Source organism: Haematobia irritans, chromosome 1, assembly GCF_050003625.1.
Source record: "Haematobia irritans isolate KBUSLIRL chromosome 1, ASM5000362v1, whole genome shotgun sequence".
In the NCBI taxonomy this organism is placed as follows: domain Eukaryota; kingdom Metazoa; phylum Arthropoda; class Insecta; order Diptera; family Muscidae; genus Haematobia; species Haematobia irritans.
The window spans coordinates 274,511,196-274,655,374 of record NC_134397.1 but is presented as its reverse complement, the minus strand read 5'-3'; the positions used below and the strand labels follow the sequence as shown (position 1 = coordinate 274,655,374).

At 31.5% G+C, this 144,179-nt stretch overlaps 4 protein-coding genes and 2 long non-coding RNA genes across 7 annotated transcripts; 3 read left to right on the top strand and 3 right to left on the bottom strand.

The window, feature by feature from the left end:
- Positions 1 to 6,949: 6,949 nt before the first annotated feature.
- On the bottom strand, positions 6,950 to 23,369 carry sit (ELOVL fatty acid elongase stuck in traffic). Of its 2 annotated transcripts, none has more exons than XM_075288603.1 (6): positions 23,141 to 23,369; positions 8,570 to 8,707; positions 8,304 to 8,494; positions 8,160 to 8,234; positions 7,795 to 8,094; positions 6,950 to 7,737 (listed from the first exon to the last, which is right to left on the bottom strand). In XM_075288603.1, exons 2-6 carry the CDS (start codon positions 8,628 to 8,630, stop codon positions 7,459 to 7,461), a joined length of 906 nt encoding a protein of 301 aa, XP_075144718.1. In that variant the 5' UTR covers positions 8,631 to 8,707; positions 23,141 to 23,369; the 3' UTR covers positions 6,950 to 7,458. The 2 variants fall into 2 exon arrangements, with proteins under 2 accessions (XP_075144718.1, XP_075144719.1); XM_075288604.1 differs by lacking the exon at positions 23,141 to 23,369 and adding an exon at positions 17,938 to 18,150.
- A 60,134-nt stretch (positions 23,370 to 83,503) lies between these two features.
- On the top strand, positions 83,504 to 117,537 carry LOC142225065 (very long chain fatty acid elongase 7). Its single transcript, XM_075294842.1, has 6 exons — positions 83,504 to 84,100; positions 93,563 to 93,753; positions 93,875 to 93,952; positions 102,591 to 102,753; positions 103,841 to 103,977; positions 116,528 to 117,537. The coding sequence occupies exons 1-6, from the start codon at positions 83,956 to 83,958 to the stop codon at positions 116,813 to 116,815; spliced, it is 1,002 nt and encodes a 333-aa protein (XP_075150957.1). The 5' UTR covers positions 83,504 to 83,955; the 3' UTR covers positions 116,816 to 117,537.
- A 9,170-nt stretch (positions 117,538 to 126,707) lies between these two features.
- On the bottom strand, positions 126,708 to 127,069 carry LOC142219774 (uncharacterized). Its single transcript, XR_012717761.1, has 2 exons — positions 126,979 to 127,069; positions 126,708 to 126,921 (listed from the first exon to the last, which is right to left on the bottom strand). It is a non-coding gene; the product is annotated as an uncharacterized LOC142219774 (long non-coding RNA).
- A 1,359-nt stretch (positions 127,070 to 128,428) lies between these two features.
- Positions 128,429 to 128,866, top strand: LOC142219772 (uncharacterized). The gene is made up of 2 exons (XR_012717760.1): positions 128,429 to 128,569; positions 128,627 to 128,866. It is a non-coding gene; the product is annotated as an uncharacterized LOC142219772 (long non-coding RNA).
- A 661-nt stretch (positions 128,867 to 129,527) lies between these two features.
- Positions 129,528 to 132,728, top strand: Lkb1 (Lkb1/serine/threonine kinase 11). Its single transcript, XM_075294823.1, has 6 exons — positions 129,528 to 129,906; positions 129,980 to 130,403; positions 130,462 to 130,784; positions 130,844 to 131,038; positions 131,825 to 131,988; positions 132,046 to 132,728. Exons 1-6 carry the CDS (start codon positions 129,662 to 129,664, stop codon positions 132,276 to 132,278), a joined length of 1,584 nt encoding a protein of 527 aa, XP_075150938.1. The 5' UTR covers positions 129,528 to 129,661; the 3' UTR covers positions 132,279 to 132,728.
- A 1,012-nt stretch (positions 132,729 to 133,740) lies between these two features.
- omd (integrator complex subunit 5 omd) lies at positions 133,741 to 138,631 on the bottom strand. Its single transcript, XM_075294819.1, has 9 exons — positions 137,644 to 138,631; positions 137,240 to 137,584; positions 136,441 to 136,705; positions 136,007 to 136,376; positions 135,518 to 135,575; positions 135,085 to 135,449; positions 134,745 to 135,024; positions 134,198 to 134,340; positions 133,741 to 134,131 (listed from the first exon to the last, which is right to left on the bottom strand). The coding sequence occupies exons 1-9, from the start codon at positions 138,530 to 138,532 to the stop codon at positions 133,808 to 133,810; spliced, it is 3,039 nt and encodes a 1,012-aa protein (XP_075150934.1). The 5' UTR covers positions 138,533 to 138,631; the 3' UTR covers positions 133,741 to 133,807.
- Between the last annotated feature and the right edge of the window lie 5,548 nt (positions 138,632 to 144,179).

The window sequence follows — 144,179 nt, the reverse complement described above, 5'->3', positions numbered from 1 at the left end:
AACTACTTCCCCATCATCTTTGGTGATGAGATTATGATTGTTGCTGTTTTCATTGTAGAAAACGACCAAACCGTTGTTTTGTTTTTTTTGCCGTTTGTTGTGGTGGTCAAGATCATGGCTAAACGTTTGAAAGAGAAACCCGTTTTGAATTGTAATGCCAGCCGATTGATGACTGAGGGCATCTTTTTTGGTATTTCTATTAATGTTCATTAATCGCCTGCTATACATCGATGCAGCGGTTTAGTTGTACACAGTATTACTTCCGGAAGCAAGATATGTTAAACCCCAAAAAGAAGTTGAAGATGCTACAAGCTATTGTAGTCTGCATAGGTTTTCTGAATTTTGTTTTAAATACATAGTCAATTAAAATATCAAATATTCTTGACATAACATGTCCACACGTACATTTCTAGATGTATGTTTAAGAAGTTTTAATAGAGACTATAGTTTTTAAACCAAGAAGTCTTGATTTGTTGTAATTTATTTTTTCAAGGCTGATATTGGTAAATTTTAACGATTAGTTTTGTTTCTATTGGTTTCCTCTTAGTATTAACGTACAATTGGATGGATTGACAAAAAGACATACATATATGACAGGTTATGACAGCTTGAAACTTAAAACCGTAATAATGTGTATTAATTTTCAATAAGGTTTATTTTATTATCAGAGAATATTTCAAAACTATAAAATTTTAAAAGTCATTAATTTGTTTCAAAGTTTTTACCATCTTTTTAGAATTTTAAGATTATGTTTTATTTATTTACAACAATTTCTTTCCAATAAAGCAACTAGAATCGAAGGTCACCAGCCCCAATTGTGTCGAATTATTGTACACATGTTCCACATGTGTGATGTTCCTCAGGGCTCTGTACATCGGCCGCTTTTGTTCATTAATGATCTCTTTTATGCAGTGACTAGTCCTGTATATCATCAGCTATTGTTTAAATGTAAATCCAATTTCTCTTATATTTTGAAGTGTTATTGACAATCAAGAATTCCACTTACAGTCACAGTGTTCTTTCTGTCAATGCCGACAAAACAAAGGCGATTAGATTTGCTAACAATGGTTTTAATGGGGATATCCCTTTCCGACCTATAACCGATCCACGTGATAGATTTTCCTAAATTTTTGAATTCTGTTATTTATGTGTACATCGAACATTTTAAATTATTAAGTTTGTTCAGTTTGATCCTGTATCCTGTTTTTTCAGGATACGCACAATTGTTGCAGTCCGGTAAATTCCGGTAAAAGTCCGGACGTAAAAATATCAAAAAACACAAAATAATCACGAAGTTACTGTTTGCATACAATATTTAATATGTTTTCTTATTGAAAACACTTGTTTGATGAAATATTCCACAATTTAAATAATTTTAATTTATTTGCAAACTTACCTCTTCCACTCATTTTTACAAATGCGCAAAGTACACTGCTGAAACTACAAAATTAATATGAAAAACAAATATTTATAACGGTTCTTCACATTCTTAGACAAAGAGAGAGCATACACAAGTATTCTTTTGCCGCTCTTATCGCAGTACGAGCGGCATATATTAAAGAAATTAAAGCAACTAGAATCGAAGGTCACCAGCCCCAATTGTGTCGAATTATTGTACACATGTTCCACATGTGTGATGTTCCTCAGGGCTCTGTACATCGGCCGCTTTTGTTCATTAATGATCTCTTTTATGCAGTGACTAGTCCTGTATATCATCAGCTATTGTTTAAATGTAAATCCAATTTCTCTTATATTTTGAAAAGTGTTATTGACAATCAAGAATTCCACTTCCAGTCACAGTGTTCTTTCTGTCAATGCCGACAAAACAAAGGCGATTAGATTTGCTAACAATGGTTTTAATGGGGATATACACGCAAAAAAATAATTCTTTCCTCCCAAACGAAATTTTAGACAAACAAAGTTCGTTTCTTATTTGCTTTTCGCTGTAAGGAAGTGTATTTGGAAGAAAAGTATATACTTTTTGTGATAAACATTTATTCTTTTCAAGGATGTAACAACAATTTCATAAAGACTAACTAAAAAAAAAATTTCTTGCTAATTGCATTTTCCCTCACATCTTTCTCACATCCACGAGTTTTTTTGTTCTTAACACCTTTTCCTGTAATACCAACAATGTAGAAGAAATTATACGAATTTATAAATTTTTAAAATTTTTTTACTTTTCGCCTGGACGGAGAATCGAACCGCGGACCATGCACTTTGTAAGCCAACACACTAACCACTGAGCTATGTACCTGTTATGGTCATCAATAGATAATTATCCATATAAGTTATATTTATATAGCATAGCTTGCGGCGCCCACGAACCGAATAAACAAAGTTTATTTAACAGAAACAAACATTTAGTTTGGCACCGTGGAGCAGTGGTTGCTACGTCTGACTCTCATGCCAAGGGTCGTGGGTTCGATCCCTGCTTCGACCAATGTTTTTTTTTGTTTTGTTTTTTTTTTACATACATTCTACATATGTTCGGAAGATTTCGAAAAAAAGTTCAACATTACATTGTACTATATTAAATTTTGATCTGTAAAATGTGTTTTATTAAAGACCAAAAGTCAGAAAAGAACAGTGTTTGATATAAACGAAATGGACTCTGTTGTTGTTTCAAAAATAACTTTTTTTATTGAAAAAATAAAAACTTTGTAACAAACGAATTTTTTTGGTGATAAAAGTTTAAAATTTTCGAAGCAATTCAAAAAACTCTAAAAAAGAAAAACGTTTTCGGTACACGTTTTCCAAACGTTTTTTTTCTTTGCGTGTATATGTTAAATTTGGGGATGTACTAAGGTACTTAAGACGATCAGCAAGTCTTGATGGATTCTAATTTGTCATTTCCAGATATGGTATATCGTAAACTGTAAAGTATGTGACCTACATTTACGATGTATTTCATCATACGTCAAAAACATCGTAACCGTTCGTAAAAAACTTAGTTTTTAACAATATAGGAATTTATTTATTATAACTATATTTTCACACAAGACAACTATTTGACAGAAATGGATAAAGAATTCACCGCTACAGAGATACCAACAAACATTTTTTGGCTCATATTGGACATAACCATCACGTTAGGAATAGTTTATAGATATGTTGGTCAAAAGTTTTTTAAAATCCTTTATTTCATTTATATTATATAATTTTTATATTTACGAATAGAATAGAAAATAAGATCTAAACTGCTAATATCGGCCAGAGTCCAGTATAATGAAATATACAAAGGCAACTTTTTGCCTAATTTTATAGGCGTTCTATGGATAGTTTGATTTCACATAACCACATGAAATTCGGGGTTATATCTAAATCTAAATCGACGTGGTCTGCATTTTGTTTGCCCATCCGCAACACAAGTTTCAACAAATTGAAAACGTGTTGCATTCAGACGTTTTTCACACGCCTGTTTCTCCGGGAAAATTTGTAAATTACTTTTGAGAAACAATTTCAAAATATAATGTTTAAAAAAACAAAATCAGTTAATTTTAACGGTTATTATATTTGTTTGTTGTTTTGATTTCGGCTTAAAACCACGCGTTGACTAACCTACAAGAGGAACTTAACAAACAGAGGAAAAGTATGCTTGTCACACTGATTTGGGCTGCAAGATGGTTAGATGGGCGATAGTTTCAGAACAACCACATTCCTCATCAGCATCCTTTACTTCCCAGCAGAAAAAGCATCACCAAAAAAGTAGTAAATTTGTTCTTCTTGGATGCGGAAGTGGTGCAAAATTGGCGCAGAAGCGATGAATTTATCATGGCCTTGCCATAGGACGGATGTCCACCATTTCAACAGCCGGTGTGATCCGAATTCAGTGTTTTGGATGTGAATTAAAAAATTGTGATTTAAAAAAAAAATCGTCGTTTTTACTAGAATGGATTTAGCATTCTTTTGACAAAATTTAAATAAATAAGAATAAATATATTTATTCTTACTCTGTTTTTAAGCTATTTGAAATAAAAAAGGTTACAATTACTCATTACCGCCATTTTTCATTAAGCTCCGTTAGTGCTACTTAAGCTAACGAACTTTTGAAAGGTACTATGGACATATATGTCATCTTGCTTATGTTTTCCATATGCCAGTTAGAGGCTTAACTTAAACATTTTTAGTTATAGTTAACCTGAGTGAAGATACACTGAAAAAAATATTGTCGTGAGGTCAAAGATTTCATGTCTTTAAAATACGAATACAAATTTTGCTTAGCATAGAAGACGCATTTCTCTAAAATAAAGTTATTTTCCTTGTCCAAAAGTCGATAAACTTTTCAATGAAGTCGTATTGTCCTTATAATTAAGTGATTTGACTTAAAAATGGGTATCTTAACATGAAAGAAAAAATTTATAGGCTAAGGTCAACTTGACTTTAATAATTCAGAAAAATTATTTAATTTTAATGAAATTGTCTTTAAATTTGTTGTCTTTTTGCATCTTGACTACAAAGCAAAAAATCGTTCAAATATAGGACATGTTTTTCAAGACTTTATTTTAAAGAAGTTTTTTACTTCAAACATAGCATAATTTCTACTGGAAGTCGAGTCCTAATTTGGAAAATAAAGTTGCCGTTAACTCGTTTTTAAAGGACTTTGATAGCATATGAAGAAAACAAGCTGAGAAAGCGAAAAATTAAAATTTGCTTCCTAGAAGCAAGTACACATAACCTAAATTTAAAAGAGAATTGTGTCTTAAAAGTATCCTTACTTGTATTCTCCGCTTCTTTGGCTCGGAATCAATACCAAATTTTTTAAAGTAAAGACAAAATCTTTGGAACCGAGTATGCTTTTTTTCAGTGTATTTGCAATTTACTTTCTATTAACTGACAGTAAAGCCTAACGGGGCTACATGAAAATGGCCGTTAGTAAGTATAAAAAAGCGAGCTATAAAAATTTGAATTAAAAGAACTTTCTTTGTAGATTAAATAAAGAACATCTTTGGGAGGACATTTTTCTAAGTGCTTTTGAAGTTGTGCCTTTAGAACAACTTTCTATTTTTGTTTGCAGGGTTGCAGCGAAGCTATCAAGCAATTATCAGAATAAATTCGGAAAATTCACTAAACCTAATGTGAATTATAGTCGAACCTCCCAAAAAATGTTTTTTTATTTTATAATTAAAGGTTGAAGTGGCAGCCCTATATATTGTTAGGCTCACTTAGACTTTTTAGTCCATTTTTATAGTAGACTTTACCTTCATAAATTAACACAAACAGGATTCGTTTATTTCCAAATGTTATTTATGTTATTTTATGCTGATGTATTGTCTCATCCATTTGTTTTCTTTTATATTATTTTGTTTATCTTTTTCTCACCCATAGAGTAGATGTTGAATCTTTTGTTTTTTATTTTCAAATTTTTGTAAGCATAATTTCCTTTGTTACTACCAAGAATCCTCTAATCAACATTTCAAAATGACAACAACTTAATTGTGAAACTCGTCCTATCGAATTAATTTCAATGTGTAAAGGCTGTAGCATTGACAGCAGCCAGTACTCGTATATAGAGTATCATTCTTAATAAACATAATTAATATAGGAGTATTAATAACAAATTTCTTTTATTGAAGAAAAAGTGGTAATATAACCAAATTAATTTAAATTTTTATATTTTTTGTTTTGTTATGCTTGTTTTCGATTCAGCTTAGAACCATACATTAATTAAAATACACACGCAAAGAAAAAAAAACGTTTGGAAAACGTGTACCTAAAACGTTTTTCTTTTGTTAGAGTTTTTTGAATCTCTTCGAAAATTTTAAACTTTTATTACCAAAAAAAAATTGTTTGTTACAAAATTTTTATTTTTTCAATAAAAAAAATATTTTTGAACCAACAACACAGTCCATTTCGTTTATATCAAGCACTGTTCTTTTCTGACTTTAAGTCTTTAATAAGACACATTTTACAGTTCATAGTAAACATTTAATATAGTAGTATGTAATGTTGAACATCTTTGGGAATCTTTCGAACATATCTGGAAATATACGTATGTAAAAAAACAAAAAAAAACTTTTTGGAGTTCGGTCGAAGCAGGGGTCGAACTCACGACCCTTGGCATGCAAGGCGGACGTAGCAACCACTGCTCCACGGTGCCCAACTAAATGTTTGTTTCTGTTAAATAAAGTTTGTTTAATCGGTTCGTGGGCGCCGCAAGCTATGCTATATTAATATAACTTATATGGATAATTAGCTATTGATGACAATAACAGCTACGTAGCTCAGAGCATAGTGTGCTGGCTTATAAATTGCATGGTCCGCGGTTCGATTCTCCGTCCAGGCGAAAGGTAAAATTTTAAAAATTTATAAAATCGTATAATTTCTTCTACATTCTTTGTATTACAGAAAAAGGTGCTAAGAACTAAAAAACCTCGTGGAAGTGAGAAAGATTTGAGGGAAAATGCAGTTAGCAAGAAAATATTGTTTTTTTGAGTTAGTCTTTATGACATTGTTTTTACATCCTGGAAAAGAATAAACGTTTATCACAAACAGTATATACTTTTCTTCCAAGTAAACTTCCTTACAGCGAAAAGCAAATTAGAAACTTTGTTTGTCTAAAATTTCGTTTGGGAGGAAAGAATTATTTTTTTTTTGCGTGCAGGTGGTTATACAAATAGCGCAACTCTGACTCATTGATAGGAGACAAGTTCACCCCATGTAGTCACCACCATTCTCCCCTGGCTCAGTCATTGTGATGTTTGCCTCACACACGACTGTTTACTCTGCGGTGCTCGGCATAGGGGTTCGATATTGTAATAGAACATTGCTGCCACGTGATTTTTGAAGCTTTCGTCTTTTGAATTTCAATAGGAGACATTTCTTTAACAAAATGAGGTTATTCAAAGAACGTTATTCTTCATGGTTTCAGTTAAGACATATATAATGATTTATACATATTGCTACAAATTTGCAACCTAAACCAATAATTAAGAAAACATATTCACAATTTCAATGTTTATATAAAAAATATTTTGCATCTTTATTTTCGAAAACAAAGTAAAAATACTTTGACTTAAAAGCTAAATACCGGTACTTGGATCTTAAAACTACAAAGTACGATTACAACTTATACGAAACGCTACAGACTATTTACATTTGCAATGACTTAAGACTACAATAACAAACACTGTCTTGTAATCCTCTCGGCACAAAAAAGGGTGACTTACAACTAAGAGGTTCGGAAAAATGTAAAATGGATATCCTTTGCTTTTCTGTTTTTTCATTTTAGTTCATTTTTTGGAAATATTTAACACAGCTACAAGAAAGTGATGACTACCGTTGGCTAAACGATAGCCAGGATAGAAACGATGGCGAGTTGAGAGAGTCGGCGATAGAGTAGAGAGTTAGAGTAATGTCTAAGTCGACATTACTCCGAGGTACATACAGTTCTTTGCTCTCGAAATGAATGAATGCTGCTCTTGCAACGAGTAGGATACGAATAAGTGGCAAAACATCTTATAGGGCCTTTTTCGATTCAGTTTGCATGACGTTGTTATTGTTGGAAGCATCCATAGCGGCTTGTTGTTGGCAGGTGAGAGCAGCAGCGTTTTCCTTGGCCAAAGCGGCAGCAGCTGCAGCATTTTTCTTATTTTGGTAGGACTTTTGATAGAAATCTTTGAAGAGGAAGAAGAAGAAGACAGCATTGGGTAATGTGAAGCACACAGACCAGCGGGGATAATTGCATTCAGTGTACAGCAATTGGGTTTGATGGATGAAGATCAAGCAGAATTGAATCTACAAAGAAGAAAAAGTTAATTTAAAAGCCATACTTGATTTTTAATCCAATTTTACCATTTGCAAGTTGGTGATGTGTTTCTTCCACCACAAGTATTTTTGCATATGGGGACCGAAGGCCGACAAGAAGTAGTAGGTGTACATGACAATATGTACAAAGGAGTTGATGCATCCTACGAATGTACCATGACCGCCTGGGAAGTATTTGGTAGCAGCCCAAGAAATCATGGGCATCACAGAGTGGTGATATACATGCAAGAAGGTAACCTGACGTTCGTTTTTGCGCAACACAAAGAATACGGTGTCCAACAATTCACTGATTTTGGCCAAGAAATACATGTACACTCCACGGGCTTCCTGAAAGCGAGAACAGTCATATAGCGATAAGAGGGCGAATCTTATAAAGGAATATCAATGCATACTCTGTAAGCCATTGGAGTTCTGGAACGATTGACAGGTTGACATCTCCAGTTGTAGGTACTCCACACAATAATACCCTGTAAGCAATTCAAAAAATCTTAGTATGTTCTTCTCTGGATCTTTAAAAAAGATACAATGATATTTACATCATAGACCATCCAACAACTTAGCACAACTTGTATAAAGTTGTAAACTATCATTGTTCTTTCCAGTTTGAATGGTTTGCGATCCTTCATGAATTTTGGTCCCCATGATAGAACAAAATACAAGTATACTCCAATCAAACCAGCAAGAGGCACCGGTGATTTGACCAAAAACCAGTCATTGGTACGTTCATCTAATCGATAGAGAATACGATAAATTTAGATAATACAGTTTATAACAAAGTTGTGTTCTCGAGACTACTGCTCACCTGCTAATTCGGTGAATAGGAAATTCCAGTAATCGGTAGAGGTAGCATTCATCGACTCCATTATTCTGGTCGAACTTGTAGTCGTCGGTTTCTGTGTCTAAACAATTATAGTGAATTCCAATCCAAATAAGAGATAAACTGTAATAAAGAGAATAAGGATGAAGTTATACTCAGTTCTTTACTTTAAAGATTTAAAAACTTAAATTAAGTATTGAATTTTCAATAAAAAAAATTGAAATGTTTGATATACAAACTGATAATCAATTTTAACTTTGCTTTAACATATGTTTTGTATCGTTCGTTCATATCTCAGACTTATATTCCCTTTATCTAATTCAAATAACACTTAGAAATAATTGAGGCTGTGCAGTTGGAAGAAAAAATGGACTCCAACCAATAGTTCTACTGATGATACTGGAGTTGGATGAGCGTAGATTTGAAGTGGCAATTTTGAAAGTGTATATTTTAATAGCTAGATTTCCAATAACTTCAGGATAAAATGAATCAATTCTAGTCTAACCTACTAGTATACATAAAACTATATTCCATCAATGGAAGTTACAGGGCGATTACAGTGAACCGACCATATAAATACACTTTGTATAGTCTGAAACCTATTTCCGATATGGGGATTGGCAAATACAATATTCAACTATTACGTTTTCGATGTTCGATTGAATACCTTAATCGAGTCTAATTTGTGAAAATAGTGATATTGAACTGTTTTTCAAATTTTGGCTTCACCGTAGCCGGAGTCGAACAAAACTCCAGCAAAATCTTCAGACTCCGCCTCCTCCCCCCGACTCCACAGCCCTTGGTAATACCCACTTTCAATTAACCAGGTTTGTTGTGGGAAAACATGGTATTGATAGATTTCACTCAAAAAAGTAACAAATGTAACAATATTGGGCTTACGCGCTTGCTACTATGCATTTTGAATTTGGAAGTATTGACATGTAAATTATATTTTATCTTTATGAATACTACGACAGATAATAGAGCATCATAAATAACACACAAAAATTTACATATTGATATGAACAACAGAAAACTGTTAACAGTCTTCATTTGAGATAGGCCATTGACCTAAGTTGGTTGTATAGTATTTGATGGTATTTAGTTAAAACATCAAGGTCTTGTGGTAATCACTTTCTTGGTATGTAATGACATAGTTCCCTACTGATGCTGCCAACTTAGTATTACATCAATGCCTTTGGATGCTGCGAATGACTTTAGCGTTTTGGTGACCGGCTAAGTCATGGAATAAAATGTGTCTTGACAAATGTCATGTAATCCCAATTTATGATCATTAACTGTTATTAAAATGTATGAAAGATAACTATAGCCTCCATGTATAAATATGACATGGTCCCTAGAGAAAAACACATTTGTATTTATATATTTCTCAATTTTTTAGTTTCTTGCCAGACGCACCCGCAGGTTCCTCAACAATAAGTATCAAGTGAAGTAATGGCGAAATATGACGTATATTGGCCAAAACGAAACAATAATATTTCAAGTAAAATAATAAGGGAAAATTGGGTCTAGGTGCTACTTAATATGATAGCAATGTGGTCACAACGAATAAAACGAGATTTACTCATACAAGAGTACAGCATGGTAAAGTGAAATCTTGGCTAGATGCATGAAATGGTTGACTGCATAACATGTCACTTCCGACAGTTACGAGTAATTTGGCCCATTAAATAAAAAAATAAAACAACATATGTATATATATGAGTTCATCAAACAACATCAATGACTAATTTGAAAAAGAATTTTGTTTTGCAATTAATAACACATTTCATGGTTTTTCGTATACGAATTTGTATTCATTGAAAGTAGTTCTAAACACATGAACTATGCGTGAGACTTTGCTTGCTATGTTTTTGATATGGGGTTTATTCAAATAGGTGCTTCAAACAATTTAGTAGTTGTAGTAGTATCATCATAGACATTTGTAATTGATTAGGAAATTTCTGAAGAGCCATTATACCTAATTGTTAGCTATTTACTGGAAATTAAATTCCAATTAATTGTATTTTTCAGAAAAGCCATAACTAAAAAATGTGTCAAGGTTTCCAAAATTTTGAATAAAATTAAAATCTACCTTTCATATTTTTTTAAATAAAAACATTTTTATTGAAGCACCTTCCTATTGCATATATCTACCTTTTTGTGGATAATTATTGCAAAGTGGAGAACACAACCAAAGTTAGCTCATACCTAATCAAGAAAGTGCTAATAAGAAAACGTCACCGCCTTTTGTAGTAAACGAACCTTGAATATGTTCTCAAGAAGACTTCATCTTCGACAAACAGAATTCCAAAACATGTAAATTAAATATTTGTTTCAATTCCTCTCAATCATTTGGATGTTCTTGCATATGTATATATGTTTAAATAAAAATTGGTTCTGGTTTGCTTTGTTCTTTTGCTTGACCACTTCTAGCCTCCAATGAGAATTAGTTCATAACTTGTCTAACTGATTAGGTGACCTTGTCATCACCATCATCAATGTGTTGTACAATGAATTGACAAATATTTGTTGTCTCACACGGATTTAAATGCTTATGGAGGGGACTGACTGACTTATTTTGTTTATTTTAGTGCTGGCTTTTTTAGTTTCATGCAAACATTCGTAAAATCGTTATCACCCATGTGAACTGTGTGCAAGCTTAAGCACATGAACCCAAAGTACCAAACACCTAGAGACAATGAATCTGCGGCTATGGCCGGATGACCAAAATCTACACAGAATTGCTTGGTTGGTTTTCTTTATGGTTTGCCGAACATACATCGCCAAAGGGAAACACACATTCTGTGTCTATTTGTATGTTAATTAATATGTTTACTAATTATTAATTACAAATTAATCTCACTAAATTATATTTATACTTTAAAACCATAACAAAAATAAATATGGAAAAACTAACTGCGATCTGGTCTAACAACGAGTGTTAGATTCTACATTGTATTTGCCACTTTACATTAAAAAAATATCTATTTTACTTTTAAAATACTTAATATAACAGAAAATCAAACAGTCTGTGCATATTGACACATGGATTAATCATTTTGAATATTAATATCTCATATGAGATAAAACTCTTGCTTTATATTTTTACAAATTGTAATCTACAAATTCTCACTTCACAACAAAAGACTTGACACAAAAACTTGAAGATTTTACTACCATCTCGCAGGCTAAAACAAAAGACTTAAGACGCATACTTCTAAAAATGCCAGACTTACTAAAAAATATGATGCCTACTTTTCGGGGCACATAGGTTTGAATAGAATTTTGAATTTAAATAACAATGAAAGTATCTGCAATTTAAATATTTATATTTTCTAATTCTTTTGAGTGGAATGACTCACTTAAACTCAATAAAATAATTTATTCATACATATTCAATGAACTAGATATAAACCATCAAATATTAAATGAAATACTCTTTATAAATATGTAAATATTTATTTATTTATTTTTTTTTTTTTTGTTTCAAAATCTTATTTATTGTATACTCTTTATATAAAAGAGGAACTATAGTTTCATTTCGAGGAAATTGTGTCTACTTTCATAGATAAAAGGGCAAATGACTGATTTGTTTTTGTAAGTAAGAGTAAAAGAAATCCGCATTTCTAGATTGTTTGTCGTTGACCACTTTTCGTTTGTGCGAAAACATGGATGGCCATAATACTTTCTAATTTTAGATTTATGCAAAGTCATTTTTTAATTTTCTTCAACTTACAATTATAGTGAAGTGATTTTAATGTGAAGTTATAAAGAACTATTTGAAATTCATGGTCTTAACGAGTAATTTAAAACTAAGCACAACTAACAAAGATATGCAGGATCATGCAAAAAATATACAGATAAAAAGGTAAATTTGTAATGAATGTATCATATTTTATAAAATTAACATTGTGGTCCTACTCTAAATGTGAATTCTACCTCATATATTATTTAGATGAATATTTAACTAAGCCCTTTTGAGAAAATTCTTCTAGAAAAGTCCACGGTGTAAAATATGCAAATTTAGTAAAAGTTTATTGTATATAAAAGATGACACGTGCTTAGGTAAATAAATTCAAGGTATAATTACACTATACTACAAAATTAAAAAAAGACAATAGTTTAGCTTCTAAGAACTTTTTAAGTTACAGCTGTTGTGATAATGGCTGGCGACAAATCAACTATTAAAGTTGCAATCTAATTTCATAAGCTTAACAATTAAATTGAGTTATAGAGGTGCATAGTTGCAAATTGCATGCGACTAATTCTATTCTGACCATATTCATATAAATTGATGTTTTGAAATTATTACCCTTCTAAAATTGAATATAATATGTTGGGTAATTGCAGCAAATGTGGTATACCCATTTGTTTTTCGAAAACCAAATTTTTTGTTTTTCTTCGACGAGGCTAAGATTTTACCACATTCATTTTACTAGTGTTAGCCATCCACGCAACTATGAGCGAAAAATTAGAAACCCATAATTTCGCATATATATTTGCGAATTTATTAAAAAACACATTAAGCGCGGATTCACAAAATGTGCAGGTAATGTGGTACACCATAATGTAGATTTTTTTTGTAAAAAAAATAAATGCTATATGTGTATCGCAATTGCATACATTTTTTGCTTATTTAGTACTCGTCAATTATTTACATCCGAAAATTAATAAATTTAAAATATATCTTCACACAAAACGAAATGATTAAGAACGACCAAACAAAAACCTTCGAGCACGGGTAAATGTGAATTCTTTCAACTGGCACAAAGAAAGAGTTGCAAAAATCAAATTGATCTTTGATAGCTTCATTTTCTGACAGCCACAATCTATTCAGCTTGGTTTAGTTCTTCGTATGTTGTTAGATAGAGAAAAAAGCTACTATACCACATTACCAGCACTTACCCTACTCTGATACACACTTTAATTAAAAAAAAAACAGTTTTTTGTTTTATTGAACTTAGACACTTGCTTTGAAATTTATCTGAGAAGAAATGTCATTTTTTCTTTTAAGTTTCGGTCTTTTAGAGTAAAGAAAAAATCTTATATAGGTTATGATTTATTTAGGATGTGGCATCCTTAAAATTATGTTCATTATATATGTTTTAAGGAAACCGATTCTTTTTGTCTTTTCCAATTTCAGATTTCAAAACGTAGAAAGTCAATGTTTTACAAAAATGGTGTTAAATATATGGCCTAAAATTGTTTACCAATTTATATTGAAAGCAACTAATTTCCATAGGTAGTCATTGAAAAGGGCCTTCTATAATACTAATACTTTCGCATTTGTCATTAATAATTCATTAGACTTCATAATAAAACGATTTCACATCTATGTATTACAAGGTTTTAGCCATAGAAACGGCATATAATGTAAAAAATTGTGTAAATTAAGTAAGATCTGAATTGTTATATATATCGTAAAAAAGAATTTTAGAGATCACATAAAAATTGGTGAATATTTTATAGTTCTAATTTGTAGTTTGGGATTCAGGAGGCATTATTTATTTATCTTATGGGATTGCCATAAAATTGAATATTGATTAAAACAGGTTCAGTAAATCTGATGCCATTTATTAATCATTGTGAAGAAGAAGACACAACTTTGTTTTATGGATGATTGGCAAGGTAATGGATTTCTTTTCCAACTAAAACTGTATTGTGTTACATTGCTTTAGGAGCATGCTCAGTTTTATTATTATTTTACTTAGAAGAATACCAACTTAGAACGAATATAGTGTGAGTTGAGGGTTGGACTATAAACAATCAATTAACAAATTTAAATATATAATAGCTGTAATTTCAGGAATGTTTTACTAAATTTGTATAAACACAGAGGGCAGTGACTTTAGGTTTTATGACCACAGAAGGGTCATACTGGTAAACGCTATCAACATAACTCTATTACATATAGTGTTGAGAATTGATAGATTAAAATTTAATATACAAACTAGTCCAGTAAATAAATTGGAATTTCTTCCCAAGTCATTACATTTAATGTACATTCAAAAATGGCCTATAGGCTTTTTCTTGCGGGTTAAAATATACCAATCATTTGATTTTCGTTGGTTCGCAACAAGTTAAGATTTTTACCGGGCATAAAACACAGTAAGAACATAAAAAATACTTGAAATTCCGAAAAATAATTGAAAATAGTATTGAAGTGGAATTTTCAATAAAGTATGTTATTGTATTATTCAATACATAGACATTAAAAATTTAAGAAAATGTTTAAAGTTTTCTCAAATGAAGTCCAAAATACTGAAAAAGCATGATATCTGAAAAACTAATTAAAAAGTCAATTCAACAGATGCTTAAAAATATGACTTCCATTCTATGACATGCCCATGTAAAATTCATTGCTTCTGATTTGATTTTGCACTACTTCCGGGTCCAAAAATATTTTTAATTGTTTTTTTTTGCTGAAATTAGATATATTCTTTAATAATACATATATTAAAGAATATATGTAATATATCTATATTCTTTATATTCATATATATATATATATATATATATATATATATATATATATATATATATATATATATATATATATATATATATATATATATATATATATATATATATATATATATATATATATATATATATATATATATATATATATATATATATATATATATATATATATATATATATATATATATATATATATATATATATTCAAAAAGTTTCCATTCCACTTTCTAAGAATGTTAATATTAAATCAAGTCGTATTTCATGTGAGTTATGAATATTGAAAGAGCCAGATTTTGTTTGAGTGCAACTTTAAAGATTTGAAATCCCCTATATATGATAGTTTTTTGTAACGCATTTTTTTAAAATTCTCTTCTGTAAGACACTATTCAATACGCATTTGACTTATAGGGGCTTACAACATTGTTTCCCTTATATGTAATATTACAGGGGGAATTATTGGATACCAGTAATGATGGGAAATAATAATTACAATTGGTATTCAATATTGGTTACCATTAACCATGTTCGAAGATAGATATCTTCGAAATCATAATTTGTGAGTTTTAATGTTTTTTATTTGTAGGGATTTTAGGGTGGAACAAAGATTTTCCAACATAAGAAAGTTGGGCTATCTTCTCCAAACTATAATATGGAAGCAGATTAAATTAATCAGTATATAAAATATATGTCGTAAAAAATGGTTTGTGAGTAAGTGTATGAAATTGTTTTAGAAAGTATCAACATTTTAATTGGAGAATATTATCATTTCTATCTAATTATATAATACACTTCTAAAATCCACCTCAACTCACTTTTTGTGGATTTCGAGATTAATGTGAATGGGCTATAACTAAATTTAAATAATTTGCAATTTCTTTCAAAAAATTACTTTAAGGACAAGATTGGAGACAATCGTGATTACACGCAAAGAAAAAAAAACGTTTGGAAACGTGTACCGAAAACGTTTTTCTTTGGTTAAAGTTTTTTTAATTTCTTCGAAAATTTTAAACTTTTATCACCAAAAAAATTCGTTTGTTACAAAATTTTTATTTTTCAATAAAAAATATTTTTGAACCAACAACACAGTCCATTTCGTTTATATCAAGCACTGTTCTTTTCTGACTTTAAGTCTTTAATAAGACACATTTTACAGTTCATACTAAAAATTTTATATAGTAGTATGTAATGTTGAACATCTTTTCGGAATCTTTCGAACATATCTGGAATATATGTAAAAAAAAACAAAAAAAAACTTTTTGGAGTTCGGTCGAAGCAGGGCTCGAACCCACGACCCTTGGCATGCAAGTCGGACGTAGCAACCACTGCTCCACGGTGCCCAACTAAATGTTTGTTTCTGTTAAATAAAGTTTGTTTAATCAGCTCGTGGGCGCCGCAAGCTATGCTATATTAATATAACTTATATGGATAGTTAGCTATTGATGCCAATAACAGCTACGTAGATCAGTGGATAGTGTGCTTACTTACAAATTGCATGATCCGCGGTTCGATTCCCCGTCCAGGCGAAAGGTAAGATTTTAAAAATTTATAAAATTGTATAATTTCTTCTACATTGTTTGTATTACATAAAAAGGAGCTAAAAACTAAAAAAACCTCGTGGAACTGAGAAAGAATTGAGGGAAAATGCAATTAGCCAGAAAAGATTGTTTTTTGAGTTAGTCTTTATAAAATTGTTTTTACATCCTGGAAAAGAGTAAACGTTTATCACAAACAGTATATACTTTTCTTCCAAATAAACTGCCTTACAGCGAAAAGCAAATTAGAAACGAACTTTGTTTGTCTAAAATTTCGTTTGGGAGGAAAGAATTATTTTTTGCGTGTAGATACCGGTTCATTCACGCCCTAGACTACAAGGAATTTAGTTTGTTTAAAAGTCTATTTCGGAGAAAATCATTGTATGTTTGTAAAAGTCTAATATACAAATAGTTTAAGTTAAGTAAGAAATTAACCATTGCTCAACAGGTGTTCACATATGAATAATTCTAATACCTTATTTTTTACTACAATTTAATACTTTCCAGAAATCTAACTCCGAAAGTATATATATTATAAATACATTAGGACAACTAATTTATGTAACATTAAAGACAAATGCCTCTAATATAAATATATATCTGAATTAATATATCTTTATATTAAAGGTGCTCAATATGATTTTAAATAAAATTCTTTGGAAAATTTGGTTCAGTATACTAATTTATAATTGTAACACTCATTGATAAGAGATAAGTTAACCACTTGCCATACCACAATGGACTGGATAGTGCCAGCAAACCTAATCTATTAATTTTATGCATGTAAACTTTTAATTGAGGCAGATTGCTTTCCTAATGTATCTTTTTGGAAGGAAATCCTGTCTTGGGCTTAGAATCAATACCAACTTCCCTTATTGATCCCTGTGTCCAAAATAGAAAATAATATTATCTCAGATTTCTTTATATATCGAATAAATTTTTCATCATAAAACCATATTTATCATTTATCATAAAACCATAGTAATAACCTTCATTACTTGTAAATCGTTAACACGTGGATATTACAATTAAATGGCAAATCTTTTTGACACTTTCCTCACACTACCACAATTTTCATGTCAAAAGACTGCAAATGAAATGATTTTTCAAAAGAAAACGAGACATAACATTTTTAAGTCATTCTAAGCATTTTTTAGATTTTTGTTTTTAGTATTACAACGAAATGATGTTCAATTTTTTTTCTTGTCAAAACGTAATTACTTAAATTATAAGACAATGATAATTCAAACGCCCAGATTTGCAATAAGTTAAGACACATTAGCAACACTTATTTTTTATAAGAAGTTTTTCTCCTTCTCAGCAGGAACTGCTCACCTCTTATCTGTTAGTCGTAGAACAAATCTCAAATTTCTGAAATATATCCGTTTAGTTTTTATAGTCTTTTTCGCTATGCGTGAATTATTTTGTGTTCCTTTTTGTCACATATGCAATACAGCTTTTTTCGTTTTCTCGTTCGTATTAATTTCTATTTTAGATCTTTATTAGGAGAACTGAATACGCTCTACTATTTTGTTCACTACACTCGAAACCTTTGACATCCGCTTCCCACGAATCCCATTCACAAACTGATCGGTTGGATGAATGTGTACGGCACTAAGTATACAATCTCTGAAGAGTTAGCGGTACCTTAACACTTTGGCAAAAAGACTTGCCTTGCTACACAACATAAGATCTTGTGAGCAAAGAAGCCTGCATGTGATGGCAATGTATGTATGTGCTTGGCAAAACCTTACAAGATACCACACACACACATACACTATTCTAGCACTCCGGTTCATACATACACTCGCACACAACCTGCTATAGGGTAAGGGTATTCGTAGCATTCACAATGCTAAGGTTCTTTAACAAAAGTTTTTGTACTTGACTGTGTAGTGTAGCCTGTTAGACCTCTATGCCTGTTAATCGTATGGTGGGGTCCATTTGCATATATATATATATATATATATATGTGTGTATGGTTTTCTATGAAGATATAGGCTGAATACTGACCATACGTTTACAGACCTTCTTTAATTAATGCATGTGAATAAGCTTAGTTGGTTCACAGAGAATCGAACCACCAATACTAATAACCAATAGAAGAAAATAAAAAATACATAAAAAGCAGATGATTTTAAGCAGACTAGAAATCGCCAACTGTGAAATAAAAGAAAAAGTTCTTCGTGTCAACTTGAAATAGCATCTGCCGGTTCTTGCTTGTCTGTTGTTACTCTATTCATATATATATTTTCGATATTCATCATTTTATCCATATTTTGTATTATCTTTTGTTATCACCATCTTTATCATGATTGCGCCGTGTTTTCATTTTCTTCTGAATTGTATTTTTTTATTATTTTTCTTTTATTAAAAACAAAACTTGAACCACAACACTATCCACTTTTGATTTTCATATTATTTTTTATCCATTTGAATTTATTTGTTTGTGTTTACAATTTTAAGTTTATTTCCTGTTACGACAAGTTTGAGATGATAATTTTTACTGTTAGATATAACTGTTCAATTATTATTATTCGGTGGGGATGCGTTATGATTTTGCTACGTTATGTGGGATTTTTGATAGTGATGATGCCGCAAAGCATAATCTTGGCATTGAACTTGATATTCTCACAGATTTCGTAGACACATAAATGCTTATATTAATATGTCAAAAGGTTTAGACTTAAGTGAAATCAAGAAATATGATTGTAGTTACCAAGCAGTAGGTTTTATTTTCCATTTCAATCATAACTAACATACCTTGCATGTTTGATTCATGTCAAAACCTTTGAGAACAGCTGCTACTTTAGCTCAGGATAACATTCACATACACGAAGGATTTTATTTCGAGAGAGATTCAGTGAAAATAGTAAGGGGAATATTCAGTGGAATTACATAATTTCGAAAATATTAAAAATCGAAAAAAAATCGAAAATGAAGTTTAAGCTAGGTGCACTCAGAAAAAGTGAAACCTATATATCATACGTTTGAAGAAAGTTTCCATGACTTTAGTAATTTTTTGCGTACGTTAGTTAAATGAAATAAAAAAGTTGACAAATTATACACAAATGAAGAATAAAGTTTTATGAAGCACAAAATAGTTCAGAATTTCTTAAAATTTGTAGATTTTACCAATAACCATCTTGAACTTCGTATGGCAATTTTTGCAATTTTGAACTTCAATTTTTTCCTTCAAAATAAAAAAAAATAATTTAGTCGAATAAATTCTACTGAATTTGTCGAAAATTATTTACTTATTTATGTGAAATCGGCGTTGCATATGCGTTTCTAATACAGTTTAGTTAAAATTTTCTAAAATTAAGTTACATTTTCCTTCTTTGTGGGTTCAATTGAGCCGAGTGGCAAAGTAAATGCAAATATTAACTCAATATGAAAGATTATGCAACCTAAATTTTAGTTTATGCAATTACAAAATACGAGTATTAAGGATAAGTTTCATTTAAATAAAGAAGTTTTAAATAAAATTTTTAACCTTAGCATTAAAAATGATTTTCGTTAAATTCAGAATACAAATCTTTGAAATTTGCGTCCCACCGTTAAAGTATGTCTTCCAATAAAGGCTAATTTTCCTTAAAACAACTTTTGTTTTAAAGTTTTATTAAGGCTAATTTTCCTTAAAATAAAGAAAATAACTTTTGTTTTAAATGTTAATAATGTTTAAATTAATTGGGATATTGAATCTTTGGATTAAAGATAAGAAAACTTCTAATATAGGCTTTGCATCATTGCTTTAATTTTTGTTTGCAATTAAGAAAACATTGTGGATATTCAAGCATCAGTAATAATTTGTATTTTTAAACTTGAATTTTTTGTACATGAACAGCTATTCTATTCTAGATAAATGAGATCTGTATCCTAATTTTAAATTTATAGAGTTTAGATTTAAAGATAGATTGTTTCCTAAAAATGTCTTTATTATAAAGAAGCAGCATCTTTGGCTCGGAACCAATATCAACATACTTAAGGAAAGGTCAAAATCTTTGGATCCAAGCAAACTGTTCTTGAATGTACGTCTCTGAAATAAAGCAATTTTTAATTTAAAGAAATCATCATGCCAACCCGATAGACTTTTACAATTACAATTAAATCCCTAACATCGATTACTTTCACACTTCTTACATCACTTGGTATTAAATTTATGTTCATACAAAAAATATGAATCTTTTGAATGAAATTTTAATAGACACTACACTGAAAAAAAAGCATACCCGGTTCCAAAGATTTTGTCTTTACTTTAAAAAATTTGGTATTGATTCCGAGCCAAAGAAGCGGAGAATACAAGTAAGGATACTTTTAAGACACAATTCTCTTTTAAAATCCGGTTTTGTGTACTTTTAATTTTTCGCTTTTTCAGCTTTTTTTCTTCATATGCTATCAAAGTCCTTTAAAAACAAGTTAACGACGACTTTATTTTCCAAATTAAGACTCCACTTCTAGTAGAAATTATGCTGTGTTTCAAGTAAAAAACATCTTTAAAATAAAGTGTTGAAAAACATGTCCTATATTTAAACGATTTTTTGCTTTGTAGTCAAGATGCAAAAAGACAACAAATTTAAAGACAATTACATTAAATTTAAAGATTTTTTCTAAATTATTAAAGTCAAGTTGACCTTAGCCCAAACATTTTTTCTTTCATGTTATGATATCCATTTTTAAATCAAATCACTTAATTATAAGGACAATACGACTTCATTGAAAAGTTTGTCGACCTTTGGTCAAGGAAAGAAACTTTATACTAGAGAAATGCGACTTCTATGCTAAGCAAAATTTGCATACGTATTTTAAAGACATGAAATCTTTGACCTCACGACAATATTTTGTTCAGTATAGGTAACATATAACCTATTCTGTTGCCCATATGAAAAAATTTATTGACAGTTTATAGAAGGAATTTCTATGGTAGGAAGCACATATATTATTGGATACTGCCGAAACATTAATATGTTTGTTTTATGTGAACATATTATATGTTTGGAAGCATTTTTAGCCAAAAAATATTATATGCTTGGAAGAATTTTTCCCAAAGACGAAATATTTTAGTTCTTGGCACCTTTTTCTGTAATACAAATAATGTTGAAGAAATTATTCACTTTTATATTTTTTTTTAAATTTTACCTTTCGCCTGCACGGAGAATCGAACCGAGGACCATACTGTTTGTAAGCCAACACACTATCCACTGGACTACGTAGCTGTTATAGTCACCAGTAGATAATTATCGTTATAAGTTACCTTTATATAGCATAGTTTGCAGCGCCCACGAGCCCATGCAAACATAACATTATTTAACAAAAACATACATTTGTTTGCCACGTGGAGGAGTGGTTAGCATGCCTGCCTTGCATGCAAAGGGTCGTGGGTTCAATCCCTGCTCCGACCGAATACTTTTTTTTTAATTTACACATTTATATTTATACTATATTAAATTTTTATAATGAAACTTCTCAACTCCTCGTGGACTACTTATTAATAAAGAGGAACTAAACTTTTTTTTATACATTTTACTGTGTAATTTTTCACTATTTCCTCCTTATTTCATTTTACCGTCCCAACTCTAAAAAGAGTATAGTGCCCTTTCGTTATTTTTATGAAGACCCCTGATTTCTTTTAACGAACCAAGAAAAAAATTGTGCCCATAATGCCAAAATGATAAACAAAACACATGTCCACACATACATAAAATGTTGCTCTCAAGGCGAAAACATATGCTGTTTGTTTTTCAAATGTCTATTCTCTTGGTTCCGAATGTCTATTCTCTTTATTCAAATTAAATAATATTTAGACTTAAGCATATCAAATTTTTGGCCTTATCATAAAACAGTTTTCCGAAACAACATACAAGCGGTTTCACAGAAATTGTTCTCTTTTGATTCTTTCGCTGTGTTATGTTGATATCTTTCGTCAACTCTCCCGGTTTCCATCTCTATTTCTTTCTCTATACTCTCTCTGTCGCTTTGAATAAAATATCACAACATATGTATGTTTAGTCGAAATTTGTAAATTTATATATGTTTGCATTCACACATAAGATTTTTATGAAACAATCATGTCCATAATATATTCTAACATATTAACATAGATGTCCCAAACATTTAGTGTTAGTTTAGGAACATTACATGTTTGCACTTAAATATATTGTGTTTTAAAATTGTGCCCGAAACACATTTTGTTTATATCGGAACATATGAAAACATATTTTTCTAACAGTGTGGGAGTATAGAAATAGGCTCGTCTTATTTATTCTTTTAGGCCATTTTCAAATTAAACCTAATTTAGCTAGTTTATAAAATATGTTTTATAATCACCAGTACAATAAAATTTTAAAGTAAGGACATCGCCAATATAAATAAACTTTGTTAGCCAAAATTTTCCTTTCGGAGTTTAGTATCAAAATAAACTTAATAAAATGTTTTCTGTTTATTCCGATTTCTATTTTGTCGTTGTCCAAAACGTTTCATTTCATTATATTTATTTTATATAAAAAGTAGAGAATGAAATTAATTTATTCGTACTTACTGTTGTCCCAAGAACATCCCGCAGGTGACAAGGGAGAACTTCTCATATCTATGAGAGATAATTTGTTTTAAGCTTTTTTATTTAGGTTTTTCGTTTAAAAACATTATCGTGCATATTTTCAGGAACCGAAAGAAAAGGCTCAGAATTTTTTACATTTTACATTATATTGCTTCACGTTTATTACAATAAATATAAAATAATATACACTAGTAATAAGTATAGACCCAATGGCGTTAATGTCTGCCGTCAAACTAATATTGATAGACTTATTGTATATTTTTTGCTTGTGAGGTTTCTGTATCATTTCATAAAAGTTGCCACTTTTTCAAAATGCTGGCACAATAAATTTCTCTTTGATACAATTTGCACCAAATCCTAGCAAAAAATTTGCAAGTTTTTCTAAAGGCACAACTTTAAAAGCTCTTTCAAAAATGACCTCCCAAAGATGTTCTTTATTTTAACTACACAGGAAGTTCTTTTAATTAAATTTTTTTATAACTCGCTTTTTAGGTTAAAAACAGAGTAAGAATTAATAAAATTGGTGGCAATTATTTAAATTTTGTCTAAAAATGTTCTAAATTCATTCTAGAAAAATTGCGAATTTTGCAAATATTTGGGGTCAAATGTTTCAGACGAATTTATTAAAAATTATAAAAAATTATAAAAATTGTTTATTTGGAAAAATAACACAAAATTTTTCAATTCACATCCAAAACAGTGAATTCGGATCAAACCTTAAGAAGTGATGCAAATTCAGTGCAACGGCTGTTGGAATGGTGAACATCCAATGACAAGCCAATGTTAAATTCATAGTTTTGTAGTCAAGATACTAAAAGTCAAAAAAATTAAGACTATTTCATTAATTTTGAAAAATATTTCAAAATATTAAAAATATCCATTTTTAAGTCGAATCACTTAACTATAAAGAACAAATGGTTTCATTTAAAGTTATAAAACTTTGTTTATGATTTTGACATTAACATGTCCATAACTATTGCCATAATATATAAATAATATGTCAGGTTGATAGAAGGCCATATTATGAAATAAAAACTGTATGTATGTACAAAGCATATGGAGAAATCAGATTTCTCCCCTGAAACAACAGCTAAAAAGGCGATATGGCAACATTGTGCTAAATGTATCAAGAAATCAATGAATAAATAACAAGTCTAACATCGCCCATTTGGCACAGAAGAGGTAAAGAAGAAAGCTCATTAGCCACATAAAATTACGATAGCAGAAGCAACTACGCTTGGTTTTATGTTTTTCTTTCGATACAATGGCAGCTAAATACTGACAAATGTTTAATGTAGTCCATATTTGCATTAATACCGTTCCGCAAGATTCTGAGCGAATTTACATTTATTTCATAAATGCAAATTTACATATATCAAAATAGTTAACTCTACCCAATTTTATTTTTAAATACAAATATAACAAAATGGTTGAAAAGGATTTCACTGGAATATTCGTTAGAGATTAGGTTATGTATAGTTCCAACCCGTCAATTTAGGCTCACATATATTATTCAGTGGCATTGTGATACCTGCGAAATGCCAAGCTTGGCTAATGACAAGGGACCTCATTTTTACAGCCAAGTCCGAACAACATTTCTCATTACGGTGCAACCACGGCTAATTTCGCTAATGTTATATACACAGAAAAAAAAAGTGTCTTGTAAATGTAAGGACCATTTTAACTTTCACATAGTTCAACAAATTTACTGTAATATAGTTCATTTTTCGTAACCACAACGAAAATTAACTTAGCTAAAGGAAAACTTATAAAAATTCAGTAAATGTTTTTTAGTTCACTAACTACGAAATGGGAAGGATTTTTCCTTAAATAAATTTCCAACACAGTAGTTAATGCATCGTTGATTCTATTATAAAAATGCATGGGCAATATAAAAATCTTACTACGAAATGTGGACAATTTACTAAGAAAAAATTTTGTATGGAAAAAAATTTTTGTAGTAAAAATTAACTGAACGACATTACCGATTCGTTTGATGGCTACCTACAGATTATTTCCCTTTTTATTATAAGTTGGAGTGTTTTTCCTTACATTGCAAATTTTAGATAAAGTAGAATAAAAAGTAGTTAATATAATCCTTGACGGGTGTATATAATTTTTTATAGATTCCTCATAGATTTGGTATATATCAGTTATGTTGATGCATTTATGAAGTGCACACGTGGATTTAATTTTGCAAAATTGTACGTGCGGTATTGGTGTTTATTAATGAAAATACATTTATTCGAAACATTTTAGAAACTGAGAAGTTAATGATGTGATGTTAGAGTAATCAAAAACGCTTTTTATTGATAAGAAATTAAGGAACTGTATATTTCTGTTAATAGTTTAAAATTAGTGCGAATTTTTAATTGATTTACATAAAAAATATACAACATGAGTGGTAATAGGACGATCTATATTTATTCTACATCTGGATCACAGGTTGGAGATGCAACCATTTTTTTGAATCTATATATTTTATGTTACAGCAATTCCTACAGGTGAGTACTAAGTTCGAGTTTAGCCGCTAAAATTAAAAATAAATCACTAAGAAAAGTATAAAATTATACGTCTTCGATACATATTTAAATATAACTTGATGGAGAATAGCCCAAACCAAGTTTTTTATAAAGATTATTTTTTTATAATGGATTATTAAAGAAAACTTATCATGAAAATTGCGATTTTAGCCTCTAAACTCGAACGTAATATACATCTTTAATACTAAATGCTATACTGACAAGTGGAAATTATGTCTAATTTTATAATATTTTTTATTTCAAATATATTATGAGAATAATTTCAAAAACGTCCCATTAGTCCATGGATATGATTCCAATACCTACTGGATGGATTTTTCAATGTGGTAAGTTTTTCTATAAACGGTATTTTGTCCGCTTTTAATAAAACCAAAATTTTAATTTATTGATTTAATTTATTTATCTTGTAATGGTAATTTTTTGAATATTCTTACTGGTTAATGCTAATTAAGCTGATATCCTTATTGGCTCTAGGAAATACTCTTGAAAACCGTAAGTTAGAAATCAATATGAACGATAGAATTTGATAATATTTTTCTTATATTTTCTATAACTTTGCAATATCAGATGCTTATAAGACAAAGCCGCCCAACAAAAGTTAGCCAAAATCGATGAAATTGGACAATTCAATTGAATATAGCAACTTATGCCACATATATCTTTCATATGGATAGAAAACATGGAAATTTAAATTAATTAGTTTAGTCCTAATAACATGGAATATTACTCTTTTGAAGAAGCAATTACTAACTACCGACAAGTAACTGCATCCAACGTACTAATAAAAATATTTCCTTTATTGTATATCATAACCTATAGTTTTGTGTAATATAATAATAATTTTTTGGAATAAAATACTGGTGGTTATAGAAAATTGACTTGTTTTGTACCAAAAATTTCTTATTTCTTGTATACAGGCTTGATGTACCTTTGATTCCTCAATTTCTCTACTTTTTTTGAAAATTATACCGACAAACAGTTTATTTCAAACCAATTTCTTAATACAGGTTTCCCAAAAAATCGTTAATTTTTCCGGATAGCAGGAATATTTTGAATGAGTTTAACTATATTCTTCCCACAGCATAGTAATAATGAACTAAAATACGACGCAATACATGAACTAATTTATAAGAAAATGATGAACTTATCTAGATGAAAAAAATCTTTGGCGCCAAATCATGGTCATTCTTACTATGGGTTAGTTCATTTTTCATAAAAAATAGTAAACTTTTTTTTCGGTGTAGAATTACAAACATATTTTTTTGCTCTAATCATGAAGTTAATTTATTATTTTTTTAATTAAAATTGCATTAATCAGGGAATTCATAATATCAATCATCGACGCCAATTAAAAATTAATTGAATGAAATGATTTTTCCCGATTTAATCGTAAAGCTGAAAATTGTTCAAAATCGACAAGTTTTTTAGTAGGAGACAATGTAGGGTAAGTGCAGCAAATGTGGTATAGGCTGGTAATGTGGTATATTAGCTTTTTTCTCTATCTAACAACATACGAATAACCAAACCAAGCTGAATATATTGTGGCTGTCAGAAAATGAAGCAATCAAAGATCAATTTGATTTTTGCAACTCTTTCTTTGTGCCAGTTGAAAGAATTCACATTTACCTGTGCTCGAAGATTTTTTTTTGTGGTTCTTAATCATTTCGTTTTGTGTGAAGATATATTTTAAATTTATTAATTTTCGGATGTAAATAACTGACGAGAACTAAATAAACATAAAATGTTTGCAATTGCGATACACATATTGCATTTATTTAAAAAAAAATCTACATTATGGTGTACCACATTACCTGCACATTTTATGAATTCGTGCGTAATGAGTTTTTTAATAAATTTGCAAATATATCCGAAATTATGGTTTTCTTATTTTTCGTTCATACACTCTTAGAAAAATATGTTTTTCATATGTTCCGATATAAACAAAATGTGTTTCGGGCCCAATTTTAAAACTATTTAACTATTTATTTAAGTGCAAACATGTAATGTTCCTAAACTAACACTAAATGTTTGGGACATCTATGTTAATATGTTAGAATATATTATGTTTGGGGCATGAATGTTTCATAAAAATCATACGTGTGAATGCAAACATATATAAATTTACAAATTTCGACTAAACATACATATGTTGTGATATTTTATTCAAAGCGACAGAGAGAGTATAGAGAAAGAAATAAAGATGGAAACCGGGAGAGTTAACGAAAGATATCAACATTGCACAGCGAAAGAATCAAAAGAGAACAATTTCTGTGAAACCGCTTTTGTTTCGGAAAACTGATTTATGATAAGGCCAAAAATTTGATATGCTTAAGTCTAAATATTATTTAATTTGAATAAAGAGAATAGACATTCGGAACCAAGAGAATAGACATTTGAAAAACAAACAGCATATGTTTTCGCCTTGAGAGCAGCATTTTAGTGTGGACATGAGTTTCGTTTATTATTTTGGCATTATGGGCACAATTTTTTTCTTGGTTCGTTAAAAGAAATCAGGGGTCTTCATAAAAATAACGAAAGGGCACTATACTCTTTTTAGAGTTGGGACAGTAAAATGAAATAAGGAGGAAATAGTGAAAAATTACACAGTAAAATGTATAAAAACAAGTCCACGAGGAGTTGACGGACACCTTCAAATATAAAAGCGGGCATTAAGTTCGAGTTTTGCAACTAAAACAATTCAAAAATTTATTTTCTTTAAAATGAATTATTAAAGAAAAATAAAAGACATTTTAGAGCGATGGTGTTAAACTGTTCACGCCTAAATAAATTTATGTTTATATTATAAAATTATTTATGTGTGTTTCTACTCGACTCCACGTTCTTCTTTTGTTAGAGTTTTTAAATTCTATCCAAATTTTAAAGTCAAAAACAGTTTTTTGTTACAAAATTGTTATTTTTGCAATAAAAAAATAATATTTTATCAAAAAATCAGTCAATTTCGTTTATATCAAACACTGCTACTGACTATAAATCTTTAATAACCCACATTTCGAAGTTTCATTATAAAAATTTAATATAGTATAAATATAAATGTGTAAATTAAAAAAAAAAGTGTTCGGTCAGAGCAGGGATTGAACCCACGACCCTTTGCATGCAAGACAGACATGCTAACCACTGCTCCACGTGGCAAACAAATGTATGTTTCTGTTAAATAATGTTATGTTTGCATGGGCTCGTGGGCGCTGTAAACTATGCTATATAAATGTAACTTATAACGATAATTATCTACTGGTGACTATAACAGCTACGTAGCCCAGTGGTAGTGTGTTGGCTTACAAACTGTATGGTCCTCGGTTCGATTCTCCGTGCAGGCGAAAGGTAAAATTTAAAAAATTTATAAAAGTGAATAATTTCTTCAACATTATTTGTATTACAGAAAAAGGTGCCAAGAACTAAAATATTTCGTGGAAGTCAAATTACGAGTATGTTAGGCAATGAGCACAATCGTCTTTGGGAAAAATTCTTCCAAGCATATATTTTTTGGGCTCAAAATGCTTCCAAACATATAATATGTTGACATAAAACAAACATATTAATGTTTCGGTAGTATCCAATAATATATGTGCTTCCTGCAAAATATGTTTGGAACATATGTTAAAGAAGCGATTTTTTTTGAGGGTGTAGTTGCGTGGATGACTAGATGACACTAGTAAAATGAATGTGGTAAAATCTTAGCCTCGACGAAGAAAAGCAAAAAATTTGGCTTTCGAAAAACAAATGGGTATACCACATTTGCTGCACTTACCCTAATAATAAGACAATAAAAATGGTCTGAGCTTCCAGGAAATGTAAGAACTGTAAACAGGGTTAAATAGGTTTCGTTGAACATGTTTTTATAAATTGCTTACACATTATAGACTAAATTTCTTAACACATCGTTTTTAAGCACAAGCATACAACGATAAACTAAAACGTTTGTGACATATATAAATATGATAGAATATATTATGTTTGGAACAACAAAGTATATGTATACACGCAAAGAAAAAAAACGTTTGGAAAACGTGTACGAAAACGTTTTTCTTTTGTTAGAGTTTTTTGAATTGCTTCGAAATTTTTCGAAAAAATTTCGATAAAAATTCGTTTGTTACAAAATTTTTATTGTTTCAATAAAAAAAGTTATTTTTGAAATAACAACACAGTCCATTTCGTTTATTTTAGGTCTTTAATATTTAGGTCGTTTACTTTAGGTCTTTAATAAGACACATTTTATAGTTCAAAATTTAATATAGTACAATGTAATAATGAACATTTTTTCGGAATCTTGCGAACATATCTGGAATACATGTAAAAAAAAAACAAAAAAAACTTTGGTCGAAGCAGGGATCGAACCCATGACCCTTGGCATGCAAGTCGGACGTAGCAACCACTGATCCACGGTGCCAAATTAAATGTTTGTTTCTGTTAAATAAACTTTGTTTATTCGGTTCGTGGGCGCCGCAAGCTATGCTATATAAATATAACTTATATGGATAATTGATGGCCAACAGGTACATAGCTCAGTGATTAGTGTGTTGGCTTACAAAGTGCATGGTCCGCGGTTCGATTCTCCGCCCAGGCGAAAGGTAAACAAATTTTAAAAATTTATAAAATCGTATAATTTCTTCTACATTGTTGGTATTACAAGAAAAGGTGTTAAGAACCAAAAAAATCTCGTGGATGTGAGAAAGATGTGAGGGAAAATCAATTAGCAAGAAAACAATGTTTTTTTTAGTTTGTCTTTACATCCTGGACAATGTTTTTTTTTTAGTTTGTCTTTACATCCTGCAAAAGAATAAACGTTTATCACAAAAAGTATATACTTTTCTTCCAAATACACTTCCTAACAGCGAAAAGCAAATGAGAAACAAACTTTGTTTGTCTAAAATTTCGTTTGGGAGAAAAGAATTATTTTTTGGGTGTAGAGATATGGATAGCGAGAGAGCATAGAGAAAGAAATAAACAAGGCAACAGAGAGAGAGATATAAGGAAAGACATCAACACATGATTGACAATGTTGACATTTTTGTACTTTTTGGTACATTTTGAGTAAATGTGGGTATTAAGTTCGAGTTTGGCCACTAAAATCAACGTTTTTTCACGATCACTTTTTTAATAATCCATTTTAAAGAATATAAACATAAAAGCCGTAATTCGTGCGTTAAATTTATGTCGAACATAAGGGCCTTTTTTATACCGAAGGCCGAAACCAAAGTGTCCATCGTTAGTATGATCTGCTCCATGTTGGAGACTGCCCCCAACAAAACTATGGATTCACCGAAAATAGTCTACAGCATCTGGAACAAAAGCTACCTGTAATTGGCAAGACTTTTGTAAAAACATATAAGGCGATGAAAAAATTGGATGACATCATTCCTTCAAAGTTCATGGCATTACAGGAATTAACTTGTCCTGCTATATTCGGTCCAAAAGTTATGGTTAAAATTGTACGTAGCCTGTGACTAAAGTTTTAAAAATTTCCAATCAAAAAGGGGAAAAAGCTTTGTTCGGTCTAAAATGGTCTAAGTCAATTTTAGCCATGTTCTATTATCACTATTTTGAATTCGTACATACTAAAACAAATCTACAATAAACATGATTTTAAGACGGTAAAAAGTGAATTTATATCTTATACGGTTTTTGAGAGGTTCCAAAAAAAACTTTGAACTTGTTTCTTGTAAAATTCACTTTTTTTAACTTTGGAATGGAGACATCGATATAATACGGTACGTTTTCGTATAAATAAAAATATTATGAATTGTAAATTCGTTATATTTCAAATACCACAAAGTTTGCATATTTCAAATTCAATGAGGTGCATTTAATTTAATTAATTCTTCATTTTATTTATGACTCTTTAGAACTTATGTTTTATGCTTCTGATTCTGTCGCCACGGAAATTTTCAAATATGGCAATATGGAGCGCAGATGCCTAAACATTTCATATACTCAGCAATCATGTTTAATACTCCTAATCGCCAACTGCACGTGAGTGAAGAGCAGTTCATGAGTCGCGTGCGGATCATTAATTCTGTGCATAATACGCTCAGAAGCGAATCGTCAATAGTTTAATCGATTAAAAAAAATTAACAAATGCATTTTCCTTGGAATTCCAAAAGAATTGCATTCTTATCAATTAGATATTAAGACTAGAATAAATGTGAAAACCTCCAAAATAAGATGGCATGTTTACTATCTGTCGTCTAAGACGCGATGAATTCTATTATTGAGTGTGAAATTAAGAATTTCTTTATTTTCAAGTTCATTTAAGACCACTAACCTAGTTCTTATTGCCTTTTTTGTTTTTGTATTTATGATTTTGGCCAAACCTTTTGGTAGCATTTGGTATAAAGTAGACGAAATGACAAAGCATGTCGCTGACCAGTTACTAAAGTTCAATATCGCCTCTTAAGAATCTAACGGACTTGTTCATCGCCCCATAAGCTAATATTAATATTCATAGATATCGGATGTTGATATACCACACATATACATGCAATCACTATTCTCGTTCATTTAGCGTTCAGATAACACTTGGACCTCATGGACACACTAGGGTATAATCATAGCCATATCTCATATCTTAAAATGCGGAAGTAGCATTGGCCACCAAAATTAGATAGATATATTTGTATGGATTTGTGTATGTAAGTACAAAATATATGAAAGTGTGTGCGTGTGTAACGGCTCATGTTCAATAGAAATGCCGATCGATGTAGTATTTTTGTATATGAATATTAAATACTTATTCGCATTTAAAACAATAACGATACAAATAACGAATATTCAATTTAGTGTTTTTATGCTGTTGGGCACAACAAACAAACAACGCTTGACCATCAGGTCATGAAGTTAAGTCCAAAATCTCATTAATAGTCCCAAACCTGAAATTGAAGCTGTGCTAATGACCAACTAAGAAGAACAAGAATATATTCAATAAATATTTCTTCCACCAGATGCTTAGTACAGGACCCAGTCTAAATTGTCTTTAAACTATGTTATAGAATTTCAATTCGGAACGAAAACAGTTTAAAATGGCCTGAACTATGTTATGTTTATGTTCGCGCTTACACTTAGTATTGATTTTGTCAAAATGTAAGAGAAAGTAACAGCGAGGATAATAACTGAATATTTCATAGCTACACTAAAAAAAAAGTAAACTCACCAGGAAGGAAAAGTTGATTTTAGAAAATTTAGTTTAATTTTTGAAAAATAACTAAACTGCATTAAACGCGCTGATATCAGAGCGACATGACAAAAATTAAAAAAAAAAAAAAAAACAAGTAAGGAAAGTCTAAAGTCGGGCGGGGCCGACTATATTATACCCTGCACCGCTTTGTAGATCGAAATTTTCGATACCATATCACATCCGTCAAATGTGTTGGGGGCTATATATAAAGGTTTTACATACATTTAAATATCACTCGATCTGGACAGAATTTGATAGACTTCTACCAAATCTATAGACTCAAAATTTAAGTTGGCTAATGCACTAGGGTGGAACACAATTTTAGTAAAAAAATATGGGAAACATTTAAATCTGAAGCAATTTTAAGGAAACTTCGCAAAAGTTTATTTATGATTTATCGCTCGATATATACGTATTAGAAGTATAGGAAAATTAGAGTCATTTTTACAACTTTTCGACTAAGCAGTGGCGATTTAACAAGGAAAATGTTGGTATTTTGACCATTTTTGTCGAAATCAGAAAAACATATATATGTGAGCTATATCTAAATCTGAACCGATTTCAATAAAATTTGGCACACAAGACTATATTATTAATTGTACTCCTAGTGGAAAATTTCAACCAAATTGGGCCAAAACTCTGGCTTCTGGGGCCATATAAGTCCATATCGGGCGAAAAATATATATGGAAGCTATATCTAACTCTGAACCGATTTCAATCAAATTTGGCACACATGACTATACTACCAATTGTACTCCTTGTGCAAAGTTTCAAGCTAATCGGGATAAAACTCTGTCTTCTGGGTCCATATAAGTGCATATCGGGCGAAAGATATATTTGGGAGCTATATCTAAATCTGAATCGATTTCAACCAAATTTGGTACGCATAGCGACAATGATAAATCTACTCCCTCTGTAAAATTTCAACCAAATTGGGCCAAAACTCTGGCTTTTAGGACCATATTTGTCCATATCGGGCGAAAGATATATATGGGAGCTATATCTAAATCTGAACCGATTTCAGTCAAATTTTACACACTTGAATATACTACTAATTTTACTCCTAGTGCAAAATTTCAACCAAATTCGGCCAAAAATCTGGCTTCTGGGGCCATATAAGTCCATAGCGGGCGAAATATATATATGGGAGCTATATCTAAAGCTGAACCGATTTCAATCAAATTTTGCACACTTAACGATACGACTAAGTGTTATGTTTGTACAAAAGTTCAAGCAAATCAGTATAAAACTCTGGCTGCTGGGTCCATATTAGTGCATATCGGGCGAAAGAGATATATGGGAGATATATCTAAATCTGAACCGATTTCTTCCAAAATCAATAGGGTTCTATTCTGACCCAAATTAGGAACATGTGCCAAATTTGAAGGCGATTGGACTTAAATTGCGACCTAGACTTTGATCACAAAAATGTGTTCACAGACAGACGGACGGACAGACGGACATGGTTATATCGGCTCAGGGACCCACCCTGAGCATTATTGCCAAAGACACCATGTGTCTATCTCGTCTCCTTCTGGGTGTTACAAACATATTTATACCCTGTTCCACAGTGTGGCGCAGGGTATAAATATTACACATAATTATTTTTTTCCACTTGTTTAAGAAAATATCATAGTTTGTAAGAAAAAATTAGAGTTGAAAATTTCAAAAATGTCTTTAGCACCATATGAAGTTGAAAATGGTCGCATGCAAAAACAAAGAAAAAAATAGGAAATAGCATTAAAATATATTGAGAAATTAATTTATAAAATAAAAAAACTGCAAATATTTTTGGCAGATTTTTATGCTGGGGGGCTGTATCAATTGTGGACAGCGGATAGTTCAACATGAAAGACTATGGACAACAGCAAATAAAAATGTAGGTTGCTGAGTAAACGTTACATATTTTTTGTATGTAAATAAATATTTAACTTTATTTTAGTTCATGGAATTATTATGTTTGGAGAAAGTTTTCTTTACTCTAATAATTTTTTGCGTACGCTAGTTAAATTAACTAAAAAACAGTAAAACATTATACAGAAATTAAGCATATATATTTACTAAATTCGTACTTCTCATAAAATAGTCCATTATTTCTTTAAATTTGCACATTTTACTACAAATGCGTCCATCATTAACTTCGTATGTCACTAAAGACATTCTTGCAATTTTTAACTACAATTTTTTTTTTTTCTTTAAAATATTCTTTAACAAGTAAATTTAATTATGCCTAATAAATTTTCTTGAATTTGTCGAAAAATAATTTTGTGATATAGGCGTGATGTCAGTGTTTGTAATACTGCATAAAATTAACCAAAAGTTTCCTTCTTGGTGGGTTCACTGTAATATTAAAAAAATGTTTTACTTGTAATTTGAACAAATTCTAAAAATATATAGGTTTGGAGCAGAATACGTTTGGGAGTATATGTTACAGAGGGTGTGAGAGAATCAAATGAGAGAAAAAAAGTGATTTACGTGAGAGTCATATTTTGTTGTGGATAAATGTGCTTGCATTCATTTTGGTATGGTACACGCAAAAAAATAATTCTTTCCAAACGAAATTTTAACAAACAAAGTTCGTTTCTCATTTGTTTTTCGCTGTAAGGAAGTGTATTTGGAAGAAAAGTATATACTTTTTGTGATAAACGTTTATTCTATTCCAGGATGTAAAAACAATTTCATAAAGACAAACTCAAAAAAAAAACATTGTTTTCTTGCTAATTGCATTTTCCCTCACATCTTTCTCACATCCACGAGGTTTTTTAGTTCTTAACACCTTTTCCTGTAATACCAACAATGTAGAAGAAAATATACGATTTTATAAATTTTTAAAATTGTTTACCTTTCGCCTGGACGGAGAATCGAACCGCGGACCATGCAATTTGTAAGCCAGCACACTAACCACTGAGCTAAGTACCTGTTATGGTCATCAATAGATAAATATCCATATAAGTTATATTTATATAGCATAGCTTACGGCGCCTACGAACCGAATAAACAAAGTTTATTTAACAGAAACAAACATTTAGTTTGGAGCCGTGGTTGCTATGTCCGACTTGCATGCCAAGGGTCGTGGGTTCGATCCCTGCTTCGACCAACGTTTTTTCTGTTTGTTTTTTTACATGTATTCCAGATATGTTCGGAAGATTCCGAAAAAATGTTCAACATTACATTGTAGTATATTAAATTTTGAATTTGCATATGAACGAACACTTTCATCTAACACATTCACCATATCATTATGAATTTCTTGTCCCGATAAACCTTTTTTATGTAAATATTTAATGACAGCACGCATTTCTAATTTTTCCATTGTAAAAAAATTGTGGATGCGTCTTTTTTGAACACCTGTTTCTATATGAAGGAGTTACAAGATCGAAACAAAATTTAACGTGTATTCATAACAGAGATGGAAGTTTCCAACGCACTTAAATTGTTTCTGTTTATACCGCGCTTTTTGTGCTACACTGAAAAAACAGTGAACCCACCAGGAAGAAAACTTTCGGTTAATTTTAGAAAATGTTTAATATTTGTAGAAATTTTTAACTAAACAGTATTACAAACGTTGGCATCACGCCGATTTCATAAAAATAAGTTAATATTTTTCGACAAATTCAAGAAAATTTATTAGACATAACTAAGCTTTTTCACTTGTTAAAGAAAATTTTGTAATTTGAAGGAAAAACTTGGAGTTCAAAATTGCAAGAATGTCTTTAGTGACATACGAAGTTCATGATGGACGCATTTTTGGTAAAATTTACAAATTTAAAGAAATTCTGAACTATTTTGTGGAAGACACGAATTTTGTTAATCTTTATGCTTCAATTGAGTATATTTTTTCATCGGGTTTAGTTAATTTAACTAACGTACACAAAATATTATTAGAGTAAAGAAAACTTTCTCCAAACATAATAATTACATGAACTAAAATAAAGTTAAATTGGCTTTAGTGAAATAGAGAGTTCACTTTTTTTTTTGAGTGTAGGCTAAGAAGTTTCCGAACTGCCCTCGATTGTGAAACTATATTACAAATATGAAGTAAATATATATTTGTTTTACCTTAAATTAAAGCTTGCGATCCGAGCTTTAATTTAAGTTATAATAAATATATATGTACTTCACATTTTTCACATTCTTCCACAATTTATTTCAATTCGGTGTACAACTATTTTTTTGCTCACTATATAAATTTTTTTTTTAAATTGATCGACGTATATCCAAATTAAGGAATAAATGTCTATCGGAATTGTACACCTGAAATTTTAATTAGAAATATTACTATATTTGCAACACTACACCCAGAAAAAAGTGCCTTCGAAACTAAAGGAAAAAATTTTCATCAATTTAGTTTAGCCATTTTATTTTCATTAAGTTAAATTTTTGTGTGAAATAATAACATTTACTTGTTTCAGTAAAAAATCCTAAACAGAAAGCTGTTGGGAATAGTTCATTAACTACACTGTTAGAAAAATATGTTTTTAATATGTTCCGATATAAACAAAATGTGTTTCGGGCACGATTTTAAACCACAATATATTTAAGTGCGAACATGTAATGTTCCTAAACTAACACTAAATGTTTGGGACATCTATGTTAATATGTTAGAATATATTATGTTTGGGACATGAATGTTTCAAAAAAATCATATGTGTGAATACAAACATATATAAATTTACAAATTTCGACTAAACATACATATGTTGTGATATTTTATTCAAAGCGACAGAGAGAGTATAGAGAGAAATAGAGATGGAAAACGGGAGAGTTGACGAAAGATGTCATTATAACACAGCAAAAGAGTAAAAAGAGAACAATTTCTGTGAAACCGCTTGTATGTTGTTTCGGAAAACTGTTTTATGATAAGGTCAAAAATTTGATATGCTTAAGTCTAAATATTATTTAATTTGAATAAAGAGAATAGACATTCGGAACCAAGAGAATAAACATTTGAAAAACAAAGAGCATATGTTTTCGCCTTGAGAGCAGCATTTTATGTATGTGTCGACATGTGTTTTGTTTATCATTTTGGCATTATGGGCACAATTTTTTTCTTGGTTCGTTAAAAGAAATCAGGGGTCTTCATAAAAATAGCGAAAGGGCACTATACACATTTTAGAGTTGGGACAGTAAAATGAAATAAGGAGGAAATAGTGAAAAATTACACAGTAAAATGTAAAAAAAAAACAAACTTTAGTTCCTCTTTAGTAGTCCACGAGGAGTTGACGGACACCATCAAATATAAAAGCGGGCATTAAGTTCGAGTTTTACAGCTAAAACAATTTAAAAAGTTTATTTTCTTTAAAATGAATTATTAAAGAAAAATAAAAGGAATTTTAGAGCGATGGTGTTAAATGCTAGTAAAAAACTGTTCACTCCTAAATAAATTTATGTTTATATTATGTATGTATGTTTATACTCGACTCCACGTTCTTCTTTTGTTAGAGTTTTTGAATTCCTTCCAAATTTTAAAGTTTTGTCTAAACAGTTTTTTATTACAAAATTGTTATTTTTGCAATAAAAAATAATATTTTATCCAAAAATCAGTCAATTTCGTTTATACCAAGCACTGTTACTGACTATAAATCTTTAATAACGCACATTTCGAAGTTTCATTTAAAAAAATTTAATATAGTATAAATATAAGTGTGTAAATTAAAACAAAAAAACAAAAACAAAAAAAATGTTCGGTCGGAGCAGGGATTGAACCCACGACCCTTTGCATGCAAGGCAGACATGCTAACCACTGCTCCACGTGGCAAACAAATGTATGTTTCTGTTAAATAATGTTATGTTTGCATGGGCTCGTGGGCGCTGCAAACTATGCTATATAAATGTAACTTATAACGATAATTATCTACTGGTGACTATAACAGCTACGTAGCCCAGTGGATAGTGTGTTGGCTTACAAACTGTATGGTCCTCGGTTCGATTCTCCGTGCAGGCGAAAGGTAAAATTTAAAAAATTTATAAAAGTGAATAATTTCTTCAGCATTATTTGTATTACAGAAAAAGGTGCCAATAACTAAAAAATTTCGTGGAAGTGAAAATTACGAGAATGTTAGGGAATGAGCACAATCGTGTTTGGGAAAAATTCTTCCAAGCATATAATATTTTTGGCTCAAAATGCTTCCAAACATATAATATGTTCACATAAAACAAACATATTAATGTTTCGGCAGTATGCAATAATATATGTGCTTCCTGCAAAATATGTTCGGAACATATGTTAAAGAAGCGATTTTTTTTGAGGGTGTAGAATAAGGCATGGAATTTTACTAATACTGTTTTCTTCGCTGGGTATAAGAATTTACTACGGAACAAATAATTTTATTCACTGATAACAAAGCATTCTTAAAAATAAACAAAAATCGAACCTAGACAAAATTTCCTCACACTGTTAGAAAAATATGTTTTTCATATGTTCCGATATAAACAAAATGTGTTTCGGGCACAATTTTAAAACACAATATATTTAAGCGCAAACATGTAATGTTCCTAAACTAACACTAAATGTTTGGGACATCTATGTTAATATGTTAGAATATATTATGTTTGGGACATGAATGTTTCATAAAAATCATATGTGTGAATGCAAACATATATAAATTTACAAATTTCGACTAAACATACATATGTTGTGATATTTTATTCAAAGCGACAGAGAGAGTATAGAGAAAGAAATAGAGATGGAAACCGGGAGAGTTGACGAAAGATATCAACATAACACAGCGAGAGAATCAAAAGAGAGCGATTTCTGTGAAACCGCTTGTATGTTGTTCCGGAAAACTGTTTTATGATAAGGCCAAAAATTTGATATGCTTAAGTCTAAATATTATTTAATTTGAATAAAGAGAATGGACATTCGGAACCAAGAAAATAGACATTTGAAAAACAAACAGCATATGTTTCGACTTGAGAGCAGCATTTTATGTATGTGTGGACATGTGTTTTGTTTATCATTTTGGCATTATGGGCACAATTTTTTTCTTGGTTCGTTAAAAGAAATCAGGGGTCTTCATAAAAATAACGAAAGGGCACTATACTCTTTTTAGAGTTGGGACAGTAAAATGAAATAAGGAGGAAATAGTGAAAAATTACACAGTAAAATGTATAAAAAAAAGTTTAGTTCCTCTTAATTAATAAGTAGTCCACGAGGAGTTGACGGTCACCTTCAAATATAAAAGCGGGCATTAAGTTCGAGTTTTGCAGCTAAAACAATTTAAAAAGTTTATTTTCTTTAAAATGAATTATTAAAGAAAAATAAAAGGCATTTTAGAGCGATGGTGTTAAATGCTAGTAAAAAACTGTTCACGCCTAAATAAATGTATGTTTATATTATAAAATTATTTATGTACGTTTATACTCGAATCCACGTTCTTCTTTTGTTAGAGTTTTTGAATTCCTTCCAAATTTTAAAGTTTTGTACCAAAAACAGTTTTTTGTTACAAAATTTTTATTTTTGCAAAAAAAAAAAAATATTTCATCCAAAAATCAGTCAATTTCGTTTATATCAAGCTACTGTCTATAAATCTTTAATAACCCACATTTCGAAGTTTCATTATAAAAATTTAATATAGCATAAATATAAATGTGTAAATTAAAAAAAAAAGTTTTCGGTCGGAGCAGGGATTGAACCCACGACCCTTTGCATGCAAGGCAGACATGCTAACCACTGCTCGACGTGGCAAACAAATGTATGTTTCTGTTAAATAATGTTATGTTTGCATGGGCTCGTGGGCGCTGCAAACTATGCTATATAAATGTAACTTATAACGATAATTATCTGCTGGTGACCATAACAGCTACGTAGCTCAGTGGATAGTGTGTTGGCTTACAAACTGTATGGTCCTCGGTTCGATTCTCCGTGCAGGCGAAAGGTAAAATTTAAAAAAATTATAAAAGTGAATAATTTCTTCAACATTATTTGTATTACAGAAAAAGGTGCCAAGAACTAAAAAATTTCGTGGAAGTGAAAATTACGAGTATGTTAGGGAATGAGCACAATCGTCTTTGGGAAAAATTCTTCCAAGCATATAATATTTTTGGGCTCAAAATGCTTCCAAACATATAATATGTTCACATAAAACAAACATATTAATGTTTCGGCAGTATCCAATAATATATGTGCTTCCTGCAAAATATGTTTGGAACATATGTTAAAGAAGCGATTTTTTTTGAGGGTGCAAATATAGAAAATTTTCTTATAAAATGTTGTTAGATTATAGGAAATTTTCCTATATTTCTTTTATCTACCTGTAATCGATATGATTGTTATGTTATGGTATACGGAGAGATTGTTAAAAAAATATATATAAAACAAACAAACAATAAGTCTATCAATGTTAGTGATGGTGTATAAGGAAAGAACAAACAGAATAACAATCCCTTCATTCGTCTTCATTTTGGAATCTTCAATTGGTTTATGATTTTTTTATATTTGTAGGTATTGAAATTGTAAAAGGAGGACTAAACCGTTAGGCAGCAACTTATTAAATGTGAAAGGTACAATAAGAAGAAAAAATACGTTTTACAGTTGATAACATTACATGGAAATTAGAAATAGTGGAATAATAAACTAGTATTTCAAGGCCAGTCGATGCTGTTGATTCTTAACAAATATATTTAATATATTAATAAAACATATCTTTTATTGAAGAAAAATTGCCTACATAAATAAAAAAATTGTATTTTAAAACGAAGGTAAGCAGTTCTAATTTTGAACTAAAAGCTTTACCACAAATATGTAAGATTTGTCCAAATGATAGAAAAAGTTCAATAAAATCATTCCATATATGAATTCAATTCAGTTAATTTTGTTCATTCTGTAGTATAGTGGTACATAAATATAGGAAAATGTTAACTAATATTTGGAATGCATTCTACCTAATTTCTACGTAAATCATATCGTTCAAACCAATAAAAATGTGTTTGGCGCTAAATGAAGTTCAATTTTCTTCACAAGTGGCTCTTCTTAACATAAAGAAATGGTCACTTTTTTCTGGGTATAATGAAAATCTCGTATTGTTACCAACCGAAATCATTCAAGTAATAAATAATTTATCGACAACATTGACTTGATATATGTACTTTTAATATTTACTTAAAAATTTTGGTGTACACTCATAGAAAGAATCATGATCGGCGTGCTCATTTCAAAACGATTCGTTCATGAAAGTGAATCAACACACAAGTGGTGTCAAACTGAGAATAAGCGGTGTCAATCTGACAACCATAAAATGACACCATGTGTTGTGTTGTCAAAACAACAACCAGCGTTCATGATCTGAGAACGTAATGTTCACGAAACTATAAACGGAATTAAAAAAAAAAAAGATTTCCGCTACCGTGACTCGAACCTGTGTTGTCTGCACCATAAGCATTAACAGTCGTCTTAACACACTGCACCACCGGTGGAGTTGCCATAACAACATCTAAAGATTATTTTAAGATTTTTCATGGTCAAAGAAAAACGAATTCCGTTCATGAAATCGTGAACGCCCGTGGACTATATCGTGAACATTCCGTTTCAATTTGTCACCGTCTGTTCACGATTGTGGAACGTAATTTTTTCTACTAGTGTACGTGAATTAGAGAATATAAATTTGGTACACCCTAAAAAAAATCGCTTCTCTAACATATGTTCCAAACATATTTTGCAGGAAGCACGTATATAATTGGATATTCCCGAAACCTTATTATGTTTGTTTTACGTGAACATATTATGTGTTTGGTAGCATTTGCTTGGAAGAATTTTCTCCCAAAGAAGATTGTGCTCAAAAAAATGTTATGGCCGACTAATTGCATATTCCCTCATATCTCTTTTACTTCACCGAGATTTTTTTAGTTTTTAGCACCTTTTTCTGTAATACAAACCATGTTGAAGAAATATTTCAATTTCATAAATTTGTAAAATTTTACCTTTCGCCTGGACGGAGAATCGAACCGAGGACCATACAGTTTATAAGCCAACACACTATCCCTGGGCTACGTAGCTGTTATAATCACCAGTAGACAATTATCGTTATAAAATGCAGCGCCCACGAGCCCATGCATACATAACATTAGAAGATACATTTGTTGGCCACGTGGATCAGTGGTTAGCATGGCTGCCTTGCATGCAAAGGGTCGTGGGTTCAATCCCTGCTCCGGCCGAACACCAATTTTTTTTACATTTATTTTTACGAAATGGACTGAACTTTTGTATAAAATATAATTTTTGTATTGCAAAAATAACAATTTTGTACCAAAGAATTTTTGTTTAAAATTTTGACATTTTCGAAGAATTCAAAAACTCAAACAAAAGAAGAACGTGAAGTCGAATATAAACATAAATAATTTTACAATATACACATGCATTTATTTAGGCGTGATCTATTTTTTTACCAATATTTAACACCATTTTAAATGCATTTAAAATTTATCGTATTATAAATATGAATTTTTATTAATGAGTAATTTTCTACTTAATTTCATTTATTTAAGGCCGGTATAAGGTGGCATTATCGCTCTAAAATGATCATGTTTTCACGTGTACATTTCTTTAAAATGTCATTTTAAAGAAAATAACCTTTTTCAATTGTTTCTTTGGATCATTCCACACCAAGTTATAATACAATTGACGAAAAAGTTATGTTATTCTGATTTTAGAGATTCGAGTTTTGCCGCTAAAATGGAAAATAATTTTAGCGGCAAAACTCGAACTTAATGCCCGCTATAAAGAGGAAGTAAACTTTGTTTATAAAAATTGTTCTGTTTAATTTTTCTTTGTTTCCCCCTTTTTTCATTTTACTGTCCCAACTCTAAAAATAGTATAGTGTCCATTCGTTATTTTTTATGAAGATTCCTTTTGTAATTTTTTATATATTTTCCACTTTTTTTAATTTCCTTTGTATGAATATTTTGACTTACTCGTCGTACGTTCCAATTTCTTTTGACGAACCAAGAAAAAACATTGTGTTTTTGATAAACAAAACGCATGTCCCCAAATACATAAAATGCTGCTCTAAAAGCAAAAACACATATATTTTTTTTAAGTCCATTCTCTTTGTTCCGAATGTCTATTCTCTTTACTCCGAATACCATTATACTCATTATGCGCCACACTGTGGAACAGGGTATTATAAGTTAGTGCATATGTTTTTAATATTCAAATTAAGCATATCAAATTTTTGGCGAAGTCTTATTAACATGCCAAGCGCACAGGCAAAACAAACTCATAAAACTGTTTTTCGAAACAACATACCAGAAGTTTCACAGAAATTGCTCTCTTTTGATTCTCCGGTTTCCATCTCTATTTCCTTCTCTATACTCTCTCTCTCTGTCGTTCTCTGAATAAAATATCACAACATATATATTTTTACTTGAAATTTGTAAATTTATATATGTTTACATTCACACATATTATTTTTATGAAACATTAATATTCCAAACATAATATATTTTAACATATGTGTCCCAAACATTTAATGCTAGTTTAGGAACATTACATTTTTGCACTTAAATATATTGTGTTTAAAAATTCTGCCCGAAACAAATTTTATTTATATCGGAACATATGAAAAACATTGTTTTCTAACAGTGTAGTGTTGACATATATATGATTTTCTGAAATTGTACACCTGAAATTCTAATTAGAAATAGTAGTATATCTGCAACACTAGTGAAATTCGTATTCATACTAGAATAGGAACCGAACTCATTCAAGTAATAAATACCCAGCAAAAAAAATTGGAAGTTCTTCCAAAAGCACAACTTTAAAAACACTTCTAGAAGATGTACCCCAATGATGTTCTTTATTTTAACTACCCAGGAAGTTCTTTTAATTCAATTTTTTATAACATGTTTTTTTTTCACACTTTTAATGGGTAATTTTAACTTTTTTGTTTCAAATACGTTAAAAACGGAGTAAGAATTCATAAAATGATACAAATCATTTAAATTTTTTCGAAAAAAATGCTAAATCCAATCTGAAAAAATTGTGAATTTTTGAAAATATTTAAGGTCAAACGTTTCCGACAAGCGTTAGAATCAATAAAAAATTACAAAACATTACAAAAATTATTTATTTGACAAAATATCACAGATTTTTTTACTTTACATCCAAAACATTGAATTTGGATCACACCTAAAGAAGTGATGCAAACTCAGTGCAACGGCTGTTGAAATGGAGGACTTCCGTCCTATGACAAGCCCATGTTAAATTAATCGCTTCTGCGTCAATTTTGCACCACTTCCGGATCCAAAAAGAACATTTTCATTACTTTTTTGGCGACGCTTTTTTTGCTGGGTAATCAATATACCCATATTCTAGTAGCATACTTTTAGGTGAATGTATATAACTACCAATGTATTCAGCAAATTTAGTGTTGTATTCCAAAACATCCATCATATGGTCACTTTTGAAGATTAAGCCAGACTGAACTACATCATATACATTTTTCAATACAACTCTGACGCATAACAAGCAAAGATGTAAATTTCCTAAATACATTAATTGTAAAGATTATTTATTTGGAAATTTCCAGTAGAACATTATTATTAGACTGAATTGCATATTTAGCTTAATTTCCCGGTTACTTTATTGCAGTACTATATTTAACTTCGAGGTATATAAAGCTAAATGCTTGATGTGTTCGACCAAGTTCAATCCAGTTTTACAAGAATAAACAGGTTTTCAAAAAAACATTAAAATCCTTTTGCCTCAATATGGTGTTTTACTAATATTCCCAGCCTCTTTAGCTTTTAGTTGCTTTATTTAAGTTCGTGTTGAGTTGGTTCTACTATTTAGCGTAATTATTTTGAAATATTAGAGAAATTGCAAGGTTTTTCTAGAGATTTTTTTCCCAGTAAAATCTTGCAAACCATAGCAAACGTTGCCAGCTGGTTATTGATAACAAACAAAGTACCAATACAATGTACATATACGGCAACTACGATTGGAAGTTAAATATACTGGATTAGTTTTTTGTTTTTAATGTTTTAGTAGGTGAAATTTTCAATGTGCAAATAGTTACTGGATACCGTTCGTGTACTTTTCAGCAATTTTAAGCCAAGAGTGCAAAATACACTCTTACTCTCTTGCTAGTTTTTACTGGATATTTTTTACTGGAAAAGTACGCGATCAGACCTAATTAAAACTAAGTATCAGTAAATATGTAGGTGTTAACATTGTATACGTTAATACGAAAATAAAACAAACATCTTAAACGACCCTAATTGCCACCAAATACAACACTTATCGAAGACACACTCCATAGCAAATTGAGTTAAAATAAGAGCCAAAAAGTATGCCACAAAAGTAAATAACATTATAATAATAGACCAGAGTTGCTAATATATTTAAGTGTTATAGGGAGTTATGTCGCAACAAAACCCATCAAAAAAAAGCGTCGCCAAAAAATTAATGAAAATGTTCTTTTTGTATCCGGAAGTGGTGCAAAATTGACGCAGAAGCGATGAATTTAGCATGGGCTTGTCATAGGACGGAAGTTCTCAATTTCAACAGCCGTTGCACTGAATTTGCATCTCTTCTTTAGGTGTGATCCAAATTCAATGTTTTGGATGTAAATTAAAAAATTCTGTGATATTTTGTCAAATAAATACTTTTTATAATTTTTAATGGATTCTAATGCTTCTCGGGAACCTTTGACCTCAAATATTTTCAAAAATTCACAATTTTTTCAGATTGGATTTTGCATTTTTTTCGACAAAATTTAACTAATTTGCACCATTTAACTAATTTTCACCATTTCTTACTTTGTTTTTAACCTATTTGAAACAAAAAATGTTAAAATTATCCATTAAAAGTATGAAAAACCCATGTTATAAAAAATTGAATTAAAAGAACTTCCTGGGTAGTTAAAATAAAGAACATCATTGGGAATGAATCTTCTGGAAGTGCTTTTAAAGTTGTTCGTTTGGAAGAAATTCCAAATTTTTTGCTGGGAAACTAATGCCCAAATTGTCGAAATTGCATTATAGTCTTTGTAATGAAAGAAATATGTATAAACTTAAAACAAAATCTTCCCTCCAGAAGGAAATTTAAAATCTGTCATAAAGCATTCTGTTTTTCAGACAAAGAATATATTCTTTTTCTCTAACCAGCTTTAGTTGCGAGTATTTTGTAAGGTCAATCGAAAATGTTGTTTGTCTAACATCCCAGCAAAAAAAGAGTCGCCAAAAAAGTAATGAAAATGTTCTTTTTGGATCCGGAAGTGGTGCAAAATTGACGCAGAAGCGATGAATTTAACATGGGCTTGTCATAGGACGGAAGTCCTCCATTACAACAGTCGTTCCACTGAATTTGCATCACTTCATTAGGTGTGATCCGAATTCAATGTTTGGGATGTAAATTAAAATAGTCTGTGATATTTTTATTTAATATAATAATTTTTATTTTTTATAATTTTTAATGGATTCTAACGCTTGTCGGAAACGTTTGACCTCAAACATTTTCAAAAATTCACATTTTTCGACAAAATTTAAATGATTTGTACCATTTTATGAATTCTTTCTCTGTTTTGAACTTATTTGAAGCAAGAAAAGTTAAAATTACCCATTAAAATATGAAAAAACCAAGTTATAAAAAATTGAATTAAAAGAACTTCCTGGGTGGTTAAAATAAAGAACATCACTGGGAGTACATCTCCTGGAAGTGCTTTTAAAGTTGTGCCTTTGTTCCTGACAAAAGATCTCTTTTTTCAGTTTAAAAGCTTCACTATTCAGAAACTATACGAATATTAGTTTGGTGTGCCTTTGCAACATTTTTCCCATTTCGATACGTGGGTTTTAAAAGAATTCACTATACGCAATGCTGTATTTTATTGGACACATAACTACATCATTTGTTAAGGCTGTGCTCACATTCGTAAACCTAATGGGGTTCAAGATAAATATTTAAAACTAAATGTACTTGTATAACAATACCCAAATCAACCGTAGATATACGTCAATACACTAGAAAAATATTTACATGATATTAAAGATTATGCAACCTAAATTTTAGGATGCGAAATTTACAATATATTAAGGACCAATTTCATTAAAATAATGCAGTTTTATTTAAAATAAAGTTTATAATCTTTACTTCAAAAATTGTTTTCATTAAATTTAGGACACAAATTTTGTAAATTTGCGTCCCCCGTTAAGGTCGCATGTCTTTGAACTAAGGCAAATTTCCCTTAAAGTAAAGAAACACATTTGTGAGTTAAAGAAATTGTCCGTAAGATAAAAACGCTTCAAATATAGGCTAAGACTTATTTTAAGGTTTTAGCATCTTTGGTTTAATTTTTTTTTTGGAATTAAGAAAACATTTTTTACTTTGAGGTATCCGTTACATTTGAATTTTTAAACTGGCATTTGTGCATGAACAACTCTGTTAGCGTGAAAATGGAAATGCGATAAATGAGTTCTGAATACCAATTTTAATTTTATTGATCCTAGATTTAAGGCCAGATAGGTCGCCAAAAAATGTCTTTATTTTAAAGAAGCCGCTTCTTTGGCTCAGAATCAATACCAAACTCCTTAAGAGAAGGTCAAAATCTTTGGATCCAATAAACTTTATTTTTTGCGTGTACGGAATAGAAATAGTCCTATGAGTTAGCATCGTGTGCTCTCAAAGCTTTGGTGTTATTTAAATTTAGCTCTATTATCTTTGTAACAATCGGACATATCAATCTCACAAAGAGTATTTTAAAAATGTCTCTGGGCTATTTAGTAGGGAAATAACACAATGGCAGCACTGTCATGAGCAAAGATAATAAAAGAGGAAGATGGGAGATTGACTTGCGTCATACCAAATGTTGCATTTACCAGATTAGTTTAATACATGTTTGTAACATTTTAGTTGTTTTTAGTTTTTATTTTTTAAATGAAAAATTTAATTTTCTTAATGAAACAATGATACATTTTAGGCAACAACAAAAAAATTAAATTTTCCCCTTTATGGAAATTTATTTCGTGCTCTTAATTTCTTTTTATGTGCATTTTAATACTACGTCAATACTTGTCGTATACGCGTTTGGTTCGAGTATTAAACTAATGTGGTAAATGGTTTGATGTGCTCAGTAGCCAATCTCCCATCTTCCTCTTTTATTATCTTTGGTCATGAGTTCAAGTTCAGAAATTAATTTTCCAATGAGTGAAAGATTGGAACCATATTCACTAGAGTCCCCTGTTGTTCATATTCTACATCTGAAGTGAGGCCATCTTTAGGAAAATTACATCTTTGATACGAGTAGTCATCACTTGTCGAGAGATCATTTCCGAATGTGAGTTGGAATTCTAAAAACGTTTAATAAACTTGTTCCCAGCTTTAGTTTATTATGCAACAGTCATATTTTTTTTGCTATACAGACATTTTAGTAAATAATATAACCAATACTGTACAATATTTGGATAGATACAAACTACTTTGTGATTTAAATCGCTGTTACAAATACGTATTATTATCACGATATCAAGTATTAACCATACATACGATTAAGGACATGTTATATTTATGTTCTCAGAAGTGCGTAAAGTCTAATTAGAAAATGATTATCACAAAACAAATTCAATTTTCTATTGAAATATTTTGAGAAGTGAATTAAAAGTCACAATGACAAGTAAAAGGTGACTTTTAAAATAAATGAAGGTGAAATTTAATCTGCAAACCAGGCAAAAGAAAAATTGTAATACTGTTACAGTCAAGGGGTGACTAGAAATTTTTAACTCATTAAATTTGCGTGTTCAAATTTAACAGTGTTTTCAGTCGATGTATATTTTAACCCTCTAATGCCCAAGCCCGCCTTTAGGCGGGCTTTTTTTAATAAGAAAGCTTTTAGTATAACACGCCTTAAGACAACAAAAATGGGCAAAATAAGAAGAAAACTTATTTGAAACTATTTAAGAGGCTTTGCAGCATATGCTTAATTTTACCGTATAAATTTTTCTTGCTTAGTTCTCTTGCTTTTGTGTCGTTAACATTGAAGATGTAGTCAGCTGGCAAAAAATTGGGGCATTAGAGGGTTAAGCAGAGCAAAAACATCATACATTTTTCACAAGAAGACAATAATCCAACGAAAGGGAGCCACCGTGGTGCAATGATGCAAACCCGTCTTGCATATACAGGGTCGTGGGTTCAAACCCAGTTTCGACCAAACACCAAAAACATTTTTGGCGGTGGATTATTCCCCCTCAGTAATGCTGGTGACATTTCTGAGTGTTTCAAAGCTTCTCTATGTGGTTTCACTGCAATGTAGAACTCCGTTCGGACTTGGGTATAAAAATGAGGTTCCTTGTCATTGAGCTTAAGATAGAAGGGCAGCACTTAGTGATAAGAGAAAAGTTTACCACTGCGGTATCACAATGAGCCTGAAATATCGCGGTGCCACTATACCTAACCTAACCTAACGAAAGTTTGAATGATTTTGTCGCCGACCTGAAAAATGAAAGTATAAAGTTGAAAATCTTTGTTTTGAAGCATTTTCATAGTCATCATGAATTGCAATATGTCTCATATACGACAGCGCCATTGCCAAAAAAATAATGTATTCATTCAACTAAAGTACGCAAAAAATGATGAAAGTCAAGGAAACTTTCGCAATAAATTATAATTCCATGAACTAAAATATAGTTTAATTGGCTTTAGTACCATAGATGTTCACCTGTTTTGAGTATACCAATACACACTATTTATTGTCTTTCTTAAAGTTTCCATTAACAAATTACTATTTTCTCCAGATACTGCGAACTTAATGCCGGCCTTAAGGGTTAACACATCTACACATATAAATTCCGCCATTCGTGTTTTTTAAGCAGAGTTTTCATTACTGCTGCTGTTTGTAAAATTTGAAAGGAGCCTTTTCTAAAAGTTGCTATTATCACCCGATTTTTCTAATTTTTCTTAATTTTTCTTGATTTGTCTGGAATACATGGTAGTAATGTTCAAAGATATGACTACTAGAAAAAATTTTACCGATAAATATCATGAGAGAACACTATTCATTACAAAATGTAGATGGTAGCGATTAAAAGCAGCATCTTAGTTTTTTCGTTTATAGGCACGGACGAAAAAGGCTGTTTTTTATATGTTTGGAACCCAAATTTTTAAACACAATATTTTTATGTGCAAGCATAAATGTTTGCGACATATATGTTAATAAGTTATAACATATTATGTTTGGGACATAAAATGTTTGTTGTATGATATGCTTAGATGCAAAATCCCTTAATTTTTCACATCCAATGCCATCGTATGTGAGTAGATGTGCATTGATTTCGTTGCAGTCTTTGCGCTCTCGTAGAGAGATTGATTCGTTGGTATTCTTGCAAGGAATTGTAAGTTCTTCTATTGATTGTCCAGAACTTTTGCATCTTATTAATTTCAATACGCCACCTCGTTCTCTTCGGTACTATTATCCTTTTTCATATAAATACACATTCTACTTCTTATGCTACAAATGAGCCATTAACTAAGGCAATGAGACTTTTAACACTTATAATGAGTTCTTGGATTTTACTTTTACTAAGTACCCAGCAAAAAAATTGGAAGTTCTTCCAAATGTACAACTTTAAAAGCACTTCCAGAAGATGCACTCCCAATGAAGTTCTTTATTTTAACTACCCAGGAAGTTCTCTTAATTAAATTTTTTATATCTTGGTTTTTTCATACTTTTAATAGGTAATTTAAAGTTTTTTTGTTTCAAATAGGTTAAAACCACAGTAAGAATTCATAAAATGGTACAAATCATTTAAATTTTGTGGAAAAAAATGCTAAATCCAATCTGAAAAAATTGTGAATTTTTGAAAATATTTGATTTCAAACGTTTCCGACAAGCGTTAGAATCTATTAAAAATTATAAAAAATTATAAAAATTATTTATTTCACAAAATATCACAGAATTTTTTAATATACATCCAAAACATTGAATTTGGATCACACCTAAAGAAGTGATGCAAATTCAGTGCAACGGCTGTTGAAATGGAGGACTTCTGTCCTATGACAAGCCCATGTTAAATTCATCGCTTCTGCGTCAATTTTGCACCACTTCCGGATCCAAAAAGAACATTTTCATTACTTTTTTGGCGACGCTTTTTTTGCTGGGTATAAATTGAAACATTTGCTATACTCCCTAATACATTAAAGGTTATTGTACTTACATTTTTTTATTATTTACTTTACTTTTTAATTTTAATGAAATGTTATGCGTAGTCTGTAAGGGTTATGTAATCTATAGACATAAATAAATAAATGAAATGAAATAATTTGGAAATAGCCTATAAACATATATGTGTTATATCCAATTGGTAAGTAAAATAATCAACCAATTGGAGCCTTAAAAATATATCCACACAAAGAAAATTTCATTAAAATTTTTTACTACCAGTGTATGCCCTAAGGTGAAACATAATATGTTTGAACAATACAACAATATTTTGTTTGCACCAATCCTGAAAATATACAAGCAAAATGCGTTTGGGGTATATGTTACAGAAGTGATTGTTTGAGGGTGTATGCATTGACTAAACTACAAGTGTAATCAACATATTGTCAAATTTATTTGGGCAAAGCCCTATAACTGCAAGACGGTTGGATGGACAGCTGTTTCGGAATTACCACACTGTTAGAAAAATATGTTTTTCATATGTTCCGATATAAACAAAAATTGTTTCGGGCACAATTTTAAAACACAATATATTTAAGTGCAAACATGTAATGTTCCTAAACTAACACTAAATGTTTGGGACATCTATGTTAATATGTTAGAATATATTGTGTTTGGGGCATGAATGTTTCATAAAAATCATATGTGTGAATGCAAATATATATAAATTTACAAATTTCAACTAAACATACATATGTTGTGATATTTTATTCAAAGCGACAGAGAGAGTATAGAGAAAGAAATAGAGATGGAAACCGGGAGAGTTGACGAAAGATATCAACACAACACAGCGATAGAATCAAAAGAGAACAATTTCTGTGAAACCGCTTGTATGTTGTTTCGGAAAACTGTTTTATGATAAGGCCAAAAATTTGATATGCTTAAGTCTAAATATTATTTGAATAAAGAGAATAACATTCGGAACCAAGAGAATAGACATTTGAAAAACAAACAGCATATGTTTTCGCCTTGAGAGCAGTATTTTATGTATGTGTGGACATGTGTTTTGTTTATCATTTTGGCATTATGGGCACAATTTTTTTCTTGGTTCGTTAAAAGAAATCAGGGGTCTTCATAAAAATAACGAAATGGCACTATACTCTTTTTAGAGTTGGGACGGTAAAATGAAATAAGGAGGAAATAGTGAAAAATTACACAGTAAAATGTATAAAAAAAGTTTAGTTCCTCTTTATTAATAAGTAGTCCACGAGGAGTTGACGGACACCTTCAAATATAAAAGGGGCATTAAGTTCGAGTTTTGCAGCTAAAGGCATTTTAGAGCGATGGTGTTAAATGCTAGTAAAAAACTGTTCACGCCTAAATAAATTTATGTTTATATTATAAAACAAGTAAGGAAAGTCTAAAGTCGGGCGGGGCCGACTATATTATACCCTGCACCACTTTCTACATCTAAATTTTCGATACCATATCACATCCGTCAAATGTGTTGGGTGCTATATATAAAGGTTTTTGTCCCAAATAGATACGTTTAAATATCACTCGATTTGGACAGAATTTGATAGACTTTTACAAAATCTATAGACTCAAAATTTAAGTTGGCTAATGCACTAGGGTGGAACACAATTTTAGTAAAAAAATATGGGAAACATTTAAATCTGAAGCAATTTTAAGGAAACTTCGCAAAAGTTTATTTATGATTTATCGCTCGATATATACGTATTAGAAGTATAGGAAAATTAGAGTCATTTTTACAACTTTTCGACTAAGCAGTGGCGATTTAACAAGGGAAATTTTGGTATTTTTACCATTTTTGTCGAAATCAGAAAAACATCAGAAAAAGTGGCGATTTAACAAGGAAAATTTTGGTATTTTTACCATTTTTGTCGAAATCAGAAAAACATATATATGGGAGCTATATCTAAATCTGAACCGATTTCAATCAAATTTGGCACACATGACTATATTACTAATTGTACTTCTAGTGCAAAATTTCAACCAAATTGGGCCAAAACTCTGGCTTCTGGGGCCATAAAGGTCCACATCGGGCGAAAAATATATATGGAAGCTATATCTAAATCTCAACCGATTTCAATCAAATTTGGCACACATGACTATACTACCAATTATACTCCTTGTGCAAAATTTCAAGCTAATCGGGATAAAACTCTGGCTTCTGGGTCCATATAAGTGCATATCGGGCGAAATATATATATGGGAGCTATATCTAAATCTGAATCGATTTCAACCAAACTTGGCACGCATAGCTACAATGCTGAATCTACTCCCTGTGCAAAATTTCAACCAAATTGGGCCAAAACTCTGGCTTTTAGGACCATATTAGTCCATATCGGGCGAAAGATATATATGGGAGCTATATCTAAATCTGAACCGATTTCGATCATATTTTGTACACTTGACTATACTACTAATTGTACTCCTAGTGCAAAATTTCAACCAAATTCGGCCAAAAATCTAGCTGCTGGGCCCATATTAGTGCATATCGGGCGAAAGATATATATGGGAGCTATATCTAAATCTGAACCGATTTCTTCCAAAATCAATAGGGTTCTATTCTGACCCAAATTAGGAACATGTGAAAAATTTGAAGGCGATTGGACTTAAATTGCGACCTAGACGTTGATCACAAAAATGTGTGATATATATATATATATATATATATATATATATATATATATATATATATATATATATATATATATATATATATATATATATATATATATATATATATATATATATATATATATATATATATATATATATATATATATATATATATATATATATATATATATATATATATATATATATATATATATATATATATATATATATATATATATATATATATATATATATATATATATATATATATATATATATATATATATATATATATATATATATATATATATATATATATATATATATATATATATATATATATATATATATATATATATATATATATATATATATATATAATTTATAACGATAATTATATACTGGTGACTATAACAGCTACGTAGTCCAGTGGATAGTGTGTTGGCTTACAAACTGTATGGGCCTCGGTTCGATTCTCCGTGCAGGCGAAAGGTAAAATTTTAAAAATTTATAAAAGTGAGTAATTTCTTCAACATTATTTGTATTACAGAAAAAGGTGTCAAGAACTAAAATATGTCGTGGAAGTGAAAATTGCGAGTATGTTAGGCAATGAGCACAATCGTCTTTGGGAAAAATTCTTCCAAGCATATAATATTTTTGGGCTCAAAATGCTTCCAAACATATAATATGTTCACATAAAACAAACATATTAATGTTTCGGCAATATCCAATAATATATGTGCTTCCTGCAAAATATGTTTGGAACATATGTTAAAGAAGCGATTTTTTTTTGAGGGTGCACATTCTTCATCAGCATCCTCTACTTGCAGCAAAACTATCAATCATTAGTTTATTTTAAAAAAATTGCCCTCAACGTTGTGTAAATTGCATGGCCAACAAATTCAAATCAGAATGATTTAAACCAATGAGCTACAACGTTATTAAACTAGCCATATGCAACATATCCTGGTAGATATTTTAGGACACCAGGAAAATACCTGGATTAGATGAATCAATTATCTTTATGATAACGCCTGTGACGAATAGGTCGAATACCACCAATTCAGTCTCAGTCTAGGCAATAGTGCAGCCGACAACGCTCGACTTTAGATATTTTTTAATTAATAAGTTTAAATAGTAGCAAGAACATTAAATCAGTATAACTTCAGAAGATGCAATGACCTAAAATGCAGTCAGTATATGATTCATTTTTGGTGTAAATTATTTATGAATCAATATAATATATTTGACATTTTGAAGATCAAAAGCTTTAGTCTATGAAAAAGCCTTCGAGAATGGCATTTATGATATAATCATATGTACTACTAGAACATACATACATATGCAAGTGTGTATATGTGTTCATAACGGATACGGATACAGATACAACCATTATATTGTCAGTTTGACCTAAAGTTTGTGGTCAAGACTATCAGTGATTTCTGATTGTCAAAAAACAAAAAAAACTACAATATTCTTCTTCTAAGCAATAGAAGTAATGATGTGTGTCAAGGCATATTGCTTAAATTTGAATTGTGTGTGTGCTTCTATTTATTGATTAAATGTAGAGGTAAAACCTATGATTATACACGGAGTTTTACAAACTCGCGTACATACACACATGACTAAATACAAAAAAGTCAAAAAGACATCAAATTATTCTTTCAGTTCTTTTAAATTAGCTGCTTCAGTCAACGACTACAGAATTTTTTCATGTCGACATTCATTTCCCCAAAAATCGAAGTCGACCATGTTGTATCTAAAGTGATTGGTCGGGTTTGTCAGAAGCAACCAAGAGATGCTAATAAGCAAGTTCGATGGAGATGTACAGTGTATGGCATTCACACTAAATATAGAGACTGGAAGACCAATCTCCACAATTGACAGAAAACTTAAAAAAAATTATGAGAACAGATTTGAGTTGAAGAAAGAATCTACTCACAAGCAAACACTAAAAAATCAAAATTCAAGTTCAACTTCGCGGTCAAAAGAAGAACAATAAAATATGTATAGCTGTTATCTCAATGGTAATAAGATATTTACTTTGTTTTCGTTTGAAGTAAGCATTTTCGAAAGATCTGAAATGATATCAATTATTAGAGGAAAAATAAATCAACAATAATGATTTTAAAGATTAAGCAACCTAAATTTTAGGATGCGTAATTTACAAAAAAAAGGACAAATTTGTTCAAAGTAGTAAAATTTTAATTCAAATGAAGTTTATAATTATTGCTTTAATTTTTTTGTCATTAAATATAGGACACAAATTTTGGAAATTGGAGTCCCTCCGTTGATGTCGTATGTCTTTAAATTAAGGCAAAATTTCCTTCAAGTAAAGAAACACATTTTTGATTTAAAGAAATCGTTCTTAAATTAATTGAAATGTTGAATCTTTAGATTTAAGATAAAAACGCTTCAAATATAGGCTAAGACTTATTTTGAGAATTTTTTATCTTTGGTTTAAAGGTTTTTAGGAAATAAGAAAACATTTTTTACTTTGAAGTATCCGTTAAAATTTGTATTTTTAAACTAGCATTTGTATGTACGTGAATAGTTTTATTAATGTACTGCGAAAAGACAGAAAAGAGGAAAATTTTATAAATGAGATCTGTACCTTTTAATTTTATTGATCCTAGATTTAAAGGAATGTCATGTAGCGTCTCATATGAACCGATCTTCTTGGGGTACAATATATATTTTTTTTAATTCACCTGAAATTCTACATAATTTCAAGTAACCTACAACTACGAGGCGCTTTCCGAGGAAACTATTATATTTGATTAAGATTTAAGATGTTTTGGTGCGCTGGTAGCATTATAAAAATGTACAACTATTAGAAAAAAAAGCACCCAATTTTTGGTTGACCTACAAATTAAATTGTATTCTAATGTTTACTACAATTCAAAACGTAATTGCTTTCTACTTTGGGTTCCATGAGTTTATTTTCATGTGCAAATATACTCATCGATAACTCATGTATTACGCGTACATATACAGCGAGAAACAGCGTGACACAACTGTCGTAAGAGAAATATGAAAAAAAAAAACAAATCCAAAACAGGATTCACATGTCACCGGTGCCCTTGAAAAATTTTACAGCATCAGGTTTTTTCACATGTCTTGCTTACATCTTAGTTCTTCCATTGCTAATTCAAAACCAGTTGATACTGTAGTAATGCCCTAAAATATTTTTACAATGACCATAAGTTAAGCACGTTTATACATAATTTTATAAAGAATCATAAAATAACTGTTTGAGACACCACATTCTGCCAGCATCTAAAGCAAACTATATTGAAAGTGAAAATATAGAAATATTTCAATGTCGAATTATTGATTGGGTTTGTCATTCTGTTTGTAACAGTGATCTAAGATCGCAGTAAAACATTTTTTGAAATACTTGCGGTTGAAAATGTGTAAAATAAGTAATCGAAGTAAATCAATCAGAAAAACACCCCAGCAAAAAAATTTGGAAGTTCTTCTCAAGGTTTTTCTCCCAAAGATGTTCTTTATTTTAACTGCACAGGAAGTTAATTTGAGTCAATTTTTTTATAACCCGCTTTTTTCGTATTTTTAAAGGGAAATTTATTTTTATTTGTTTCGAATAGATTAAAAACATATTAATAATTAATAAAATGGTACAAATTATTTAAATTTAGTCGAAAAAAAATTTAAATCCTTTCTAAAAAAATTGCGAATTCCAGACAAGCGTTATAATGCATTAAAAATCATAAAAATTTTTTATTTGTCAAAATATCACAAAAATTCTTAATTCACATCCAAAACACTGAATTCACACCTTAAGAAGTGATGCAAATTCAGTGCAGCAACTGTTGAAATGTTGGACATTCGTCCTATGACAAGCCCATGTTAAATTCATCGCTTCTGCGTTAATTTGGCACCACTTCCGGATCCAAAAAGAACATTTTCACTACTTTTTTGGCGACGCTTTTTTACTGGGACATAAAGACACATATCATAAATATATAAAATCCTTTGTGGAATAAAATTATCAGAGTCGACATGAAACCGATCTTAAATTGCTATACCTATCAAAATACAAAGCAAAAACTTAATTTCCCTATCTTCATCAAAAGTACATTTATAATCTACACAGTATTCCTAATCATAACATATTATTGATAAATCAATTATTTCATTTTCATTTGAAACTTCATTCTAAGTAGTCTTCAATTTAATAAATATAAATTCGGTTTTGTATTTAATTAAGGAGCTTTGTTGTTGACGTCCAATACTGGCATTCGCCACCCAAAAAAAATGTTGGCTCAAACCCTATAATTTACAGCCTATATTTGAAAGCCTAATTTTTAGACAGTTTTGGAGGAATTGCTTATCCCCTCAGATCCATTGTTTACATATTTGTATATTAATAATATACTCTAAAATTTTACACGCTTCACCTGATAAGACAATTATTGACAATTAATTTCAACCATAAACAGTTTCATGCTTATTGTACAACGCCAATAACAACTTAAAAATATATTTTTAAACGAAGGCAACAAATTGGCATCTCACTCATAATGAAAGTAATGGCAAAAGAATAAACCAAAATGTATAATAACTTGGCCACAAAGTGTTGCCTCTGGTCAAATGAAATGTTCTCGGTCTGTCGTTGATGTGAAGGTTGGTTTGTTAGCCCTGACCTTCACACAATGCGTACCTAATAATAATACGACTACTGTCGAATCTGTTTATGAATTATAGCATTAGGATTTCAAACAAATGAACAGTGTTCTAACTTAGAACGAACGTAAGCACAATACAAGATCTTCCTGCTATACGGGTCAGCAAACTCAGCAGCATTTCTTCTAATAAAATATAGGTTAGAATAAGCTTTATCACAATGGACTGAATAGTCTAAGTGAGCCTGAATCTTAATCGGGCTGCCACTTCAACCTAACCTTTAAGCTTTAGGAATTATATAATTCAAATGATCCCAAAAATATAATATAGAATCAAAACACTATTTTTCATCCAATTTTTCATTCACAGATTCTAACAATTGGTTACATAATCAGATATAACAACATCCCTACATTCAAAAAAAGTTTACTTGGATCCAAAGAATTTGACCTTCCCTTAAGGATTTTGATATTGATTCCGAGCCAAAGATGCGACTTCTTTAAAATAAAGACATTTTTAGTGACCTATCTGGCTTTAAATCTACACAGAAAAAAATCCGTAGTTAAACTAACGCTAAATTTAACTTATTTTTATTGGAAAACATTTATTTGCTTGTAGTTAAATTTTATTATTTTTATCGAAATTTTCCACAACTTAATGAAATCTTACTTTTTTAAGTATGTCGCAAAAATCGTATGAACTAAACGTGAGTATAAAGTTCAATGACCGTACACATAAGTTCAATATGAACTAAAACAAATGACAATTTTCGTACGATTCCCAAAAATAGTAAGAATGAACTACTGTATGGTTAAAATGGTCATGATTTGGCGCCAATGATTTTCTTCTTTACTTTTAGTTAATTTTTTCTTCTATGAGATGATGTAATTTCGTGAACTGCAGTTAAAAAGTACAACAGGGCATTAAAATTTCCTGGTTTTAACAACGCTTTGTGTAAATCTCAAAATGTGGAGTACAATTTAGTTTAATTTTCGTGTGTGGTAGTTCATTCTTCCTATAAAACAGTTCACTTTTTTTTCGTTGTAGGATCAATAAAATTAAAATTAGGTCTTATTTATCGAATTTTCATTCTCTTTTGGCGTAATATTGATAAAGCTATTCACGTACAAACAAGTGCCAGTATAAATATCCAAATTACAACGGATACATCAAAGTAAAAAATGTTTCCCTAATTCCAAATAAACTTTAAACCAACGATGCTAAATCCTCAAAATAAGTCTTAGCATATATTTGAAGCGTTTCTATCTTAAATCTAAAGATTCAATATTTCAGTAAATTTAAGCACGATTTCTTTATATCAAAAGTGTGTTCCTTTACTTTAACGGAGGGACGAAATTTGAAAGATTATAAACTTTAGTTTTATTAAATTTTCATTATTTTAAAGAAATTTGTCCTTAATATTTTAACAAGTATATACGGCCGTAAGTTCGGCCAGGCCGAAGCTTAAATATGGACCCTCCACCATGGATTGCGTTTAAACTTCTACTGAAGACTGTCATCCACAATCGAATTACTTGGGTTGCGGTAACACTTGCCGATGGCAAGGTATCTTAAAACTTCCTAACATCGTCTTCTAAATTACAAGGTAGTCCATACGTAGTATATATTAAACTAAAAAAGGCCGATTAAATATGTATAAAATTAAGTTTAAAGTTTCTATAGAAATAAAATTTTGACAAAATAAAATTTTGACAACATTTTCTATAGAAGTAAAATTTGGAAAAAATTTTCTATAGAAATAAAATTTGGAAAAAATTTCTATAGAAATAAAATTTTGACAAAATTTTCTATAGAAATAAAATTTTGACAAAATTTTCTATAGAAATAAAATTTTGACAAAATTTTCTATAGAAATAAAATTTTGACAAAATAAAATTTTGACAACATTTTCTATAGAAGTAAAATTTGGAAAAAATTTTCTATAGAAATATATGTTTGTTTCGAATTTATTTCGGCATAAGCCGGCTATCAATGTAAAACCTTTTTTCGGAGGGTTCAAGTGTGGTTTTTGTTGGGTTTAATAAACTGCCTGAATTTATTCTGATAATTGGTTGATAGTTTTGCTGCAAGTAGAGGATGCTGATGAGGAATGTGGTAATTCCGAAACGTGCGTCCATCCAACCATCTTGCAGTCTATAGGGCTTTGCCCAAATAAATTTGACAAACATTCTTTTCCTCTGTTGGTTAAGCTACTCTTGTAGTTTAGTCAATGTATGGTTTTAAGCTGAAATAAAAAACAACAACAATAAAATTTGGAAAAAATGTCTATAGAAATAAAATTTTGACAAAATTTTCTATAGAAATAAAATTTTGACAAAATTTTCTATAGAAATAAAATTTTGACAAAACTTTCTATAGAAATAAAATTTTGACAAAATTTTCTATAGACATAACATTTTGACAATGTTTTCCATAAAAATAAAAATAAAATTTTGGTAGATTATTTTTGGCTCGAGTGGCAACCATGAATATGAACCGATATGGACCAATTTTTGTGTGATTGGGGATCGGCTATATATAACTATAGACCGATATGGACCAATTTTGGCATGGATATTATCGGCCTTATACTAACACCACGTTGCAAATTTCAACCGGAACGGATGAATTTTGCTCCTCCAAGAGGCTCCGGAGGACAAATCTGGGAATCGATTTATATGGGGGCTATATATAATTATGGACCGATATGGACCAATTTTTGCATGGTCATTAGAGAACATATACTAACATCATGTACCAAATTTCAGCCGGATCGGATGAAATATTCGTTTCTTAGAGGCTCCGCAAACCAAATCGGGGGATCGGTTTATATGGGGGCTATATATAATTATGGACCGATGTGGGCCAATTTTTGCATGGTTGTTAGAGAACATATACTAACATCATGTACCAAATTTCAGCCAGATCGAATGAAATTTGCTTCTCTTAGAACAATCGCAAGCCAAATTAAAATTGGACCGATATGGCCCATTTGCAATACCATCCGACCTACATTAATAACAACTACTTGTGCCAAGTTTCAAGTCGATAGCTTGTTTCGTTCGGAAGTTAGCGTGATTTCAACAGACGGATGGGCGGACGGACATGCTCAGATCGACTCAGAATTTCACCACGACCCAGAATATATATACTTTATGGGGTCTTAGAGCAATATTTCGATATGTTACAAACGGAATGACAAAGTTAATATACCCCCATCCTATGGTGGAGGGTATAAAAATTGTGCATCCCAAAATTTAGGTTGCGTAATCTTTAATATAACGTAAATATTTTTTTCAGTGATATGAAACACTAATTCCTGGCATTTTGAAAGATTAAGCGGAATCCCATTAGCAAATTGTCCAGAATGATAATCTATCAAGATCCTTAATTACATAAACAGAGTTTCCTATACAACTACAAATTTTTAAACCAATGACACTTCCCTGTAGTATTCTACAATCTACAAAACACGAAATGTCAAATAAGACCTCAACCAACACATCAATTCATATTGAAATCCAATTTTAGATAATTTATGTAAAAGAAAATTATGAGGAACATTGTCAAAAGCAAAATCAGTATATATATATATATATATATATATATATATATATATATATATATATATATATATATATATATATATATATATATATATATATATATATACATATATATATATATATATATATATATATATATATATATATATATATATATATATATATATATATATATATATATATATATATATATATATATATATATATATATATATATATATATATATATATATATATATATATATATATATATATATATATATATATATATATATATATATATCGCATCAATTTGACACCCTTTATCAAAACTCGAAATGTAAAACTGTTAACAAAATCTTTGGAACTTTGGTGCTTTTTCAGGGTAACTATTTTATTTTTAGATGAAATAATATTGGACCTATATGAACCAATTTTTGCAGGATTGTACATATAACATGCACATAATAACATGACACTACAAATTCCAAACGGATTGCATGAAATTTACTCTTTCAAGAGGCTACGCAAGACATCTGGGGGCTATATCTAAAAGTGGTCCGATATGGTGCATCTGGAATACTATTCAACCTACATCTATAACAACTACAAGTTTCAAGACAATAACTAGTTTCGTTCGGTAGTTAGCATGATTTCCGCAGGCGGAAGAACAGCCGGACGGATGGACATCGCTAGATCGACTCAGAATTTCACCATGATCCAAAAAATATATATTTTATAGGGTCTAAGACCAATATTTTGATGTGTTACGAGCGAAGCGACAAAGTTAAATTATCCCCATCCTATGGTGGAGGGTATAAAAAAGCAGAATTAAAAACTAGATGTGTTTCGTAGTTACAATATATATTGTGAATGGTAACCCGTTATTTTAAAAACATTGGTAATGCTGAGATTTGAAAGATTTTGATCAATGGTAACAACACTGAAAAAAGCATGTCCGGTTCCAAAGATTTTCTTTACTTAAAAATTTTGGTATTGATTCCGAGCCAAAGAAGCGGAGAATACAAGTAAGGATACTTTTAAGGCGCAATTCTCCTTTAAATTTGGGTTTTGTGTACTTGCTTCTAGAAAGAAAATTTTAATTTGTCACTTTTTCAGCTTTTTTTCTTCATATGCTATCAAAGTCCTTTAAAAACGAGTTAACGACAACTTTATTTTCTAAATTAAGACTCGACTTCCAGTAGAAATTATGCTATGTTTTAAGTAAAAATCGTCTTTAAATAAAAGTGTTGACATGTCCTACATTTGAACGATTTTTTGCTTTATAGTCAAGATGCAAAAACACAACAAATTTAAAGACAATTTCATTGAAAAGTTTATCGCCTTTCGGACAAGGGAAAAGCTTTATATTAGATAAATGCGTCTTCTGTGCTAAGCAAAATGTGCATTTGTATTTTAAAGACATGAAATCTTTGACCTCACGACAATATTTTTTCAGTGTAATGCAAAGGGAATGACTTTTTCGACACAGGTAATTTTTATTTTTAAATCTGCGGTAATGCTGGGTAATGTTGGAACAAATTTTTCAATTATGTTATTATTTGGAAGTATTTTTAAATTAATTAAAATTTTAATTAGGATAATAAATATTTAAATTAAATACGTAAACATATTCAATCATTTTCTTAACTCACATTTTTACTTATATTAAAAATTCAATCAAATTGCAGTTTTCAACTTCAAACAAGTTCCTAATTGGAAATCCTTTTTTGTCTAAACGTGGGTTCATAGTAAAGAACATTTTAACGATACATTTTGAAAATCTCGTAAATAAAATGCCTTTTTGCCAAATTTTCGGATAAATTAAAACTAAACGCTATAAAAGTAACTAAGTATGCATCAAATGGTTCTGGTTCATAAAACAAGTTGCAATTACTATAAATCTCAAGTACAACCTTTTTATCTGGCAACCAGTCATTGATAATAATAAATATGAATGGGCCTTTAAACATTTGAACTCGAAAGAAATCTTAGAATTTTTCCGTAAAAACTAAAGCAGCACAGAATAATTGAAATTAGTACTTCATATGAGTATTATCAATATCAATTTTAATAATTGTTTACACACAAAATCGCCATGAGATATTAGAGACATTAGGTTTAACAGAATATGATATACGTTTCAAAAAAATAAGACTAATTACTGTTTGATTTTATATTTATTGGTATAATATAATTATACTTAGTACGATAGCTATAAGTTACGTCGGTCATACGTTTGTTTATAAATGGTTTTAATTTGTTTACATTTAATTGTTGAACTGCATATCATCTAATAATGTTATTAAGTTCTGAGAGAAAAAAATTTAATAAATCAGAGTAAATGATTTTCTATGCTAATTTAAAAGGGCAACAAAAACTATAACGATCTTTAATTTTGATTAATTTTAGCGTATGTTAGGTTATTGCGACGCCCTATTGGATATGGTTTACTTTGTCAGTTATTTTTCGAAGCAAAATTTTAGACAAACGAAGATCTTACTTTCCCCCAAGGCAATTTTTAATAATAATAATGTGGTATCACAATGGACTGAATAGTCTAAGTGAGCCTGATACATCGGGCTGCCACCTAACCCAATAATAATAATAATCAATACGTTTTATTTACCACGGAAACTTACTAATATCATGGTACAGAATTGTTCTCTTTCGCTGGGTAGCATTACTGCATTATTTCTTAACTTCAGCACAATTCTTTATATCAATTTTATTACACTAAAAAATTCTTAAATTCAATCTACACATAAAATCCCTTGAAAAAATAATTTATTGATAAAAAAAATTTGTTACAAATCTCTCAGCTCCGCTATCAATCTTACTTTGGTTTTGCCAAATGGTCAACAACTTCCGCATAGCAAATAATCGTTTCATATCGACAACAATAAACAAAAAGAAAGAAACTACACAAACGAAATGAATCAACTTTGACCTAGACCTAGACCGCTGCCAATGGCAATTTTTTCATTCGCAAATATTTCTTTGCGGTATAAACCTGATATCCAAGAAGAACCGTTGAAAATGTAAATAAACCCCTGTCTGGGCAACAAAGCAAAGAGAAAACGAAAACTGTATTAATTAGTTAACTAAACTAATGAAGCCACTACATAGCTACAAACAAAAAATCCGTCAACAAAATGTTCACAGCTTACGAAGTAAATGAAGCATTGAAACAAAAGACTTAGGAAACAAACGTATATCTTATTATTGATGACTAGCCAGCCAATAGGTGATTGATGGCCGAGTTTACTTTACCAGCATCCGATCAAAAGTACCGGAAGAAATGACAAATGTAATGGAAATGGATTAAATTTGTATAAGTGAACCTAAAATATGTAGATTTATCATAACTAATGCAAGAAAAAATGAAAGTTTAAAAATTTGTTGGATTGTATTCACGATGAATACACCTTGTACCATTCAAACCTGCAACGCATTAGGCAACATTTAAAACATTGATAACACCCAAACCATTTTTTGATCACACATTTATATTTTAATGAGTTCTAGGTTTTACTGAAAGTTTAGTTCGGTATTGTATACCTGTTTTATTCTGATTTCATATCAAAGAAATTAAATGAACACACATTCTTTGTCTCTAGATTCCGAAAACAGGATTTTAGAACAGGAAATAAAATGTTTAAAATTTCACTTTCTATTGTAGAATATCAAAAAATAAGATGCGTTAGCAAATACGTTCTTATTCACGTGCAGTATTTTATTATTATGATGATTATCTAATAACATCTCTACATCTAATAGAATATATTCAAATAGAATTTCGTTCACTTGTGTACTATTCTACAGAAAATTCTAATTAAGTTGAATTACAATAAAATATAGATTATATTTTTCTCAAAATACAAAATACTTGCTTGCGTCTTTTTTACGACATTTGAGTTATTTGCTGTTTTCATTGTGTATTTCAGGTAAATGAGATATTGGCTTGTTTGGAACCCATAATAAAAAATTTGGCAATATATGGCATACCTTCTGAGGCTGAACAATCCATATTTGGAAGAATTGGCTTTCCAGAATTAGCTAATTTTTGAGATTGGATATTTGTAAATCAAATTGGCATAAATCTCTAGGTATTTAGGTGTTTAATTTATTCGGTTTTCAGTTTTTGTCTTTAAATTTCCGAATTCAGGCTTGTTTTCAGGTAGAAATTATGCTAAAGGGTGATTTGTTAAGAGCTTGATAACTTTTTTTAAAAAAAAACGCATAAAATTTGCAAAATCTCATCGGTTCTTTATTTGAAACGTTAGATTGGTCCATGACATTTACTTTTTGAAGATAATTTCATTTAAATGTTGACCGCGGCTGCGTCTTAGGTGGTCCATTCGGAAAGTCCAATTTTGGGCAACTTTTTCGAGCATTTCGGCCGGAATAGCCCGAATTTCTTCGGAAATGTTGTCTTCCAAAGCTGGAATAGTTGCTGGCTTATTTCTGTAGACTTTAGACTTGACGTAGCCCCACAAAAAATAGTCTAAAGGCGTCAAATCGCATGATCTTGGTGGCCAACTTACCGGTCCATTTCTTGAGATGAATTGTTCTCCGAAGTTTTCCCTCAAAATGGCCATAGAATCGCGAGCTGTGTGGCATGTAGCGCCATCTTGTTGAAACCACATGTCAACCAAGTTCAGTTCTTCCATTTTTGGCAACAAAAAGTTTGTTAGCATCGAACGATAGCGATCGCCATTCACCGTAACGTTGCGTCCAACAGCATCTTTGAAAAAATACGGTCCAATGATTCCACCAGCGTACAAACCACACCAAACAGTGCATTTTTCGGGATGCATGGGCAGTTCTTGAACGGCTTCTGGTTGCTCTTCACTCCAAATGCGGCAATTTTGCTTATTTACGTAGCCATTCAACCAGAAATGAGCCTCATCCCTGAACAAAATTTGTCGATAAAAAAGCGGATTTTCTGCCAACTTTTCTAGGGCCCATTCACTGAAAATTCGACGTTGTGGCAGATCGTTCGGCTATTCATGATGAAATGTCAAAGCATACTGAGCATCTTTCTCTTTGACACCATGTCTGAAATCCCACGTGATCTGTCAAATACTAATGCATGAAAATCCTAACCTCAAAAGAATCACCCTTTACTTTCAAGTAAAAGCGTCTTTATAACAACGTATTGAAAAAAACATCTCCTATTTTTAGATGCTGTGTGGTGAAGATACAAAAAGTCAAAAATCTTAAAGACGATTTAATTTATTTTAAAGATTTTTTCATAATTATTAAAGTCAAGTTGACCTTTGTCAAACGAAATTTTCTTTCAAGCAAAGCAAAATTCACATTCATATATTAAGAATATGTCATCTTTGGCCTCACGCCAATTGTTTTTTCTGTGTACTTATAGCCCTAAAATAACTCCAGACTTTAAATTGTATGCCTCCCGGTGCTATATACTCGTGAAGTAAAAACAAGAAAATTGGTTTATATAGAGGAATGGAAGGTACAATGGTCAGTATACGCGTCTATAACATCAATTTCGATTTCTGCCGAAGACCAACACGTTTTTCAGATTTGGGTTTCAGTGTTTCATAATCTAGGTTAGATTAGGTTAGGTTATTTTCTTCTGCTGAACCACCCAGCAAAAAAATTTGGAAGTTCTTCCAAAGGCTCAACTTTAAAAGCACTTCCAGAAGATGCACTCCCAATGATGTTCTTTATTTTAACTACCCGGGAGGTTATTTTAATTCAATTTTTATAACTTGGTTTTTTCATACTTTTAATGAATAATTTTAACTTTTTTTGTTTCAAATAGTTTAAAAACAGAGAAAGAATTCATAAAATGGTACAAATCATTTAAATTTTGTCGACAAAAATGCTAAATCCAATCTGAAAAAATTGTGTATTTTTTTAAATATTTGAGGTCAAACGTTTCTGACAAGCGTTAGAATCTATTAAAAATTATAAAAAATTATAAAAATTATTTATTTGACAAAATATCACAGAATTTCTTAATTTTCATCCAAAACATTGAATTGGGATCACACCTAAAGAAGTGATGCAAATTCAGTGCAACGGCTGTTGAAATGGAGGACTTCCGTCCTATGACAAGCCCATGTTAAATTCATCGCTTCTGCGTCAATTTTGCACCACTTCCGGATCCAAAAAGAACATTTTCATTACTTTTTTGGCGACGCTTTTTTTGCTAGGCAACCATTTCAAAGACATTAACACACTGCTTAAGTTAACATTTTCCAGGTCCGCTAGTAATCTAAAGCTGTATGCTCCTAAAATTCGCTTATGCCTTACACAAAATGCTGGACATCCACACAAGAGGTGTCTAATTGATTCCATTTATATTTTAATGAGTTCTAGGTTTTACCGAAAGTTTAGTCTGGTATTGTATACCTGTTTTATTCTGATTTCATATCAAAGAAATTAAATTAAAACACATTCTTTGTCTCTAGATTCCGAAAACAGGATTATAGAACAGGAAATAAAATGTTTAAAATTTCACTTTCTATTATAGAATATCAAAAAATAAGATGAGTTAGCAAATAGGTTCTTATTCACGTGCAGTATTTTATTATTATGATGATTATCTAATAACATCTCCACATCTAATAGAATATATTGAAATAGAATTTCGTTCACTTGTGTACTATTCTACAGAAAATTCTAATTTAATTGAATTACAATAAAATATAGATTATATGAGATATTGGCTAGTTTGGAACCCATAATAAAAAATTTTACAATATATGGCATACCTTCTGAAGTTGAACAATCCATATTTGGAAGAATTGGCTTTCCAGAATTAGCTAATTTTTGAGATTGGATATTTGTAAATCAAATTGGCATAAATCTCTAGGTATATAGGTGTTTAATTTATTCGGTTTTTCAGTTTTTGTCTACATATGCTATAAAAGTCCCTTAAAGTGTTTGTATATATTATTGTATTACCAATAATTTATATATTACAAAACGTATATGTTCTGAGTCAATTGTCATATTATTAATATAATAAAACTTCTAAAATACATACATAATATGGTGTCAGAGTGAAAAAAAAAATAAAACTAAAAATTTTGTAAATCATGACTTCTGAAACGGAAAACCACCAAGCAGTTGGTGGACAATTTGTTGCCTCGTTGAACCCAATAAATCTAAAAGCCGCAAATATGGCAAAAGAGTGGAAGCGGTGGTCAACGCAGTTTAAAATATTTTTACGTGCATCAAATTTGGAGTCCGAAACGGACCAAAGAAAAGTTGCATTATTACTTCATCACATTGGAAGTCAGACCATGGATATATTTAACTCGTTCGATGCCAATGAGGATATGGTAAAATATGATGATTTAGTAAAAACGTTCCAGTCTCATTTTGTGCCGCAAGTCAACATAGTTATGGAAAGGCACAAATTATTTACCTGCAAGCAAGAGGAGACTCAATCCATTGACGAATATATTACACTCTTAAGGAATTTAAGCTCTAATTGCGATTTTGGTGTGCTGAGAGATGCATTAGTGAGAAACATATTTTAAAGATTTTTTCATAATTATTGAAGTCAAGTTGACCTTAGTCAAACGAAATTTTCTTTCAAGCAAAGGAAAATTCGCATTCATATATTAAGAACATGACATCTTTAAATTGTATGCCTCCCTGTGCTATATACTCGTGAAGTAAAAATAAGAAAATTGGTTTATATGGAGAAATGGAAGGTACAATGGTCAGTATACGCGTCTATAACATCAATTTCAATTTTTGCTGAAGACCAACACGGTTTTCAGATTTGGGTTTCAGTGTTTCATATAGGTTAGATTAGGTTATTTCGGCATCATAACATCCCTCTCACGCAGTATGAGCTTTTAGGTAGCCAGAGGCCAATAGATTCTAGTTCCCCTGGAATATATAAGGTAGTTCCTTGCCTTGCTAACTCATCCGCTTCGCAGTTCTCTGGTATGTTCCTGTTTCCGTTTTCTAGTTAAGGAACACAGAGTCCAAGGTTGACTGTCTGAGTATATATTAATGCCAACTTTTGTTGGAACAATACACGCAGAGAAGGAAAATGATCACCTGAAACATGCTGCAAGGGGAAAATTGTATTTTTGTAAGGGGATCATGCAAAAAATCTCGGCAAAAATATACATGGTAGTCGAAACAAATACATAATTTTCGAGAACATAAAATGGTTGCGAACATGTTACATGTTCCCCGTCCAAAATGACATTTTCCTCTTGAAACAGGTTTGTGATGATCATATTCCTTCTCTGGGTGCACTTCTCAGCCAATTTTCCACCTCTTGTATTGCTAATATTTCAGCCTGAAACCACTACAGTCATTAGGTAATCGTTTCTCTATTTTAAGTTCCAAGTCATTAGAATATACTCCGAAACCCTCTTATCCATTCAATATGGAGCCATCGGTGTAGAAATCTTTATAACGTTTATTACTGGGAGTTAGAGTTTCAAACAACGATTTATGTTTATATGTTACAAAAACGTCAACCCTATATATCACTTAAGCCAATTTAATTCTATTTTAGTTCATAGAGTTAAATTCGTATGACCCACAAAATAGTTCAGAATTTCTTAAAATTTGTAAATTTTACCACTAATGCGCCCATTGGCGTCAAATTTTTTCCTTCAAACTACAAAATGTTCTTCAATAAATGAAAAACTAATTATGTCTAATAAATGTTCTTGAATTTTTCGAAAAATATTTACTTATTTCTGTGGAAACGGCGAGACATTTGCGCTTGTAACGCAATTTAGTTAAAATTTCCTAAAATTAGTCTCTTTTTCTAAAATTAACTAAAATTTTCCTTCCTTGTGGGATCATTGTTTTTTGAATGTAGGAACAATAAAAACACGTCAAGAATTTTTGACTATGGAAACTTATACTTTTAGATAATCGAATCGAATAGAATTTTATTTATTTGCATCGTTTTCTGGATTTGAAAGAAAGGAATAATTTTTTGTCATAAAAAGAGATTTTAATTGTTGCCTATATGTGTCTTGCATTCAGTTAACTAACTATTATAGGTAATATCTCTGCAAACATGTTTCAAATGTCAAATATAATTTATCTCCACTTGATAATTAAAATATCTGATGAAAGTAGCTAATAAATATTGCCCCATGAATTTCTATTATTGATCTAAATGTATAATGGAACGCATTATTCTCATAAGAGATACAACCAAATTTAAATTTCTTATCAAAGTCATAAACGAAATAAGTCGTACTGTTATGAAGATATTGCGCGTTATAGAAATATTCACTTAAAGCATTAAAATCAACACATTTAACGGACAGTTTTATAATTCCTGTTTTTTATGACTAAAGCCTATCATTACGGAATGCGATGTATATGTGTAGTTTTTTTAATCACAGCATTCAAAGAATTTGATTGGGTTTTTTTTTATTAAAATATAAAATAACATTAATTAAAATATTGTCCAAATGATTGTTTTGGTGGCATAAGACTATGCAACTAAATGTTATTGATAGAACATTATCAATAACATTGCCTATTTAAACTTTAATTGTGATATCAATGGACAAAGTGAGCTATATTACAATTACATATGCTATACCTCCACACCTTGTTCATAATTTATTAAAAAATTAAATAATTTACTTGAATATAATTGCTGTTTACATAACAGTTTATATGCCCATTAATTTTCTAATATTTTCAAGTCAGTCTGAATAAGAGAGCAAATTAACAAATATACAACAAAACTCACAAATGTCTATTCATATATTGCTCTTTGATACCTTAGTTTTGGATGATAAATCACCAAAAGCAAACAAACAAAAGACTTAAGGCACAAACTCCATCAACGTTCTATCGACACTCACATAGCCTCATACATGCCGATAAAAACAACATTCAGATTCATTCATAACTAAGCAAAAGTCATAAACTTCTATGGATAACAATTATCATTCTATATTGTATGAGTATTACATATATAAACTTTAATATGTTTGTATATATGTATGCACGATATAAACGGTCTTAATTTGCAGCTTCAGAATCAATGTCAATGTCATAATAAACCTTCACACATAATGGTTACGAGTATACGATTTCTTCTAAAGGCTACCGTAAATATTCTTCAAAGTCAGCGAAAAGATTATTAACAACTGGACATTTGGCCGGTTCGTTGGCCATAGGTTTTATTTGAAGAACAACAAATACTCCTAATATTCTGTATATCCGCAAACCTATGTACATTTATTTGTTTGAACTTAGCATGCATATGAAAAGTTGTTTTGTAACAATTATTGGGTTAAAAAGGTCTGCATGGAAGTGGAACTTTTGGGTAAATGTTCTTGAGGTACTACCTGTATGTTAACCAGCCTGTAAGTCAGAGCAAGCCCACATGTGTACTTCTTAATTGCTCTATTTGGATAATGGAGAACATAGCAAAGCTTTGTGCAACTACAACACAGACGATTTATTAAAACACGTTAACAATTTATTGGCAAGGTCCAACTTTATGGTTTACAATTTACCCCCGTCGTAAGTGCGACTGCAATGCTTATTGTGGCATTGATAACATAATTGATAAATCATATCCATGAGAATTTCAACACCAAAGAAATTAATTGAATAAAAAATTTGATTAATGTTATCATTTGCAGATAAATTGCCAATGACAATGTGTCACAACAGAGTGGCGAGAATATAATAAGTCAATTAAAAATTTGGTGGAACAAATCTGTTATTTTAGGATAACCTGGATTTTAGTTAAAGGGTCTTATGTTAGGATAAGTAGTGGCAGTCCGTTATTTTGTCCGGCTCACTTAGACTATACATTCCACTGTAGTACCACAAGTAGTGAACTTATCTCCTAAAGGGTGATTCTTTTGAGGTTAGGATTTTCATGCATTAGTATTTGACAGATCACGTGGGATTTCAGACATGGTGTCAAAGAGAAAGATGCTCAGTATGCTTTGACATTTCATCATGAATAGACTTACTAACGAGCCACAACGTCGAATTTTCAGTGAATGGGCCCTAGAAAAGTTGGCAGAAAATCCGCTTTTTTATCGACAAATTTTGTTCAGCGATGAGGCTCATTTCTGGTTGAATGGCTACGTAAATAAGCAAAATTGCCGCATTTGGAGTGAAGAGCAACCAGAAGCCGTTCAAGAACTGCCCATGCATCCCGAAAAATGCACTGTTTGGTGTGGTTTGTACGCTGGTGGAATCATTGGACCGTATTTTTTCAAAGATGCTGTTGGACGCAACGTTACGGTGAATGGCGATGCTATCGTTCGATGCTAACAAACTTTTTGTTGCCAAAAATGGAAGAACTGAACTTGGTTGACATGTGGTTTCAACAAGATGGCGCTACATGCCACACAGCTCGCGATTCTATGGCCATTTTGAGGGAAAACTTCGGAGAACAATTCATCTCAAGAAATGGACCGGTAAGTTGGCCACCAAGATCATGCGATTTGACGCCTTTAGACTATTTTTTGTGGGGCTACGTCAAGTCTAAAGTCTACAGAAATAAGCCAGCAACTATTCCAGCTTTGGAAGACAACATTTCCGAAGAAATTCGGGCTATTCCGGCCGAAATGCTCGAAAAAGTTGCCCAAAATTGGACTTTCCGAATGGACCACCTAAGACGCAGCCGCGGTCAACATTTAAATGAAATTATCTTCAAAAAGAAAATGTCATGGACCAATCTAACGTTTCAAATAAAGAACCGATGAGATTTTGCAAATTTTATGCGTTTTTTTTTAAAAAAAAGTTATCAAGCTCTTAACAAATCACCCTTTATTTATTGGTGCTGTCCGATTCTATGTTCAGCTCAATGACATGGAACATCCTTTATTCAAGCGAGTCTGAACGGAGTTTCACATTACGTTGAAACCACATAGCCTTGAAGCACTTAGAAATATCACAAGCATTTCTGAGAGGGATTTGAAAAATAAAAGTGAAAAATCAACTATTCCCAATAATATGTTTTTTTTTCTAATCTTAAAAATCGGCTATACAATGCTTTTGAAAATAGATTCAAGTCGAGTAAATAGTTTTCAATGTTGATCAAAGCGCAAAACAAATTGGATTGGGAAGCTCTGCACTGAAACATATTGTGTTTAGCTCAAATTTTATTGTCGTTATATTGCTGATGTGTACACGCAAGGAAAAACAACATTTGGAAAACGTGTACCGAAAACGTTTTTCTTTTGTTAGAGTTTTTTGAATTGCTTCGAAAATTTTAAACTTTTATCACCAAAAAAATTCGTTTGTTACAAAATTTTTAGTTTTTCATTAAAAAAAAATTATTTTTGAAACAACAACACAGTCCATTTCGTTTATATCAAACACTGTTCTTTTGTGACTCTAGGTCTTTAATAAGACACATTTTACAGTTTTAAATTTAATATATATTTTATATATATGTAATGTTCAACATTTTTTCGGAATCTTCCGAACACATCTGGAATATATGTAAAAAAACAAAAAAACTTTGGTCGAAGCAGGGATCGAACCCACGACCCTTGGCATGCATGTCAGACGTAGCAACCACTGCTCCACGGTGCCAAACTAACTGTTTGTTTCTGTTAAATAAACTTTGTTTATTCGGCTCGTGGGCGCCGCAAGCTATGCTATATAAAATAACTTATATGGATAATTATCTATTGATGACCATAACAGGTACACAACTCAGTGGTTAGTGTGTTGGCTTACAAAGTGCATGGTCCGCGGTTCGATTCTCCATCCAGGCGAAAGGTAAAAAAAAATTTAAAATTTATAAAATCTTATAAAGGGTGATTCTTTTGAGGTTAGGATTTTCATGCATTAGTATTTGACAGATCACGTGGGATTTCAGACATGGTGTCAAAGAGAAAGATGCTCAGTATGCTTTGACATTTCATCATGAATAGACTTACTAACGAGCAACGCTTGCAAATCATTGAATTTTATTACCAAAATCAGTGTTCGGTTCGAAATGTGTTTCGCGCTTTACGTCCGATTTATGGTCTACATAATCGACCAAGTGAGCAAACAATTAATGCGATTGTGACCAAGTTTCGCACTCAGTTTACTTTATTGGACATTAAACCAACCACACGAATGCGTACAGTGCGTACAGAAGAGAATATTGCGTCTGTTTCTGAGAGTGTTGCTGAAGACCGTGAAATGTCGATTCGTCGCCGTTCGCAGCAATTGGGTTTGTGTTTTCGACCACATGGAAGATTTTACGCAAAGATCTTGGTGTAAAATCGTATAAAATACAGCTCGTGCAAGAACTGAAGCCGAACGATCTGCCACAACGTCGAATTTTCAGTGAATGGGCCCTAGAAAAGTTGGCAGAAAATCCGCTTTTTTATCGACAAATTTTGTTCAGCGATGAGGCTCATTTCTGGTTGAATGGCTACGTAAATAAGCAAAATTGCCGCATTTGGAGTGAAGAGCAACCAGAAGCCGTTCAAGAACTGCCCATGCATCCCGAAAAATGCACTGTTTGGTGTGGTTTGTACGCTGGTGGAATCATTGGACCGTATTTTTTCAAAGATGCTGTTGGACGCAACGTTACGGTGAATGGCGATCGCTATCGTTCGATGCTAACAAACTTTTTGTTGCCAAAAATGGAAGAACTGAACTTGGTTGACATGTGGTTTCAACAAGATGGCGCTACATGCCACACAGCTCGCGATTCTATGGTCATTTGGAGGGAAAACTTCGGAGAACAATTCATCTCAAGAAATGGACCGGTAAGTTGGCCACCAAGATCATGCGATTTGACGCCTTTAGACTATTTTTTGTGGGGCTACGTCAAGTCTAAAGTCTACAGAAATAAGCCAGCAACTATTCCAGCTTTGGAAGACAACATTTCCGAAGAAATTCGGGCTATTCCGGCCGAAATGCTCGAAAAAGTTGCCCAAAATTGGACTTTCCGAATGGACCACCTAAGACGCAGCCGCGGTCAACATTTAAATGAAATTATCTTCAAAAAGTAAATGTCATGGACCAATCTAACGTTTCAAATAAAGAACCGATGAGATTTTGCAAATTTTATGCGTTTTTTTTTAAAAAAAAGTTATCAAGCTCTTAACAAATCACCCTTTAATTTCTTCTACATTGTTGGTATTACAGGAAAAGGTGTTAAGAACTAAAAACCTCGTGGATGTGAGGGAAAATGCAATTAGCAAGAAAACAATGCTTTTTTTTTGAGTTAGTCTTTATGAAATTGTTTTTACATCCTGGAAAAGAATAAACGTTTATCACAAAAAGTACATACTTTTCTTCCAAATACACTTCCTTACAGCGAAAAGCAAATGAGAAAAGAACTTTGTTTGTCTAAAATTTCGTTTGGGAGGAAAGAATTATTTTTTTGCGTGTATGTTATATCGGTATATATCGTTGTGACAATTTTAATACATGATCAAAGTGGTCAATGGATAATGCTTTCTATAACTTTCATATTATTCTATACAATTTCATATTATTCGTAATTTTTAATTTCCATTTGGTATTGTCACTATAAACCGCACATGTAGCACCCAGTTTGAGCGGGGATTTTATTTTTAACAATAGTCTAATTGATGCAATAGAAAAACCCATAATGTGGAAAAACGCCGTTGTTTATAACAATTCTGTAGACGGAAGTGTGTAATTGTTATCACAAGTCATGATATATAGGTAAATTAAATACATTGAACTTTATCTCTTACGCAGATATAATATTTTTAAATTCTTGGAATAATAGGGAAAATAGTTCTATTAACCCGATGTGACTTATTGAGATAAATATAGACTAGCATTTTGCGTATTTTATATACGTCTTGGAGAAACTACTTAATTTCTGTTACGAATGGAAATTTTTGCACTTGTTTACGTTTATAAGCATGGTTCTATGACAGGAGGGTATATACATTATAAATAAAATGTACATTCTATATAAGCTGAGGACGCTAAAAAAGTGAACCCTCTAGTGCACTGAAGCGAATTTAACTCTATTTAAGTGCATGGAATAATTATATTTAGAGAAAGTTTCCTTGATATTAATAACTTTTTCCTTTCGTTAGTTAAATTAACTGAAAAAGGGGAAAAATAGCATAAAAACTATATTCGTACTCCCACAAATTAATTCAGAATTTCTAAAGCAATGCAAAGGATCCAAAAATGGAGTTCTTCCGGATTGGGGATCCAAACTGCTTTTTTGTATGCTCTTTTTTGCTGGGAAATAAAAAAATTACTTAAATTTTCTTCAATTTGTCGAAAAATATTTCTTTGTTATATTGAAGTTTAGTTAACATTTCAAATTATATTTTTCTAAAATTATACAAAATTTCCATAATTTTCTCTTATAATATATGAAACCGCTAACGATTCCAATATGACATGCTTGGTGTTATTTGTGCGATATTATGACAATGTGTCAACACTTATTAAGAACACTTTTCTAGCACTGATTCACTTGGTCACGTGCGTCATGAAGGAAATACAAAATAAATCTGGTGAATGTGCGTAGATGGGACTAAGCAAAAATATGTCGTGCGTTAGCGTGAGTGAAAATCTATGTGTGACTAAAATTTCTTCGAAATGATGCTTACGAAACAATGGACATTCACGGTTATAAGTGTTATCGGAAAAGTTATTTTTTAATCGAGATTTTGTGACTTTAAAAAACATTTTTAACGTAAAAGGTCGGACGAAACTCTTAAAAAGAAAGTTTTATTTTTTGCTTCAGAAAATAAGTTTAGGAGTTTTATTTTCTCCGTCCTAAATAAACCCAATATACTTTTCTTGAGCTAGATAGCTCAATAAAAATGTCTTTATTTTATTGACTCGGATCTATACCCAAATCCTTATGAAAAGGTTAAAATCATTCAATTCAAATAAACTTTTTTAGATTGTATAGCCAGATTATATTTACATTTTGGAGAAAAACATATGGCGACAATAAGCATTTAATGGTCGAAGAATCATGTACAGTGCTGTTCATAACATTTGCAACCACATCGCCTATTGAAAATAAACCAAAATTATAATGAAAATAAAAATATTAAAACCAAGACTTTAATGCACTGTTATTGCTTATTATGTCTGTTTTAACCCTTTCACTACCGATGTCCACTTAGAAGGACATTCGAAAAAGACACCAAATTCTATTTTCCCACTTAGTTTGAATTTATTTCTTGATGTTATTTTAAAGTAGAGGCTTTAATCTAAATAAGCTGTAAACATTTTCCATATTGGTGAGCACTAAAATACATTTTTATAAACTTCTTTAACGAAAATTTGAGACAATTTTTCTACTGTCTAGTAAATGGACATTTATATCAATAGCTGATACTTTTATGGATTTTTTTTGTATTTTTTCGCACACTTTGAAGGATATTATAGGCCAAATAGCGCTTATTTTCGTAAGACCATTTGGTCACTATTCAAGAATCATGTTTTCAGAACAAGCTCATATAGCTCTTGAATTGAGGTAGGTTCTCAAAATGACAATTTTTTTCTACATGCTGTTAGTACAAGTAAAAACAGAAGAAAAATTTAAGTTTTTAATATTATGTTTATTTCGGTAGTGAAAGGGTTAACGATTTAAGGGAATAAGGGAACTAACGACAAAGATTTTTTGATAATTGATAAAATTATTTAAAAATAAGAGTTTTGATCTGCTCAAAATATTTGCAACTAATATTAAGTGTCCTAAATATTTAAAAATATTTAAAATTTTTGTAACTTTTAACGATAAATTTTAGTAGTTGATACTATGAAGTTTGATTACTTCTGCGCAGCTTCTTGCCGTTGGTTAGGATTAAATTGTCAATGATATGTTATAGTTCAAGTTCAAATAGATATCATAATCCTTTTACACCATCGGGTGTAAAAGGTGCAATTGTTAGCATAGCTGCCTTGCATGCACAAGGTCGTGGGTTCGATTCCTGCTTCGAGTTTTTCAGTAATAATGACATTGAAGAAGAAAATATTACAGGCTATTAAATAGTTGCAAATGTTTTGAAGAGGTCGAATCAGAACCATTACATGGTTATAATGACCATGTACATTTTCATTCGCAATCATTTAACGTTTCGACTTGTTTGCAGCGAAGATAATTTAACAATGTGTATTTTGAGCGGAATTATTGTATTTGTGATAATTTATTTAAAAGTGGCTTAGCATGGTTTTATATGATCAGTGTAATTAATCGTGGAGTGGTGTATAAAAATGTTTGATATTACCTAGAACGTAATTATAAACACAAATAAACAAGGCATTAGTTTAAAAATAAATTTTTAAATTATTTTCCATAATTTTCTTTTTTTATTTACGACGAAAGTATTTTCGTAAATATCTTTGTGTTCTAGGCGATGACCACACGCAAAAAAATAATTGTTTCCTCCCAAACGAAATTTTAGACAAACAAAGATCGTTTCTCATTTGCTTTTCGCTGTAAGGAAGTTTATTTGGAAGAATGGTATATAATTTTTGTGATTTCATAAAGACTAACTCAAAACAAAAACAATCTTTTCTGTCTAATTGCATCCCAGTTTTTTATATAAATTCCAGATATGTTCGGAAGATTCCGAAAAGATGTTCAACATTTCATACTACTATATAACATTTTTACTATGAAACTACAAAATGTGTCTTATTAAAGACTTAAAGCCAGAAAAGAATAGTAAACGAAATTGACTGTGTTTTTGGCTCAAAAATTTTTTTTTATTGACAAATTAAAAATTTTGTTACAAACGATTTTTTTTTTGTAAGACGATATAAGCATGTTCGTCTGTCTGTGGTAATCACGCTACAGCCTTCAATAATAGCGCTATCGTGCTGAAATTTGGCACAGATTCGTCTTTTGTCTGCACGCAGGCTAAGATCGAAGATGGGATATATCGGTCCAGGTTTTTATATAGCTCCCATATAAACCGATCCCCCGATTTTGTGTCTTAAGCTTATAGAAACCAAAGTTTTTATCCAATTTTCCTGAACTTAGAAATCTAGAGATATTTTAGGACCATAGAGAGGTGTGCTGAAAATGGTGAGTATTGGCCGACGTTTTGGTACAGCCCTCATATAGACCGATATGCCGATTTTACTTCTTGGGCTTATAGAAACCGAAGTTTTTATCCGATTTTCATGAAATTGGAAATCTGGAGGTTGGGGTCTAGATTCTGTAGGTTTTTCATAACAACAATTAGGTGTGCAATTATGATTCATCGGTCGTTAGATACGAATTAGAAGTATGGGAAAATTTGAGTAATATTTGCACTTAGCAGTGACGATTTAAAATTGAAAATGTGTGTATTTTGATAAAAATGCTTTATTTTGTCAAGCTTGAGATCTGTTTTGTTTTTATTCTTTTCAATTCATCCGTCCTAATATTTCGCAATTTTCTTTGAATTGCTTCATCAGAGGTGTATGATCTATAAACATTTGTTATAATATTAATTAATCAATTAAGTTTAAATTCATTAATTATCTATAAACATTTGTTATAATATTAATTAATTAAGTTTAAATTAAACAATTAATACAAATTTCACATACATAGTACATCACAAAACATCTTATTCTAAACATCGTCTACCAGGCTATCATAACTGTCAAGTCGTAGCTATTATCTCTAACTTACATATGCGTCAATCACTACACAAAATTCTTATTAGAGCATCACTGCTCTCGTCAGCTTTCGCTATTGCACTGTTGGCTGATGTTGTTGTTCGAATTGTTCTTTGCCTGTCGATGATCATTTGTGTGTGTATTTTGGCCATATTTGCCTAATCTTACCCGTTTTTGACCAACTTTGGCACACTTTGGTAAAATGCTAATTGTACTCTCTGTGCACAGTTTCAAAATATTCAGAGTGAAACTTTTAGGGAGCCACCGTGGTGCAATGGTTAGCATGCCCGCCTTGCATACACAAGGTCGTGGGTTCGATTCCTGCTTCGACCGAACACCAAAAAGTTTTTCAGCGGTGGATTATCCCACCTCAGTAATGTTGGTGACATTTCTGAGAGTTTCAAGTGGTTTCACTGCAATGTGGAACGCCGTTCGGACTAGGCTATAAAAAGGAGGTCCCTTGTCATTGAGCTTAACATGGAATCGGGCAGCACTCAGTGATAAGAGAGAAGTTCACCAATGTGGTATCACAATGGACTAAATAGTCTAAGTGAGCCTGATACATCGGGCTGCCACCTAACCTAACCTTGGTCTCCATGGTCATATGAATCAAAATCGGGCGAAAGATATATATGGGAGCTATATATAAATCTGAACCGATGTCAACCAAATTTGGCATGCATGATAGGAATATTAGTTCTGTGCAAAACTTCATGTAAATCGGAGTAAATCTTTGGCCTCTGGCTTCTGGGGCAGTATAAGTGGATATCGGGCGAATGATATATATGGGAACTATATCTAAATTTGAACCTATTTTAACCAAATTTGACCTCATTAGCACACTATCAATTGTACTATTTGTGCAAAATTTATACCAGAGCAAACGAAATAAAAAGAAACTATCGCATTTGATTAAATCTAATTTTTGTTTTTCGTAGCGGAGCGGTTTTTCCTTTGGAAATCGCTCCGCTCACGCCAAAAAAGGATTCGCTCCGCACCGCTCTTCGCTCCGAATCCCGGGGTGTAAGCATTGTGCTTTTCAACGTTAAAGTCATGTCTTTAAAAATCATCGAGGTTAAAAAAAAACAATATCTGTTTCAAAATCTATTACTTTTATGCCAAGGACAAAATGTCTTTGGAATCTTTTGTAAATTAAAAAAAAATGGAGATATATATTTTCCGTGTTAAAAAAAATCGAATTCCAAATTTGAGAACACCAAATCTTAGCGATTATGACAATATCACTTTAAGTATATAGAGCAATTTAAGTTTTAAGAAATTAAAAAACAAAAATTCTGTATAGAAAATAACGGAGTACTTTTAATCTAAATCTTGTCATTTAATAATGTTAAGGATAGCTAAAAATATAAATTATACTGTTTTATTTAAGTATTCATTTAAATGAGATGTCCAAAGGTATGTTCTCAAATATCAAAAGTAGTGAGTTGTGGATACGCGTACACACACACTCTCCCACATGCATGCTGCTAAACCAACGCGATTTAACACATACAAGTTAGGCGGTTTTCTTGACGCATATTCTAGTTAGAGTACAGAAAAGCTTTATTTCTTTTAGTTCAAGTACTAACCACTACTATTGTTATTGCTAGAAACAACAACCCCCAAAAGAACTTTTAGCACACCAACAACGGAACTGAATATTGTTTATGTATGATTTGATACCTTGAGTTTAAGTTAAGCTTTGATTTGATCTAAGCTTGGCTTGGCTTGAGACGTCACCTCGCTTTTCGAAGTCATTGCTGTATTGAATGAAAACGAACCGGTGTCTCTATGTCTCTCACAGTTCCTCTGCCTTGTTCTCTGTTCTGCTCTGCCGCTTTTGTTGTAGAGGGGGAATAGTTTTGTGTTTCAGTGATTATCGTTATGATCGATATTTACAAAGCACCATTACTGTGGGGATCTTGCGCTTTGGAGTCTTATTATTCTCAGATACTTTAGCGTGCGATTGTATGTGTGAGCTTGTGTACATACCAACAAACTAGGCTCCATGTGAGCCACTGTCGTTGGTGTAGTAGCATTTCGTGAATTGCCGCGTTTTGAGTTTTATTCAAAAAAATTATATTATCTTATGCAGGTTGAGAAGTTTTTAAATCAGTTGAGCATAAAAATTCATACGGTTCGGTTTGGCAAAAGTTTCACAAAATATCTAAACGAAATCGAAAACGGTGTTATGATACCATAAAAATAATCAAACAAAAGACATAGAAAAAAATACTGCAAAAATATCCCAACTTTAACGGATATAAAATGTTAAAGAATTTTCCAAATTTATAGGAATATAATTGAAAATCAATAAAAATATAAACAAAGGAAATATATATCTTTGATTTTTTTATATAAAAGCGAAATACCAAAAAATAAATCGCAAGTAATAATGTGCTCATAGCATACAACAAATTTAAAATTTGCTAAAGTTGAATATCGTTAACAAAGTGTTACTTCTTTTAGTTATTAAATAAATAAAAAAACTATAAAAGCAAATAACATCATTATTGTACCAATCAACTCACACACACCAAGCCAATAATTTGACAAAATGAACAGAAACATCACATCAGGATTGGATATGGCCGCTGAGATTGCCCACATCGCCATCACAGAATTCAAATCACATTATGTGACAAAGAATTTTACTGGATTAATACAAAGATATTACTCTTTGGTCATTGAGGATTATGGCGGTAGGTGTAAAACCTTTAAATTAAAATAAAAAAGTTAAAATTAATTAGGCTTAAGAATAAAAAAAGTGCATAAACATTTTTTGTTTTCTTTTCAAAAATGCATCTCTAAAATTTTAAGATAAATCTCCCATCTTCATATTATTTGAATATTCAAAATAAAGTTAATAATATTAACAAAATATCAACAAAAATGTACGTACATTTTTTTACTGTTGGTATTGATTCTTCAAAAGAAAAAAATAAAGAACCAACGTTGTACCTTCGAAATGATGTTTCGATTCGTACACTCAAAAAAAAAGTTTACTTGGATCCAAAGATTGTAAATTTTATTTTAATCAAAATTTCTTTATTTTAAAGAAATTTGTCCTTAATATTTTGTAAATTCCGCATCCTCAAATTTAGCTTGCGTAATCGTCAATATCACGTAAATATTTTTGTAGTGTACACAGATTTTGCATATATTATTTCTAAATTGCAATGACATGTTTTTATTTGTAACTTAATTTTGATATAATATATTATTTTCATGAGCGAGACATTTTTAAATTCGCTTATTTGTTTTCTTAACAATTCTCTGGTACACTGAACAAAATATTGTCTTGAGGTCAAAGATTTCATGTCTTTAAAATACGAATGCAAATTTTGCTTGGCATAGAAGACGTATTTCTCTAATATAAAGTTTTTTCCTTGTCCAAAAGTCGATAAACTTTTCAATGAAGTCGTATTGTCCTTATAATTAATTGATTTGACTTAAAAATGGGCTAAGGTCAACTTGACTTTAATAATTCAGAAAAATTCTTTAAATTTAATGAAACTGTCTTAAAATTTGTTGTCTTTTTGCATCTTGACTACAAAGCAAAAAATCGTTCAAATATAGGACATGTTTTTCAACACTTTATTTTAAAGACGTTTTTTACTTGAAACATAGGATAATTTCTACTGGAAGTCGAGTCTTAATTTAGAAAAAAAGGTTGTCGTTAACTCGTTTTTAAATGACTTTGATAGCATATGAAGAAAAAAAGCTGAAAAACGAAAAAAATACACAAAACACAAATTTAAAAGGGAATTGTGTCTTAAACTTAACCTTACTTGTATTCTCCGCTTTTTTGGCTCGGAATCAATACCAAAATTTTTAAAGTAAAGACAAAATCTTTGGAACCGGACATGTTTTTTTTTCAGTATACCATCGATGGCAACAGGTTCTATAAAAATTTTATTATTGAAATAAATAAGGTTTAAGGTGGGTATAGTCAAACCATAAATGATTTTTTTTTATTAATACTTCATTTAAACAGCTGTGGTAAATAGTTGACTAATACTTAATAATATTCGAATCTTCCTATTTTTTTTTTTAATTTCTAGCAACAAAACACGAAATATTCTTGTATTGAACAAAAAGAATTTAATGAAATTTAAAGATTTTGAATAGTTAAGATATCCGTTTTTAAAACAAGTAAACCTTTGCTTTTAAAAGGGTCGTTCTAAAACAAACATATGACAAAAACAAACACACCTCTCACGACCACGAAGTCAACCATTGTAATCATATTAACCATATATGTACTTAGGGAACCTGTAATGAAAAAAAAAAAAAACAAAATACAATGAAGTGTAAAACGGTATGGAATTTCATTACAACTTAGAATGTTATTGATTGCATCGACAATAGCTTGCAACACGGTTGATTTATATAAAGTCTATGTAAAATTAAGATATTAAGTAGACGATTTCTCAACTATCAAAAGGACAGTCTGGAGATCGGTTTATATCCACACTTTCGGAAATTATGTACCTTCACTGAAAAACAGTTTGCCCGGTTCCAAAGATTTTGTATTTACACTAATGATTTTACAATATGCATTTTTCAATAATGATTGGTATTGGTTCTGAGCCAAAGAAGCGGAGAATTGATGTAAGACACAATTCTCTGATAAATTTGAGTTTTCGTTCTTGATACTAGGAAGCAAATTTGTTTTTTTTCTAGTTTTTTCTTTATGTGCTATCAAATTCCTTTAAAAACTTATTAATGACAACTTAAGTTTCCAAATGCAGACTCGACTGCACGTAGAAATTATGCTATGTTTCAAGTAAATATGTCTTTAAAATAAAGTGTTTGAAGATATCTCCTATTTTTGAACGCTTTGTAGCCTTGAAATCCAGAAACAAAAGGTCAAAAATGTTTAAAACGATTTCATTAGATTTGAAAATTTTTGCAAAATTACTACTTTGACCTTAATCAAACAAAATTTTCTTTCATGTAGAAATACCCATTTTTTTAAAGTTCGACTTTGGGATGATAAGAGAAAGTATATATTAATTTCACTGAAATAAATATATTGTTTTGTGATTTCAAAACCAGCTAATCAGTGTTAAAACCCGATTTTCACTATTAACCGAAAATGTCATTTGATTAGAATATATCCATTGTGAATTCTAGACGAGTCTCCCAAAGAAGGGTTTTCTTACCAAAACTTCATTTTTACGCTGCTAAAGTCAACAATTTTCATATTTGTTCATGATTTTTTCAATATTATTTGTAGGGTAGTATTTAATGCTGACCTACCAGGGATGGAAAATGCAATACTATAGTACTTTTTTCAATACTTTTTCACTCTGGTCAGTACCGTAGTACCCCCGCGAATGATTTAGTACTTTTTGGATAGACATTTTTGAGCCGATATCAGATATATGGTACAATAGTTTTGACAAACTATTGTAATATTTTGCCAAAGTCTTTAACAAACGTATTTGCTAATAGTCTTTTACAAATTTGGCAAAACAGACAAGTTCATGCGGGAAGAAAATCTGGATATTGTAAAAGCCATAGTTACAAATACGATTTTCTTGAATTTCAATAATGTTTTAGTCGAAAACGCACGTGATTCTACATTACGCTTCCACACGAACACTGCCTAGATAAGAAGTTATCGATCGCGTTCTTAAATAATGCAAAACATTACAGTTACGGTCGAAACTTGAGACAAAAGTATTCTACCAACATTTGGAGAAAAATTTAACAAACATTTTTAAAAATAATGAAAATTTGTCAAAATTTTATTTCTATAGAAAATTTTGTCAAAATTTTATTTCTATATAAATATTTGTGCAAATTTTGTTTCTATTGAAAATTTTATCTAAATTGTATTTCCATAGAAAATGTTTGTCAAATTGTACTTCTATAGAAAATTTTGTCAAAATTGTATTTCTACACAAAATGTTGTCAAAATTGTATTTCTATAGAAAATTTTGTCAACATTTTATTTCTATAGAAAATTTTGTCAAAACTTTATTTCTATAGAAAATTTTGTCAAAATTTTATTTCTATAGAAAATTTTGTCAGAATTTTATTTCTATAGAAAATTTTTTCAAAATTTTATTTCTATAGAAAATTTTGTCAAAAATTTATTTCTATAGAAAATTTTGTCAAAATTTTATTTCTATAGAAAATTTTGTCAAAAAATTATTTTTATTTATCTACAGAAAATTTATGTAGTACCATAAAGTATAGCTGTGGCAACCGCGATTACAATACTACTTTGTAAGCAAATATAGGGCTAAAAAAGAAAATATTTAAATTTAGGAGTTGACAAACAAAATTTTATTTTCCTTAAAATTCAATTTAAGGGAGCTCTTCACAATAATCTTCCAATGAAATTTTTGTTAAAATTTAGTGAAAAGTACTTTTTCGCTCAAAAAAGTACATTTTTGGTACTTTCTTAAAAATTGTGTTTTCCATCCCTATGACCTACTAGTATCTTCGGTAGTTCCTTCTTAACAATAAAATAGTTAAAATATGCAAAATCAACAAAACAATTCCATTGTGCTTTACTAGTATCACATATATTTCGTAAAGCAATTTATCTTAACATTCTAATAAGCATATAGCTAAACCAGACTGGAAAGCCTTCATTTGTTTGTTGATCTATAATTTCTTGAAATCAAATGGATGAGTAGATTTTCGTTAAACAAAATCTTACATATAAATGTTAATAAATTGAGAATGCTAATTGAATTATAATTCTACAAAAATACATATTTCTTTAGAATAATCTCATAGTTCAGCTTGGATGGATCTCCAATAGCATATCTATGTGTCACTACTATTTATAACTCCACCATGTTTTCAATTCACTATAGAGTGTATATCTTTGATGAAATGGAAATATTTAAAATAACATCAAACCACATTATGAGTAATAGTTAAAACCTACACGTGTTCGGTCAGGTTAGCTATAGTGGTAGCCCCTTTGTTTCAGGCTAAGTTAGACTTACCCCCATATGAAAAAATTTTCTTCATTTTAATAATTTTTGTTTTACTTTATTTACATGAGCAAAAAAAGAGAAAAAAAGTTATCCACAAATCAAGTAGTTGAGATTTTTGAAAATGTACCCCTCTTGAATTTCGTATGGAGCTACATCTTGGAAACTTCTAAATCCAGTTTTTCTTCAATACACGATATTTTCTTATACTATAGAAACAATTTATATTTAATAAATTTTCTTTAATTTCTAGGAAAACATAATTAGTTACTTTTATCATATCCCACAGAAACAAATCCTTTATTAAATTATTACTAAAATTAACTAATGTCTATTGCAAAACATTTGTTTTTATTGCTATTAAAGTTCTATTAAATTTTTGCATCCAAGTATGTTAAAAAATTTTATGAACTAAGCGTGGGTATAAATTTCAATGACCGAACAAAAACTAAAGTAGACGAAATTGGTCATACAATTTTCAAAAATGGTAATAATCATTTTTTCTCCAAAACTGTCATTTTAACAACGCATTTTGGAAATTTCAAAAAATGGAGTACAATTGAGTTCAATTTTCCCACGTGGAAGTTCAGCTAATCATTTCTAAATTTAACCTATATTTTTAAATTTAATAAACATAACATATCATACATTAAACAAGTATATACAGCAGTAAGTTCGGCCGGGCCGAATCTTAAATACCCACCACCATGAACCAAATATTAGGGTTTCCTTTGAAATTTCAGGAGGGCTTGAGGACTTGAGGACACTTCCCGAAGATAAATTTAAAGATTTCACCTATGAAGACTATATCAGATTCTGGATTTATAAGAACCATTTTTGTTTGAGTTTTAGAGGAATCATTAACATCTCTTGTAAGTGTGCTAGAAAATTATAAAATAACGTCTTGATTTGAAATCTTAAATCTGTAGAAGTAAAATCTGGAAATTTTACATTGAGTTTCAAGCAATTGTCACGATCAGTGCGCCTTCTACACCCTCAAGAAGTGAAGTCGGTCTATATGGAGGCATTACCAAATGGACCGATAAAAACTTAATCCGATACACGTTTTTGTGAGCCTAAAATACCAGAATATTTACAATTTCAGGCATATCAGATAAAAACTACGGTTTCTAGAAACCCAAGGAGTTAAATCGGGAGATCGTTCTTATGGGGGCTATACTAAAATATGGACCGATACTCACCATTTTCGGCACACCTCTTTGTGACCCGAAAATACCTCTAGATTTCCAATTTCAGGCAAATAGGATAAAAACTTCGGATTCTAGAAGCCCAAGAAGTAAAATTGGGAAATCGATCTATATGGGGGCTATACCAAAATATGGACCGATACTCACCATTTTCGGCACACTTCTTTATGGTCATAAAATACCTCCAGATTTCAAATTTCAGGCAAATTGGATAAAAACTACGATTTCTATAAGCCCAAGACCCCAAATCGGGAGGTCGGTTTATATGGGGACTATATCAAAACCTGGACCGATATAGCCCATCTTCGAACTTGACCTGCCTGCAGACAAAAGACGAGCTTGTGCAAAATTTCAGCACGATTGATTCATTATTGAAGACTGTAGCGTGATTACAACAGACAGACAGACAGACAGACAGACAGACAGACAGACAGACGGACAGACGGACATCGTTATATCGTCTTAGAATTTCTCCCTGATCAAGAATATATATACTTTATATAGTCGGAAATCGATATTTCGATGTGTTACAAACGGAATGACAAACTTATTATACCCCCGTCACCATTCTATGGTGGTGGGTATAAAAATAGAATCCTGTAGGGCACTGAAGCCAATTTAATTCTAATTTAGTTCATGTAATTATTATATTTTGAGAAAGTTTCCCTGACTTTTATAATTTTTTGTATATACACATACAGATATGCTAAATTCGTGCGCTTATCTTGAACTTCGTATGGCACTAAAGACTTTTTAGTAATTTTTAACTCCAACAAAAAAATCGCTTCTGTAACATATACCCCAAACACATTTTGCTTCAAGCATATATATTTTTAGGATTGGTCCAAACAAAATATTGTTTGTATTATTCAAACATATTATGTTTCATACACTTAGGACATACACTGGTAGAAAAAAAAAATTTATGAAATTTTCTTTGTGTGGATATATTTTTAAGGCGCCAATTGGTTACATCCATTATTTTACTTGCAGAATACTCTCTAAGTCTCTCCTAAATTAATATATGTTTGCATCTGAGCATATTATATTATATGTCCCAAAAGTAATATGTTCTAACATATTAACATATATGTCCCAAACATGTTATGCTTGTTTATGAACATTATATGCTTGCACTTAAAAATATTGTCTTCAAAAATTTGAGTTCCAAACATATAATTTTTACACCCAAACATATGAAAAACAGTCTTTTTCATCCGTGTAGGTTTTCGGGCTCTTTTTTTTTGGCTTTTAGAAACGAAAACTAAATTATATAAAAGCAATTTTGATCGGTTTTCGACTTTTTACGCTTTTTGCCATTGTAAAATATTTTAATTATTTGGCTCCACAAAAATTTAGCGAATATATCGAAATAAAGACTTATATTCAATAACATCATCAGAGAAACTTCCAAAGAAACTATATTTAATTAGAATGAAATAAATAAAACAAATTTAAATTTTACTTTAATCACATTAGTCCTTCACTTGGACAGCAAAACAATAAAATTTTGAAAACAAAATCAAATATTTTTTTTTACTGGGATTCCATTATTGAAATGAAAAACACCGACAACATTGCAAATTGATCGATATGTCGAAAATATTATTTGTTTATTTATTTATCTTTTGTTTTTGTACCGAAAATCTTAAAAAAAAAATCAAAATACTGCTGTCTATCAATATCAATTTTAAATAAAACACTCAAATAGTGCCGCTATTCATTTGGGCTTTCAAATAAATTAGCTTAATCGTGTTTATCTAACCTTAAGAGAAGGTGTTCACAACGGAACGACTTCATTTCAAACTTCTAAGAGAAGTTTTAACTTTGTTATTTTCTCACTGAATTGATTTGAAGAAAACCTTGCAAATGTCAATGTTTTTGAGATGTTCTTTTGTTGTGTTTTGCTATTTTGGTCTAAGAGCATATATATAAGCCTTACATTTGTTTCTCCTTCTGTATGTGTATTGTTGACTGACAATTATGGAGATCATTAAAACGTCTTTAAAGATATAAAACCAAAGGTTTTGTTGATTTAATTACATTTAACAAACATACTACTGAGGTACGCGCACAGCTCACGATGATACGTCTATTTATTTCCTCAAGCTCCCCCTCACCCTCTAAGCCAGATGCTATGAACTCAAATAATAGCTCATTACGCGCAAAAATATTTAAAAAAAATCATATTCATATTTATTTGTGCTGGTATTAAGCGATCTTGAATTAAGTTGTGTGGTCGAAATGCGTTTATGGAGATGTTTTATGGGCTCTAGTATATTATTATTTCTATAAAAAAAAACGTTCACAAAATTTCAATTACTAATGAATTATTTACTTTGTATTGTCATTTTGACTGAGATTGTGATTTCAAAAACTGGCGTACAAGATAACCCAGGTTGAGGTGAAAGATCCAAAGCAAATGAATAAAATGTAAACCTATGTACTTATAAGGTAAAGTAATTTAAGGAAGCAACAGGCCTAAGATAATTCCCATAAATTCTTGTAAATAACTGACGATTAAATTTTAAGAAAATTGCTTTCAAGTCATTAACCCCACATATTTAAATCTCTTTTCGTCAAATTGTAGCAATTAATCTGGCGTTTATGTTTTATTGTCGCCATTAACCAATTGTGTGTCTATATAATTCACCCCAACAAAATCTTGACAAAGTATAGCCACTTTATTTTGTATGAAATGCACCAACCAGAGACCCAGGACTCGGGAGAAGTCAACCACGACTTTGACTCCAAGTTATGTAATGAAATCCCATTAATAACATTCCATTTGCAATGCTCCACAACTTTCAGCAAATAAGATTTCAAAACCCATTTGATTTTGTTGTTGTTCATGAAAATTAGTTAACTTAAGTTAAATTTTTCTCCACAATTTATTAAATCCGGTTTTCTCAAAAAATAGTTCATATTTTTCCAAAATAAGTAAAATTTCTCTATATTACGCCAGTCTGGAATTTTCGTAGCGCACATGATATTTTCTTAAACAAAAATATTATTTATTTTCCATCAATTTTCTCCAACTTGATTAAATTGTTAACGAATTTGTTTCAAGTCGCCGCTGACCATGTAATGGATCATTTTAGAATACAAATTAAAAACATAGTGCTTAAAATACGAAGATAATATTCTTGTTGCAAGTCGCCGCTGATATAATTTTTAAAATAAACCATGTAGGTTCTTTCTTTGTGAATTACAGAGTTAATATATTGCAACCCTATAAAGGGGAATCTACAAATAATCATATTTGAATATGGGTCCTAAAAACCACTAAACTCAAAATTTGCATCATCATTTTGTTGATATTTACTACACTAAACTGCTCGTGTGATTAGTCAGGTGATGAGACCAAGTACTTATCTTCGAACTTGGTGACAAAAACTAAGGAATATGTTCCAAAATTTCAGCATAATATCTTCATTATCATCTATTCATTTTGAATTATTTGGACGATGGCACACAAGAAGTCAATAGTACTTTCTCTGGACTGGCTATATTAAGATAGACAATTAAATTCCAATATGAATTAATAAAGCAATATGTGTTTAAGTTCAAAACCATACCGGAAAATCATACCCCTGTTCCGCAATTTCATTTCCGTAATTCGATGGATCATAAAAACGCCTTGAACATTTAAATGATACTAAGAAGATTAAAATTGTTTTCGTCTTAAAATCCCCTGCCTTAGAAAATTCCATTAAATCAACGGAAATTTATTAAACGTTCATTGTCTCGTGCATTTAATTGCAATCTGTACTCAATTGAAACGCAGTCATAACATCATCTCTTTTATATATCTAATCAAATGTGGATGTGGTCATTGAAATTGATCCAAGTTATAATTAAAAAAAAACCGAGTTGCAAAATAACAATTTGGTTGCATTGATTGTTCTAGTCAGAGTGACAAGTGTACTCGTAACGAATTTCTAAACTAAATTGCAAAAATTTTCTAATTGTTTCCTTTCATTCTTTTTTACAGACCCCAGAGCAGAACGGTTCCCTTTAATGTCAAACCCCCTATACACATTTGGTCTTGTAGGCATATATTTATCGTGGGTTTTACTGATAGGACCTTATATTATGCGTGATCGGAAACCTTTCCAGCTTAAACGTACCATGGTCATATATAATGCCTTTCAAGTAGCTATAAGCGGCTATATGTTTTATGAGGTAAGCTATAGAAATGGAAACTCAAAATGATAATTCAGAACAAAAAAAATTGTATTGCAAAATTATTTAAAAATACTCACTTCGTATAATTCTTATTTATTTAAATGTCTATATATTTCAGCACTTGGTAGCAGGATGGCTAAACTATAATCTGAAATGTCAACCTGTGGATTATTCAGATGGTCCCATGTCAAAACGGGTAAGTAATTAATAATTAAGAAAAGAAAATAGATCATTTTAGAATACAAATTAAAAACATGGTGCTTAAAATACGAAGATAATATTCTTGTTCTGAAATTTCAATGTCATCAAGTTGCCCAATTGTTTGCACTTTCAACCATCTTCAGAAAATATCTCATTCAAAAATTCCCGTTGTATCCATATACGATGCAAAGCAATCAAATCACACAATAAACCGGTCATTGATGCGGGGCCACATTTATGTTTTAGCATCATCATCCACAGTCCGCCGACTCTTCCCTCTACCAAAGACAATAGACCATTTTATTTTTCCAATAACCCAAAAACAACAACAACAAATCAAATATAAAACAAATCAAAATATTGCATAATTTATTTGTTGACATGTGGAAGTAAAACTGTTTTATTTGAATCATCATCATTGATCATCGATGATCAATCGTCATATGGTTGCTAAAACAAAAGACTTAAGACATAAACTTCAATGCGAGTGGGAAATGGGGAATGCCCCTAGAAATGTTTGCAAACAGAGCGTAAAATAATAACTTCTTCTTCTTTATACATAGTCATTTTGTTAAAAACTGCACAGTCATGACGTATATACACAAAACTAAACAAGTGACATTTATACAGAAGTACAGAAGTATGAGGAAAAGGTATGAAATGGATACGTCATGACATTTTGTATTAAGTGGGAATTTCCATACATGAAGATTAAAAAATGTGATATATCGTCGTATATTGATAAAAACCCGGTATATAAGCGTTATTAAAATGCCTTTATTAAATCATATGTTTATTTAATTTTTAATTTATATCACAAATCGGTCATACGTTAAGTTAGGTTAGGTATATTGGCAGACCAATATTTTGAGCTTATACGGCATTTACATTACACTTCCAAAAAATCAAATGAAACGATTTTTTTTGTCGAAATTTAGAAAATTACTGTAGCCGCCAATCGATGGTCCCAGAAGAGTATGCTGAGCTAATTTCTACTTAACTGTCCCTCATTTTTTGTGATATTAAAATTAAAATGACAGATATATTTCAAACATTCATTTCATTTTTGTGTATATACGTGAAATATCGGAAAGAGAAAACAACAACGAAAATCAGCACAGATACAAATGATTAATGCCACAAGCATTTTGGACGTACAAATTCGTACAATACTTTTCTTTATGCATTGTCTAACAACAAACTTGAGGTACATTTATTTATCACTTTTATTGTAAATGATCAACGAATAGTCTCAGCTAGTTTCTTATGTCACATATGTTTTTCTCTTACGTCTTGTACCTACGTCCTGTATGTTCTTCAGTTACAGGACATTTTCTACCGATAGCCCCCCCTACGATTTGAAAAACTTTCTACGATTTTTTTATAAACATTGTCAAATGACAGATATATTTCAAACATTCATTTCATTTTTGTGTATATACGTGAAATATCGGAAAGAGAAAACAACAACGAAAATCAGCACAGATACAAATGATTAATGCCACAAGCATTTTGGACGTACAAATTCGTACAATACTTTTCTTTATGCATTGTCTAACAACAAACTTGAGGTACATTTATTTATCACTTTTATTGTAAATGATCAACGAATAGTCTCAGCTAGTTTCTTATGTCACATATGTTTTTCTCTTACGTCTTGTACCTACGTCCTGTATGTTCTTCAGTTACAGGACATTTTCTACCGATAGCCCCCCCTACGATTTGAAAAACTTTCTACGATTTTTTTATAAACATTGTCTAGATAAAAAATTTCTAAAAATTTTTTATGACTTTCACTTGAAAATTTGAAGCACTTAACTAAATATTGCCTATAGACAACATTAAGCATAAAATGGTTAATATTCTCACTTCCAATATATATGTTTAGATTTTTTAACAAACATTTTGGCATTTTTGACATTTTGGCAACCTTAATGGCACAAAAACAAAAAAATAGAGGTATGCACGTGAGTAATAGTTTACTCACGCTCACGCACGATATTTTTTGGTAGGACTCCCGCTCAAGCACACTCACGAAAAGAAAATTTGTACTCACGCACGAAAACGTCGTGACTCACGAAAAATATCGTGACTCACGAATAATTTTATGATTAATTTAGCTTACCGAAGTGTCTGAAAACATGAGCATTATTAAAATCGAGAGTGTTATTAAACTCTTAACATCCCAGGTGTCACTAAAATTGTAATTGAATTTAATTGAAATTTTTATGAGCAGGAATATTTTCGTGAGTGTAATTCGTTAATCACGCACACTCACGGAGATATTATTTTCGTGACTCACTCTCACGCACTACATTTTGTTTTGTTAATCACGCACACTCACGCTGTTGTCATGAGCGACTCACGCACGAATCACGAAAATTTTCGTGAGTCACGACAATTTCGTGTCACGTGCACACCTCTACAAAAAAATATATATTCGGTAAAATTCAGTTATGCTGCCAAGCCTCTTGGACAATTTCAATAGAATTTTCTTTTTATTTGACCCATTTTTGATGTCTTAAAGTGTGTTTTACTAAAAGCTTCCTTATTTAACGAAGCCCTCCTAAAGGCGGGATTGGGCATTAGAGGGTTAAACAGTCACCTTAATAGTTGCGTTAGTTCCACAGAACTAACCATAATGCATTATGGACTGAAAATCAAAAGACTTAAGACCTAAGCATTTATTTTCTCACTCCCCGTGTATGTGTTAGCAAAATTCATGCAAAATTTCTACATATGCAAACTTTGGGCAGGTAATAATATATTGTGTTGCGAATAATAACGGAAATACCAACAAGAAATCTACTTCCGTCTACAGATAATTTTAGAATAAGTGTAGCTTGTAGCCTTTCAATGATGTTGAGGTTTTAATTCCATTTGATTAGTTATATTGTGGTTTCCTCTACTTTTTGTAACAAGAAACTATAATTTTATTACTAACTACAATATAGTACTATCAACGCACAATCCTAATTTCGCAATAGAAATTTGCTTATAAAGAATTGTTAAGATAACATATAATATGTATATACTTGGTCTGTGATCATACGAGTATACTTATGACCTCATTTGACCAATGACCTATTTGGGTATACATTTCAATTACACAATTATTAATAGCTTAATCTGTTTAGCTTACACAGAAAAGAGTTCACTGTTAAACTGATGCCAAATTGTACTAATAGTTGAATTTAATAATTTTGCTTCGAAAATTTCCACAGTCCAATGATTTTTTTCTTATCCCAAGTATGACTCAAAAATTGTATGAACTGAATGAACCTTAGTATAAAAATCAATTAACGTAGTAATGAACACCTTCGTACAATTTCCAAAAATCAAATCGAATAGAAAAACAAAATTCTAAAGTAAATTAACAATTTTGAATGATGTTTATGAATTTTCGTCAAATAAATATCCATATATGATTATTCAATATGTATACAATTTTTAATGTTCCTAATATTACTATCTAGGTACAATTAATAACTAATGCTACTCTCTATTAAATCTGTCACCACTGTTGACCCATTCTTGATAACACTATACGGATTACACTGGAGACGTTTTTTTCAGAACAAGAAAAACCTGGCAAATCACGAAACCTTTTTTAGCGCCTGTTCTTTAAATCATTTTAAAGTGAGAGCTTGGTTTTGTTTTCGCTGCGAAAAACAAAGACATATACACATTTATCAACAATTTATCAAAAATGTGAAGGGTCCAATGCATTAACACAATATTCCTTTTGTTTGAAATTATTATTTAAAAGTAACCATAATTTTCGATGCAAACTACGGACGTATTACCCAAACGTAATAGCTATTATGGAGTTAATCAAAAATTCTAGAACAAATATTCGGTCCGCAACTTGATTTACACTAATTTTAATTCTACAAACGGGGGACCATGAAACAGGCTGTTTAATATATTAAAATTGTATTGATACGCTTTAAAACATTCTCACTAATGCTCTAAACCATATTTTGCCAAATGAGGAAATGCCGATTTTATATGTTCTCAAATCTATTCTTTTCATTGAGGCATACACGAACGGCTCAAACAAGTACAATTGAAATGCAACATTTCTGGTTTTATTGTGTAATATGTATTCAAACCATTCGATAAAAACTCTATTCTATCGATTCGCATCCAATTAATGGAAATAAATAAGAATAAATCTAAAGACTTAAGAAACGAACCACCAAAGACATCTGCTTACATTTTTTGGTAACCATTCGACATTAACAACAAAACTTAAAAAAAATACCAGCATACTTTAAACGCATGATAACATGCAGACAAAAATAAACACAAACTAATATATAGACAAAAAAATTGGTATACTTGTTTATATTTCCGTTCTTTAGCACAAGGAGTTAGTTCGGCTAAAATCAGTTGGCTACTTAATAAATGTACGAGTATGTACATGTTCTCCTTTTCAAGTGAATCGACATCGACGAATTTTATTTTCCAGCACAGAATTTGTGGTTATTTTCCAGCACACTTTTCGTACTGAAGGTCGTTGCTTATTGCACAACCGGCCAATTCTACTACTTGATATAGCCATTGAACCGACTCAATATTATCATGCAGCATTGGGCATGGACATGAGCATGGAGTGGTAAAGAAAATGTAAATGTGTGAGATGTATACCCCTCAGAGTGTTTTTCAACCACTACATCCAATTAATGCCAATAACTTGGCAACACACTGGCTATATATGCTACTTATATGTGATTTTTGTTTCTCAACCACAAAGCCAAAATAATTCTTAAAGTCATTGTGTGGTTATTTTGTTTAACCCAAAACTATTTATCGATAATTTTGAAAATCTTCACAAATTTTCACACATCTTTAGATTTCAATGTAAACAATAATGGCCTGTTTGTGGATATTTCATGTAAGGCACTGCAGACATCACCAAAATGCGCATAGCTTTTTTACAAATCCATTTGAAGGTGTGCCTCTGTGAGTAAGCCCAATTACTTAAATAAATACTACTAATGGCCACTAAACAGCAATAGTGTGGTTTTTAGCCCTCATTACCGAAGTTTAATGTCCCTACTAACATGGCCATTGAGCTGGAGGGGTATTTCCTTCATTTATTATTACCACAAATATCCGTCAGTTTAATAGAATTGTTTGACAAAGATAAATCATACAAATATATCAAGTTCAGTTAAGTATTACATTAAAATTGTTTATGTAAAATTAAGTAATCTGGAAGATAGAAGCTGCAGGTTTATTATTTTTAAGCGAATCGTTTATGTCAATCAATGAATACTTCATTACGGTTGTAAAAACCAAGAAATTATCACAAGTAAAAAAAGTTTACAAAATTGTACGGCCATTACAGCTATATCAAGGGAAACCCCAGTTCAAATGCAGGGAATTTTCGTAAAAAGTATACCGCTGGAAGGCATTATGATAACTTGGTTGCAATAATCTTATTCATAATTCTTGGTGTGATGAATAAATATGCGGTCATCATATATATATCTCATAATAGTCATAACTTTTCCAATATGAGAAAGTTTGTTTGACTTCAATAATATTTTGTTTAGGTTAGTTAGATTAACAAAAAACTAGAAAATTTTATACTCAAATGAACCATAAAGATATACCAAATTCATATTTCCCACAAAATAGTTCAGAATTTCTCTGTAAATTGTAAATTTTATCAAAGCAGCGACCGTCATGAACTACCTACCAAATTTTTCCTTCATAAACGAAATTTTCTTTCAAATTTACAAAAAAATATGTCTAATAAATCTTCATGAATTTAACTAAAAATATTTACTTTTTTCGGATTGATATAGGTGCATGTAAAACAGTTTGGGTAAAATTTTCTAAAATTAACCTACATTTTCCTTTTTTTTTCTAGTATATATTAAACATTGTTATACTACAGGTTATGATATTTTATCTTATCAATGAATTCTGCCTCATCTTCAACTTAGTTCGATAGTAATGTTGGTAAAATTGATCCTACACTGAAAAAACAGTGAACCCACCAGAAAGAAAAATTTTGGTTAATTTTAGAAAATTTATATTTTTTTTTTTTTGAAAATTTTAACTAAACAGTATTACAAACGCTGACATCACGCCGATATCACAAAAAAGTAAATATAAAAATAATTTTTTTTTCACTTGTTAAAAAAAATTTTGTAGTTTGAAGGAAAAAATTGGAGTTCAAAATTGCAAGAATGTCTTTAGTGACATATGAAGTTCAAGAAGGGCGCATTTGTAATAAAATTTACAAATTTAAAGAAATAATGAACTATTTTATGAGAAGTACGAATTTAGTAAATCTTTATACTTTATTTGGGTATAACTTTTTCCCGTTTTTTAGTTAATTTAACCAACGTACACAAAAAAATGATTACAGTAAAAGAAACTTTCTCCAAACCTAATAATTCCGTGAACTAGAATAAAGTTAAATTGGTTTCAGTGAAATATAGGGTTCACTTTTTTTGGGTGTACCAGAAACATTAATCATAGACCAGTAATTCTGTTCAGAATCACATTATTGATATGATTGACTTTTCGCCAATTTTGACTCGATCTTCATTAAGTTTGAAATAAACAAGTTTTAAGTACCAAACTATTGTCGTACAGTGGCTCCCATATGAGCGTATTTCACTAATTTTTATACCCTCCACCACAGGATGGGGGTATATTAACTTTGTCATTCCGTTTGTAACACATCGAAATATTGCTCTAAGACCCCATAAAGTATATATATTCTGGGTCGTGGTGATATTCTGAGTCGATCTGAGCATATCCGTCTGTCCGTCTGTTGAAATCACGCTGACTTCCGAACGAAACAAGCTATCGACTTGAAACTTGGCACAAGTGATTGTTATTGATGTAGGTCGGTATTGCAAATGGTATTGCAAATGGGCCATATCGGTCCACTTTTACGTATAGCCCCCATATAAACCGATCCCCCGATTTGGCTTGCGGAGTCTTTAAGAGAAGCAAATTTCATCCGATCCGGCTGAAATTTGGTACATGGTGTTGGTATATGGTCTCTAACAACCATGCAAAAATTGGTTCACATCGGTCCATAATTATATATAGCCCCCATAAAAACCGATCCCCCGACTTGGCTTGCGGAGCCTCTAAGAGAAGCAAATTTCATCCGATTTGGCTGAAATTTGGTACATGGTGTTAGTTTATGGTCTCTAACGACCATTCAAAAATTGGTCCATATCCGTCCATAATTATATATAGCCCCCATAAAAACCTATCACCAGGTTTGACCTCCGGAGCCTCTTGGAAGACCAAAATTCATCTGATTCAGTTGAAATTTGGTACGTGGTGTTAATATATGGCCTCAAACACCAATGCAAAAATTGGTCGAAATCGGTCCATAATTATATATAGCCCCATATAAACCGATCTCCAGATTTGGCTTGCGGAGCCTCTAAGAGAATCAAATTTCATCCGATCCGGCTGAAATTTGCTACATGGTGTTGGTATATTGTCTCTAACAACCATGCAAAAATTGGTCCACATCGGTCCATAATTATATATAGCCCCCATATAAACCGATCCTCCGATTTGGCTTGCGGAGCCTCTAAGAGCAGCAAATTTCATCCGATCTGGCTGAAATTTGGCACATGGTGTTAGTCTATGGTCTCTCACGACCATGCAAAAATTGGTCCATATCCGTTCATAATTATATATAGCCCCCATATAAATCGATCCCCAGATTTGACCTCCGGAGCCCCTTGGAAGAGCAAAATTCATCCGATTCGGTTGAAATTTGGTACGTGATGTTAGTATTGGTTCATATCAGTCCATAATTAAATATAGCCCCCATATAAACCGATCCCCGGATTTGACCTCGGGTGCCTTTCGGAGAAGCAAAATTCATCCGATCTGGTTGAAATTTGGTACGTGGTGGTAGTATATGATATTTAACAACCATGCCAAAAGTGGTCCATATCAGCCCATAATCATGTACAGCCCCCATATAAATCGTTCCCGAGATTTGGTTTTGGAGCCACTTGGAGGAGCAAATAATCCGAGTCAGTTGAAATTTGGTACTTTGTGCTAGTATATGGCAGTTAACAACCATGCCTAACTAGGTTCATATCGGTCTATAGTTATATATAGCCCTCAGATAAATCGATCCTCAATCACACAAAAATTGGTCCATATCAAGTTCATAGTTGTATATAGCCCACATATAAGCACCGCCATATTTCAATTCTGGCTGTCTACGTACCGTGCAAAAGTCCATATCGATTCGTAATTATTTGTAGACTTACCTATACATACCTTTTTTGTCTAATATATACCACGTATGGACTAACTCACAATTTAGAAAACGATGTTAAGAAGTTTTAAGATACCACAACCCAATTAATTCGATTGTGGATGACAGTCTTTCGTAGAAGTTTCTACGCAATCCATGGTGTTGGGTACATAAGATTCGGCCTGGCCGAACATACGGCCGTATATACTTGTTTAATCTAATATCATCAAATTTGTTATATATAATTTTACGAATGTTTCTTCCTACAATTTCTGATTTAAACATGGATATGAATCACTTCATTTGCTTATCATCAAAAATAATATAAGAATTTTTTAATAAAAGGGGTTTCTCTTATATTTTCCAGATGCTAAATCTTTGCTACGTATATTACCTATCAAAGCTGACTGAATTCGCCGACACAGTGTTCTTCGTCTTGCGTAAGAAATCATCACAGATCACTTGGTTGCATGTGTACCATCATTCCGTAACTCCATTGGAAACATGGGTTTTAGTTAAATTTGTTGCCGGTAAGTAAAACATTGCACAGAAATTGTTACGATCTTTTAATTATACTATGTGTTAATTATATAATTTCTACTACTTGACTACTTTCTGTTATTGTCCAATATCGTGTTGAAGGCGCATTACTGATAAAAATAATTTATTGTTTAAGGAATCAGAATATATGCAGATTCTTTTAGCTCTTTGAAAACAATTGATGTTTAATTCCTCTTCATAAATTTTCGAAGCGGTACCCTCATACCTACATATATAGAATGGCTAACGATACATCTGTCTATTTATATACAGCATAAACTTCCGCGGCCATTAATATGAATATAGAATTTACCTGATATTCGCTATCGAAATCAGCCTGTTCATTTCCAATACTCATAATCTTGGGTCAAAATTTAAGAAATGTCTGTTTGTAGTTGATTCATTCAACGTTAATAAAACATCTGGTGAGATGCACTTACATCCATAACTGTTGTGAGAGTATCTCCATTCACCCTACTATATATATTCATCAAAATCGGTCATAAAGAATAAATCCAGGGCCAAATCATAAGAAATGCCATGTTGCTTGGTAACTGCATTCAAGTGTTACATTTATCACTTCTTAATTCACAGCGATGTTATTCGCTGCGAGTTATTTCCTCTCGGAAAATTGACAATACACGCTCTGTTGTGAATGGATCTTTCCCAGTTTCATTCAAAAAATATGAAAGGCAACCATCACTTTAACCTTAGCGATGCAAAGGTATGCATTCTCCGTCAGTGAGAATGTGCACCTATTTTCCGTAGGAACACAATAATCGGGGCACAGTTTCCAACTGGAAAAGTATACACGTTTATTATCATCTCAGACCAAAAGCAAACGAAGAAACTTCTCGGAAAGCAATTCGGACAGAGAAAAATAGATAAATTTAGACTGGAATTCAATGCCACATATTTTTAAGATGAATATTCGAAAAACTAATATCTACTGTACTTTAATAGATAACAACTTCCGTATGCCTCATGTATATTAGATTAAACTTTACGAAAAATATTGATTTATTAACGATTTTAAATTTTATATTAATTCATTTTATTTGTTATCTTTAATTTTAGGTGGTAATGCGACATTCCCAAATCTGCTAAATAACTTTGTTCATGTCTGCATGTATTTCTACTACATGATGTCTGCTATGGGTCCCAACTATGCCAAGTTCCTTTGGTGGAAGAAATACATGACAGAGTTGCAAATTGTAAGTGACCAAGAGTAGTAGTAATACAACCATATCAGTATTTGTATTTATTTATTTACTTATTTCGCTGGTAAATGGCCTTCCGTTTAAATATTTCTCGTGATTTTTAGTATTGTCTCAACTCTTAAAAAGCTACACAGAAATCGAAATTGTTTTTAAAAACCTGTTGTAGTTGAGCTATAGTGTAGTTTGCTTATTATTATTTTTTTTTGCCAGAATTTCTCACAGAAGCATTTTCAAAAAAAAAAAAACGATTGGCAACGTGCAAATGCTTTATTTAAGATTTTCTGGTTTTTGTTTTATATCTACTCTCTTAGAAGTGAAGGAAGGAGTAGCTAGAGAAAAACCACTATCTCAAGTGAGGCAAATTGAAATTTATTTAATATTTAGTAGCAGTAGCTTACTTGTTAAAACAAATATGTTTGAAGACAATACACCAATACTGGTAGGCCTCTACTAATAGAATTTTCGTGGAAAAAAAATATTACGAATTGCTAATAAATTTGTTTGCCGATAATCACGTTTACTGAGGCTTACTTATTCCCATTCATTCAGTAGTCCTGTCCAAAGTGTATTTACAGCGTCATTTAGTGCCTTAGCGTTTCTATTTCATTTGTGTTTGATATATTTTTCTTTTTCGAAAACCATTACGAATTGCTCAAGAAATCATGAACAGTTGGAACAAACCATACGTAGACGTAAACTTCAATTTACCGAGAAATTGCAACTTAAAAAGCAAATTTTATTTTGTTGCTCTTAAATTGTTATTGTTATATTTCGGAAATAATGTCCGCCAACTTCCTTTTAATCACAATTATAGGACACATATTAGCTCACTGACTATACTATAACTTTGATTTAATTGAAGATGTGCCTCTAGGAATATTATGGCATTTTCGATTGTAATAAAAATAAAATAAAATATGCAACATTTCCAAAATGGTTTGCAAAATATAAACTACTTTTTTTAAAGCTTTTGGATTTAGCATTTTTCGCACTGTTATGGATTAGTAATAACTTTAAGGCGGCACTATCAATCGGGCTGAAGAACTATTTGGAAAAAAGTAGTGTAACCTAGGGCAACACTTTTTCACAGAAACCTCATTATCACATTTTAACTCAATGTCGCATTTTGTACACATTGGTTGTCGGTACATGCGTTTATCAATCTATTTGTTGTTTGCACGATCTAGCTTCTATATTTATGAGGATGGTTCGATAAGAACTTAACCCACAAAAAAGATATATCTCCATAAATAATTTCACCTACCGAAGGCTTTAGCAAAGTTTTATTATTATTATTTTAGGCAACATTTGGCGTACCTTTCAGTGACTACACCCGGTTTGCAAAAGAAATTAAAAAAAGTTTATTTTCGACTTATACGATTACTTAAAACTCATCTTTTAACTCCCACTTCAGCTTAAAAAGTCAGTTGTTCAAAGTCAGTTGTTCAATTGACAAATAGTAGAGTAGACAAAAAGATAATTTTTAACTTATATCCCTAATACAATCATGTCTGCCAAAACTACAACACTCTAACATTTAATATAAAGATTACCAGGGGTTGACATTGTGATTTAGTAGAATTGGTAACAACATTGAGAGATACTTCAATTCCTCTTCTACTATTGCAGTCAAAAAAAAGTGAACCCTATATGGCACTAAAGCCAACTTAATTCTATTTTAGTCCATGGAATTATTACGCTTTATGAATGTTTCCTTGATTTTAATAATTTTTTGTTAGTTAAATGCACCAAAAAGGGGAAAAAGTTATACACAAATCAAGTATAAGGATTTACTGAATTCGTTTCTCCCACAAAATAGTTCAGAATTTCCTGAAATGTTTAAATTTTACCAATAATGCGCCCATCTTGAAATTCGTATAGTACTAAAAACATTTTTGCAATTTTGAACTTCAATTTATTGGTTAAACAAGGAAATTTTCTTAAACAAGTGAAAGAAAATAATTACATCTTATACATTTTTTTGAATTTGTCGAAACATATTTTCTTATTTTTGTGAAATTGGCGCGTCGGCTGCGTTTGCAATACAGTTTAGTTAAAATTTTCTAAAATTAACCTTCATTTTCCACATTATGGTTAATTTTCATTTCCTTAATAACATTTTCCTTTTTGGTGGGTTTACTGTTTCTTGAGTGTGTGTAGGCTTCGAATCTATTGGAAACTTATGTGACTGTCTTCAAAAATCGTATACCCTGTTCCTATATATCGAACGAAAACACATTCGAAAAAAACAACATTTACTCTAATTCGAATAAATTTGGGTTTTTCTATTTTTGAAAGTAAGTTGCACTTGTATGAGAATACATTGATTATCAAAAATGAATATTTTCAAATTTTTAGCCTGAGAATTCATTCAAATTTTAAGAATGTTTTTACTTCTTTCTTAACATAGTATATTGTATACGTTCGATTCCAAAATTTGACCAATAATTACATGGATAAATTTTATATATATAAATTCTGTAACAAATAATTCGCAGACGGTACAATATTTGGAACATACCGATTCGATTTTAAATTACGTAAATGGAATGAACTGTTACTGAATTTTGAGAACTTTTAGATGTACCAGGTGGTGTTGATTATTTCTTTATTAGTGATGCTATAGTGGATTTACCAAAATTGATTTTTAATTGTGACGTCCTTTTAGAAGAAAAATGTAACTAAACAATTTTGATTTAACTTTTTCTATAAATCAAATGTGTTAGATCACGATATAGTATGCATGACATACTTCACGATTTCATTGCTGCACTTGTAATTAGTAATTTCTACTACAATACTACTGTAAATAAAACAAAGCAAAAATGGAATAATATTCTAAAATGGCTAAAAAAACTTTAAATTTGTCAAATAATGTCGTTAGGTTTTTGTTAGGTCTAAAATATATATTATATAGTGCCAGTTTTTTGGTCGGCATTCCAAGTTTTCTTTTTTTTAACTAACATAGTTTAATAAATTATATTTTATTGTAAGGTTCAATAATACGCTAGACACAAAATTAGCTTTGCATAACGTTTTCATTGGCGTACAGTCGATTTAATCCAAACTGAGACACTGTATTTTGAATTATTTTTAACATTTTAATAATATTTAATTACCATAAAGGAATGCGTAAATAATTCGACGCACTGAATTACTTAAAACATTATTTAATTCATGGTGATTAGTAAAACTTTAAACATATTTTAATTGTTTCTTTAAATTTATAATTTAAAATTACTAAAAAAGTTTGGAGAATTGTTGTATCATAGATTTTTTTTATAATTTTTGGTGCTATCCAAAAACATTTACAAACACCAAAAACTTACTAAATACTCATTAACCAAAGACCTTTAATAACAAGTTATAATGTACGAGATTCCCCATGAAGTTACTAATAGGTCTGTGGAAAATGGTAATTATTCAAAAATTCAGTTTTCTTTTTTTTTTCCTAGCCCAAATCCGCATAAACCTCTCTGATTTAGTGTAATTAGTAATTACTTCTAAAATCATTAAACATTCAAAATTTAATATTGATTATCTATGATTGTGGTCGATGTAAATTTGTTTGTTGTAACACCAAAAACCAAACCCCCTTCTGCTTTGTATTCTCCATAAAATTTTTAATTTGTACATCAAACATGCACTCTCAATTGGTTTGGTTGTGGTTTGTTGTAGCCAACAATTGATGGCCTCTATCTCAAATTTATTTTTTTTAATTTTTACTCACGGGATAAGATATCCAATGGATATATTTTGTTTTGTAAGATGATCTAATATTTTAAACTTTGTAATATTAAGTATAAGCTTATTAAGCTCTTATTGAGTCATTGTCACATTTATTTATCTCAGTTATACTCACGATTATTTCACTCAAAATTTATTGCAGCAGTAAAATATGCAAATAAAATTGTGAAATACCTCTAAGAAAAATGTTTCAACTGAGAATCGCCAGAAATTATGATCCCAAGATTCAAACGCAAAATTAATAAGTTTTAAGCTCAATTGTCTTAGCATAGTTTTTCTTTCGTAAAAAAACGAAATCTATTGGGACATAATGACAACTTAGCCAATTTCCAACCTTCCGCCACATATTCTCTCAAAATCCCCATATAACATACAAAGGCAATAAAATACCTGATAAAACACTTGGATGTATTTAACTCGCTGCTGAGTAATAACACGTTCTATTCACTGATATTAAACTTTAAAAACAATTCCATGCCGTAGATATACTAGCAATTTGGAAGCTCTCGTGCCACTTGAATGCTGGTTGCCACAAACATTTACAGTATAGAAGTCCAAGCAGAACTTCAACTGCAGAAAAACTGTCAGATATTAAACCAAAATTGCGCCAAGTTGAGCAGAGAGACTGACTACAGCCATAGCTAGACAAACCAGACATGGTGAGGCAATCATTTCAAGATTACAACAAATCAAAATATTTGATGCGAGCTATTGCATCGCTAAAAACAGTGAATTATAGACGCCCTCATGATATCTTTCTATGAAAAGTTACCAAAGATTTTGAGTGTATCGAAATTCTTATATGAAATGCATATTAATAGAACATATCGATACAGCTTTACTATTGAAAATATGGACAGACTTATTTAGTCCACAATAGGAGGCAATTGTTAATTACAAACACATATTTCTTAACTTTTATTTGTTCGAGATACAATCTCCAAATCAAGAAATGTAATTACCAAATTTTTGAAAACTGAGAAAAATTAAATTTTGGCCACCTCAAAATTTTAGAAAAATAGAAATTCTGTCTCGAGAAATCAATCCGGTAGACCTCAAGAAAAACGGCTTGAAAGATGCCGAACACCAAAAAGATATTCAGCAGTGATTTATCTCATCTACATACTCCATATGGCATTCTTGAGTTTTTCAAAGCTTCTGTAAGTGGTTTAATTCGTCACTCACTCACCTTTTGGATTCAACTAAAACTAGAATCTAATTTTCTAGACAAAACATTTATATTGAATTGGACTCCGTATCAATATTTTGATCGGGTAAGTTTGGTCAAAGAGGCAGCCTGAACAAGGGTATAAAAAGTTTATGGATGTAAAAGCACTCGACAAATTCTTGTAGACTCAGTGCGGTGGCTATTGCTCGAATAGTACAAATTAAATGGATATTCACTCAAAAAAAGTGAAACAACCATGAACGAAAATGTAGGATTATTTTAGACAATTTTAATTAAACAAGTGTGGACTTGATACAAATTCTGTAATATTTTTGGTCAAGTTGAAATAGAAATATTAAATGTAGCCGTTTTTGTTTTTTAAATAAAAAATTTCGTATATCGAGGATATATAGTCGAGCAAATATTTGTTAAAATATCTTTAGTGATACGAGTATAGAAAATTCAATTGGCTTTTGAAAATTTCTTAGACATTTTTTGAGGCGTAACCTAGATATTTTATATCAAAAAATTTAATTAAATTTCGTTAGTATTTTTTACTTAAATCGCTTCTTTTTCTATAAATTCACACAGAACATTTTAGTTTATTAAATTATAAGCTTTCCGTTTCTCCACTTTTTTTGCCTTCTCCTTCACAAAAAAATGAATCAAACGCAATTGGACAAACAACTTCGTAAGTTGAATATTATAAAACAGAAAACGCATATATTCCACCGACATTCTACCAATACTCACTCTCTTCCGTTCCCCCTGCGGGAACCTCTGCTAATCATGTTTGATGTAATGTTGCTTTCAGCCAAACAATCTACTAAACTCATACTAAGGTAATCGATTGTTACTGCAACATACGACAACAATCATGCATTCAGCCAATATCCAGAGGCACAGAGGTAGAAGACACACAGACATGCACTTGAACGAACTAACGAACAGACAGACAGACTGACAGCCCATATGGCATTACAACTCACCGTACTATTATAAATGTTATTGGTTAAAAAGATCTCGCTTCAACAGAATCGAGAGGCAGAGTAGACAACGGTGGCAGCGTCAAACTGCAGCATTGTATGAAGAGTGTTAATGGAAACTTGTTGCATTGCTTAGTTGTTGACCAATGAATTGAGCTTTGTAGGTCAGTAGTTGTAACAGGTAGCATATGATGGATACAACATTGAAAGGAAAATAACATATATTCGAGGAGTATAGTCTTTTCTTCGATTTGTTCCAACATATATGGATGATTAACAATTTATGCATAATATATATCATACAGTTAGTTAAAGTTGGGCGTTGGGAGAAAAGCACATTACTTATTTAATACCTTTCAATGCATATATATGACAGCAACAAAACGTATTGACATAAAATTATGCTTAGAGAGCGTACTCTCTCTCGGAAATTTGTTAGTACATACAACAGAAAAATCTGTCCAATAAGGGGTCACAACTGTTAATCTAAATCCGGATAATATAAACAGTGAGGTAAAAAGAGGATCTCAAAATAAACGGCTGTGTGGAAGTCAACAGGAACTTACGGATTATTACATAAGCTTCGCCCACACCCAGAGAAGGAATATGATCACCTCAAACATGTTTCAAGAGCAAAAGGTTATTTTTGGACGGGAAACATATAACTTATTTGTGATTTCGGTAGCCATGAATATTTTTGGCGAGACAACAACATTTTTGGGACAAGCTTGTTCCATGTTTCCCATCTAAAAATAACATTTTGCTCTTGAAACATGTTTGGGGTGATCATATTCCTTCCCTGTGTGCAACTGCTACGTCAACTACAACATCCACAGTGTTGACGAAATGAAGTGCGAGAAATGTGTGTTTAGTTATTCTTTGTTTTACAACTTTGTTTATTACGGGGCCGAGACTCGATGAAAGCTCTTAGAGAGCTGTAATCAATTCTCGCAGCTTACGAATTGTCAAAGAATACGACTTTCGGTAATTCACTAACTTCATAGAAGCACGGCAACTCATTAAATTTTTCGTTTTGTAAGGCATTACCGTGTGCTGGGTTTCATCCTTTAAAAGGACATTTTCAGATATTTCGTAGAACTCAAACTTTAACATTATAAAACTACGTATGCAAATCCTTGCTTGTTTTTCGTTACTCTAGGCAAATTATATCCAATTATTCAAATTATCTTAAACGCCTCAACTTTTTTTTAAATGTAGTATTTCCAATTAATTGTTTGATTAACTTATTTTTTTTTTAAATCAAGCAAAAAAGCTTGTGTTGCCAAACTGGTGCAGACTGACTTGCTGTTTTCCTAAACAATTCTCATCTCATTGTTAATTGTCACAATATGTGTTCAAGCCACGCAATTCATTGATATTCTAATTAGAGGATTGGCTATCGAGAAATTGGCTACCTACAAAAGCTATGCAAAATCTTTTTGTGTTCATTAGGAGAGACAAAAGACTTAAGACACAAACTGAAAAAGTTAAATTAATGGATACCCCAAATTATCTAAAATTTTAATGAAATTATTGAAGAAACATACATACTCATCCTCCTTTTATAAAACTAACAAATATTACTTCCCATTTCTAAAAACTTTTATAAAACTAACAAATATTACTTCCCATTTCTAAAAACTATTATGTGGTCACAAGAGGTGACTAGTTCAAAGTCCCAATGAAACCGTTTTAAAACACCAACAACAAAAAACAAAACAAACAAAAAATATTAGCACTGTTAATGATAAAGTGTTCTTAGTCTAGCTAATTTTATGCTACTTCAACTAAATGATATCTTCAAAAGCCAACCCACCAGCCCGACAATGACATGGGCTAGTGCTCGTATCTCAATTCCTCAAGTAGTCACTCCATGACATGAAACAAACCTAGCACAATAAACAAATCATAAATTCACATAAATAAATGAATGTCTGTGTTCAACTGGCATGACTTGCAGATTTTGATTGAAAATAATAATGGCAAAAAATTGGCCACCTGTCTTAGGAAAATCATTCAAGCAAAATTTTGATGTCATAACAATTCTTAAATTTAGTTTTTAGGCAAATATAAAAATATTAGGATGGTATGATAAATGCTTGATTTCATACAACATGATATACAAGAAAGATTTCCAAAAACAAGGCACACCAAATAATAATAATCTACACTGTCACAATTAATAAACCTCAGTCCAATATTGGATATAGAACATAGCCACACATATAGTCCGGTTTCTGTTTGCCAGATTTACATCCAGAAAAAATTCAACGAAATTTTTTATTTGAGAAAAGTTAAATGAAAACAATCATTGTATTATGATGATCGACCCATCCTAATGTACAAAACAAAAAACAATTGTTATGCTTCAGTAGCTCCATTATGGAGCAACCTTAATTGTTATGTCCTCCCGATTAATAATAACAAAAGAATTTGCAATAAAGAATAAGCAAACATCACTTTTAAATGGTAACATATCGTCCTCTCTATGTTAAAAGCAAGCAAAAATAAAATTGAAAGAAAAATACTTGATTTTGGGTAATTTGATGATGTATTGATCCCATGAACTGACCGGACTTTTTTATTTTTGCTTAAAAAAAAAGAAAATTTACGCATTTTTTATGAACAGAAACTGTCAAGTTATGAAAGAATATTCCGCTTGGCACTGCCTGTATATGGGAAAAGATATTTTCTATCAAATTGTGTGGATATGTTAAATGCAACTTAGAATTATAGGAAAAATATAAATATACGCTAAAATTATTTGTCAAGAAAGGAAAATTGCCAAAAAGATGTTCCGTATTGGTGATGACATCAACAATGAAATTGCGCATAAAATTGTCTTATTTTTAAGTTGAAATTAAAATTCTCCAACAAACAAACAAACAACAAATCACAATTTTTAAATAGTTTGTCTAAATGGAATTTTTGTCTACAACAAAAAAAAAACATCGCTTAGAACAAGGGCGTACAATTCAATTATAAAATACATGAATTTCGAAACGAAAACAAGCAACGTAATTATGAGTACAAATTATTAAATTCTTACTACAAACAAAAAAACCAAAGCGATTTTCTATTGTTGTTTAAGATGAACGTGGGATCAGAGCTGTTATCGTTGAGTTTTCAGCAAAAGTTCATTGGACATTAAATATATGAATGTTTTCTAAATAAAAAGGAAGTAGAACCACAAAAAATGCCATATTTTGAAATGCGGTGATATTAGTTTTAGCTTTGTCTTCTTATTATGGTTGCATCAAAATTGTCACAGGTAAGGGTCAATGGCATTAAAATTTAACCGTTTACACAAACAATTTTTGTATAGACCATATAAGAACATAAATTAATTAATCATTGAAATACAGAGCTTTTTGTTTTAAATAAAGAAAAATAGTTGGGAATACCCTCGTATTGGCTCATTTGAAATTCAATGTGGTGAGAATGATGTCTAATGTAGTGGAAAAATATTTGCATGTTAACAAATCTACGTCACAATACAAATAAAGTTGTAATTTTCCCACAATTAAAAGCGAACCAAATCACAATTAACGTTAAACACGCCATATCAATGATATATCTCCTAATAAATAAAGTGATATATAGTACAGATTAATAAATTAATTTATAAATATTTATTGCCGTTTAATCGATTAAAAACTTCCGGTTGTAAATTAGCGTATTTTTTTCTTCAAATGAAATTGAGGTTGAATGAAATTTTTTTTCTAATTTTCTCCAGCCCACTGAAATGTTCTTGATATCAAATAGGCTTCAAAACTTTTATGAACAAACTGTGGGTATAAATTTCAAAGACTAGACAAATAATCTCAATGTCAACTAAAACAGAAAAAAATGTTTGTACAATTCTCTGTTTTTAGTGCATTTTTGCTTTTAGAAGAAGGAGGAATTTCGTACATGATAGTTAAAAAATATATTAAAATATAGTTGTTGATTTTGTTATAAATCGTTACACTGATGATATGAACTAAAAATCGGTATAAAAATAAAAGGTCGTACAAATATGTTAACACAAAATATAAAAAAATGTTCGTACAGTTGAAGTATGGCGTTGTTAATATGGTCATGATTTGGCGACAATGATGTTTTTTTTAGATTTAGTTATCTGTTTTGTGAGAAAAGTAATTTTCCCTGTTTTATTACCCTTACAGGATTCGCACTTTCGATACGATTCCCAATATATGGTTTACGTCTGACGAGGTGTTAAGTGCACTTTGCTCCTTGAAATTAGATTTTAGCCCTGGCACGGATGGAGTTCCTTCAGCGGTATTAAGGAACTGTGCATCCGTGTTGTGCATTCCCCTGACGAATCTATTCAATTATTCTTTGTCATCAGGTTGTTTTCCTACGTTATGGAAGGAGAGCTACATTATACCCTTGTACAAGAAGGGAAATAGGACGGAGATAGAGAATTACAGGGGAATAGCCAAACTAAGTGCTATTCCGAAGCTTTTTGAACGATTGGTTACTGATAGACTCGTTCACTCATTAAGGTCTATATTTTCGATGTATCAACACGGTTTTATGAAAGGGAAGTCTACGTCGACAAATCTTTTGGAGTTTACCTCATATATACATGATGCATTCTCAAGGCGTAATCAAGTTGATGTTGTCTATACTGACTTCAGCAAGGCCTTTGATAAGGTTAATCATCGTCTATTGTTGTATAAGTTATCTGCGCTAGGGTTTCCTCCAGCTTTACTATGCTGGATTTCATCCTACTCGTCTGACAGGGTTCAATGCGTTATGTTTAAGGGTCGAACATCTCGTAAGATATCGGTTACATCTGGGGTTCCTCAGGGAAGCCATATCGGACCAGTACTGTTCGCTCTTTATCTTGGCGATTTGTCATCGGCCATCCATCATTCAAATATATTGATGTATGCGGATGATGTGAAATTATTTTCGTCCATTAGTACGACGGTTGACTCTTGTCGTTTACAGGGAGATCTGGATCTGTTTGTTCGCTGGTGTGACATTAATGGAATGTGTCTCAATTTCGGCAAATGCAAGAAGATGACCTTCTTTCGGTCCAATGCTTTATTGACGAAATATTATATTGACAACGTTAAATTGGAAGACGTTCAAATATTTAATGATTTAGGTGTGTTATTTGATCGCAGACTGAAGTTTGATTCTCATGTTGAGTCAATTGTCTCCAGAGCTATGTCCACACTGGGTTTCATTAAGAGATGGTCGAGGGAATTTAATGATCCTTACCTTTCGAAACGTATCTATACCTCACTTGTCCGTTCGATCCTGGATTATGCGTCTGTCGTTTGGTCTCCCAGTTATCAATGTTATGTTGATAGAGTTGAATCGGTTCAGAAGAGATTTCTACTTTTTGCGTTACGTGGTTTAGGTTGGACTGATCCTCTGGATCTCCCTCCTTATGTAAATCGCTTGAAATTGATAGATTTACCGACTCTGGAGCGAAGACGTTTAGTGTTTGATGTAATTTTTATTAGTAGACTCCTGAAAGGTGAAATCAACTCACAGCAATTGATTAGTAAACTTGACATTAATGTTCCTTCACGTGTTACGCGACAATACACTCCATTGAAACTACCCGTCGTTAGAAATAATTACGAGGAACACAGTTCCTTTTACCGCCTCTGTAGACATTACAATGAATTTAGCAACGTATTTGATTTATCTGATCCGATTCATATTGTTAAACGAGTTTTGATACACGTCGTCCAGCATCGTACACCACTTTAAGCTTCGCCATGGAACTTCGTTATAATTCTACCTAAGTCTTTACCCCGTACCCTGGAAAATTGGCTGTCTCGAGAACTGTTCCAGTAAAATTCTCTCCTGTTCTGATCGCATCACTGTTCCTGCCTTCCAAGTTGTTCCTGCTAACCTATATCATCTGTCAGCAAATTGTTCCTGCCTCTACCGTTCTATTTGTCTCTTCAATTTACTGCTTCCTGATTTACTGTTTCCTGATTGTTGTCTCACCATTTCCTATAATCTGATGGATTCGAATGTTCCTGTCACCAGCTTACATTTTTGTTCCCGTTTGTGACAATCCCGTTATTATGCCAACGTACACCAGTTTTTTTTCTTCTCAACTTCTTTTTATCTGGTCGTAATTGTCACATTTTAAAGAAGTTGAGGCCATCTATTTTGTTCATTTTATCCAGTTTTTTTATCGTTACATAATTTTTTTTCTGGTCCGCATTTTTTTGTTTAACGTTAAAGTATATATAAACTTATTGTACTAATGAATTTATCTTCAAGCTGGCTTACCATAGCTTAATGAATAAATAAATAAATATGTATTTAACAATGCATAGTAGAAATCCTAAACAATAGAATATAATTTAGTTCCTTCACAAACTGTTTACTTTTTTCAGTTCAAACTCTTTTTCAGATACACCAAAAAATGTTCAAAATCAAAATTCTAATTAATTTTGAAAAAAAAAATCAATTTAGCATTTAATTGATTTCAATAAAACATTTAATTAATTTTTTAATCAATACAAAAATCATTCACAAATATTAATTGTGTAATTATTTTTAAAATGTGGTTGGAAATTGATTGTAATAACATTGAAGCAATTTCAATTAATGGTTATTGTTTTATTGTTAATTTTTTATTTATTACTTTTTTTATTTGCAGGCCCAATTTATATTATGCATCGTTCACACCATTCGCGCTCTCTTCCAACAACAATGTCAATTCTCCAAATTCATCTCGAGTCTACTGTTACTCAATTCTTCGATATTCTTCTGCCTGTTCATGAATTTCTACATTCAGGCTTACAAAAAAGGTAAAGACGCCAAAGCATTGCACTCCAACCAACAGACGTCATGTGCCTCAGAATTACATCAAAAGTCAAAATCATACGAACTGAACAATAATAGCCAAGAAGTGCTGCCAATTCTAAACGAGAAGAAGGTCAACTAAGTGACACGTCCTCACATACTCTCAATCACCAAACAATTAACAACGTATAGTTTGAGAATACAAGGAAACGGATGTTCGAATGTTTCAACTAAAGCTAACATTTATCATCCATATGAAATTATCATCCGTACTGTTCCCTAACGCACATACCTGAGCGATTACATAAATAATTGTATATCGCTTAATGTCATTTAGCCAAAAGGTTTTCTTTTTCAGATCTTCAAATGTAGTTGTCAGCATTTTTCACTTATCCTAGGACCATTCGCATAAAAACAATTTCTTTCATGACAAAACTGCTAGGTTAGTAAAGTGCTGAATACGAAATATTGCAATGATTTTAAGATTTTTAAGTCCGGTAGACACCTCTAGAAGTATTTCGTTTACACGCCAATAATATCGATTCACTTAGTTTTTCTTATAAGAGAAAAAAGCGAACACTCGATGTCGACGTCCCATGGAGTTCTTATCAGCGAATCTTGCCATACATATCTTATCGAGAACAAAAATTTCTCTAGAGGAGCATACCGAACCGGTGATCATATATGTTGTTATTGTAAAAATAGCACTACCTGGTATATCCTAAAAAAAAAATGTTTTCAACGATAATCAATACATGACAGCCCTAGAGTATCAACCAAAAAAATGGAAGTGGAAAATTCAATTTTCTCGGATAATATCCCATATTGCAGACAATCTTATAGTACATATATATATATATATATATATATATATATATATATATATATATATATATATATATATATATATATATATATATATATATATATATATATATATATATATATATATATATATATATATATATATATATATATATATATATATATATATATATATATATATATATATATATATATATATATATATATATATATATATATATATATATATATATATATATATATATATATATATATATATATGAAAAATTCCAGCCAATGAGTAGTGATCCATAGTAGAATATCCTATGGTTTTGATCTGTGAACGCACCTTTGTACATATATGCAACATTGCTGTAGATTTTAATATGTGTTTGTGAACCCTTGTTTACGTTATGTGTTACGAAATTATGTAAATATGAAATTAGATTGTAAGTAGTATTATTATTTAAGGTATGTGTATATATACAAGTATATTTAGAAGATACATAAGATAAGTTAATACACACCTCTTTCAGTGGGTGGACAACAGCAAAATTCTCTTTATATTTCGATTTTTGCCAAACAACGCCATCTGAGTCGTATCTCTAAATATTACTGTCAAAGGGAAACTTTCACAAAAGAATGTTTAAATATAAACTAGTCTTAAATCACAAAACATAAATAGTAAATCATATATGTATGTATAACTTTTTCTACTCTTTTCATAGAAAGATGGTAGTTTAAATAGCTACTTTAGTGTAACTGAAATTTTGGTGTACAACTAGATAATAATTTACTTATAAGATTGACCGAAATAAACAGAAAATTTTTAAGAAGATTTTTTAATTAACATGAATGAAAATATTAAAAAAAAAACTAATTTTTATTTACTTCACTCCTGTTGCTGTAACAGCAACACAACTACAATTTGGTAATAGCATATAATCCGCTAAAAATTCTTTGATTGGTTAAGGTACTCTTGTAGTTTAGTAAACGCCAGAGATGGTCTGTATGAAACTTTTTTAGGTTTGTGACTGTCGCAAAGTTGTAAACGTCACATACGACCAACAAAAACTAGGTAACCACATCTCATTACAATTGACATTACCAGGAGTAAAGCTGTCATTACACGTTGCATTACATTGCGGCGAGTTATAATGCTCGGTAATTTTCGAATTGTTATTCTCAAACTTTTAGGCAGTTGCAGTTAACGAATTAGTAAAATAGAATAAGTGATGGTACCATTAGGTATAACTATAGGTATAACTTACATAAAAAATCAAAAAGAATATGTAATGTAACGGTAATTCTGAAAAATTTTCCGTTAAGAAATTTTTATCACAAATATTTCATAATAATTGTGTTTAATGACATTATCATATTATGTTCTAAATAAATGCTTTCTTATACCTCATTCACATTACACTTCCAAAATGCGTTTAAACTAAATTTCAAATGCAATTTGCCTTATAAAAAAGAGACTTAAAATCCACTTTTAGTAGATTTCGAACCTTATGTGAATTGGCTATTGGATATATTATAACGAAATTCACGAATCCAAGTCCCTTAAACAATCTACATTTATTTCTATTTTAAATGTGAAATTAATTTGCGTGTAATCTTATTTAGATTATTTATTAGATTTTTTGTTTATTTATACAATATTCGTTTCTATTCAAATAGTTCTCCTATTACAGCATCACTCGCCATATTTTGATCCATTGCAATCAGCGATAGAAATCAATATTTTCGAGATTTGGTTGCCTGAGGCAATAAGTGGCTATTTTGCAAGCTTTGGTGTATATACGAATAAGTCATTACATATTAGGTGATTATTTGCTTTAAATGCACTACTTATTTTATGGCCGAAAGTATGCCTGGGGAGAAGTACTTTCCTTCTAGGACATGCGTACACCCAAAGAAATTTGTTAGTAGGGACAGCAGAAAAGTCTGCTAAAACAGCAGAAAGTCTGCTGAAAAAGGGACAGCAGTCACTGTTTGCTGAAATAGCAAACATTTCCTGCTATTTTTGAAGCTAGATTACACTAAAACATGTTTTATTTTGGCTATAACAAATAAAAATGTCAACTTAGGAGCTATTATAACATAATTAAAACAATATTTTATGAAGATCTATAGTATTTGACCAAAAACCTGAATATTTATAAAATTGAGACATAACAGGAAACAAAATGTTTGCTCATCGTATTTAGGAGCTTGTAAGTATATTACAGTGCAAAAATACACCAAAAACTACTTTTGGTTCTTAAATATGCTTTGGGGAAAATTTTAAAACCTAAAAATGTTATAAATTGTTGTTCATTAGGCCCTGAAGTACAGAAATATAACAGCAGACATCGACTGCTGTTTTTAGCAGACTTTTTTCTATGAGTGTATGTAAATGTAATCCGAAGCGATGCCAATTAATAAGTGGTTATTAATTTTTAAATAGGCTTACCTACAAGATTACCGGGTAATGAGAGTTTTTGCTGGGCGCGTTTTAAATGTAGAAAAAGTAGCAAACGTCGCAAACACAAAATACTTCAGTCGCTTCAGTTAGGCAGCGAGTGCGATGATATCAAAAATGATATGTGTTAAGAAGTTTCAATTGTCTACAATGTTAATCAAATTATTAACGAGTTTAAGAATAGACTTATTTCAATGGGTGCACAAAACGGTCCGAACTTGCTCATAATTAATCGTTCACCAATTTTTGCGGAAAATGGAAGGAAGATTTTGCGAGCGAAAATGTTGTAATAATATTTCTTATCCGAAATTAAACAGTTTCATTGCATAAATTTAATATAGTGGTATGTAATGTTGGACATCTTTTCGGAATCTTCCGAACATATCTGGAATATATGTAAAAAAAAACACTTTTTGGTGTTCGGTCGAACCAGGGCTCGAACCCAGGACCCTTGGTACGCAAGGCTGACGTAGCTCTCACTGCTCCACTCCACCAACTAAACGTATGGTTCTGTTAAATAAAGTTTGTTTAATCGGCTCGTGGACGCCGCAAGCTATGCTACACCCAAAGAAATTTGTTAGTAGGGACAGCAGAAAAGTCTGCTAAAACAGCAGAAAGTCTGCTGAAAAAGGGACAGCAGTCACTGTTTGCTGAAATAGCAAACATTCCTTGCTATTTTTAAAGCTCGATTACACTAAAACATGTTTTATTTTGGCTAAAACAAATAAAAATGTCAACTTAGGAGCTATCCTAATATAATTAACAAAATATTTTATGAATATCTATAGTATTTGACCAAAAATCTGAATATTTATCGAATTGAGACATAACAGCAAACAGAATGTTTCCTGATCGTATTTAGGAGCTTATAAGTATATTACAGTGCAAAAATATACCAAAAAGTACTTTTGGTTCTTAAATATGCTTTGGGGAAAATTTTATAACCTAAAAATTTTATAAATTGTTGTTCATTAGGCCCTGAAGTACAAAAATATAACAGCAGACATCGACTGCTGTTTTTAGCAGACTTTTTTCTATAAGTGTATATAAATATAACTTATATGGATAATTGTCTTTTTTGCGTGTAAATGTCCACTTGGATGTAACCACCTACACTCATAGAAAAAGGCGGCTGTTATTAGCAAACACTGCTGTACTTCAGCAGACAAAAAACGTTTGTTTGCAATGTGTTTTTTTGTTTGCTAAAACAGCAAACAATTTGCTATTTGTGAACATCAGACATACTGATGTAAACATTTAGTAAATCCCCAGCAAAAATTAATTTTTTTCCACATGCAATCAAGTTTTAGAAAATACGCTGTTTTGTGGTTAAGGTAAAATTAAATATTGGACAATTACAAATCCCCGCGAGGATTTGGAAAAAATATATTTCTACCAAACGTTCTTCAAATGTAAAATTTAATTACAATTTAAAAGTTTAATAAAAAGAAAAAATTAAAAAAGGAAAACATACATTTGTTTTTTCGTTTTTTAATTCTTCATTCAAACTTTTGAAGGCATAACTTCTAAAGCAATGCAAAGGATCCGAAAACGAAGCACTTCCGTCCTATGACAAGCCCATGTAAAAATCATCTTCTAGTTCCAATTCAATTTTCACCAGTGCTGTTTGTCAAAAGCAAACAGGTTTTGCTAATTCAGCAATTGTTTGCTATTTCTGCAGAGAAAAATGCAGAATGTAAAAATCATCTTCTAGTTCCAATTCAATTTTCACCAGTGCTGTTTGTCAAAAGCAAACAGGTGTTGCTAATTCAGCAATTGTTTGCTATTTCTGCAGAGAAAAATGAGTTATTTTTCAACTAACAGATGTTCGTTGACACAAGTTTATTGACTGCTTTCCCCTGTTCAGCAGACAAAAACTGCTGTTTCACGGTTACTTTTTTGAATCAATTCCCTGCCAACATTTTTTGAATTTGACGGCGCTTCTGAGAATCCCCACCACGTCGAAAACAGTCGTATACGATATCCAAAACTCTTCGCAAAAGCGCCCTCACTATTGAGAAGTTGTACCACGCCAAGTTACTACAAAAAAGTATCGCATTAGTGCAATTATTAGGTGCCTTTTTAGATAAATTAGGACGACGTCAATAAGAGTCCCTTCAAACTATCAGATAAAGTGCATTTTCAGATAGTTGTAAAAGAATCATTGTGGTCAACTAAAACATGATTGTTTAGATGTCTATTAATTTGATTAAACATTTATAAATTCTTATAAATATAACATTTATACGACTATCACATCAAATTTAATATAATTTTTTGCATTAATAAAAGAATGATGTTGAGTTACAAATAGCAAGTTACATGTTGCAGCGTCTATCAGCCAGTGTTTTTATTCTCGATGGAGGCAGCGTGTCTGGAAAAATATCTGAAAAACGATTACTTTATTCTATTTGGAAAGTCAAAAATTTTTCATCAATATACCTTTCACAATTTTAAGCGAAACAACTATGTTTTCAGCACTTCATTATCGTTTCTATTTAAATAAATTATAATAAGCTAGTTGCGCTTGGTGTCTCACAAAATATAAAATGGCTCTTGTAACAATAGTGATGGCAAAATACTTTCATGTACATTTCATACTTTTTGATACACTTCCCCCATCACAGTTGGCGATTGTTGTGGTGTAATTTTGGAGTCTTTGAACTTTGAAATGCTGGCAGGGATAAAATGTTTCGCAATCTATAGGTGGGTATTAAGTTCGAGTTTAACCGCTAAAAGTCGCTAAAGTGAAAACTAAATCAGTAAGAAAAATGCATGAAATTATACATATTTGTTGCAAATTTTATTATAACTTGATGGGGAATAGCCCAAAGCAAATGTTAACAAAGTTTGTATTCCATAAAATGGATTATTAAAGAAAAGTAATCGTGAAAAAATGACGATTTTAGCAGCTAAAGGTGAGTATTAAGTTCGAGTTTAGCCGCTAAAATCGCTAAAATGAAAACTAAATCAGTAAGAAAAATGCATGAAATTATACGTATTTGTTGCAAATTTTATTATAACTTGATGGGGAAAAGCCCAAAGCAAATTTTCAAAAAATGGATTATTAAACTGATCATAGTACTCAGCTTAAACTTGGACTTAATACCCACCTTAAGCTGAGTACTATGTTCAGTTTTCAAGCTGAAAACCAGCTTATTTTCACGGTTAATTTTTTTAATCAATTAATTTCGAAATATTAAATGGTTCGCAATCAATACATTGGATCTTTTCCATCCATAATTTGAAGAGACTTGGTAAAAATGTTATCGTCTTCATATATATTTTATTTATTTATTTAAATATTTGTTTTTATTTATTTATTTATTTATTTAAATAAATAAAATATATTTTTGCGCTTTTAATTTAGTGTTTTGGTGAAAAACTCGAACATAGTACTCACCTTTATATGTGAAAACACATAATTAAAAGTGTAAAATATATATATGAAGACGAATATTTTTTTTATCAAGTCTTGTCAAATCATAGATGGAAACGATCTTATTATTTTTTTAGTACTCAATTTTTGAAATTAATTTATTCAAGAAAGAAACCACGAACACAGGCTGCATTTCGGCTTGAAAATTGAACATAGCACCCATCTTTACGTAACGTACCTTTCGTATCGGATCAGCTGTTTAATTTTGACATTCAGACAAAACATATGGCAACACCGTTGTCAAGGCATATTAAAGAGGTAAAGTCATGCAATCAGGTGACTAATATCGACATTCATCTTGTCAAAGGCTTTGTTTACGTTTAGTATTCAACAATGTTGATGTTTTATATGTGCATTCAACAATACAACAACACTACACATACACAAACACAACAACACTACACATACAAACAAAACTTGAGTGATCTTATTTTGACATTATTAATATCATGGGGGGGTACACACGCTTGCTCGTGACTTTACCTTTAATTAATATGCCTTGCACCGTTGTTAAAAAAGAAATAGAAACTTTGAAAGGCGTCAATTTTTGTTTGACCGCCTATTGCAGGTTCGAATTTTTTTATTTGATAGTATTTGTTTTGTTTACTTACGTATTATGTATTATGTATGTGTATCTATTTTATATGTATGAGTAAAATTAGTATTTTCTCAGAGTATTTTATTTCAAATTGCCTGCATATTAATGAACAATTTTAAATGGCTTAAGGCCGGTATGCACCTCTAGCGAAAAATTTCATTCCCATAAGAAATGCATTGCTATTTATGCTAACGAAATTTTCGGTAGCGTTCAATTTTGTAAGCTGGTACGCACCTCTAATGAAAATAACAGGGTTGTCAAAAGCATATTTTGGCAGCAAACATTTAATTAATTACAATCATTGTGTGCGTAGAAGTTTTAAAAGGTCTGTAAATAATAAACAATTTATTTGAGGAATATTTGGAACATATATTAACAATTTTTAAAAGCGATTAGCGGGTTTAAAATTTGTGTACACAGCCCTGTTTTTTGTTGTAGACTTAAATAAATTTTTGCTACCGAAAATTTCGCTAGAGGTGCATACCGGCCTTTAAATATAAATATCAAATTAAAAATATCTGGATGTGGAACAACTTTTCAGAGCGGAAAGAACATCATTGAATTGATCATCATCGTCTTTGTTTTTAAAGCGAATTTTTAACCTTCCCCATTAGCGTAGCTAGACAATTTTCCTAGGGGGGGCTATAGCCCCCCTAGCTAAAACTTTATAGACTGAACTTATAGGTTCAACTAATATTTTATTTCATAAAATTGAATAAAAAAATAGACATCAAAATAACGACAATCAATTTATAATAAAGCAACTAAAAGTACCCTGCGGGAAATTTGTGCAAATTGCCACTGACGGACCTATCACAGAACTGGTACCTGTGCTCCAGTTAGTTGCAATTTTCACATTTAGTGAAATAAAATTATCAGAATAACCTTTTGTTCGAGATATTTCAAAAGTTTTTTTTTTTCATTTCGGGTTCGAGTAGGAGCCCAAATGGAAAGAGATTTCTAAGAGTTTGTCCGAGACTGGTTCCTGAGGACCTGTTTATGGGTTGCTCCTGCTAAATTGTCCCAGGACATGTCCTTTGAGTCCAAGACGCGTCCTAAAATGTAAGTTTACTCCGTCAATGACAAACCCATGTTAAAGTGGACGGTCCCTTCCATACGTTTTAATCAGAACTGAGACTGGCCAGGCACTAGTCCCGTACCAGTTCTATGCACTTCCAAAAATGTCCTCACAAAGAAATTAACTATTTTAACTACACAGGAAGTTTTTTTACTTCATTTTTTTATATTTTAAAGCGTAATTTTTTGTTTTCTTTTTTCAAATAGTTTAAAAAAAGTTTAAGAATAAATAAAATGGTACAAATTATTCAAATTTTGCCACAAAAATGCTAAATCCATTATAGAAAAATTGATAATATTTGAAAAAACGTTTCAAACAAGCGTTAGAATGCATTAAAAATCATAAAAAGTATAAAAATTATTTATTTGGGAAAATATCACAAAATTTTTAATTCACATTCAAAACACTGAATTCAGATCATACCTTAAGAAGTGATGCAAATTCATTGCAGCGGTTGTTGAAACGGTGGACATTCGTTCTATGACAAGTTCAAATTACATTCATCGCTTCTCCGCCAATTTTGTACCACTTCCAGACCCAAAAAGAACATTTTCACTTCGTTTTTGGCGACGCTTTTTTGCAGTATTATTAAGATATTAATTTATGGAAGAATAGTTTTAATATCAATTACTATTTTTTATTCAACTAAATCATAAGTTCAACCACAGCTTTATTTCATAAATATCAGACCCAAGTAGTTCGATTGTGCATGAAAGTCTTTAGTGAAACTTTGTGCGTTGTACGAGTATATACTTGTTTAATTTTTATAAAAATGTAAAATCGTAAATAGGTTTTCAAATTCTGGGGGGGGCTAAAATTTTTCTGGGGGGTCTAAGCCCCCTCCCCAGAGGCCTTCCTACGCTTATGACCTTCCCCTGACACCAAATCCTTTATCCTTCGATTTTGGTTCATCATTTGTGGCAGGAAGAAACTTAGAAACTATTGACAAATTTCTAAATCTGAACGGATATATGAACTAAGGATGCATCCTCCATCCTGCATAAATGTGGTACCTTGAAAGCGGTAACATTTAACATGTATGCATTTATCCCATTTTATTTGTTGATCTATGTTATGGAACCATTCGACGACACTATAGGGCTATAGGTAGGGCAAACACTGATCCTTCATTTCGATCACAATTTGATGGCTACGACTCGAATTTTGTGGTTTTCAAAACATCTTTATGCCGCGTAGAAATATAAAAATACGGAAATTGTTTGGAAATTATTTGAAATTATATTATTTGGTAAGTTAAAATGGAATGAAAAGTTAAAGAAGTCTTTAAACGCATATTTATTTGCAGAAAACTAATATCTTTGGATGGTACATTTTTGGAAGCATTCAGAAGCTGATCGATGAAATTTTCCACAAATCTTTCAAAGTGCAACTACCCTGCCAACATTTTTTGAATTTGGGGACTCTTTTGAGAATCCCCACTACGTCGAAAACAATCATATACGACATCAAAAACTCGTCGGAAAAGCGCCGTCACTATTGAGAAGTTGTACCACGCCAAGTTACTACAAAAATGTTTCGCATGAGTGCAATTATTAGGTGCCTTTATAGATCAATTTAGAACGACGCCAATAAGGGACCCTCCAAACAATCAGAAAAAGTGCATTTTAAGATAGTTGTAAAAGAATCATTGTGGTCGAGTAAAACACGTTTGTTTAGATATTTATTAATTTGATTAAACATTTACAAATTCTTAAAAATATAACATTTATACCACTATCACATTACATTTAACATAATTTTTGGCATTAATGATGATGTTGAGTTACAAGTAGTGAGTTACATGTTGCTGCGTCTATCAACCAGTGTTTTTATTCCGTGGAGGCAGCGTGTCTGTAAAATATCTGAAAAACAATCACTTTATTCCATTTGGAAAATCACCAAATTGTTCACCAATATACCTTTCACAATTTTAAGCGTATAATCTATGTTTTAAGAACTTTATTTTCGTTTTTATTTAATTAAAATATAACAAGCTGGTTGCGCTTGGCGTTTCACAAAAAATGGCTTTTTTAACAGTAGGGATGGCAAATTACTTGCATGTAAAGGGTGATTATTTTGAGGTTAGGATTTTCATGCATTAGTATTTGACAGATCACGTGGGATTTCAGACATGGTGTCAAAGAGAAAGATGCTCAGTATGCTTTGACATTTCATCATGAATAGACTTACTAACGAGCAACGCTTGCAAATCATTGAATTTTATTACCAAAATCAGTGTTCGGTTCGAAATGTGTTTATCGACAAATTTTGTTCAGCGATGAGGCTCATTTCTGGTTGAATGGCTACGTAAATAAGCAAAATTGCCGCATTTGGAGTGAAGAGCAACCAGAAGCCGTTCAAGAACTGCCCATGCATCCCGAAAAATGCACTGTTTGGTGTGGTTTGTACGCTGGTGGAATCATTGGACCGTATTTTTTCAAAGATGCTGTTGGACGCAACGTTACGGTGAATGGCGATCGCTATCGTTCGATGCTAACAAACTTTTTGTTGCCAAAAATGGAAGAACTGAACTTGGTTGACATGTGGTTTCAACAAGATGGCGCTACATGCCACACAGCTCGCGATTCTATGGCCATTTTGAGGGAAAACTTCGGAGAACAATTCATCTCAAGAAATGGACCGGTAAGTTGGCCACCAAGATCATGCGATTTGACGCCTTTAGACTATATTTTGTGGGGCTACGTCAAGTCTAAAGTCTACAGAAATAAGCCAGCAACTATTCCAGCTTTGGAAGACAACATTTCCGAAGAAATTCGGGCTATTCCGGCCGAAATGCTCGAAAAAGTTGCCCAAAATTGGACTTTCCGAATGGACCACCTAAGACGCAGCCGCGGTCAACATTTAAATGAAATTATCTTCAAAAAGTAAATGTCATGGACCAATCTAACGTTTCAAATAAAGAACCGATGAGATTTTGCAAATTTTATGCGTTTTTTTTTAAAAAAAAGTTATCAAGCTCTTAACAAATCACCCTTTACTTTTTGATGTACCTTTTCATGATGGTTGAAGTGACATTTACGAGTCTGTGGTAACGATGAGGTTGAAATGGAACTTTGAAATGCTGGCAGGGTAATGGATGGATAATCTATCCTTTTCCATATCTACTAACTACACCTAGAAAACAAATTCATTGCCTCAACCGAATTATTTGCCAACCAATACGTACATATTACAGTTTTTATAAACATAAAATTATAATTCATAGACTTATACTTACCAGAAATGTCCTCCTAAAGGCCGGTATGCACCTCCCCTGCCAGCATTTCAAAGTTCCATTTCAACGTCATCGTTACCACAGACTCGTAAATGTCACTTCAACCATCATGAAAAGGTACATCAAAAAGTACATGCAAGTAATTTGCCATCCCTACTGTTAAAAAGGCCATTTTTTTGTGAAACGCCAAGCGCAACCAGCTTGTTATATTTTAATTAAATAAAAACGAAAATAAAGTTCTGAAAACATAGATTATACGCTTAAAATTGTGAAAGGTATATTGGTGAACAATTTGGTGATTTTCCAAATGGAATAAAGTGATTGTTTTTCAGATATTTTACAGACACGCTGCCTCCATGGAATAAAAACACTGGTTGATAGACGCAGCAACATGTAACTCGCTACTTGTAACTCAACATCATCATTAATGCCAAAAATTATGTTAAATGTAATGTGATAGTGGTATAAATGTTATATTTTTAAGAATTTGTAAATGTTTAATCAAATTAATAAATATCTAAACAAACGTGTTTTACTCGACCACAATGATTCTTTTACAACTATCTTAAAAAGCACTTTTTCTGATTGTTTGGAGGGTCCCTTATTGGCGTCGTTCTAAATTGATCTATAAAGGCACCTAATAATTGCACTCATGCGAAACATTTTTGTAGTAACTTGGCGTGGTACAACTTCTCAATAGTGACGGCGCTTTTCCGACGAGTTTTTGATGTCGTATATGATTGTTTTCGACGTAGTGGGGATTCTCAAAAGAGTCCCCAAATTCAAAAAATGTTGGCAGGGTCTAGCGAAATTTTCGGTAGCAACAATTTATTTAAGTCTACAACAAAAAACAGGGATGTGTACACAAATTGTAAACCAGCTAATCGCTTTTAAAAATTGTTAATATATGTTCCAAATATTCCTCAAATAAATTGTTTATTATTTACAGACCTTTTAAAACTTTTACGCACACAATGATTGTAATAAATTAAATGTTTGCTGCCAAAATATGCTTTTGACAACCCTGTTATTTTCATTAGAGGTGCGTACCAACTTACGAAATTGAACGCTACCGAAAATTTCGTTAGCATAAATAGCAATGCATTTCTTATGGGAATGAAATTTTTCGCTAGAGGTGCATACCGGCCTTTAATTGTAGATATTTAGTACTCATTTAACTGTAACGAGTACTCAAAAGATTAGTCAGTAACGAGTACTTGCAATCAAATACTCGTTACTTTCCCAACACTAATAGAAGGAACTGCTGATGGCTTTCATTCATAAAATGATCATATTTATTTAAATAATAAACTAAATTTAAAGTTGTTGAACAACAGAGGAGCATTGAAATAAAGAACACTAAACAAATGACTGTTACCAGCGCTCATGTCGTCATGGATGTGCAAGTAACAGGTCATCACCAACAGGCTGTAAGCTACGACGAAAATCAAATAGGAGAAATATCATTAGCAGACGATGGGAGTAATAAAACCAAAGTAATATTGGCCAATACTAAGTTCCATCTAGATTCCTATCCCAATGGCGCCGAAGATGACGATACCCAGCAGAGATTTTTGATCGGTGACGAAGCTGCAGAATATCTCCGAAATAGGTATTTGTTTTCACATTTAGGAGACCTTTTCATTGTACATTTATTTTTTTTTTTTCGAACAAATGATCAACAGCGAGCAACAGCAACATCATCAGGTGACATGGTTGGATGACGAAGATATTGATACTCTAGACCTCGCCACTTTGGACATTGGTAACATGTTCAACAGAGTGGATAGTGCGGAGATTATCTATCAACAGAAAAAGAAGAACATCAAAATGGTGGGCAAATATGTAATGGGGGACGTGTTGGGAGAGGGTTCGTATGGCAAAGTAAAAGAAGTTCTGGATTCCGAGAATCTTTGCCGAAGAGCCGTAAAAATTTTGACCAAACGCAAGTTGAAACGCATACCAAACGGAGAGCAAAATGTGCAAAGGGAAATCCAATTATTAAAACAATTGAAACACAAAAATGTAGTGGCCTTGTTGGACGTTTTGTACAACGATGAAAAACAAAAAATGTATCTAATTATGGAGTATTGTGTCGGGGGATTACAAGTGAGTAATATTTGTACGATAGATGAATAAACCGGTTATTAACTTTTATGTTTTGCAGGAAATGTTGGATAGTGCCCCGGAGAAGAAAATACCGTTATTTCAAGCCCATTGTTATTTCCGACAATTAATAAATGGACTAGAGTACTTGCATGGCATGCGTGTCATACATAAAGACATTAAACCTGGCAATTTGTTGCTAACTCTGGACCAGACATTAAAAATATCAGACTTTGGTGTAGCCGAACAATTAGAATTATTCGCACCAGATGATACTTGTACAACTGGTCAAGGCTCACCGGCATTTCAACCTCCAGAAATTGCCAATGGATTAGAATCATTTTCAGGTTCTAAAGTTGACATTTGGAGTAGCGGTGTCACACTGTAAATATAACAGTAACCTAATCATATAGTTTCCATATAATGCAACTATTTTCTTTCAGTTATAATTTGTGTACCGGCTTGTATCCGTTTGAAGGTGATAATATATATCGCCTCTTGGAAAGCATTGGACGGGCACAGTGGGAAGTTCCCGATTGGTTGTATAAATTGGACCATAACCTCGCAGTTTTGATACTAGGAATGCTTCAAGAAGACCCTCAAAAACGCTACAGTATACAACAAATAAGACAAGATCCGTAAGTTTACCAATGTTGATAAGATTTGTTTTTAAATAATGCATTCACTGAAGCTTTGTGACACACAATTTAAAACTAAGAATGGTAAAGTTTATAGACTATGCATTGACTATATCACAAATTGCAAATAAATTGAGAACGGTTTCTAAAATCGCCAATTTGGAATTAAATTTAGAGTATATTTCCGAATTTAGCCGATATTATAGATGAACATTGGTGTAAATCCAAATGATTAACTATTTTAATTGACGAATCGAATTCGATGATTTGAAAGGGTACAAAGAAATAGCGTTTATAATTGTCAGAATGTCGTGTCGAAATAGCGACGCTGTGTCTACATATCACTTCCCTGGGTCAACTTCATGTGGATACTAAGATCGTCTCTGTACAAATATATAATTACATAACCAACCAAAAATGCAACCACCAACCTTTAGGCTAACTTCATCCTCTAGATCAGATGACCGATCACACTTTTCTAAATAATACAGGTTTACATTTTAACCGTATGTTTAATTCGACAAGTTAATTTGGTTGGAAATGGTAAAAAAAATCTTGAAGGTTTTGTTTAGCATTTACAGAACTCGACTTTTGAATTCCAAAAAAAAAACAACTATAAATTCTATAAAAGAAATGCTACTCTCCTGATTATTTAATTTTGTACTTGTACTAGGCGCAATGTATTGAAAATTTATGGTTATGTTAATTAAAGTTTATGTTACTATTCGATATGAACAACAACTAAAGCTTAAATTAATTTTGCAACACAAATTAATATTTTTTCAGTTGGTTTATCTCGGCTCCCGAAGAAAATGGACCACCGATACCCATTCCGCCATTGAAAGGTGATAAATATCGCCGTTCCACAGTACTGCCTTATCTAGATGCTTACCACTATGAGACCGAACGAGATTTGGAAGAAGTTTATTTCACCGAACATGATCTAAACCGTAATTAATTTTTTTTATATAATTTTTTTATAGAAAAAATAAATATTTTTTTTCCAGAGGAATTGGCTCGTAAAGCGGCAAAGGCAGCAGCCGAAATTAAAGCCCAACAACAGCATAATTCGTATGCAACCATGTCCGCTTCCACTAGTGGTTATCATAATGCACAGTCATGTTCCAATTCCGCTTCTCATCATACAAAAGAGAAAAAGTCCTCATCATTGAAAAGACGAGCAAAAAAATTAACTTCCTGTATATCGGTGCGAAAATTATCAAATTGTCGACCTTCTTAGAAGAGAAACAACGATCAACAATACAAATACAAACACCACAACCAATCAACCTACCAACACACAAAGGATTGAACCTTGAAAAAACATCCATATTGTTTACATTTATTTCTCTCAGCAACAAAAATCAAATTAAATCTTATACTACATACATATATGATGATGTAAAATGCCAGTTTATTTTGCAAAATGCATGTCCCGACTACTTCTTCAAGGAGAAATACGCTTTTTTGTTTTTACGTTTACTCTTAGTTTTGAGCAATTTAGTTTCATACATACACCACTCCTCCTACATATATATAAATACTTTTTTTTTGTTGTTATAGTATTTATTTAGTTGTATCGATCTTTGATTAGACTAAATAATTTTTTGTGTATATCTTTTAAGTTGTTAAACTGTACTTTTCATTTACGGTTTAGTTTTCTAGATAATAAAAAATATGAAATGTGAAATGATGACGTCGAAATCAGAACATATATTCGAGAAATTTATAATCGCTGAAGGACACTGGCTTCATATAGAGTTCTCAATAACAGAATTAAATGAAGTAATACATTATTCGAAAAATAATACCGAAGTGGTCCAAAAAGTATTTAGTATAACAAAAAAACACAAACATTGTAGCGATGTATTTTTAGAAACATTGTCTCCTTTTAATTCCACACAGTTGGCACTGCGATAAGTTTTTAACCCGTCTGAAAAATACACTTTCTCAAGGCCTGGAGTAAGCAGCGATGACCATGCAATAGTCCAATAATAGTAACGTTAAAAACCGTCAAACAAAATTTTTATTTTTTTTTTGTAGTCTCTTTTGGATGTTTTCAATTTGAAGATTGAATTAAGTTAACATCAAATACCAACTCTATCATTAAAATATTTCTATCCAGCAAGACAGCGTCTTTCTGTTCCATCTATTAAAAAACATTCATAGGGCGTCATTATAATTAGGCTGTGATACTTCTCGAAGGCAATCGATGAAAAAAAGAACATATCTCCACTTGGCGAGAAAAGTACTCTTCGCTGCTGCTCAGTTCATTTTATTCTCTCGACTTGGCCGCGTCATACTTGTTGTTTCTTCCAACTTTAAAAAATGTATAACGACCACAAAACTTTTTTTTACAGGACTGGAGAAAATAAAATTTTCCGAAACTTTTTCAACATCTACTTCTTTGTAATCTAAGAAGATGTCAACCGTCATACTTGAGATCCTCCTTTTTTCCTCCAAAGTGAACAGGCAAGGTAACTTGTTATATATTGGCGTATTAAGGGCTGTACATATTTTATCATTTTGTAAATAGCCATATTGCGATTAAAATACATTTTTCACAATAATATAAAATACTGGCCCAAGATCGTCAAAAACGTTTAGCTTTTCAAACTTACCTACATTTATTTCACTATTTTTTGTAATCTAATCTGAAGATCTACTTAAAGGAAGCTATTCGATTTAATATTGTGAACGAGTTTTTGGGAATTTATACTTTATCTTATTCGTATTTTGAAAAGCGCAGGAGTTTTATGAGCTACATAATCAAAGAGATTTATCTAAATCTATAACTTCAGGCGGAGCTGATGTTGATATTACGGGCCTAGCGTTTAGTATCTGCGGGATGATTGGTATATTTGTAGTAGGATTTACAACTTCAGGCATTATAAACATTTGATGATAATGTTGCCCCAATTTCGTTAGTTTCTTTTGCATTAGATTTCTCAATGTGTCGACGTATTGCGGAGGTATTTGGTTTACTTGTGAATTGCGCCATTGTAGACCACTACTATCAACATGAAATAATGCCGGTGAAGGAACATGATCCTTTAGATAATTCCAAACACATTCCTTAAGCAGTAATGCCACCTGTCGTGAAAAATATGTAAAAAATATAGATCACAACTTGTTATTTTGTATTTTATCCATACTCACCTCGGAGGGTTCAAAATGTTCGATGATATTATGAAGATTAGAAAGTGGTGGTGGCAACAACTGTCCCATAGCCAGAACCTTTAATAGATTTTTGGTTGATTGAAGCAATTCTCCTTTGAGATTACAGGTATCGTATTTATTTACTGCAAACAAAATGAAATTCACACAATTTTAAAATGTTAAAAATAATACTTTGCCTAGCCCATTCTAAAAGTTTTCAATTCAATTAAAAAAAAATAATAGATACATTTAAAATTTAACCAACTCAATTGATTGAGGTAAATTATTACTTGAATTTTGCGTCAGAAGTCAAGCAATTATTTTATTGAATTTGAGCTCTTTTAGTTATTGCGGCTAATATTATTAATCTTCCAACAATTATTATTTCTATATTAGAATTTATTACTTCTAGATAAAAAATATAATTTCATCTTCCATAATTTAATAGAATCAATTAGAAAATTAATTAATTTCGTTCAACAACATTTTTTTTAATGGGGAAGTTTCAATTATAAGAAATTTCTTGATTTCAAATTTCAGATATTACCATTTTTAGCTCTCCATTGATGTAGGCATGTTGCACAAAGAGCTCTCAAAAGAACAGACGAAAAGCAAAGAGCTGGTCTGTGAGTAGATATAAATCCCAAAAGTGCCCACAAAATAGGTGATGTTAAAAAGGCCCTTCTTATCAATAAATCTCGTTCCATTGTGACTTTGGTGAACTCTTCGTCGGGAAACGGCAAACCATTGTACATGACATCAGTAGACACCATTTCCACAAGCAACAAAGATATGGTAGAGTAAGCTTCTATAGCCACTTGACGATCCTACGGTACACAGAAAATTATAAAAATATCGAAAAGCAAAAAGTCATCACAAAGACTAACATTGTCACCACAACACATCTCCAAAGCCTTTAAAAATAACCTCTGCATTTCCGGTGGACATCTCTCACCCATTAACATATTTTCCGGTCTCAAACCCCGTCCGATTACGCCAGCATGCAAAATCGACCGGTTTGAGTTGGGACCAAAACTATGCTTTTGATTTTGTACCATAATCATTTCATGTTCTGGTATTACCAACTCATCTACTATAGGTTCTTCATATTGACCAAATAAATAGCCATAATAAAATAGAGATCCTTCAATGAGTTCTCTCAAACAGGCAGATCGAGATGACTTTCGAGCTCGGCATTGGCGTTGAAATAGATTGTAAACGCGATTGACAGCTGCTAAGCGTAAAGTTGGTGCTTTACAGAATAGAAAAAAAGGACAGCTTTTATTTCCATTTAAAATAAAAGTAATTGTAAGTACTCACATTGTTCTTTCAGACTTATGAAGAAATATTTAACACTCAAAACTGACAATTTTAGAATCTGTAAAATTTTAAAATTAATTTTATACAAAATATCAGAAAAAATTGGGTTGGGAAGCTCTGCTTTAGAAACAAGACTGGTGAATGTTTTCGTTTCCCATTTCGCTTAATATAATCAAAGACAATACAATTTAGAAGATGGGAAATTGGCTGCTGAGAACATCAAGCCATTGACGGCGCTAGGTCCCTACTTGTCGTTTACGTGTTTGGTTCAACACATTAAAATGCAAATAAAAAGAAATTAAGAGTTGGAAATATCTTGGAACAAACGTGAAAATAAGTTTTTCATTACAAAAAAATGCAAATAAAACAATTGCAAACATGTATGGACCCAGATGGGAAACGCAAGCCAGTTTCCCATCTTCTAAAGTGTATTGTCTTTGAATATAATCTTCAAGATTTATGAAATTTGACTCAAGAGTGAATTCATACCTCAGTTGTCCTGATTACTTGTGTTTTAGATCCGGCTTCAATAGTATTTAACAAATCAATTATCGTATGGGCTAATGTTAAACGTTTCGCCATATAGTCCGATTCCTCTTCCTCCTCAGCATTATCCATACAGACCCCAAATAGTTTTTGTTTTTTGTGTGAATTATAAACATGTATGGTATTGTTATTGGTTTGATTTTGTAACTCTCGAAATTTTTCCTCGCTACGCTCACTGGCATCGGCATCCATACGCAGAATGAGTTTATTCAATGTAACTTCCAAAATTTGTAATATTTTTGGGAGACATTCATTTAAAGCTGTGCTCAACTGATGTTGTCGTATACTAAAAAATGTATTTTTCTTTTCCATTCTAGAAGAATATTTATATTACATTAGTACAGTAGCGATTTTCCAGACGGTATTTGTTTGCTCACTTTGTAATGGTATTCAGATTGTTGAAAATATTTAAAGCTTCCGATACTTCTGAAGCTGATGCTAATCTTGCCTTCTTAAACTGTTCTTGAAGAAGAGCATCTTCTAGAACCATTTGGATGCCCGGTTTAATTTCTGGAAATTCAACAACTCCTGATTGACCTCCAATCATACGAATTACTGCTCCTAGTCCAGAGGGATTGAGGGTATAACATTTACGAAGCAATTCCGATATCGATTGATAGTAAATGTGTGAGTGTTGGGTAGCTGGAATAGTTAAAAATTCACTTAATATTTAGTATTAAAAAGTATTAGCCAATGACACCTATAACTGATAAATGTACTTTTGAGAACATATAGTTGTGTCCAAGCAAATCGTATGATTAATAGAAAAACTTATTGCAAAATGCTTACAATTCCATTAGTTTTACATGGATCTATCAAATACCTTCAACTGTGTATCTTCATTTATTGAGTATTATCAATTCTAAGTAACAATTTATTTCGAATGTGGAGCAATGAATGAATCTCTGTGCACGATACCAATGCCGAACTGTAGTTGTGACATCGTTCTATTTTTGGGGTTTGTTAGATTCGTGTCAATGACAATTTTCAGAGAATAAAAATAGACTTGTCACAAGAAAAAGTAAATTGGTTACCATCCTAGTAGACGAATGGTTAATAAACAATATATAAAAAGAGCGGACCCAAAACAGACCCCTAAGGTACACCACACTTTAGATTCGCAATATTTATATTCAAAGTAATAGACTATAAGTAATATGTGAACATTGTACTTACAAACTATGAGCAATAGTCTCACGGCAGTTTGTTGTTCATATATATTTGCGCTAAGACAACTTTTCCACAACATATATTTGGTTTCTTCTGTAGCTAAATCATCCATTAGAGGACACAGGCGAGCATTCAAGACAATTTGTTCCAATTCTTGCAAAGAGAATTCTAAAAAGTCCTGACACCAAGTATATTGATCAGCCATTTTTGCAACTGTAATTAAAACTTGGGCTCCATGGCTTTTTAAGCGCAACACCAAGTTATTCAAAGAAGGTTGTATTTCGGCAAACATACGATTGGCCATCCACAGAGGAGCTTTTTGAGTGATAGTTGTACGCAATTCATCATTATCTGAAAATTACAAAAACATGCTAGCATTAAATGGATCCCATTAAAAATGATCAACTTACACATTTCAAGAAATACGCTGACCATGTTTTGAAGCAAAGTATCCGAATAATTACAAAAATCCAACATAAATGGTACGATTAGGGCATCTAATTTTTTCTTTGGAACGAAACCTTCTTGAAGTAGTTCCTTGAAACAAACTCGAAGTACTTGTTCGTGGGCAAAGCATAAATACTCAAGGATTCCAATCTCCGAGTCAAAACGGCAAGGGTAGTCATCAGCAAATCGTTTCAAGCTACATTGCAGAATCTGGGAAATGATTTTTGAAGGGAAACAACCTCCTAGACGTGCAACAACCCAATCGAATGTCATTGAATAGCGTTGGTAAGCAGCCAACAGCGTTTCAACGCATGATTCTGCTTCTGCATTTGTCAGTTTTCGGAAACAAATGCTAATTAGTGTCAAAAGACCACGCATCGTAGTACTGGCCAACCAATAATTGCATGCAGCACCTATGGACATACGTTTGCTGTATTTATCTGACAGACTACCAACCAAATCCAAACTCCAAGATGCTATAACTGTTCCCCAGGCCGTGGGGCCTTTGTTTACAATATTTTCTAGAGCTTGTTGGATTATTTCAAAACATGGATCCTCCTGTGATACTGCTGGTTGCTGTTGTTGTTGATTACTTTGCATTTTCTGTTGTGGAATGACTAACCCCGTTTGTTGGTCTACATTTGTGGTGTTCACATAACTTTGGACTCCCACCTCAGCTACCAAAGCAAAGTATTCAAAAACTATTTCCCTAGCAGACGGCAAATCCTCGAGAAGATGAAGAGATGTACGCAACAAGCTGTGCGATGTGAGATTAGGATTTCCCCGATAGCCTACGGAGGAAAGTGTCTGTATGAACTGTTTTAGTTCCACAAGAACATGTTGCTTTAACATCTTCGCGGTAAAAAAACACTAAAAATTAACAAATTGGAAGCAAAATAAGTAAACCGTCTCTTTGTAAACTGTTCTCATCTATTGAGAACGAACTGCGTACGTCAAATTATTATGCGGGTTGTGTTCATTCACTTTGTTGCCAACCCCTCATTTGTCAAGACCATATGGGCCATTCCCACATTATTTGTAATGTCAATTCAGGGGATTTATGAAAATACTACTGAAATGAAAATACTACCCAATAAACACAAGCATTGGAGAAATGCTTATATTCAATATTCAAAACTTTTTTCAAAGATTTAGCTTAGAATTCAATTTGGGAAATTGTTGAGAAAATCGCGTTCTCAACAAAAAACAGACATTACCGTTAACATTAGAATTCAACACGTTAGCAACAATTTCTCAACATAGTAGCAACAACTTTTCAAACTAAATTTAATTTTAATGCTTCAAACCCATTCGAAAATCTGTTGAAGGCAAGCAATATAGAAGGCCATTTGAACTAATGTTGAAGATGGGATTCACTATCAAATTGATATGGCGTTTCCTAAGAAAAATGTTCATCCCCAATAAACACAGGATGAGCGTTTTTCAAATGCAACAACTTTTCAGTTTGAGGGTAAATATAATTTTCAACATAAATTCAACTTGACTTGAAATAGCTCATCTTCAATACATCTTCAAATTGTTTGCGAATTACTTCCAATTTGCCAAAATGTTGACGAAATCTTTGAAAATGTGTTGAAGATAATATGAGAAAACTTTGACAAAACACTACCCTAAAATGCAACGAAAAAACATTGTGGTTTTCAATACTTATTTGTGCAACGAAGTTCGTGGTCAATTGCAAGAAATTAAAAAATGGAAAATTTTGGACAAATAACCAAATAAAGGGTGATTCTTTTGAGGTTAGGATTTTCATGCATTAGTATTTGACAGATCACGTGGGATTTCAGACATGGTGTCAAAGAGAAAGATGCTCAGTATGCTTTGACATTTCATCATGAATAGACTTACTAACGAGCAACGCTTGCAAATCATTGAATTTTATTACCAAAATCAGTGGCAGAAAATCCGCTTTTTTATCGACAAATTTTGTTCAGCGATGAGGCTCATTTCTGGTTGAATGGCTACGTAAATAAGCAAAATTGCCGCATTTGGAGTGAAGAGCAACCAGAAGCCGTTCAAGAACTGCCCATGCATCCCGAAAAATGCACTGTTTGGTGTGGTTTGTACGCTGGTGGAATCATTGGACCGTATTTTTTCAAAGATGCTGTTGGACGCAACGTTACGGTGAATGGCGATCGCTATCGTTCGATGCTAACAAACTTTTTGTTGCCAAAAATGGAAGAACTGAACTTGGTTGACATGTGGTTTCAACAAGATGGCGCTACATGCCACACAGCTCGCGATTCTATGGCCATTTTGAGGGAAAACTTCGGAGAACAATTCATCTCAAGAAATGGACCGGTAAGTCCAAGATCATGCGATTTGACGCCTTTAGACTATTTTTTGTGGGGCTACGTCAAGTCTAAAGTCTACAGAAATAAGCCAGCAACTATTCCAGCTTTGGAAGACAACATTTCCGAAGAAATTCGGGCTATTCCGGCCGAAATGCTCGAAAAAGTTGCCCAAAATTGGACTTTCCGAATGGACCACCTAAGACGCAGCCGCGGTCAACATTTAAATGAAATTATCTTCAAAAAGTAAATGTCATGGACCAATCTAACGTTTCAAATAAAGAACCGATGAGATTTTGCAAATTTTATGCGTTTTTTTTTAAAAAAAGTTATCAAGCTCTTAACAAATCACCCTTTAGTTTATAAAAATAAGTAAGTGAAAATAAAAAATGAAATAAAACTTTAAGGAAGTCACTAAATGTATATCTCTTTGCAGTAAACTAAAATCTTTGTATGCTACATTCTTGCAAACATTAAGAAGCTGACCAATGAAAAATGAGTGGCTTATCGACAAGAAAAAGTTTCCAGAAACATTACAAGTGCAACCAATTAAAGTTGTTAAAAACAACAAATTGTTGAAATCAACAACTTCTGGATGAAAATGTGCATCACATCGTCAGTTTAATTCATATGCTATTATCAGTTTAAAATGGATATTTTGTGAATTCCTTCTACTGGAAATCAATTCTAACTCGCGGTCCAGTACGTTCCTAATAAATATTAATGCTGTTTTATGACACCAAAAGGAAGGAAATCGAATTATCAATGCAAAAGTGTTTACTAATAATGTTTAAGATATTTAAAGTTTTGTTGTTTGTTTTTTTTTTTTGTTCTTATTTGTTGAAATGTTTAATAAGATTTTTATTTATCAATTGGTATTGTAGTGTATTATGTAGTGTAGTGTATTATTATATTGTTACGAATTTGATAATTATAGATATAAGTTTATTTAAATTAGTTTCCGTTAATTTAAAATTTAAAATTGTAACGATAAAATTTCGCTATCACTTGTTGGAATCATCTATTCATTTTCTAGTATTTTCCTGAATTTCTTTTATGTTCTTTTGTTTGCTTACCGAAATGTTAGTTCTTACTCTCTCATAGAATAACAACCCCTTTGCTTTGTTATTTTGCTTTCTCATTTCATCTCATTGTCTATTGTCATTGTTGTTGTAGTAATGCGAGCATATATCTATGTGAGTGTGTATGTGTTTGGCAGCCACCAGACGAACAACTTAATGGTCGTAGATCCTTCTAGCATTGTCTAAGAATGTTCTGGCGTTGCCAGAATATTGTAGTGCTACCAGAATGTTCTCGTATTGCCACACCGTCATATATAAAAGCGCTCGCATGCTGCTAACGAGTCAGTCTTAATTAAAGCGTCAAACGAATAACTTCAGTGTGAACGAATTGTAAAGTGTGAAGTCATAGTAAATAAATTGTAGATTGTCGTTATTTAAAAGAACTGTGTTTTAATTGTCGGGTAATTAAAAACGCCTAAATATAAAAACGTAACAATTGGTGTCAGAAGTGGAATAACGGAAAAAAAAATCTACAATGAAGTTTAATGAGCTTCGAGTGGAAGACTTAAAAAAGGAATTGAGCAAACTGGAGCTGCCGACAACAGGCAATAAGGCCCAGCTTCAAAAGCGTCTACTGGAAGAGTTTGAACGGCGTAATATGGACATTGCGACGCATGAGTTTGATTATAAGGAAGACATTGATGAATCAATACTCGTCAATACAAGCAGTGTAGAAACTCCATCTGTGGCTTCGAATGTTGTGGATTACACATCAATGCTCAATGCTTTGAGCAAAATGATGGAAGAAAATTCTAGAAAAATGGAAGAAAATTCTAGAAAAATGGAAGAAAATTCTAGAAAATTGCTGAAAGAAAATGCCCTACAAATGGAAGCAAATTCTAGAAAAATGGAAGAAAATTCTAGAAAATTGGAAGAAAAATTCGACGAAAATTCTAGAATGGTCAACGAAAAATTACAACAAATTTCTGAAGGCATGGAGAAACGTGTGGACCATATAGAAAATCAAATTGTGGAATTGGATAAGAAAGTTCTTTCCGTGGATGAGAAAATTATGGTTCATGATGAGAAGTTTCTGCACATCGAGAAAAAAATGTCAGAGCTGGAAATTAAAGGTGGTCCAGTGCGCGTCATCGAGGGCTCAAAAATCAAAACTCCTGTTTTCGATGGCTCAACGTCATTTGATGTCTTCAAATTCCAATTCGAAATGGTTGCTTCTAGAAATTTGTGGAATGACGATGATAAAGCAATTGAACTTCTATTGGCATTAAAGGGCAATGCTGCTGATGTGATACAAAGCATTCCCGCTGTTTCTAGAAATAACTATAATGAAGTAATAGCGGCGCTTCAACGCAAGTATGGTGGAGAGCACAAGCAGGACATCTTCAGAATGGAATTGAGAGGAAGAATCCAGAAATCGAATGAAACCCTACAAGATTTCGCAACAGAAGTTGAGCGGCTAGTGCTTTTGACATACCCAGGTGAGAGTCATCCTCTTGTGGACCGCATCAAGATTGAAACCTTCGTCAATGGTATTCGAGACCCAGATATAAAATGTGCAACATATGCGTCACAAAAGGCTACATTCGCTGAAACAGTAACATTCGCACTTGCACAGGAGACTGCGAGATTGCTAGCGCGGCCTCAAATTCACAAGGTACGTAAAGTAGAGACAGAGTGTGATGAATCAAAGTCCGTTATTGAGTCGATGAAAGAGGCCATGAAGCAGGCAATGCAAGAAATGAAGCAAGAAGCAAATAAATCCCGGATCAAATGCTATAACTGTGATAAGCCGGGACATCTAGCTCGAGAATGCAAAGCACGACGCAAACGGTCAAGGTCCACATCACCATCTCCATTAAACAATAGCCATAAGAAGGTGACCCCACAGTCAAGTGAGTCACCTTTAAACTAAATCGAGCTAGTTCAGCGGGGCAAGAGCTGGCTCCCACAGACGATGGCCCCACCATCTCCATAGCAATAGTTCAACAGAAAAATAACAATTTAACTATTGCGGGTGTTATTAATGGCGACAAGCGTACTTTGACGTTGGATACTGGTGCATCAAAGTCTATCATTAGATCTGATTTAGTAAAAGGAAAAGTTACACCACTGATTGGAGTCAAGCTACGCACGGCTACAGGGGAACCCGCAACCGTATATGGAAAGGTCACCGTAAAATTAACTATTGCTAACAAATCCGTTACTTATGATTTCATTGTGGCCGATATAGTAGACGAAGTTATAATTGGAGCGGATTTCATGATTGCTTTTGGTCTCAATTTGGATATGAAGCGTCGTGTAATGACATGGTGCGATGCCGAAATAACGGTAAACGTGGGATACGACGGGAATACACCTGTCAGACGTTTGACAACGAGCCAGTCAGAGTCTATACCACCGAATGCCGAAGCAATTATATGGGTTTCTATGAATGGAGATTGTGAAGTCGGCCAATTGTGGGTTGTTGAACCAGCAGAAAACAAAAGCAACAACATCTTGATAGCAAATGCCCTGGTAACAACGAACGAAGAGAGACTAATACCAGTTCGTGTCTTGAACTTGTCTGACAATCACGAGCAAATTGTAAAATTTTCTGACATTGGCAAATGTACACCAGCCGAGGCAATAGTCAATTTGGAAGGCAACTCATCAAAGACACATGGAGCAGTGAGAAAACATCTAGAAGCGTATGTCGAGGCTTGGACACGTCATCTATCGCCGTCAGAGAGAAATAAAGCCAAGCAATTGTTGTGGAAAAACGCCTCTGCTTTTGCTTCTGAAAAGGGAAATCAAGGAAGAACATCTGTAGTGAAACATGAAATTAAAACCGCAGAAGAAAGGCCCATAAAACAGGCACCTCGAAGTGTTCCCCTTGCAAAAAGAGACGAAGTTCAAAAGCTCATAAAGGAAATGGCGGAGAGTGGTGTGATCGAGCCGTCATCAAGTCCTTGGTGTTCCCCAGTTGTGCTGGTCAAAAAGAAAGATGGAAGTACCCGATTCTGCGTGGACTACAGAAAACTGAATGATGTCACCAAAAAGGACAGTTATCCGCTTCCACGCATTGATGACACGTTGGACACACTAGCCGGAACAACATGGTTTTCTACGCTCGATTTGCAGAGTGGATATTGGCAAGTAGAGATC

Excerpts from the sequence above, each read along its gene's own strand:
- sit (XM_075288603.1), bottom strand. The coding sequence starts at position 8,630 with ATGGAGTCGATGAATGCTACCTCTACCGATTACTGGAATTTCCTATTC. Across the intron at positions 8,095-8,159 it reads GAACTCCAATGGCTTACAGA|GAAGCCCGTGGAGTGTACAT; the intron begins GTATGCATTGAT and ends TCTCGCTTTCAG. Across the intron at positions 7,738-7,794 it reads ACATCACCAACTTGCAAATG|ATTCAATTCTGCTTGATCTT; the intron begins GTAAAATTGGAT and ends TCTTCTTTGTAG.
- LOC142225065 (XM_075294842.1), top strand. The coding sequence starts at position 83,956 with ATGAACAGAAACATCACATCAGGATTGGATATGGCCGCTGAGATTGCC. Across the intron at positions 93,754-93,874 it reads GCGGCTATATGTTTTATGAG|CACTTGGTAGCAGGATGGCT; the intron begins GTAAGCTATAGA and ends TATATATTTCAG. Across the intron at positions 103,978-116,527 it reads ACATGACAGAGTTGCAAATT|GCCCAATTTATATTATGCAT; the intron begins GTAAGTGACCAA and ends TTTTATTTGCAG.
- Lkb1 (XM_075294823.1), top strand. The coding sequence starts at position 129,662 with ATGACTGTTACCAGCGCTCATGTCGTCATGGATGTGCAAGTAACAGGT. Across the intron at positions 129,907-129,979 it reads GCAGAATATCTCCGAAATAG|CGAGCAACAGCAACATCATC; the intron begins GTATTTGTTTTC and ends AATGATCAACAG. Across the intron at positions 130,404-130,461 it reads ATTGTGTCGGGGGATTACAA|GAAATGTTGGATAGTGCCCC; the intron begins GTGAGTAATATT and ends TATGTTTTGCAG.
- omd (XM_075294819.1), bottom strand. The coding sequence starts at position 138,532 with ATGTTAAAGCAACATGTTCTTGTGGAACTAAAACAGTTCATACAGACA. Across the intron at positions 135,450-135,517 it reads CATAAGTCTGAAAGAACAAT|CACCAACTTTACGCTTAGCA; the intron begins GTGAGTACTTAC and ends TATTCTGTAAAG. Across the intron at positions 134,132-134,197 it reads AACATTTTGAACCCTCCGAG|GTGGCATTACTGCTTAAGGA; the intron begins GTGAGTATGGAT and ends TTTTCACGACAG.